At 33.4% G+C, this 144,179-nt stretch overlaps 5 protein-coding genes, 2 long non-coding RNA genes and 2 pseudogenes across 12 annotated transcripts in view; 5 read left to right on the top strand and 4 right to left on the bottom strand.

Moving 5' to 3' along the window:
- LOC112004783 (uncharacterized) overlaps positions 1 to 1,648 on the bottom strand; it is an 8,778-nt gene extending 7,130 nt beyond the window's left edge. For 3 of the 6 annotated variants that reach the window (XR_010631472.1, XM_065779741.1, XM_065779742.1), the window contains exons 1-7: positions 1,518 to 1,648; positions 1,391 to 1,421; positions 1,252 to 1,319; positions 1,121 to 1,160; positions 944 to 981; positions 729 to 833; positions 294 to 495 (exon numbers count right to left, since the gene is read on the bottom strand). Coding sequence is in view for 5 of the 6 variants with exons in the window: in XM_065779741.1 (XP_065635813.1) it covers positions 294 to 495; positions 729 to 833; positions 944 to 981; positions 1,121 to 1,160; positions 1,252 to 1,319; positions 1,391 to 1,421; positions 1,518 to 1,541 (508 nt within the window). In the remaining variant the exon portion in view is untranslated. Of the gene's footprint in view, positions 1 to 293; positions 496 to 728; positions 834 to 943; positions 1,030 to 1,067; positions 1,161 to 1,251; positions 1,320 to 1,390; positions 1,422 to 1,517 lie in introns of those variants that run through there. The other 3 variants (XM_024037008.2, XM_065779743.1, XM_065779744.1) reach the window with 3 other exon arrangements.
- A 19,124-nt stretch (positions 1,649 to 20,772) lies between these two features.
- On the top strand, positions 20,773 to 26,262 carry LOC112004785 (wee1-like protein kinase). Its single transcript, XM_024037012.2, has 10 exons — positions 20,773 to 21,064; positions 21,651 to 21,711; positions 21,803 to 21,869; positions 22,939 to 23,211; positions 23,366 to 23,433; positions 23,524 to 23,633; positions 23,712 to 23,752; positions 23,833 to 23,981; positions 24,726 to 25,073; positions 25,907 to 26,262. Exons 1-10 carry the CDS (start codon positions 20,841 to 20,843, stop codon positions 26,033 to 26,035), a joined length of 1,470 nt encoding a protein of 489 aa, XP_023892780.1. The 5' UTR covers positions 20,773 to 20,840; the 3' UTR covers positions 26,036 to 26,262.
- A 5,135-nt stretch (positions 26,263 to 31,397) lies between these two features.
- LOC136070177 (uncharacterized) lies at positions 31,398 to 32,685 on the top strand. The gene is made up of 2 exons (XR_010631471.1): positions 31,398 to 32,100; positions 32,275 to 32,685. It is a non-coding gene; the product is annotated as an uncharacterized LOC136070177 (long non-coding RNA).
- An 11,513-nt stretch (positions 32,686 to 44,198) lies between these two features.
- On the top strand, positions 44,199 to 52,457 carry LOC112004782 (potassium transporter 5). Its single transcript, XM_024037006.2, has 8 exons — positions 44,199 to 44,720; positions 45,240 to 45,465; positions 47,480 to 47,728; positions 48,374 to 48,424; positions 50,186 to 50,446; positions 50,537 to 50,704; positions 50,953 to 51,207; positions 51,288 to 52,457. Exons 1-8 carry the CDS (start codon positions 44,544 to 44,546, stop codon positions 52,250 to 52,252), a joined length of 2,352 nt encoding a protein of 783 aa, XP_023892774.1. The 5' UTR covers positions 44,199 to 44,543; the 3' UTR covers positions 52,253 to 52,457.
- A 5,010-nt stretch (positions 52,458 to 57,467) lies between these two features.
- On the top strand, positions 57,468 to 62,254 carry LOC112004784 (potassium transporter 5). The gene is made up of 8 exons (XM_024037011.2): positions 57,468 to 57,789; positions 58,145 to 58,370; positions 58,494 to 58,742; positions 59,413 to 59,463; positions 59,553 to 59,813; positions 60,294 to 60,461; positions 60,597 to 60,851; positions 61,023 to 62,254. Exons 1-8 carry the CDS (start codon positions 57,643 to 57,645, stop codon positions 61,976 to 61,978), a joined length of 2,313 nt encoding a protein of 770 aa, XP_023892779.1. The 5' UTR covers positions 57,468 to 57,642; the 3' UTR covers positions 61,979 to 62,254.
- A 9,730-nt stretch (positions 62,255 to 71,984) lies between these two features.
- Positions 71,985 to 77,699, top strand: LOC112004791 (potassium transporter 5-like; annotated as a pseudogene).
- Positions 77,700 to 87,380: 9,681 nt separating this feature from the next.
- Positions 87,381 to 90,744, bottom strand: LOC112004768 (potassium transporter 5-like; annotated as a pseudogene).
- A 9,495-nt stretch (positions 90,745 to 100,239) lies between these two features.
- Positions 100,240 to 103,568, bottom strand: LOC112004772 (uncharacterized). Its single transcript, XR_010631437.1, has 3 exons — positions 103,233 to 103,568; positions 102,604 to 102,675; positions 100,240 to 100,432 (listed from the first exon to the last, which is right to left on the bottom strand). It is a non-coding gene; the product is annotated as an uncharacterized LOC112004772 (long non-coding RNA).
- A 4,502-nt stretch (positions 103,569 to 108,070) lies between these two features.
- On the bottom strand, positions 108,071 to 113,392 carry LOC112004789 (potassium transporter 5). The gene is made up of 8 exons (XM_024037017.2): positions 113,213 to 113,392; positions 112,422 to 112,647; positions 111,905 to 112,153; positions 110,873 to 110,923; positions 110,148 to 110,408; positions 109,740 to 109,907; positions 109,345 to 109,599; positions 108,071 to 109,135 (listed from the first exon to the last, which is right to left on the bottom strand). Exons 1-8 carry the CDS (start codon positions 113,390 to 113,392, stop codon positions 108,195 to 108,197), a joined length of 2,331 nt encoding a protein of 776 aa, XP_023892785.2. The 3' UTR covers positions 108,071 to 108,194.
- Positions 113,393 to 144,179: the final 30,787 nt, after the last annotated feature.

Genomic DNA, 144,179 nt, shown 5'->3' with positions numbered 1-144,179 from the left:
CATGAATTGATGAGCTACATAAAATATTACATGGTACTGAGTATGAATTTGAAAGCTACCAAGAGGGGAAAAAAACCACATGCAAACTGTATTTAAAACTATTTATAAGAGAAATAAAGACATACTACCAAAAAGAATATATAAAAAGTTAACAAAAGATGCTCCCATGGTAACAACCTGTTTACTTCCTCCAGTGTAAACTTATATATGCAGATAAACATGTAAAGCATACACAATGATATGGCAAACATTGGTTTTAAGAAATCATAAGATAATTGGAAAGAAAAAGACACCTTTATAAGATTTGCTTGCTTTGGAGTAGGTAGAATGGGTTGATGCATTCTCATTCAAATGTAACAGTGCCTCAGCTTCTTTACTTACAGCAGACCATGTCTGTGCACCATCTTGCACCCCACTTCCAAATCTACAAAGATTGTCTTCATGGAGCTTTTTAGCATTGGAGGAATCAGAAAATTTCGACACCACGTTGTTTACCTATCCAAACAGATTACACAGAATGTTACTATCTTGCAACAACAACAAGAGAAACCATAAGAGAGTCCGCATATTTACAATACAAACCCAAAACAAGCTGTCCCAATTGGTAAAAGGCAATACAAACACAAAGCAAAAAAAAAAATCAAATTCACTGCTTCGTATCAGCTTAAACTTTTGGCACATATGGTAATATATCGTATGCTATATCTCTAGATCTTACTACATTGTACCTCATCATCAGAGATGATTTCCTCGCACGCGAATGCCTTCCTTGCCTCGTTACGAAATTCAGGCATTTCAACATCATCATCTTCAAGAGAGACATGTGTGTCATTCTGATAAAAAAACAACATTACAAATACAAAACAAATTCTAATTACATAAAGTGGCCGCAAATACGAACTATATATAAGTATAACACACACAAAACATTGATAACACATGCCTTGCTACTTTTCTTTCCACAATTCCATTCAGAAGTACCTGCATAGAAAAACCACATTTTCGCACCCTTATTGGCCTATTCGACAACTGTCACCCAAAAAAAAAAAAAAAAAAAAAACACTAACATTCAAATTTAGAGTTATTATCACATAAATTTTTGATGAACAATATAATAGACCTCTAAGTATCTCGAGCCGCGACAAAACTTGCAGTTCCTCCTATCAAATCAAAGCATGAAGTTGCAATTAAGAATTTCAAATCAGTGGTCCAAACAGGGCGTTAAGTTTTAACCAGGAAAGAGACAGCTACCTTTTTCTCCAAAGCACCGGTTAATGAGGCAGAAATTTGGGGCAAATTAGAATCGTAATCTTCCTCGTCTGCCAAATTGTAATCAAAACGACGACGTGAGAGAGAGAGAGAGTGAAAAAAGAAAAAAGGTGAGGATTACCGGAAATGCTGTGGTCGGAGTCGGGATTTAGCTGAATGGGAGAGGAAACAATAGGAGAGGATTAGCTTATTGAATCAAATCAAAGCAAAAGCAATTTGAGAGAGAGAGTGAGAGTGGGTGTTTTTACCAGAAAAACGTTTTGCCGCCACATCTGGGTGCGTCTCCGTCAAGCCATGTACCTAAAGGTGAATTTGCAGTAGTTTACGGAAAATATAGAGGAAGAAGGGAACGGAATAGAATTTAGGGGTAAAATTTCAAATTTTAAAATTTAGAAGCATAAAATCCAAACATCCTAAACATTTTATGAATAAAATATAAATTTTAAATCTTCGTAAAGTAAAAATGTAAAATTTAAATATGCTCAGACTTCATGGATAAAATTTAAATTCTGTTAAAAATAAAGTCTGATTGGAATGTGTAAACTTTGGGCAATAAAAAAATTATGTGAGGGAGATGTATATTCATAAGTGTTTATAGGGGAGATGTATATCCATAAGTGTACTCATTATTACAACCTTGTCCCATATACTCTATAAGCATTCTAAGGTCTTATATATATATATATGGGATTACTTTACTGTTATTGTACACATCGAAGAGAGATCAAAAGAATTGTGGATGACCACTTAAATATAAGAGTTTATCAACATACATTTCTTGTTTCTTTTACTTTATTTTATATATTTCTATCATTTCACAACACGTTATCAGCACGAGTCTCTACCCAATTTCAAAAGGAAGTTGTAATCCAATTGTTCTTCAAATATCAAAGATTATTTGTGTAGTTCTCTCAACTCATTGTAAGTTTTCTTTTTAAGGAATTAGTATTTATCCTATTTGTTTGTATTTACGTTTTATGCTCATAATTTTAGTGATTTTTAATTGATTAAAAATTTTATAAGATTCATGTTATCCTATTGTTGTATATTGCTATGAGATTCACGTTTAATTGATTAAAAATATATTGTTAAAAATGGTTAGTGATAAAAAAACTCAATCATACCTATAGTTATATGTAATGTGTTTTGATAAAACTTTAAATATGTAAATATTGTTTCATTACAATCAAATTTTGAATATGTATGTGTCGTATTGTTTCATTAAAATTGTGTATGAAAAAAAAAATTAGTTATTTAATTTCTTTTGTAATTATATATTTGATATAGATGTCAAATCTTACAAAGCTTAAATTTGTTGCCCTTGACATCTTAGGCAATAATTTCTTATCATGGATCCTTGATGCTAAGATTCAACTGGAAGTAATGAATCTTGATGAGATCTATGTTGATGTAATAAATCCTGAAGATATTATTATGGCAATAGAGTATCCTAGAAGGATTGTTTAAAAGCAATAATTTTTATTTGTTATTATTTACATAAAAACTGTACTTTAATATAAAAGACCCCTTATGAGAATTACAAGTTCTAAAAGAACTCGATCATCCTAAAAGCTCAATATGACTAAAGTTGCAATAAACTAAAGGTGCAAGTGAGTTAATTCGGCACTTTAAAATTAGCCCACAATTAAAATTATATAATAGAAGACACATATATCATGTTTCGAATGTGCTCCTACAGTAGCAATATCGAATGCATATGTTCATAAAGTGTTATAAATTAATGTTTAATCTTCTAATGGCTGAACTAAATAATGAGCTGTTGCTGAAAACCATCGAAGGGTCATGAAAATAAGTGTTAAAGGCGTGGTATGGAAGGTCATCGGTCATGTACCTATAGTATTCCTAAACATTTGGTAGATTTGTACCAAACCTTCATAAAAGAAAAGGAAAAGGGAATTAAAACGAACCTTGCTAATCATAGTGATCCTGAAGATCCTATGAATTATCTTCATTTTTTCAAATGGAGTGGATATGAATTATCTTGATGTCTCTGATATCTTTGAGGATGTTGATAGAAAATTTGATAATTTGATTGGTGATGGAAATATCCATACCAATTAATTATTTTATCGTATTCTAATAAGTATGATTGGTGATGGAAATGTTCATACCAATTAATTATTTTTCTTTCATTATATTATGGCATTGAAATAAATATTTTTATTTTGATATGTTTTATTTATGTTTAAAGTAATAAAGTTTAATTTATGTTTTGCATAAATGAAGATGCATGGGTTCTACTGGTAAAATCAATGCCAAGATGAATAAAGAAGATTTATGTCTGGCAGACAGTGCAACAACTCATACGATCCTCAAAGATAAAAAATATTTTCAAATTTTAAAATTATGCAAAACCAATGTCAATACCATATCAGGTTCATCAAACTTAATTGAAGGCTCTGGAAAAGCAATTATCATGTTGCCAAAGGGCACAAAATTTTGTATTGATGATGCTTTGTATTCTTCTAAATCAAGCAAAAATTTACTCAGTTTTAAGGATATACGTTATAATGGTTATCATATTGAAACCAATAACGAAGGCAATGAAGAATTTCTTTATATTACTTCAATAGTATCAGGTCAGAAGCTCATATTAGAAAAACTGTCTATTTTTTCTTCTGGGTTATATTATACTACAATGAGAACAATTGAAACAAATGTTGCAATACACCAGAAGTGTTCGGACCCAAAGGTTTTTATACTTTGGTATGATTGTCTAGGTCATCCAGGATCAATAATGATGCGTTGAATTATTGAAAACTCTCACGGACGTCCCTTAAAGAACCAGAAGATTCTTTTACTTAGTGATTATCCATGTAATGCATGTTCTCAAGGTAAATTAATTACCAAACCATCACATTCAAAGATTGTTGTTGAGTGTCCATCCTTCTTAGAAAGAATTCAGAGTGATATATGTGGACCAATACACCCACCTTATGGTTCATTCAAATATTTTATGGTTTTAATTGATGCATCAACCAGATGGTCACATGTATGTTTACTCTCTACTAGAAATGTTGCATTTGCTAGGCTTCTTGCTCAAATAATTAGATTGCGAGCACAATTTCCTGATTATCCAATTAGAAAAGTTCGTTTAGATAATGCTAGTGAATTCACATCTCAAGCTTTTGATGACTATTGCATGTCAATTGGAATTAATGTTGAACATCTCGTTGTCCATACACATACTCAAAATGGTTTAGCTGAATCACTTATCAAGAGACTTCAAATTATTGCTCGACCTTTGCTTATGAAATCTAAATTACCAGTTTCTACTTGGGGTCATGCTATTTTACATGCTGCATCATTAGTTCGTATTAGGCCAACTGCTTATCATAAATTTTCACTATTGTAACTTGTACTTGGCTAACAATCAAATATTTTTCACTTGCGCACATTTGGTTGTGTTGTATATGTACCTATTGCACCTCCACAACACACTAAGATGGGTCCTCAACGTAGACTTGGAATTTATACAGGCTTTGATTCCCCATATATCATTAGATATCTTGAACCTCTAACGGGTGATGTTTTTAAGGCACGTTTTAGGGATAGTCATTTTAATGAAACAATCTTCCCACTATTAGGGGGAGAAAAGTCATTGCCTGAAGCACGACATGAGATTACTTGGAATGTTTCGATGTTATCTCATCTTGATCCTCATACAAATCAATGTGAATTGGAAGTTCAAAGGATTATTCATTTGTAAGGGATTGCAAATCAATTACCGGATGTATTCACCAACAATAAGAAAATAGTGAAATCTCACATTCTAGCTGCTAATACTCCAGCATGGATTGAAATCCCTGTAGGACAATCAGTTAATACAGTAGCAAATGAACCAAAGCCACACTTGAAGCGTGGAAGACCTATCAGTGTTAAAGATAAAATTTCCTGGAAGAGAAAAGTACAAAAAAAACAAGTTGCAGCCTATAAAGAGGCTATACCCAAGAAAAAGGTCACAGAAATAATTGATCTATCCAAAACTTATAAACAAAAATATCCTGAAAATAAACCTCTTGAAGAGTTATCCCCTAAAGAGGATTAAGTACCTGAAAATAACGAGATCTCGATACATTATGTACATACAGGAGAAATATGGGATAGAAATAAAATTGTTGTCGACAACATATTTTCATATAAAGTTACCCTTGATATTAATAGAAGTAATGATAATGAATATGAACTACAAACCGTTGATGAATGTCAACATAGAAATGATTGGCCAATGTGGAAAGAGGCCATTTAAGTAGAATTAAATTCACTAAGTAAACGTGAAGTTTTTGGACCTGTAGTCCGAACACCTAAAGGTGTAATGCATGTTGGATACATATGGGTATTTGTACGTAAACGAAATGAGAAAAATGAAATTATAAGGTACAAAGCGCGACTTGTAGCACAAGGTTTCTCGCATAGACCTGGTATTGAATATAAAGAAACATATGCTCTTGTAATAGATGCAATTACATTCAGATTTTTGATTAGTTTGGTCGCAAAAGAAAATTTGGATATGTAATTAATGGATGTTGTTACAGCGTATCTGTATGGATCATTAGATAATGATATCTACATGAAAATCCCTGAAGGATATAAAATGCCTGAAACATATAATCCTACATCCCGAAGTATGTATTCTATCAAGCTACAAAGATCCTTATATGGGTTAAAGCAATCCGGACGCATGTGGTATAATCGCCTCAATGAATATCTTTTGAAAGAAGGATTTGAGAATAATCCAATTTGTCCATGTGTATTTATCAAAAAAATCAAAATCCGGATTTGCTATTGTTGCAGTACATGTTGATGATTTAAACCTTGTAGGGGCTCTAGAAGAGTTAACAGAAACAACAAATTGTTTAAAGAATGAATTTGAGATGAAAGATCTTGGTAAGACAAAATTTTGTCTTGACCTGTAAATTGAACATCTTCCAAATGGAATTCTTGTTCATCAATCAACGTACGCAGAAAAGTCCTGAAGCAATTTTACATGGATAAAGCTCATCCTTTGAGCACTCCAATGGTGGGTCGGTCACTTGATGTCAAGAAAGATCCGTTTCGACCACAAGAAGATGATGAAGAAATTCTTAGTCTTGAAATACCATATCTTAATGCAATTGGTGCTTTAATGTATCTTGCAAATTACACATGACCTGATATAGCAATTGTAGTTAACTTACTAGCAAGGTATAGTTCTGCACCAACTCGAAGACATTGGAATGGAATTAAACATATTTTACGTTATCTTCGTGAGACTACTGATTTGGGATTATTTTATCCAAATGGATCAAAATCACAGTTAGTTGGATATGCTGATGCAGGTTATTTTTCTGATCCACACAAAGGCCGATCATAAACAGGATATTTATTTACCTATGAAAATACTGCTATTTCATAGAGATCTGTTAAGCAAACAATTTCTGCTACTTCCTCAAATCATGTAGAGATTATCACAATTCATAAAGCAAGTCGTGAATGTATTTGGTTGAGATCGGTAATTCAACATATTCATGAGAACTGTGGATTATCATCAATCATAAAAGGTCCAACGATATTATATGAAGACAATACCGCTTGTATCACTCAAATTAGGGGAGGATATATCAAGGGTGATAGAAACAAGAATATTGCACCAAAATTCTTTTATACACATGAGCTCCAGAAGAGTGGTGATATTAATGTTAAGCAGATACGATCATATGATAATTTGGCCGATATGTTCACTAAGCCATCACCAACTGCAAATTTTAAGAAGATGGTGCACAACATTGGTATGCGTCGACTTAAGGATATTCGATATACTCATGAGGGGGAGTAAAGTTTCTAAAAGATGTGTGCTGATTGTACTCTTTTTCCTTCGCTAAGGTTTTTTCCTACTGGGTTTTCCTTTGCAAGGTTTTAATAAGGCAATCTTAAGGCACTAAAAGTTATAAAAGAATATTGTACTCTTTTTCCTTAGCCAAATTTTCTTTTTCCCACAGGGTTTTTATTTGGCAAGGTTTTAACGAAGCATATTTTTAAAACGTGGTCATCCAAGGGGGAGTGTTAAAAATAAAGTTTGATTGGAATGTATAAACTTTGGGCAATGAAAAGATTATGTGGGGGAGATGTATATCCATAAGTGTCTATAGGGGAGATGTATATCCATAAATGTACTCATTATTACAATCTTATCCCATAAACTCTACAAACAGTCTAAAGTCCTATATATATGTGGGATTACTTCATTGTTATTGTACACATCGAAGAGAGATCAAAAGAATTGTGGATGACCACTTGAATATAAGAGTTTATCAATATATATTTCTTGTTTCTTTTACTTTGTTTTATATATTTCTATCATTTCACAACAAATTATGAATTTTAAGGGTCCATTTGGTTGAAGATTTCTAATATTATTGTTTAGTTTTCAGTGTTGTGAAAATGCATGTACGAGTGTTAGAGAAATACGTATCAAAAAGTGTTATAGTTGTTTAAACACTGAAAACTGTTGTTTAAACACAGCTTCTAAACAGTCCAAAATTTTAATAGTATAGTTTGTAAATTAACCTAATTTTTTTGTTAAAAAAAAAAAAAAAAACCTTATTTTAGAGTCTGTTTAGATATCGCTTATTACTGAAAACTAAAAACTTAGTGCTCGTGGAACCCAGTTTTTTTGTTTTTTTTTTTTTTTTTTTTTGCATTTTTTTGTACTTGTAGGTCCTATGAACAGTGCACGGGGCTCAGGAAAAATGCAAATGCCTGCCACAGGGATGCTATCCAAACTCACACTTAATGAAATGCTAGTTACCTATATATATATATATATATAACTAGTTGTTAACCTGTGCAATGCACGGGAAAATTTTGCATAAATGTATAATGTATTATGTATAAGATTCAAAGTTGAAATTATTAAAGCATAATGAAAATATTTGATCACACAACAAGAAATATAAGAGAAAGATGTGGCTACCGTCAAAAGACTAATCCATGGTTATATAGTTGACAAATTCAATTATAGCAAAAAATTGCAAAAATTCAAATGTTAAAATTTTCAAGAAGCCAAAAATAAAATTAAAGAATCTGAATATTCTGAGACTAAAAATTATTTAAACAAAACAAAACATATATATGTCTATGTGATTACACAACAAAGAAATATACAGAAAGATGAGTTACCTTCAAAAGAATAATTTGTGGATATAGTTATTGAAATCTGTTAGACAATTTTAGATCTTGCAAAAAAAAAAAAAAAAGTGAGAAATCAAAGAATCAAATGTTAAAATTTCCAAAAGTCCAAAAATAATAATAATAAATTAGATGATTCAAAGCCTAGAAATTATTAAAACAAAACAAAAGAATATATGACTTTACAGTAGAGAAATATAACAAAAAGATTGGTTACCCCTGGTGAAAATAGAAGAGGAAAAAAACAGACTCGAAAAGTCTGCTCTCGCGTTCTGCTCTTCCTCATTGTCTGCCTACAAATACCAGGCAAACATTCTTCAACCCTTTTCCCTGAATTCATTGTCAAGATTTGTGCTTTTGAATGTGGGTTTAATGCTTTACGTATTTATTTATTAATTGAATAGAAAATTTTATTTCATTACATACAGTTATTGCACTCAATTCAAGTTTTTCATTCATTATTACTAGTGTATATATCTTTCTATACAGTGTTATGCAATCAATAGCTACTATTCTTCGGATACTTGGTCTGAAAAAACAAACTAGTGAACCTGGGACTATTTTATTTGCGCATGGTTGAGTTCATCTTTTCACCACTGTGGCAGTTGCTACATTCATCATCATTAGATTAGATGATGAATAGTTGCTACAGCTTACCTCATAAAACAAGTCTAGATATGGACAACTCATCCTCAACACATGGAAATAGATGAGAATATCAAAGTGAACATCATGAGAGAAATCTCAAAGAGTAAACCATGTACACAGAGTAAAAAAAAACTCAAAAATTTTTATTACTTATCAAAATAAAAATGGTTTGTTTGATTTTTAAGTTGAATTAAACGTGTAGGTTGTTCACTTTCCTGTAAAATATGGTCATTCTGTCTATTAAGCCTAGCAGGAGAAAATGTCCTTCGATTACCTGGTAACTGGTTATAGCAGGTAGGGTCAATTGGCCATAGGTTTACTGGCTAGAGGCGAGTCCAAAAAAGGCTTTTCTTTAGAAAAGGTTCTCTACTTTATCAAAATAAATGTCGTTCCTATTGTGTAGGTTTCAAATAACATGAACCTACCTTGATATCCACAGTTGGGTCAAATAAAGATGTAAAATGTAAGAGATGATGAATTGAGGGTTATAGCGGAAGGGGCACAATGTTCTGTTTTAGGACTCTTGCTGAATTCTTGAATCTTGATGTTAGCAACTTAGTTACTTTCATGAATATTATGTATGCATGCACGTGATACTATTGGCATTGATGTTTGGCTTGGTAAAAAGTTTTTTTTTAATACATTATGTGATTGAGTGTGACTACTAAAATTAATAAATTATATGTTGGCTTGGTAAATTTACATTTTTCATGACTCATTGGAGTGCTACTAGAATATGTAACTAAAAGGACTATATTTAATTAAGAAAAGTGTCAAGATAATATAATATTGAAATTGATTTCTGATCATGAATTTAGTTTACATTTTTTGACATATTATGAAAAAATGTAAGTCCTGAATTGATAAATGCTGAACATAATTATAATATGATGCTTTTGAACATTATAGTCCCTAAGATGCTTTCTGAAGTTGATCACACATTTCTGTTTATGATATGGAAGAGAATGCATAAGTTCATTCTGCATCCAAATTATGTATGGACAGTTATTCCTTCCATTTTTTTCTCCTTAACATTCTTAAATCCTGTAAGAGATATAAAAGACCCAGAGCATCCAAACTCTTTGGAGGAGCTCAAAGTAATAACAGAAGATGGAATCGAAGTAGATGACTAGCATGTGCATGCATGTGCATGCTTGTAGAGCCATGTTTGCCAAGCTAACACGCTATTCAGCTTATCTAACCCCAGTCTTGGACTCTTGGTTACTCTTTTGAAGTGCTTTTTAAATCCTTACCTATAAAGAAATGCTAGCCTATTGCGCGGGCACTTAATTTTGATTTCATATAAATTAAAGACGTAATATAACAATATTGCTATTGAAATTCACTTGATGTTATATACTGCTATTTTGAAGTTCACTTGTCTGCCTGCTCATTAGATAGCTTTTCATAGACTTAGAAACAAAGACTTAGGGTCTGTTTGGGAACAACTTATTTAGCTGAAATTGAAAACTTTTTGTTGAAAATATTGTAGATAAAACTAAAAGGTAGCTAAAATAGTACAGTGAGACCCATGAATAGTATCAAAAAGTGCAGTGGGGCTCATAAATAGTAGTAAAAATAAGCTAAATAGTAAAAAAAGACTGGCTTTTTAAGCCATGCCAAACACACACTTAGTGTCCGTTTGAAACAGCTTATTTAGCTAAAACTGAAAACTTTTTATTGAAAGTGTAGAAAAAATGTTAAAAATAATTTGAATAATAAAAGAAAAGTAGAAGTTTCAACCATGTCGATGACATTCTAACTAAAGTACGCGACCTCCAAAATCAACATCTACATCCCATCGCTACTCTTCTGCCCTTTCAATGTTCATCTTCCCTTGTGAGGGTGATCCGCTTAAAGCTAGTGATTCTTCCCATAAGGGGAGAGTCCATAAAATGATGGAAAGCCCAGATGTTGTTAAAGGAAAGTGGCAAGAAAATAGATCAGTGAGACTTATGAATAGTATCAAAAAGTGTAGTGAGACCCATGAATAATAGAAAAAATGAGCTGAAAGTGGAGATAAGTTGAAAAATTCAGCTCATCCCAAATGCACACTTACTCTTAATTATACTATCTTCAGCTTTTCATAGATCTTTTCCTTCGCATTAGCCCATATCTAATTTGTTAAGTTTTGAAACTTGTATTTACTCATGTAATCAATTGGAAAGTTTGAAAGAGCATCCACCCCAATTATAACCTATTTTCCAAATCATTATTCTCTATGTTTAACCCGAATCTAAAACTAATATTTTTTCCTTTTTTGGAACTAGAATCAATGAAGGTTACAACCATCAAAACAACTCTATTCTATACCAAAAAAATAATAATAATAATAATAATAATATTTTGCCTCATGATCAAGGTGTTCAACTTTATTCAAATATAATATTTTGCCTCTTGATCAAATTTGGTATGTATATATATATATATATATATAATAAAAATAAAAAGATTGATTAGAGTCAGCCACATGTATTCTTTTCCTTCATTCTATTATATCTAAATCATACTTTCTGTTACTTCCTTAATTGACAAGTTCTCAAACAACTAAATGGTAAAGAACGGGTGGCAGCAGCACTTGAAAATCAAAATTGCAGTCCAAATCTCTTGGATATGGTTGATGAATGCCTGGCAGCATCCTATGGTTGAACTGTTGTACAACAAAAAAAAAAAAAAATTTATTTTCCTGTCCCATGTATATAGTTTTGTCATTTTTTCCTCGTAATCCGAATTATATGCAATTTGAATGTCTTATATTTTTTTGTTTAGTCTTTTAATGTAGGTAATTATGTTAAAGATTTTTTTTTTGGCTAAGTAGTCATAGATTATTCTGGTCTCTTAGATGCAAATGTGAAAACATTGTATACTTATAGTTTCTGTTATTAACGCAGGATAGGATTTTACAGGTGTGCCATATTGTTAGTGAAATTGTATCAATTCAAAGTGTTGTTTTGTTGGTAAATACTGACATTATTTGTATTTCTCAAATCATAAGTTGCATAATGAGGTTTTAGCTTACAGAAAATTGAGGCTTATGGTGTATGTAGAATGTACAAAATTAGGTACATTATGTGAAAAATGTGTATGTTGAATGCATTCAATCAAATACATTATTTGAAATTTTGTGTACGTTCAATGTACACAAATTTGAAAAATGTGTATGTCTAATGTACATAATTAGGTCCATTAAAAAATGTGTACGTTAAATGTTAAATGTACTCTTAGAGCATCCACAGCAGTGGAGCTAAAAATTTAGCTTTTTAGCTCCACCAAAAGTTACTTTATCTATTTTATCTACATACATGCTATAGCAGTGGATCTATTTTAGCTTTCAACACAATAAAATAATATAAACATCACAATAAAATAATATAATCACTACAATAAAATAATATATTCCACTACCAAAAAAACATCCATACACCCACCACCACGAAACCCACCCTAGCCACCTACTGATGCTGACGAAACCAGCCACAGCCCACTGATGCCGACGAACCCGGCCACCCACCGACGCCGATCTACCCACACAACCACAACCACCACCACACCACAGCCCACAACAGGAAAAAAAAAAAAAAAAAACACTAAGTAAGGACAAGGTCTGCGGCGTGGATCGGAGGGCGGGGTGGATCGGAAGGCGGGGTCTGCGGCGTGGATCGGAGGGCGGGGTTTGCGGCGTGGATCGGAGGGAGGGTCTGCGGCGTGGATCGACGACGAGGTCTGCGGTGTAAGCCGGCGGCGGATTTGCGGTGTGAGCCGGTGGCGTGGGGGTGGGCTGGCAGCTGTGAGAGGAAGTTGAGAGAGAGCTGAGAGAGTTGAGAGAGAGAAAGGTGAGAGTTGAAAGATGATCAGAGTTGAAAGAGAGGTAATATTTTAATGGGGCAGGGAATAAAAAATTATTATTATTTTTAGCTCTCATGAACAGTGCACATCTATTTATAGATGTGCACTGTAGCAATGGAGCTAAAAAAAATAGATTTAGCTCCACTGCTGCAGCTTGGTTTTAGTGTTTGAGGAGCTAAAATATTGCTATATAGCAATATAGCACCACTGCTGTGAGTGCTCTTATGTAGTTTTCTTTGTATATAAAAAGCACAAATGTGCTAAAGCAACAGTAAAAAACTACAGTCATTTGGTTTATTCAATATTTTGCATTGTTTTGCTGCCTCTTTCTTCTTCTTCTCTTTTTTTCTCCCCTTGAGGTAATATCGTCTAGTCCACTTTTTTCTTTTTTCTTTTTTCTTTTTTTTAATATATAGAGCTGATAGTTAACACAATAAATTTTCACAATTGTTGAGGTGTTGAATTCTTATAGGTCAAAATAAAAGATCATACTAGAACCAACCACAACTAAAAATAAAGGTATTGTGAAAAAAGAAGTACTATATCCATAACATTTTTTACAATACTTTCATAACAAAAGTGTGAATGCGTAAAACTATAGTAGTAGCTACATTTCTTTTTTGGTCCGTTCAATTTGCACTGTTCATTGGCATTTTTTTTTTTTTTTGGGTAATATCACTTGATCAACTTTTTTTTCTTCTTCTTATATATAGCTGTTAATTAACACAACAAATTGTCATAATATTTTCACAATTGTTAAGATATTAATTCCTTATAGGTCAAAATAAAATATCATACTGGAACTAACCACAACTAAAATTTCACAATATTTTTACAATTATTGAGGTATCAATTTCTTATAAGTCGAAATAAAATAATAAAATATATGACCAATCAGAACTAAAAATAAATGTTTTGTGAAAATGTTATAACACTTGTTGTGTGAATGTGTAAAAGCTATTATAGTAGCTACAATACCTTTTGATTTATTCAATATGTACTGTTCATCATTTTTTTTTTTTTAGTCATCGATTTGTGCTCTTTTTTTTTGTTTTAAATATTTATATGAGCTAGCATATATATTAATTGTTATACTGATACAACAAATTTCACAATATACAATTATTGAGGTGTTAATTTTTTATAGGCCAAAATAAAATAACAAAATATGAGACTATGATCGACCACAACTGAAAATAAATATTTTGTGAAAATGTTGTAACACTTGTTATCACAATATTTTCATAATTGTTAAGATCTCAGTTTCTTATAAATAAAATAAAAAATTGCTAAGTCCACAATATTTTCACACTAATTTCACAACAAATTATAGGTGGTAAGCTACTATTAATGGATAAAAAAATTATATCAGCCATGGCTCCATTGTAAAATTAGCAACAACATGTCATCTAGAATTTGTTATGAAAATAGTATGGAGATAGTATTTCTATAAAATAAGATAGTATGGAGATAGTCATCTAGGATAGTATGGAGATAGTCATCTAGGATTTGTTTTGAAAATGTTGTGGACATAACATTACTCTAAAATAAAATTATAAAATATCATACCAAGGCCCACCATAACTAAAATAAAGGTATGAGAAAATATTGTGACATTTATTGTGTTCCTGACCTTTTTTTTTTTTTTAAGCCAATTTGTTGGAGAAATTATACAGTCCTCTGGTGGACCATGTCACTTGTCCACCTTTCCACTAAAAGACTCACACTTGTTTAAAATTGTTAAGTCAGTAGTCAGTTTCTGTTTTAAAAAATTTTCTAACTCAGCAATTTCAAACAGGTGGAAGTCTTTTAGTGGAATGATGGATCATGTCACTTGTCTAACATGAGGATCTTATAATTTCTTAATTTGTTGAGCCAAAATTCATAGTTTTATGAACAATTTTCTTGCGTTTTTTCAACACATTGTTTAAAGTAAAAAACACATAGTTTACCAATAAAAAAAATTATAGAAAAAAATACTTTCCCCCTTTATGTTTGGGGTAGTTTCATCCCCCCAACTTTAAAGTTGAATAATTTTCTCCTCTATTTTTTTGTACAAGAGCATATAGTCCCTATTGTTACTCTCTTAGTTAAATCTTAACAAAATCTTATGATTTCTAGAATATTTCATTGTGCAATATCTAAAATGCCTCACTAAATTTTAATGTCCCAAAAATTTTCATTGTGTATTTTGAATTTTATGTGTTAGTCATACTTAAAAAGTAAAAATGGTGATCTATGGTATTTTATTTGTTACTTAGAGAACACAAATTTATTAGAGGTTTAAATCTTCTAGATTTATAATTTTATCTAATAGAAACTTCAATGACATGTTTTTTTTGTTATTTTGTTTTTTTTCTTCTTTTCTTTCTTAAAAAGGTGTTCGTTAAAAATTAAGTAAGCTAAGCATCGTAGTTAGGCTCATAAAATAAAATGATAAAGAAGGTAGTGTGAATAACAAAATATTCATTGCAAATGGTTATAAGTATTTAATTTTATTAAGAGTTTAAATTGTAGCATTTGTTATCATTTATTACGAAAATTTAAATATTGTGACAATGTTTTATCAAAACTTAGTTGTTTATTGTTGGAAAATGACGAAGTTTGTTATCATTCTTAGTAGAATTTTTTTTCGTAAGTAGATACTGTATTTAGTAAATAGGTTTTAAGAAATTATCATATTAAATAGATAGCCATATGTTAAATAACTATTCTAAATTTAAATACATGATTTGATACTACTACAAAAAAATAATTTATCTATATTTTTTTTCACTCAAGGGGTAGCACGTGCAACACTTACTAGTGTTTTAAAAAAGATGTATAGGTTGAATATATGAAAATGCACACAATTTTGAAATGCATACATTTTTTCCAAAAATGTATATGTTGAATTTTCAGAACTGTGTATATTCTTTGAGAAAATGTGTACGTTGAACTTAGAGTTGTGTATATTCTTTAAAAAATGTGTATTTTGAATTTATGAAATTGTGTATATTATTTGAAAAATATGTACATTAAATGTACATATTTGCGTACATTATTTGAAAAACATGTTCGTAAAATGTATATAATTTGATATTGATATCACATGTAATATTGTCACTAAGACAGGTAATGATACCAAGTTATAACTAAATTTATATGAGGAAGTAGCTACAATCTCTTATATTTTTTTTTTTTTTATTTGAGAAGTACAATCTCTCATATTGATTAGTCACTTTCTAGTTTCTCTAGTTGGAAGGATAGAAAATGTTGAAAAATATAAAAGATTTTAATTTTCTAGCACGTGTAAACACCCATCATTTATCATTAAACCAATTTGAAATTTCCACACAACTATCCAATGGAAAACTTCCACAACCCTCCTATTTTCCTTGCTTAGTTTTCCATCATTTTATTTTTCCACCTAAACAAATGGACCATTACAAAACAAAAAGAAAAGAAAAGTTATAGGACATTGGCCCTGTTTGGTTTTTAAAATTTCATCACTCATCACTCCTTACTCAATTTTCGTCACTCATCACTTATCACTTATCACTCATTACTTAAAATACCCCAATTTCCTAAACCCCACCTGTTTGGCACACTTCACTCAGCTTCTCATCACTCACACTTTTCTGATTTTTGTGGGATCCAGACCTGTAACTTGGTCAGACCAAAGCTGTTAGCTTACCCGCGGACCCATCTTTTTATCTTTTCTCATTTCCCCTTCACCCTTGTTACTCTCCCAAAACCTAAACCTGAACCCATAAAAATTTCAGAAGCTCCCTCGCCTCGTCAGGACTGTCACCCATCTCTCCGACGTGTACTAGCGGTGCTATCTCCTCTGTCATGACCCAGTGGCACCGACGAGTATAAAGAAACGTGACCCATTCCCCTAGCAGCGGTGCTCTCATGTAAGGCCAGTCTAAGGTCTCTCATGTAAGGTCAGTGTATAGCTTTCCAAGCCAGATTCTTTTATTCTTTTTGTAGCATTTGGTCCTTTTACCTTGGACTACTACAATGCAAATATGAGAAGTTCTTTCTTATATAACTTAAATAAGTTTAACAAAAGTTTTGAAAAGACAATAATGCTCATGGGTAGGGATAAATAAACCAAGGAAATGTGGTTGCTTGTGGGTATTGTTCTGTTTGAGAAGTTGGTTGCTTGATTTTGGAGATTAATATGGATCTAAAAACCCAGATGTAAAAGATGTAAACTTCATCACCACGGGTTGAAAACCCATCACCATGAGCACCAAAATGGAACAAATCAGATGTGAAAACCCAAACATCAAACAAAGAAAAAAAAAGAAAAGAAAAAAATAGAGAAGCAAACAGGTTCACCACGGCTTTCAATAGATCAAATTAGATGTGAAAACCCAAACATCAAAGAAAGAAAAAAAAAAAAAAAACAGAGTAGCAAATCAGATGTGTGCATGAAGATGGAGTATGGTGATCTACGTGAAGGTGAGGCAGATTTTAGCTTCAATTCATGTGAGGACTTTCTTTGGTAAAAGATGGAGTATAGTGATACTGGTAAAGAGAGCCGTTGATCTTGTTGTCAAAAGCAGTGCCTGGTGTGACTTTGCATTGACAGTGGGTCCCATGTATGTGGGTTTAGTTACGAAAATGCCATGAAACTGAGTTTTGGTAACTTGAAAATATCTAAAATGTGTTTTTAGTTTTCATAATTCATCACTCAAAATTCAGAGAATTGAGTGATGGAAACAAAAACTAAAAAAACAGTGCCAAACACACTACTTAGCTGTGGGATCCACATATTTTGAGTTATGGGTGATGGAAACAGAATTATGAGTGATGGAAACTGAGGCCTTGTTTGGATGCAAATTTTTCATCACTTAATTTCTGTCACTCAATTTCTGTCACTCATCACTTATTACTTATTACTCATCACTTAAAATACCATACCTGATTGGCACCATCACTCACTTGTCATCACTCAATATTTTTCACACTGTTTGTGGGCCCTATACCTGTCACTCCGTTCAGCTTTTTTTTTTTTTTTATAGTACCCAAACTCACTGTCAATTTGATCCTCAAAAAAAAAAAAAAAAAAAAAAAATCGTAGCCCAACCACAATCTTCTATCATCATCCAAGGCACTTTCACAAATGTAAGAGCAAGAAAGATGACCAGTTCACCACACAGCATCACACAAACAACCTAGAAAAGTCCAAAAGAAAAAAAAAATCATAGAAATCCCATAAACCTAGAAAATTGTAGCAACCCATAAACTTAGAAAATTTCATACCCATAAAGTCATAAACCAGAAATTTCATAGCCATAAACATGCAACCCACGAAGCTAAAGAGAAACCCAAAATCAGCCATCTTACCACCAATCAACCCCAAACAGAAAATTAATCAGCCACCATTGTTCCTCCATCGTTGCATATAGCCATCAATGAATCTCAACGAAACTTCCAAAACCCACCGAAAGAAACCCATCTCCAGCTTGACCCAAAACAAATCTACATCCATCCTCACTCGACAACCTCCTTATCATCACTAGAAAATCCAAATGAGCCCAAGCTCTCCCAGACCTTGGTCACTGATGATGAAAGAGAAGCAAGAGAGAGTAGAGAGAAGGATAGAGAGAGAGACTTGCCCAGTGGAAAAAAAAAAAAAAAAAAAAAACCCAAACTCATTGAACCAGTTGAAAGAAGAAGAAGAAAAGAAAAAGAAAAAAAGAAACCTAGAAACCCGAACCTAGTGAAAGAAGAAGGAAAAAAAGAAAAAAGAAAAAAGGAAGAATTGAAGACCGAACCCAGGAGAAGAAAGAAAAAAAAAAGGTAGATTGGTCAAAAGGTGCGGTTGAGTTATGACTAGTGGGTCCCCATGTGTGTTTAATTACAAAAATGCTATTGAGTTATGAGTTATTGAAACTGAAAACAGCTAAAATGTGTTTTAGTTTCCATAACTTATAACTTAAAAATCAGAGAATTAAGTGATGGAAACAAAAAACTGAAAACAGAGTTATGGTGCTCCCAAACGGACTTCTCGCTATGGGTTTTACCATTTTTGAGTTATGAGTTATGAAAACAGAAAATTGAGTTATAGAAACAAGCCATCCAAATAGCCTCTGAAAATCCAGATAGCCCCTAGGAGCATCCGCATCCGAATTTCATATCTCATCTTATTTTACCATCCTAAAAAGTTACTTTATCAATTATACCATACCATTTTACACTACCTCCAACATCCCAACTTCTATTTTCCTATTCTTCTCATTAAAATAATATTTCTACACAATAAAATATATATATTTCTTTTTTGTTTTTTTCCCAATTTTCCCCTCCACCTTCCCTCAACCTCTATCACCAGGCCTCCACTGCCCAGTCACCACCATTGCGCCTCCACCATGCCCACCACGCCACCACTGCCCACCAAATTCCCATCGGAGCAAAAACCCATATTAAAAAAAAAAAAAAAAACCCAGCGTAACAACTCACAACAGAAGGAGAAAAAAAAAAAGAGACCCAGAAAACGCAGTACTAGAACCCAGAATGGCAACACAAGCCACCGATTTGTTCTTCAACCTAAAATCTTAAATGTGCAAAACCCACCGGAGCAAAAACCCATATTAAAAAAAAAAAAAAAAACCAGAACCTAGAAAACGCAGATTCATAACCCAAAATGGCAACCCAAGCCATCGATCCCACTCCAAATCAAATACTCGATCTTCTCATACCCCACGAACCCCACGAACTCAAACCCAATCTCCTCGAACCCAAGTACGATCCCACCACCTGAACCACGATTTGCCACAATCTCCACAATTAGACCACGATCTCCATGATCAGACCACACCGGGTGAGACAGTGGAGACAGTGGCCAACGGCGGCCTGGGCTTGGCGTTGCTGGGCGATGGTGGCCAACAGTGGCCTGAGGGAGAGAAAAGGGAGAGGGAGAAGTCTGAGAGAGAGACGTGGGACAATTTGAGAGATTGGGAGAGTCAGGCCTTCAGATGAGAGAGAGATAATAAAATAATAGTTTTTGTTTTAGAATTGTGCTACAGTGCAATTCTACATGTAGAATTGCACAGTAGCACAATTCTAAATTTTTTTGCAATAGTTGTATTATACAAGCCCGGATGCTGAGGTTATTTTGTGTTTATATGTTAAATTGAAGCAAGATATGACATATGCCATTTGGGCTGAAGATGCTCTTAGGACTTGTTTTTGTTGCAATGTATTGGGTCAGTAAAAATAGATTAGGATCTAGTGGATATTGCACCGGATGCAAATTTACCCTTTTCTCTCTCACAAAAATATTTTACCACCGAACCATTAAAAACAATTGAATGCGCTGCAATATCCTAAATAATGCACTTGACCTCCGATCCATCAAAAATAGTTTTATAAAATAGAAAGACAATCTATTTGGTTGAGAAGTCCAAAAAGGCGCAAAGGTCTTGCCTTCTTGGAGTTTGTAGGTACCTTTGTCTGTTCAATTCTCCCCAACAATCCAATCCACTAATCCATAAAATTATCTTTTCCCCATACCCCACTAAATTTCAAAAAGTCCACTAACTTTTATTCCCCACTAACAAAAAAGTGAAAGAAAAGAAAAGCTTCCAAGGTACGCCACTTAAAAAAAAAAAAAAAAACATAAAATGACCGTCCGATTATTCCCTGATATCCATCCTACGGTCCAGATCTAAACACAAACCTGTTTCCACTCTCACTCAATCTCTACCTATCCCGCGCAATTCAAATTTCGTGCTTCAACAAATTCTAAAAATATTTTCAAAAAACACAAATTATCACTAATAATATTATTATTATAACTATTTTTTTACTTTATTTCCTTCTTTATTTATTAACCATTTAAGCAAACTCTCACCCACACAGAGTTAGAGAGAGAGAGATTGAAGAAGAAGAAGATGAGGAGGCAGAATAATATGCAAGTGCAGGTTTCAGTGAATCATTTTCAGCTCAACAACAACCAATCATCTTCTTCCACTTCAGCATCTTCCTTCTCCGACGCCTCTTTCTTCCAGAACCTTCTAGAGAAAGAGCCCGCCGAGGCGGCCGCCGACGCCGGCGCCGCCGATGCCTATCCCAATGCCGATGACAGAGACTTCATTCTCAGCCAAGATTTCTTCTGGTAAAAAAACATCAAAACTCAATATCTTTATCATATTTTACATTTTCTCGAAACGAATAGATAAAATGTTTGAATTTTTAGGGTTTTAGTGTGAAATTTGGAGGTTGTTTGATGCTGTAAAGTGTAAATCGATGCTCAGGTTGATAAATTTTATTTCTAGGTTTTTTTTTTGTTTTTTTTTTGTTTTCTATTATAGGAGTAATTTTTGAGTGTGTGTGTGTGTGTGTGTGTGTGTGTGTGTGTGTGTGTTCCTTTTAATGAATGATTGAAAGCACACTCTGTGAGTATCTGATTAATTTTGTTTTATTTTTTAGGGTTTTACTTTACCTGAGAATAAAGTTAAAATTGATGCCCGGTTTGATTTTTATTATGTTTAGTTGCAATCTTTTTGGAATATGGGGTTTTAATGTGAAATTTGGAGGTTTTAATTGATACTTAACTTAGTTAATTTTATGCTAGTCCGACTAAATTTAGTGGAAATTTGGAATGGGTGTTATATGATGAATTTTGTGTTTGTTTTGAATCGACTTAGTAAGTATCTGAATTTGGGTGTTGATTTTATTTTATTTTATTTCTGTAAATGCAGCACTCCGGATTATATCACACCAGATAACCAAAATCTTCTGAACGGTTTCGATTGCAACAAGGTGATGTAAATGAAGGTGTGGATTTCATGTTGAGGTTACATTTTTTTATGATTAGTTTTTGAATTGAAGTTATTTCATGTTGTTTTCGCAGGATAACATTCCTTGTCCCAAGTCACCGGAGAAGCTGAATACTGTGAGAAGTAAGAGGCGTCGGCCAGGTAAGATTAGTTGTTGCTCTGATATTTATTTATTTTTTTATTTTGGATGAATGTTTTCAGGTGAGGGAACACATTGAATTGCATCTATCTTTTTAGAATTGTGATAATTTCCCGAGTTGCATAGCATGGGTATCTGCTATAAATAGTTACTTTTATGGAATTTGATATAACTGGATCCAAGACTATCAAGATGTCCATGTATGAAACTTTCGAGACATCTAGAATTGAAATTCTAGGCAGATTTGGTTGCTTATGCAGGTTGTTAAGCTTGCATAGTGTGAGGCAACCTATATTCATGGTAACTACTTGTTTCAGTACTGGTTGAGATGCCATAGTAAACAGGATTTGAGAGTGAAGGTGTCTCATCACAGAAGGTTTTGGGTACTAGTGATATTGCATTATTAACTCAAATTATTTTCAATTTCAAATCAAGCATTGATTGTTGCTGTACATTTGATGTTCCCTAAACACCATTTACTCACAGATGTAGTAGAACACAGATATTAGACAGCAAAGGGTATCTAGAATTTTTTGTAAGTGGTATTATGATGAGTGTATGTTCATTTGTATTGCACAGTAGAACTGAGATATTTTGGTTTTCTTGTGTCAAGTAGAAGTGTCCATTGTGAATGTGTATATTTGATCAGAATTTAAATCATCATACTTATAAGAACCTGTTTTTTTAATCAACATCATGAAATTGGAGAGAAACTTATCTGAAACGAACATTACCATGATGCAACATGTGTACAAATGAAAGTAATTTAGAATGTGTGCCATGAACATATTTAGTGGGTGGAATGCTATACAGACTTGGGGTCTTGACCTCTAGTTTGATGGACATGAACTGCAAGACATGTTGTAATTCTTGTTGTATCTATCCGTCCCTAGCCAAAAGTTTCCTTTTCCTGTTTGCTACCTGGAAGTGTATTTTTATTAACCTTGCAGCCAATGAATTATGATTTTTTCCTTTATATTCCATGATTCCCACTCCTTTATTTTTAAAGCCTTTTTAGATGATAAAGTCAGTGCATCCCTTTTTGAAACTGAATATTTATGCTTTTCACAGATAGTATCTTGGTAAATCCTCTTAGTCCTACCTTCTCTGACCATCAACAAGAGGTGGAACTTGCAAATGATAATTTTGGTACAGATACAGATGAAGAAAAAGTAGATAAAGCAATGATATCTGCACCACAGAAGATTCATAGTTATGTACCACAATCTGCGGTTGCCTTACGCTGTCGGGTTATGCCCCCTCCTTGCATTAAGAATCCTTATTTGATGGGTGCTTCAGAAATGGACATAGATCCTTTTGGCAATCAAAGATCAAAATGTGCAGGTACTATGATAGTTTTAGAGGCTCATTACAAGAGACTTTGAAAAAGCTTCCATTTTTTCCCCTTTGTATTTTGAAGCCTTGGGATCAGACTGGCAAAAGTTTCTTTGAATTTCTTTGGCTTGAATTTCTAATTGCATAATGCTGCTATCTGCAGGGTTTTTTCAGGGACTTATTGGTGGAGATGGCCTTTCACGCTATCACACTGATTTCCAAGAGATTGAGGTTCTTGTCTATATTACCGCACTTGTTCTTTTCTAAGTTGTCAAGTTTCTGGTGTTTATGTAACTTGTTAGCTTTTTGCTCTCTTTCCAGAAAATTGGTACAGGGAACTTTAGTCAGGTTTTCAAAGTCTTGAAGAGAATTGATGGTTGCTTGTATGCTGTGAAACATAGCACACGGCAGCTGCATCTAGACACAGAAAGGTAGCTGCATTATGCATTTAGATTCTTCTACTTTTTGGTCAAGTAACTTGCTTATGCAATAATGTTTGCACTTTGCAGGAGGAAAGCTTTAATGGAAGTTCAATCCTTGGCAGCTCTTGGTATGTATGTGAAAATTTCATTAGTATTTCCATTTCTGCTTAATATTTTATTAATGAGTTTCACGGTCATTACTATGCAGGGTCTCATGAAAATATTGTTGGGTACTACTCTTCTTGGTTTGAAAATGAGCAACTCTACATTCAGATGGAGCTCTGTGATCACAGCTTGTCTATGAGTAGAACTTCTCAATTATTCACAGAGGCGGAAGTATTGCAAGCCTTGCATCAGGTTATATTCTTTCTGGGAATTTTGTGTACAAATCTCATAGTTGGACCTTGTAAGATGCTATAAAAAATGTTGCACATGCTGTAGCATGAAGTCATTACAAGATTGACCACAATGAACATCATCTTATTGATTTTTTGCACATGCAAAATGAAGATGGCAGATAAGATTGAATGGTTTTAAAGTAACTGGTTAACCTTTTCTTTAAAAAATATCAATTTTGGGTGAGTATTTTATATGTAAGATCCTTAATTCTTGTATGCAGTTCCTGCTGAATTCAAATTGTAAGATACTGATTCATGATATTCTTGTATTAATCAAACTATGAAGACACATGTGGTTACAATGGAAACAAGCTAAATCATTGAATTTTGTAAAGAATTTAGAATTATGTATGTGGTCCCCATATAATCTGAAATTGGGGTATGTAAGTTTTGGTTTTAGATGAGAGGATGATAAAACTATATCAATCTATTGCCTTCTTGATCATGTTTGAATTACTATTATAAAATGAATGCCACAATGCTATGGATTTCAAGATGGCATGCATTCTTGTATTTTATTGTTAAAGAGAAAGATGGAATACATTCTTTTATTCTTATTTTTACTATCATCATTCATTTTTATTTTTTCTTAATGTAAATTTCTATGAGGTATACAAGCCAACTTGTTGCTCTATATTGATTTTGACACTAGGAATTTTCCACTTCCATTAATATTTGCATTCCGTTACTTAAATTTGCACAGATTGCAAAAGCATTGCAGTTTATACATGGGAGAGGAATAGCTCACCTAGATGTAAAACCGGATAATATTTATGTCAAGAATGGTGTCTATAAACTTGGTGATTTTGGATGTGCAACTCTTACTGACAAAAGCTTGCCAATTGAAGAGGGTGATGCACGTTATATGCCTCAAGAAATCTTGAATGAGAAATATGATCATCTTGACAAGGTTGATATCTTCTCCTTGGGAGCTTCTATTTATGAACTTATTAGAGGTTCACCTTTGCCAGAGGCAGGATCTCAATTTTTGAAAGAGGGAAAATTGGCGCTTCTTCCTGGCCATTCATTGCAATTTCAGAACTTACTCAAGGTGCAAATTTTTGCTTTCTCTATATTGATAGTGCTGTACTTTCTATGAAGCTGAGGAAATGTTGCTGTTGCTCTTGTTGTTTGTGCATGGGAAGTAGTTTTTGATATTTGTTATTAGCATTACTTTCTAATGCAAGAATTACTTATCAAAATTCTTTATAATGCAACAATTGCTCGCTCTTTCTATTCATCCCTCTATTTCTTTGGTGCTGGGATACTTTTTATTATTGAAACTGGAAAGACTTTTCAATTGTACTTTTATGTCAATTTCTGATTTGTTGAGGATCCATAGCCGATCTCAAAAGTTTGGGATTGAGGTTTGTTGTTTTATGTCAATTTCTGAATAATGTTTTGGAATATGTTGTAATTGCCTACTTAATGTGATTGAAAATTGGTTCCTAGCGGCTATATGCTAGTTTTGGATATCTTCATCTTTCATTTTACTCAAATCTTGCAGTAAAAATAAAAATCACTGTATATTGGTTGAAGCTACTCTTGTATTTTTGGAAATATCAAGTAGTCCCACTGTAATATGGTATTCATGAGATTTGAAACCAGAAAAATTGTTAATGAATATAATTGATTTTGCTATTTTCTGCATCTCTGTTCTGTTAAGAGGACATGTTATAAGATACTGCTGGATATAGTTTGAGTGACAATTGAGTGGGCTTCTTAAGCTTTTGCGCACTTCCTTTATTATGTAACAAAAGGTGTTGTATAAGAAACTTTAGCGTGCATTATATATTGTTGCTGAAGTTTGTTTTTGGTTATTGGGAACTTGCAACTTCATGGCTGATTTTATCTGATGTTTTAAACTTTTAATAATTCTAACAGGTGATGGTGGACCCAGATCCAGTCCGGCGTCCTTCTGCAAAAGAATTGTTAGAAAATCCAATTTTTTACAGGGTCCTCCCAATGCAAAATCCTAAGTGCAGCCAGGATGATAGTTTGACAAGGACTTGAATGTTGTATGTGCAGCCTTTTACAACCCAGGAAGAAGGGCATAGGGTAGAATATTAATGCCCAATTGTGAGAATACTTTTCTTTAACATATGCTGTGTTTATGCACCAGTTTTCCCCCCAGGGTGCATATTTTGTAAAGTATGTAAAGTGGAAATCTTGAACAATGATGTATTATGATTTATGAACTGGAGGTATGCAATGCTAATGGAAAATTCCCTTTATTTTCAGTGTTTCAGTATCAATTTACTTGTTTATTGATTGCATTTCATTAGATATTGGCAGGCAAGCTAGAAAGAGAGATTATGGACATTAGCATTTCAGACGCTGTTAATTAGTATATACCATATTGAATAGATAAAATATTTATGCAGAATACGATTCTTATTTGAGATTCTTTTTTCTGTTTTATTTTATTTTTGTGTGTAACTGTGTATTACCACCAACTCACCAAGTTATTGCACAACACACTAAAGCCTCCCTGTCTACAGCTTGAAATTTCAAGCTACTAATTTGTTCTTGTACTGTTCCGTTTGTTTCGATGGAAAATATTGTGTAAAGATAGTTATCTCTATTTTCCAGTGTTTGATAGCATTATAAAAAATGAGTAAAAAGAAAACTATTTTAAGACAACATAAAAAGTATGACTTATTTTTAGAGATTGTTTTTTACTAATATTTTTTTGAAAAACAATTTTATTCTATAGCAAGTTAAATGAAAGAAGTTAAGAAATTTTTTTTAACTCATTTAAAGTTGCTATTAAACATAAGAAAATAAGATATTTTTACCAAAAATATTTTTTAGAAAATGACTCATTTTCAAGAAAATGTCATCATTGAAAATTTGAATCAAAGAGAGTATAGTTTCCTTTGTGAACAATGTGAATGCTCAGTGGTTTGGTACTTTGGATGTATTGGGCCACCTTTGCCTGGGCTGGACGATGTTTACTATTGCTAGAGAGTCTGATTTGTTCGGTTCAAACCTGCATGTGAAAAAACAATACTAATTTTGTCATTACTTACTGAGTAATGATATTTGCTCTTTATAACATACTCACCATATACACTATACATACTGCTATCTGGACTGCGATTTCAAAAAGGACTGTATACGGATTACGGAGTGTACAATAGTGACTAGTGAGTGTGTAATAAAATTTTCTATTACTTATATTTGGTTTTTGCTAGGTTTTCAAATCTTGGAAGTTGTGGCCCCGTGGGCAGCTGAGAGTGACCAATGAAAAAACCAGGCAAAACTTAGTTTTTCCATCTATATAATTTCATCAAAAGTGCATAGTGTCTCATGTGACATGTATATATGCCTTGCTCTCTTGTATACATATGGATCTTATGACTTATATACAAATACCAAGAGGGCATTAGGTACACCGAGATCACACTCCAACTGCATTGCTATTTCTTCCTTCTAACACTATAGTGCAAGATATTCATCTTTGATAAACTGGAAAATTAGGTTGGTGTTATTGATGCTCATTGTGGGTGCCAAATCACATGTGGGCACATGATATCTCACACATATAATGACTATCATTTGCTTCACTAAAATACCATTTTTTCTGGTTTTTACATGAAAGCTTAAATGGTTAAATTCACTCTTTTTTTTAACTGTTTCAACTTTTTGAAACAATTTGTAATTTATCGTGGTATTGGAGGAGGTCTCCACCTTACCTTTGATCATGTGTCAAGCTTTACTTTTTTTAAGATAGATAAGATAAAATTTCAACTTATAACGTCCGTTTCATGATGGTTTTTCCTTATTATTAGGCCAAGACAGTAGACACTGATTGATTTTGGTGCTGGCAGGATCCAAATCTCAAATTTCTTATTTGACTATGAAAGACTTTATAAGCTTACACGTGAATGAAGTGTTAGATTAAATGATTAAATTCTCAATTTTCAAATAACTTATATACTTTTTGGACAATCAATAATTTATCATTAGTTTCACAAAAAGCCATTTTAGCATTCATTTCACCATGATATTTCATTATATTTTTCAATTAAGGATGGTACATTTGCAGACTTTGCAGACGTTGATATATATATATATATATGTGTGTGTGTGTGTGTGTGTGTGTGTGTGTGTGTACGTATGCATGTATTTCAATGATTGCAGACTTTGCATTTGATGATGGCAGTGACATATACGTCTGGTTGCATAAATTAATCAGCATCTGCTTGAGACTGTCTGAAAGGAAAAAACCTATCCACGTCCAACAAATAAAGAACAGTGCTATCTAAACTCAAGAATAATTCCAAAGCCATTTTATGAGGAAAAACCAAATTGAACAATCCATAAGTAGCATTCTTTTGTGTGTCTCGACATGGTATTAAAGGATAGTCAAGGACCACTAGTATATGACACAAACATTTATCACTCAAAAAAATATAAAAAATGACACAGACATTTTCGATGCCAAACAAAGTATACGTTAATAATTTGTCTTAGGGTTCAAATGTTCTTGTCTGACATGCATATTTGCTTTTGCAACACAACTGCGACAGTTGAATAGAGCAAACAAAACAGGACAACCTATGTGCTCTGTTTTCAACCAATAATAGAAAGCCAGAAAGCTACTTGCATGTAGTATCTTTCAGAATCTCTAACATGCAATCAGAGAGCCCAACAATTGCTATCAAACCTAAGATAAATATTTGATCTTCCTTAATTTATTGTAAGTACCATATCTTAATCAGTAAATTTCCAAACCAAAAGAAAAGGAAAAATACTTTATACAAGAAATGAATTACTTTGTTATTGTTGGCCGAATATTTATTAACTTATTGATGGCTTACCTTTGGAAGCCTCTTCGTTGCTTTGAGAAGTAGGTGTTAGGGTTAACAAAACCAACCAATTTCATTACCTTTTAAGTGTTAGGGTTAAATATGTACGTGTTAGCAAATCCAAGTCGAAACACATTTTTTAATGTATTTGAGTCTTAGTTTTTAGCGTCCTCAAGTATATTGAAGACACAAGAAAAAAACTCAAGGATCTGCTTAAGATAGCAATGTTTCTGTTGTCTCGATAACAGCTATCGATTGAGGTCACTTAAACCTCAAAACCAAGCAATTGACCAAGCTTCAAGAATTTTGTTTTTCTATTTGTGTATTGGATGATGTGTTCACCTTGGAATTCGTGCATTATGGTTTTGTGTCAAGTTGAAGTTCCAAGACGACTTAAATAGTATTTTTCAGAGTTGCTATCATGAGAAATCAGATAAATCTCATTTGTGACATCACAATGAGAGATTTTCAAATTTGGAGCACTTTAGCCTAGAGAATAGGTTGTGACGTTGTGTGCCTCGGGTTTTGCACTAAGTTGAGTTTCCAAAGTGGCAAAGTTCATTGCGTTCTAGTTAAACTTGGTGCACCCTCTACCTTCAACAAACAAAGTGTGATTGTGTGAAGTTAGTACATAATGGACATCCTGCACTGAAGAGATTCATGTGAAGAGTAGTTTTACCAAGTTGGAGCTTCACTAGGAAAGTTTAGTAAGTTCTACTATAGCCTATAGGTAGGTACTTCGGGGATCATGTATATTTCTTATATTTGTAACTTCGATCTTCATAGCGAATTCTTCAAGTTGGCGGTTTGTCTTTAAGCCACCTGTTGAGATTTGTTTGTTTGTTAGGATTGTTAGTTCGTTTAGACCCTTGTACACACAGATTGTTTAACCTAATTTATTAACATAATAGTTATTTATGTTTATTATTCAAATGTAGGTTAAACATAAACAATTATATCACTACGTGCGGAAAAGTAAAGAAGATAAACGATATGATTACTTAGGAAAACTAATGAAACCGTTCAGTTTCAAGGTAAAAAACTTAGGAAGGATTTAACCTAAGCTATCCTCAAGGCAACAAATTCACTAAGATAAAATGGAAGATTTACAATAGATTTTTATCTAAATCTAAAGCTATCTCTTGTAGTACTTACTTATATGACCACACGTAACTCCAAATCCAGGAACTCTTCTATCTGAATTTGTCGCACACAAACACCTATATTTGTGACTTAGAGATCCTACTTAAAGCTTTAGACCATCAACAATAATTGATCTTGTGTAGCAACTTATCTCCACCAGTTCTTGTATATGGATCTTTTTTTCGGTTGTTGAGTTAGAATGTTACAAAACCTCACAAATCTCACAGGAGTAACTCACAAGACTTCCAAGAACTTTTAAAACGTAATTTAGGGTTTTCCTTTTATACCTAGTAGTGTTGGACACAAACTCTAAACATTTTGCGGGCTTTGGGCCTGATTTAAATTATGCAAAATTCAATTCTCAATTGATCGGGCCTGTCTCTCGATCGGTCGAGCTTTACAGATTCTGAATTCTTCTTTCTGCAGCTTAATTGTTCTTGAATCTTGACTTAAACTAACATGAGCAATGTCTAACACTATTCTAAGACTAAAAAATTCTTTAACTAGACATGTTTTAGTTATCGGTTTGCCAACTTACATAAAATTAGAACCTAAACATTTATTCCTAAATATTTAGAACCTAACAAGGATTTTTCCCATGGTCACCATATCGTTGTGTACTTGAAATTTATTTTTCATTGCATGAAACTTAGAATTGGCAATATGATTGTGCCTAGCACGTAATTAAATTGGACCATATATTGCATAATTTGACTAATCAATCAACTTGGCTGATTGATTAATTGAACCGGTGTCAATCTTATCCCAACATTATTAAGATGTGGTAAAGCATCAAATGAAGCTTGCTAAAGAATATCTATGATATAAAAGGTGACAATAGAAGAGAAATTTGTACAAGATTGTTATGAGGTTGTAGGGTTTTTAGCCCCGGTTTTCAATTTAGTGGTCTCTAACTCTCTATGAAGGAATAAAGGAATGACTGATTAAGATATGGTAAACCATAACCACAGTGTGCCCCCTTATACCTAATCACCTAGATTTTTTTTTTCTAGAAAGATGACTGATAACTTCTCAAGTTGTTAATTTCTCCAGTGAGTAGATATTTCTCCCCCCAAAGAGTTGTATTTGTCCATAGAGTCACAATCTTACCAAAGGGTCCAATTCTTCATAGATGGATACATGGATTCCAATAAAGAGACACCAGATTGTCAAGCCAATATTCATCCTTGTCCATTCATTTGCTAGAGAAAATCTATATGTGAGTTTCACCTTCACGAGACTGCAATGCTTGTTTGGGACAACACTCCATAGGAATCATGGGATTAGTTATAGCTACCGTGGAAAATGATCATTCCAGTAAATAAAAAATGATAATTAATGTTACATAGGTAACAATATCATATTCGTATTTAAATTTGTGAAATACTTAATCTCTATATATCATAAAAATGGACCTTTTCAATTAAAATAAATGGGGAGGATCCTGAGTCCCAAAATATCTCCCTGTACAATCTGTGATTCTGTATCTGCTATAAAACTAAGTTCATTAATTCAAAGGGAAAGAAATAATAATAATAATAATAATAATAATAATCTAAACCAACCTCCTTCATTATGAACTCAAGATTCTTTGTTGCTCTTAACACAGAACTCATCTAATTGTCGTTTCATATAATTAATCCGCAATTGTTACTTGCAATTCTCACGTTAATGTTTTACAAGCAATGAGAGATGAGAGATGAGAGAATAAGGCCCTGTTTGGTTTTTTTTTTTTCATTACTCATCACTCTTCACTCAATTTTCTTCACTCATCACTCATCATTCGTCACTCATCACTCATCACTCAAAATAATCCAATTTTCTACACGCACCTGTTTGGCACATATAACTCAGTTATGGTTTCAACCAAAAAAATCTAAAAGAAGGGACCCACACACTGACCCATGTCAGAGACTTTCCTCTTTCCTTTTTTTTCTTTTTCCCCTTACTCTGTCTTTCTCTGCCTCTCCCCTTTGTTTTCCTGTGATTGTCTCTTTGTTTTTCCCCGTTTTTCTCCCTTCGTTTTTCAATGATTTTCTCTTCATTTTTCCCCTATTATTCTCCCAAACCCCTCCACGAACCCAGCGACGAAAATCACGGTCTGGACCTGCGGCGCCGATGGTTGTACTCTGTTTTTTTCTTTGCCTCTCCCCTTCGGTTTTTTTTTTTTTTTTTTTGTTGGTTGTGCTCTGTTTTTTCTGTTGTTGTTCATGCCCCTTTCTTTGTCTCTGTTGCTTGCGCATTATTGCTTTTTTTTTTTTTTTTTTTTTTCTGCTGATTTTCTGGGGTTTTCAGTGAACGACGGCACTGGAGCTTTGATAATGAGGCTGAAAGCTTGTAACAAAGAGAAACAGAGAGTATTCTGAGACTAGTGTATGAATCCGATGGCGGTAGCATTCACATCAAGAGGAATCCGACGGCTCCAAAGGAAAATTACCAAGACTAGTGTATGAATTTTTCCCACATCTTTTTTGAAATTTTAGGGAAAAAATGAATTTTTTTTTTTTTTAATGTGGTATTGTTTCAAATTTTAAGGTTTCGGTTGGGATTTCATGTGGGAAGGGAGTACTGGGTAGAGATTGGAATTTACAAATCATATGGGTGTTGTTGTTGAGGAAATAAATGGGTGAGAAAATGGCAAAGGAATTTAGTTGATTATTGACATGAAGTTCATTACTTGTTCTGTATCAAGTAGTATTGTAGATTGATGAGTTCATCTAACTGTAGATTCTAGTTTGTTTTATGTTTACTTTACTATTGATGCTCTTGCAAAATAAAATAAAAGAGTATCCAAAACACACCACTACAGAGGAGCACGTCAGATGGAGATTTCCTTTAGCTCCAAATTTCTCCTTCAGATGGCTGTGCAAGACCGGACTGGGAGGAGCTTTTGCAGTGGATTTGGGAGCTTCTTTAGAAGAAAGTGAAGAACGAAAAAAGGAAAAAGATGGTTGTGTAGAGAAGTGATTTATGACCGTTGGAAGGAGTAAAGTTGAGACTGATGGGACAACCCTCTGACCGTGGGGCCCAATTGGTGCTGAATAATTACGAAAATTGCCATGAGTTAACAAATCTCATAACTCAAAAATATGAAAACAAGCCCTCCGGAGTTTCCTACTTTGATAACTCATATCTCAAAATTTTGAGATTTGTTAACTGAGTTCACATCCGGAAAAAAAGCCAAACAAACTTCATGCATGTGGGGCCCACGGATTTTGAGATATGAGTTAACAAAACTGAGTTTTGTTAACTCATATCTCAAAATCCAAACAACACCTAAATGTTTGTAGCATATATTACTAATATTGCATAAATTAAAGACTCGTATCTGTTTTTCAGGCTGATTTGAATAGCCTTCCATAATAATACACTTCGATTGGTTTTTCAAAAAAAAAAAAAAAAAAAAAAAATAATAAAGACAAACTTTAAAACAAGAAGTCAATGATTTATGTTTTTTCCTGATGCATTATAATCAATTGAAAAGTAATAAATCTCTCACATGTTCCAACCTAACACTCTTGTTAAGTATATATGGTCCAGGTTCACATATTCTAGGTCGCAAAGGAGAAAAAATTATTTGGTGCATGTCAAACTAAATATACGAAGATAATTGACTTTGAGTACGAATATGCTCGCAATGATTTGCATATGCTCTTTTGCAATTAAATTAGGTGGACCAGAAAATTATGAGTTTCATGTTTAACGAGATCATCATGACCCATGAGGTCTTGACTCTTGAGTTCAAGTTTCTTGATCAATACCTTGAACAATATTATATATCCTCAAAGATTCTTTCTTATAATTATTTGATGCATGTATCGAGGACAAAACTAGGATTTCATTTTCGGGTGTAAAAATTGATTTTTTTAAAAATAATTTAAGAATTAAAAATATACTACTATATATCTTACGAAAATAGAACTAATATCCACTCAATATTAACAAAATATAAATAAAATAAAAATGTAAAATAATTTTTTCTCAATACATTTTAAATTAGTCATTTCTCAAGATGGAATTTGGCATTTTTTAAAATCTTAAAAAATAATTTATGATTGATATCTATACTTGAAAAATACTTGTCTTGTAGTTAAAATAGAAACAAGAACAGTAATTACAAGCACAGTTGATTTTTTAATCATTAATTAGCACAACCATTTGGAATGATTTAGAAAGATATGACGATAAAAAAAGTCTTTGGATTTGGATTTACTACCATCCCATCAAAATTTTGAAGAAAAAAGCTATTTGAAATATATTGATAAAACAAAAAACTCGTACGCGCAGTACAGAATTCTTTCGTAACTAAAAAATTTTAGTTGCACAAGACAAAAAAAAAAACCTTAGAAAATCCTTTTCGTTTTTTTTTTTTTTTTTTTTTTTTTGAGTATTGCCACAAGTTATTGGCAAGCCGGCCAATTTTTTTAAAATCTCTTTGGACTAGCTAATTGGATTTTTAAGAAGGAAATTTTTCATATCTATCATAAAAACTAGTTGGTAATTTATGCAAACGCATGAATGCATTTAAAATTAAACACAATTTTTATTGTAAAAATATAAATAATTAGTGAAATTATTATAAAATAAAAAGCGTGTAACACATGCATACGTATGGATATATTTAAAATCAAACACAAATTTTATCATAAAAATATAAATAATTAGTCAAATTATTTTTCTTAAAAATGTAAACATAATTAGTGTGCGTTTAGATACCGCTTATTTTCCTGAAAACTGAAAATAATAAAAAAATAATTTTCAATTACTGTTTACACTAAAAAACATTGTTCATGTCCCATGAACAGTGCACCAGGCATTGGTACAAAAAAGAAAAAGAAAAAGAAAAAGAGGGATGAAACACAAAACGTCCAAACGTGGACGTGATCCAAACGCTCACTTAGTAACATATTAAAATTATTACCTAAATTTAATACTACTTATGATAATTTTCTTTTCTAATTTTTAATAAGATAGAACATGTGGTAATCTTTGTTGTGTGGTGATTTTTATTGAGTATATGTGATTGAGTTATTTATTTATTTATAATTTTATAGTTCATTAATATTAGATTCTTAGTATTTTGCACTCATTAACTCACTTTGCATAAAGATTGAAAAAGTTAAGTGGACATATGGCACATACTTAAATAAATAATTATGGTGTGGTTTCCACATAAATTTAGACACATGGCATAAAATAATATTTTAATTTCAAATTCTAATTGAATTTTTTTGACCTTTGTCTATTAATATACATACATATATATATATATATATATATATAAAAGATAATATAGCTAAGTATTGATGAGTTAATCATGTACAATTTTCTTTGCTAGCTATAACTAGGCGGTACGTATAGCTAACGTGAGTCATGCAAATTGTATTCTACTTGTACGTAGGTCATGGAAAATTCGTTGCAGACTTAATTGGTGGTATTAATTAACTACTAAGTGATATGAGGAAAACCTATTTACACGTATTTATTACACGTATAAATAAATAAATGACATACTTTTGTTGAGAGATGAATGTTTTGATACCACTTTTGTAATCTCTTTATTTTGTTAATAAAAACTTTTTATTTTATTTTTTCAACCATACTTGTGGGTATAGGCCTAAAATCGAACCATGTATATTTTTATGTTTAAGGTGTGATTGTCTTTTCTATTTCTATTTTACATAGACACACAATTAATTATTTGGTTACACAAAATAAATAGGCATCAGATCTCTTCGCTGTCTCAACACTTTCAATTTGCCTTCACTGCAGTCTAGCTTTGCTAGAAATTAGAATAACTTGCAAAAAATCTAACCAAAAAAAAAAAAAAAAAAAAATCAAACTACACTTATGAAAACTACGTTACGGTTGGCCCATGTGAACCGGCAACTTAGCCAGGTATTGTTGGGATAATCTAAACGAAACTAGCATAAACAAGTAAGAAAAACAAGCATATATTAATATGAATTGAAGAGTGGAACATATATATTATATGGAACCGACATGAGATATCGTATAATATTGAAGTAATTGGCTCTGTATTCAATACCTAATGTTATATAATAAGCTCTTATTGTTTGTGGTCTGTGGCGTGGTTGGCTGGTTGCCTCAGATTCTACTGCTTAAGTACTTAAACAATTTTTTTTTCATCATTATATACAATTATTGAGCTAAAGTCAGACTCTTGCATTTAATATTTAGGAGAAGGGAAATAACATTTCTAGACCTCCCCTTTTTTTCTTTTCTTTTTTTCGTGGGAGGTTTACTTAGCTCACGAATTATACATGCTGGATTCTTTTCTCTCTTTTCTTAAATCCTTGTCTCTTGGTGTAAGTGGGATTAATTAATTAATTGATACAAAAAATCTATATGCTTTTATTTTTATTTTAATAAACAAAGAAAGGGATGCAATACGATCGAAAACTTTTAAGAAGTTGACTCATCCTAATATTACTCTTATCAACATATTTAGCTAAGGAGTTTTGATGGACACAATTACATTATAGTATTGTGGTATGATCACACCCAATTTTATATGCTTTCTTACTAGAAAAGATTGGATTCGCAGTAGAAATTCTATTGCGTGGGTGATCGATAGTATGGAAAGGATAAAAAAATGGGTGACGGGTGTGGATATTACACCACTTAAAAATATAAAAGTGATTAAGTTTATAAAATCTCAAAACATAAGTGAAGTCAAACTCAAACTTTTTGATGTTGTTCTATCAGGGCACCAACAAAATTAAACTATTAATTTGAAGACAAATGTTTGGTGTTTTTGTTTTTTGGCCCTGAAGACAAATCAAATGATGAGATATGAAATAATTGAGATTATGTTTTCAATTCTAATTAGCTGCTAGATGGGGCACAAAAAAATGTCTTATTTATTTATTTATTTATTGCAAGAGTATTCGAAATGATGTTGGAAATATTCAAAATGAGCTCGATTTTGACTTTGAGCATCCTTCATTATTTGGTTTTCCATGTTGTAAAACTAGCTAGCTGCCACCAAAATACGATTCTTCCAAAATTACCATAACAAAAATTTTGGGTGTAAATTATTCCAGAAAGTTTTTAGATGAATTAGTTGATGGCTTTATCAGTATACCTAAGTTTCAATAGAGAGGGTGATTTGTTCAAAGTTGAAAGACTCCATTGATGAACCATATATGCATGCAGAAGCTAGGTATGATGGTTTGGTTGCTTAAGTTTGTGTCATTTTCCCATGCTAGCACCCATTGTTGATTTCTTGCTTTACGGAAGCAATGCCAAATTATGGGTGTTCTTTATGCCATCGCTATTTTTTTGGCCCACCCACTTGTCTGGTTGTTACCAAGCAACAAAAACAAAATACACCTAACTGCCTAACTTAATTGATATCACTTTTTAAGTCTTATATTCCGTGAGTTAAAGGTGCATGCATGACATGACATGCGAGTAATAAATAGCTTAGCATAGTATCATGTTTGTTCCTAGCCTAGTTTATGAAACATTATATTAGCTTATCGAAAGTTAAATAAGTGTGTATTGTGGGGGATATACCTATACTGAATGTCATCATGTTTTCTGGGTTTTTTAAAGTGATTTACGAAGAATTCTAATTATAATTCAACTAGTAGTCTATTTAGAGCATAACTAAAACCTCTTCTTATTGTGATAAATGGTATCTAAATGTTAACGTTTTTTAAGTTTTTGAGTTCGATTAATGGGCATTTTTGAAATATTTGTTAATGAATTATTTTAAGAAAATTTTATTATCATTTTTTAAAAAATATAAAAAGTTCAAATACATTAACTATTTTTTCTTTTTTCATATAAATTTTTTATAAATATATTATAAACCATTGCCCTTAGAATATTTGTTAACTTTTCTATTCACAAATATTTTAAGAAAACTCATTAATCGAATCTTAATTTTTTAAGTTGCATATTCATTTATTTTTTCACACGGTTTTACTTTGCCCTTGAAATTTGTTGTTTTTAGTTTCTAGAGGAAATTGTTGATTGAAAATTTCAACGGAGTCCGTGGTATGCAATAAAAAGTTGGCATGCAATAAATTGCTCAGACACGTTGTTCCTTAATCCTTGACCTTGAACACATTTTTATTCACTTTCAATTAATAACGTCAATAATTTAATGACGTGGCTTCTATCTATTTGTCCTTTTAGTAGACGTTTGAGTTTTGACGAAGCCGATCGAGGTGGCTTTCATTGGTCCCAGAAAAGACAAAAACAGTCTCCAATCTCAACTTTGAACTCTGAGAAACTCTGAACTTTCTTACGAAAGTAGCCGCACGTGACGAAGACTAACCCGCACGTGAATTTTACTTCTTTATTCATTTTGTCACGTGACTTTTGCTACGACTTCCTCGAAAACCTCACCAACTACGAAATACCGGAAGTCTGGAGCTAAATGCTAATACACTGAATCGCGAGTAGAGTCTTGAGAAAGACACTCGCTCCAAATTTTTAAAATATTTTTTTAATGAATTAATTACTTTTTTATTTTAGAAACAAATACTGTACAAGGGAACGAAGTTCTAATTCTCTTAGCAAGAAAGGGTAATAATTTCCACAACATATAGTTAGCAAATTTGTACTTGTAGTAGTTAATTTTTTGTGATTCTAGTCTTATTCAAGGAATAACAAAAACCATAATTCCTTCCCCCATTTTGCCACACCTCACTTCCTTTTGCACAATTTTTTTCAATTCCAAAAAGTGGCAGGATGAGGATGGATTTTTATCTAAGATTCTATTTGGTTGGAAGAATGTAAAAGTGTGTGAAATAGAAAATGTTGAGAGAATAGAAAAGTGAAAGATTGAAAATATGTGTGTTTTAATTACATTATGTGTGGTTGGTATATATGATGAAAAAGTGAGAGAATAAAAATTTAGAAAAAAGAGTAAAAGAATAAAGAATATATTAAAATTATACCTTTATTATTAAAAGTAGTAGAATGAAAAAAGTGAGGTGGTTTTGTATTTTTTTTCCTCAATGCCATTTTCTCTCATCTTTTCTCCCCCAATTTAGCAAGGAAAAAAAAAAAAAAAATTTGGTGGGCTCAGTGTGAAATACTCTATCCACTCAATTTTCTTTCTTCTCCCTTTTCATGACAACCAAACATTTTCCTCTTATTTTTCTTTCTCTCATTTTCTATCCTTTCATTTTTCACCCTAACTAAACATAGATTAAATTTTTGATATTTATATCAAATTTTTTAGTTAAAAAATCACATACTCTTTTGTGGACTCATCTCAATTAGACCCACCACAACACAAAAAATACCTAGTTTTGGTAAAAAGGTCAATGACAATTTCAGTGTCACTAGACTTTTCCTTTTACATGCCTTGCCCAATGTGTATATATATAATTTAATTTTTATATATCATATTTATATTTAATTTTTGTCTAATTTTGTTACCATATTCTAAACACATTATTTTCTTTCTCTCTTGGCGCTGTCATTCCTGCCCTTTCTTTTCTCTCATCTCTATCTCCTTATACCTTGTCCCATTCCCATCCCAAAGAGAGAATGGGCCCGTTGCCATTCCTAATAGAAATTCTAGAAAAGAAAAATTATAAAATTTTTGACAATTTGTTAGGTGAAAAGTTGTAGAATACAAATTCTTTATTCCACTTTATATGTCTCTACAAATCAAAACCTGATATGCAATTTTTTTTAAAATAAAAATTTTCTTATAAAATAATCAGAATTTAAAATAGAAAAAAAAATTGATCTTAGGGGTCAATACAAATAACATGAAATTGATAGCATAGATTCAAAGGGTTAATTTGCAATGGACCTAAACTCCAGAAGGACTTTTGGCATTTTTCCCTTTAAATATTTCTCAAGAATTGAAAGGTGGACTAATTTTAATTTTTTCTTGTTTGTAAAAGGCATTCAAAGGGTTAATTTGCAATGGACCTAAACTCCAGAAGGACTTTTGGCATTTTTCCCTTTAAATATTTCTCAAGAATTGAAAGGTGGACTAATTTTAATTTTTTCTTGTTTGTAAAAGGCATGCAACGTAAATAAAATAGTGAGTTATTTAGTGTTGTGTTGCTTGATTCTTATAAAACAGCGAGTTCAAATGAATTTTAACTAATGTGTAAAAAGTATTAAAAAGTATATTTACAATAATGGTCATATAGAGAAAAGAATATTATAACAAATGAATTATCATACAAAAAAAGAATTTAAACTTTACATTTAATTACGAATGCACAACTTTACAAAAGTATTGTATTTTTCAAAATAAAGCTGTATTTTTATGCAATAAATAAAATATAATAAAAATAAAATAAACTTATTCAAAATTTCAAATACACAATATTTATAAAATAAAAAATGCTACACTAAATTTACATGATATGAGAATGAACGTATTAGTTATTACCGTGGGCCCATATATAAGAGCGGGCATGCTAATTTAAATAATGATTTTTGTTGTTGTGTACTTGATATTACTCTAAAATTTGTAGTACTATATAAAAAATCATAATTTTTACTACAATTATTTTATTGTAGTGACCCGCTAATTTCCTATCACTTTTATATATATATATATATATATCTATATCTATGCGATGGGGATAGCTATGACAAAATTTATGATATCTTACGTGGTTGTAGAATTTTTGTTCTAAGTATGTTACGTTTCACTGCTATGGGTTAGGAAAACGAGGACATGGTGTAGTTTCTATGTACAGGTGTGGGTTGGTTGTGCTGCCACAATCGGTACAACTTGAACAATGTAACATAGGTTACATAAAGCGAGCACGAGAGGATGACCATTGACTTGGGAAGGACGGTGGCTTCTATAGCCTCCAAAACGACGTCACAGGTGGCCCTGTGATTAATTTTTTTGAAGAATTTCTGTGTTGCCACTTGCCACCAACTCAAAAAAAAAAAACTTTAAAAAAAAAAGGTGGTTGGATTTTGATCTTTTGAAAACAAATGCTTTTCTTCTTTGTTTTTGATATAATAAAAAATAAAAGAGAGTGCCTAATGATCTCATGAAGATGAATTAATCACAAATAAAACAGTGCCTAATTATCACGAAAAGACAAAAGAATATGCATAAATTACTGTAGAATAAATAAAAATAATGTTAATGATAGATTAATGTGAAAATAATTATAAATAAAAGTGGTGTTAATGATATATTATATTGATTACCACTTTCTATGTCAAAAAAGGTGTGAAAAAATTTTGGATTACTTTCATGAAAATGTTATTAGAATGACTGATTCTCAAGATAGAAAATACTTATTCTAAGAAAGAAATTTTTTTTGAAAGATTAATCATGGTGACAAATAAAAATTTTGCATTTGAACTTTTTTTTTGTTTTTGTTTTTTGTTTGATAAGTAATTTTATCCTTCTTCTGTTGTACAAATGATAATTAGTAATACTCCTAATCTGTTAATGGAGCCTCTATTGTCTGATTGCAGAAGTCTCTACAGAGAAATCCCTTACAAACGGATACAGCACGTCTACCGGGAAGCTAATCAGTGTGCTGATGCTTTAGCTAGATTGGGTTCCAGTGTAATTTCTTCTTTTGCTATTTTTGAAGTTCTACCGCCTGTGGTGGTCAGTTTGCTAGCCTTTGATGAAGCTGCAGTTCTTGTAACAGACTTATTATCAGCTAATCTAAGTATCCTTTTCCCTTTTCTACCAAATTTTTTTTTTTTTTATCCTTCTTCAACTTTACCTGTCATGGTTGAGCTCTAAACAAAATCCATAATTCAAAATGTAGAAAAAAAAAAAAAGAGAGAGAGAAAAAGAAGAAGGAAGAATCTCATATTAATTATGATGTGAAGGTTAAACAACTCTTAACACAAAGACGGCAATGAAACTGCTATATATATATATATATATATAAGGAAAAATGCTAGGTGGATTTGAAAAACATAAAGAATAGGTATAAGAACGTATTTAAAGATTAAATTGAGGGTAAATTACGTATAAGAACGTATTTAAAGATTAAATTGAGGGTAAATTACGTATTTAGTCTCTATCCTTAATTTACATCATATTTCAATTTGATCCTCAACAATTCAATTGTGTCAATTTGGTCCCTAAGATTTCAGTGTCGTGTTAATTTAATCTCTGCTGTTATCTTTTAGGTAAAAATAGATGATATTGCAAATAGTCAAAATAAAAAAAATTAGTTTATTGTCAAAACTAATTTTATTTTTTATTTTTTTATTGACTGTTAGTCACGTTAACAATTTCTATCTTGAAAATAATGACAAGGATTAAATTGACACGGCACTGAAAGGTTATGAGCCAAATTAACACAATTGAAAATTAACTTAGGGACCAAATTGAAATATGGTGTAAAAGTTAGGGATCAAATACGTAGTTTACCCTTAAATTAACCATCTATAACAAATGCATTGCTTTTAGTTTTTTTATTGTACAATACTTCTTTCCTCTATTAAAATAGTTAGAGGTGATTTTCTCCCAAAAAAAAAAAAAAAGTTAGAAGTGAGGTTGTAGGTTCAAATTCATTAAGTATATTACAAATAAAGATAATTAAAGGGATTTAAAAAAAGAAGAAGAAGAAGCAAGATAAGATATGATTGATAAGTGTCAAATTTAATTTTGGAATGAATTGCATATCCGGATATATATCCCAATTTTGTACAACAGAGTTATGAAATCTTGTTCATTTAAGTATATTACAAATAAAGATAATTAAAGGGATTGAAAAAAAAAAAGCGAGATAAGAGTAACCACATTAGTTAGTGTATTTTACACATCCATTTTTACACTAAAAACCTAATTTTTCTATTTTACACATCAATTTTTATAAAATACCCACATCAATTTATCTATTCTATCACCTATTTTATTTAAATAATCAATTTTCTCAATTTTTTTTATTTCTCTCAATTACCCCCTTTACATACGCATGCACTCTCTCTCTCTCTCTACCCATTTTTTCTGATTTGTTGCTCTCTCTCTATACCCATTTCTGAATACAGATCAACTCTCCCTCTCGGTCTAATCCACATCATCTTGGTCATAAGCACTGATCCACAGCTCTGATCAGGTAAGACCCGATCAAGCATTGATCCACAAGCACCGATCTCCCTAGCTCCAATCCACAAGCACCAATCAGATCTGACCAGATCAGATCAGATCGAGATCTCTCTAGCTATGATCCACAAGCATTGACCAGATCTCCCTAGCTCCGATTAGGTAAGACCCATACCCACGAGCTCCGATCAAGCAAGACCCACAAGCTTCGATCGTTCCAGTCAAGCACCGTTCGTTCCGATTTGTCTCTTTGTTGTTTGTCCATGTGGGTTTGTTTGTGTGTGGGTGTGTTTGTGTATCTCTGTGTTGATTTGTCTGTGTGGATGTGTTTGTGTGTGGGTGTGTTTGTATGCATTTGAGGAAAAAGAAGAAGATGAGGAGAGGAGAAGTTACTGAGTTTGTTGAGCACAGAGAAGAGAGAGAGAGAGGGAGAGAAAAAAAAAGGAGCGAATGTGAAATTAATAAAATAATAAATGGACAAGTTACAGTAACCGTGTATATTTACACGGTTACTGTAGCTCGTGTAGAGATATACACATTTTTACACATTTTTAGAAGCACTGATGTGGAACATTTTTGAAGTAAAATGTGTAAAAGTTACGTCTTTTTCTATTTTAAATGATTTTGCATCCACTGATGTGGATGCTTTAAGATATGATTGGTAAGTGTCAAATTTAATTTTAGAATGAATTGCATATCTAGATATATATTCCAATTTTGTACAATAGAGTTATGAAATCTACAAGAATAAAAGAATGAGTTTTTCAATTTTAAAGACACCAAGAGTGGAACAAACAATAAATTCTATTTGTTCCTCTCTTAGTCTCTTTAAAATGGAAAACTTAAACATATCATAGTATCATACTATAGTTGGTAAATATAAAATGAAACAAAATAAATGAGATAAAAAATACTAAGAGTTTTGTAGCTTAACTAGTACCTTTTAGTGCATTTTTGAAGTTTAGAATTTGAATTCCCCCTCTCCATTATATATATTGAATTATAAAAAATGAGTTTATTTTATTTTATTCTATTTTAGTTACGTCCATATCGGCATCTTAATTACCCTAACAAGTAATAAGTAATAACCCTGGAAGTCTCTTTGGAGTTCATATATATTTTAAAAAACAAATGTTACTTTTGCTGTTGCCGCCCCCATATTTCCCAAATTTTTTATTTTTTCAATTTTCTGTTCTTTCTTCTTATTATTAGAGAAACACATTGCATAGGTAAGTATTTTTTTTTTTTTTTTCCAATTCCTCATCTTTTCGCCCAAAAAATATATATATTAAAATTTTTTGGGGGGAGGGGGACACACAGCTCTTTTAGTTTGGATATAAATAGGCCACACCCTCTTGCATCTAGGAAACCCCTCCCTAGGTCTCATCATCATAGGAAAAAAGATAGTCATTGTGATTTCTTTGGATCACTTGGTACAATCCCGGAGTGCTATATATATATATATATATATATAGAAGCTAGCTATAGCTAGCTAAGGCGGACGGCAATCGTGGAAATGTCAGGTAATGTAGTAGAAGATAATCATAAAGCCGAAGAAAGCCAGCTGGAGGAGGAGGAAGTTCCTCCACAACTACTCAAAGGGAAAAAACTTTCATGGCAAAAGTTGCGAAGATTCGACTCTTTAGACATCGAATCCAGTAGCGTAGGAGGTCATCATGTCCTTGGCTCCAAGGTCTCTTTCTACAAATTCACTTTTTTATTTTTATTTTTTTATATATAGATTCTGGCTACATAAATAACATAACATCTTTAGATTCTTCACTGATGCATAAGTAACATATGATTGTTGAATTCTAAGACTCTAAAACCACTTTTTGGTTAAGCACCTAGATTGTTGAATTCTTTCTATATATATATATATATATATAGTTTTCATGTCAAGGTCAGTCGAAAATCTGGACCGATCATGTGAAAGATGTCATCAATCATACCTCTTTCAGTTTCAATCAAATCTTTCACATAGGACGTAGGTGTAATGGACCATACTTTTTTGTTATAAGCTTATAATACCGTTTTATAAAAAAATGATGTACATTTCGTTAATGTTCTAGTAAAGAATACCAAATAAAATTGACAAAAAATTAAGTAAAGCCCATTAAATAAATTTTCTTTTTCATCTTTATTTATTTATTAATTGACATAAATTCCAATTTCAACGTTTAAATTTATAATTTGTGGTATGTATTTTTAGACTGTGGCATGGACTGTGATCTTGCACCTAGCATTCCAGAGCATTGGAATTGTGTACGGGGACATAGGCACATCACCCCTATATGTGTTTGCAAGCACCTTCCCAAATGGCATCAAGCATAATGACGACATTTTGGGTGTTCTTTCTATCATCTTTTACACCCTCACCTTGATCCCTTTGGTTAAATATGTTTTCATTGTCTTAAGGGCCAATGACAATGGTGATGGTAAGATTTTTGACCATTATTATTTATTTAGTTTCTCTTATGTTAATATTGAAATACAAGTTGCACAAGACCAAGTGAATATATTTCTTTGTCTTACTAGAATTGTTGATATGCGGGATGCCAGCTTTGTTCGGCTCATACCAATTTTATTTTATTTTTTAACTGCTAACATTTATTTATTTATTTTATAGTATAGTATATACATCATTGTCAGTTTTTTTTTTTTTTTAATATTCTCTTTTTTGTGTGTACGTTAAAATATTTAGTATTTTAAAAAAATGATATTAATTTTACGTGTTCAATGCTAAATCTTTTAACTGTTCTATTATTGAACTTTAGTTTTCTTGCGCAGATTTACACATTAATTGTAAAATTATTTATTTGAAAACTAAAAAAGTGAACGGGTAAATTTTCTAAGTGTAAAATTCTTTTATAGTTATATCATCTTTTCCATATTCAGCTAGCTTCTTTTGATTCATATACCGAATATTCCTCCCACCTCAATTTTGTTCTTTGTTTAATTACTAGTGGATTAACTGTGAAAAAAATGTTCACTCTCTCTCTTAAAAAAAAAAAAAAAAAACCCTTCCACGCTAATTTTTTACCAATTCCGTTTGGGGAGAATGTTTAGGCTTTGTCAATTTTTTATCCTTCAAAGAAGAATATATTGAATTTATAGTTTTTAAAAACAACATATTTTTCAAGACATTAAATAATTTTATTTTAATACAATAAACAAAATAAAATAAATATAAATTCATTCAAACACCTACTAACAAATTTTACTCGGCTTCAATTCCCAAATATTATAACAATGAATTATTATTTTAATAATATCTTTTTTTGGTAGCTAATGGTAATAATATTATTTGTGATGTTTTTTGTCTGTAGTTCAAAACATCACCTTCTCTCTCACGCTATTTATTATTATTATTATTATTATTTTTAAAGTACTCCTGTCTTTTTCAAAACATTTTAAGACTTTCTTTAAAGAAAAAGTTCACTCCGAACTCTAGTTTCTTCCAATTTCAAAGTGATAAAGTCTAAAACTTTCATGTGTCACATTGTCAGTCTGCCATTTTGTGAACGAACATTGGCCCAAGAAAAAGAGAGTGAGAAAGACTAGGTTGTAACTGGGCAGTAAAGTAAGAATTGAGGGCATGCGTTAACTAGGGAAAAGCTTGACTAGCCAGGTCCTTCTATATAAAGATCGTTTCTGAACAACAGATTCTAGCGTCTTCTACCAATTAAGTCAAAAGTTCAGACTATATAGGGCAAAACTGGAAGCACCTGGACTCTTTAGAAGAATAAAATAATAATAAATCCCTTTTGTTTTGTGGTTAAACTACAAATATATCAGCTCAGTGGGAGTCCATGTTCAAATATTTCCACTGCTTGTGAAGAAAATTGAGGCTGATGGTCCATATCTGATCCCCAGCTTGGGGGATGAAGACATTTTAATATTCATGATCGAGCATGTATGCATGGGCCGCCTGAAATATTATATTGTAATGTACTAGATCGACTTCCACAATAATGGTCCTTTTATATTGCTCATATCATATGGTTTTTCAAAAGTCTTTAACTTTCATTGACTAATCAAATTTATAATACGTAATAAAAAAGGAAAAAGAAAATTGTAATACGCACAGATACAGACAATACATGCACACACCCATATAAGAATTACATGTTGTGAGTCATGCTACATTGCAGGTATAATTTTAAAGTCATTTTTGTCCAAGTTTAGATGACATCATGAACATTTTTAAATAGGCTTTTGACTATTCTAATTTTATTTTCTTCAAGAAACAACATGTCTTTGCCAAAAAAAAAAAAAAAAAAAAAAAGCAGACTTGGAACGACTTTTTCGATTTAATAGTTTAGTTCCTTTAATAGAGAGGGATTAAATAATAATCTTATTTATTAATTTATTGAATTTTTTCCTAAGAAACAAAATTAAAGAACATGAATTGGTATCCCTAATAATTAATGAGTAATTAAATTATTTCAGGAGGGACATTTGCTTTGTACTCTCTCATATGCCGCTATGCGAAGGTCGGTTTGATCCCTAGTCAGCAGGCTGAGGATCAGGAGGTCTCAAATTTCCAGCTTGAGTTGCCAAGCAATCGTCTAAAGAGGGCATCTTGGCTTAAGTCTAAGCTGGAAAATAGCCAGTTTGCCAAGTTCTTCCTTTTGTTCGCCACCATGCTTGGTACCTCCATGGTGATTGGGGATGGTGTGCTCACTCCTTGCATCTCAGGTTTGTTTATTTTCTTATTTTATGTTTCTCTAAAACTATAGCAATATAAAATAAAACGTGTATAGGAATAGGACAATCACAACCGATGTCTCATATTTATTGGTGGGGACTATACTAGTTACTACCCCACATGTTGAAATATTGGTACATATAATCCTTACTAGTTACTACCTTTATGACATAGCAAAGAGAAAAAAAGTTACTACCTTTATCTTCCTCACATATTATAGGAGAGAAAGTATCAATTCTAGAAGAAAAAAGGAATTACAACAAATAGAGAGGTTTTATTTTACTAGCCATTGATATTGTTTGAATAATTGGAAGCAAATACACCAAATACATTTAAACTAAGGTTTTAGAAATAGTTAAAAAACGTCATTGTCAAAAGAAAATAGTAAAATGGTATATGGAGTTTGAGTGTAACAATATTAATGATTTATGTTTCAAATTGTGCAATTCATAGAAGAGGCCGCCTTGATAATTTTCCTCGAATGTTGGCAAGGCATCACTTGGCCGCATGTCATTTCCAATTTCTTAAAGATATATAGGAGTATTTGTTGGAATTTACTAGAGTTTCGTCTCTTACTCTCTTGCTCATTTTCTTCTTCGACTTTTGACTTTTTTTCTTGTCACTTTTGATGGCAGTTTTATCAGCAGTGGGAGGGATCAAGGAAGCTACATCTGCAATGTCAGATGGTATTAACTACTACCCCACATAATGCAAAGCTCTTTGCTTTTATGGATTGCCAATTCAATTTTTTCTTTTTTGTTGCATGATGCATGGTATATTTACAATATGACTATTTTTGACTCTCAAAAAAAAAAAAAAAAAGGGACAAATTTTCGTTTCCAACTTTGACTGCTAAATAGTAGACGAAAATGACTGAATTTAATGACTTACAAACAGGAATTTTGAATCCAATGACTCTTAAGGCCAGGCAAATGAGGCACGTTTTGAATTGGAATCTTTCTTTTTTCCAAAGGAAAATTAGACTATCGAAAATGAAATGTTATTTTGTGGCCAAATTCAAGAAGATGACTCTTCTGCACATGGAAAAGCATAATATAATATGCTGTGTTTCCACCCTATGTCACCTTGACAGTTACAGGGTCCATATATGCACAACAAATAGAAAGATAATTAGGTTAATTCTATTTTTCCGAATAATTAAGTCCAGATTGTAATTGTGTGATGGGCTGTAGAACGTGGAACTCTTTTAATTAAACCATCAAGTCATTAACTAAATGATATTCCCCTTTCATTTTGACTCATATTTTTAAACATGCTATTATTTTGATCCATGTTGTCATCTCACTAATGGAAAATACTTATAAGATTATTGGATTACACTATTAGCTTTAATTTCTTTTTCTATCATGAGATGATGACAGAGACTATAATATCAGGAAGTTTATAAATATAAGGATTAATGAAATCACTACACCAAAATAAGTCTATTACATTAAATGTTAATACAACAACATTAGATAGTGGTATAAGACACATTATTGCATCTATAAGTTAAAAATCGTTGCAATAATAACTTTAAAATGGTAAATTATCGCATTTACAATAATTAATGACAGTATTACATTAGGAAAATTTGTTGCAATAACTTAAAATAAAAATTTAAAATAAAGATATCGTTATAATAACTTGATAACAATTATTTTTGCAATATATTACAACAAAAATTTCAAAGCGATATTTTATTGCAATGAAGACATCATTGTAATAGTTTAATATTAATTATTTTACAATTTATTGCAATGACAAACATGAAACAAATATATTATTGCAATAACTTAATATTAATCATTTTACCATATATTGCAATGACAAATATGAAACAATTATTTATTACAATAAATATATCGTTACAATAAATTGTTTATTGCAACAACATATATATCATTGCATCAAAATTGTCATTAAAATATTTAGTGATTATTGCAATGAAAGTTTTTGTTGCACAAATTGCAATAATTCGCATTCACTATTGCAATGATTTTGATGTTATTATAACGATTTTTTGTAATTTTAATAAATATTTTTTCCTGTAGTGAATTAAAAAAACTTGAGGACCAAATTAAAAACGTTACCAAAGCATAGGACCAATTTTTTTTTTTTTTTTGGGCCAATTTTTATATAGAAAACACTTTTAAACATGCGTACAAGAACGGCCAATTTAACACTTTTAAACATCAAGCACTATCTGTACAAGGGCACAGTAATCAAAAACTATCTGTACAAACTTTTTACTACTGGCATCCAAATGTGGTACCGGTTCTTATTGAAGCTCGAGTAGCTAAAATAGAAAACTACATGTACCAACTTTTTAAGGACGATTATATTATGTTGCATAAATAAAATCAACCCAACTAATCCATAATCCTAGTTAATCATATTATCATTTGTGTATTGCAATATTTACACTACAACTTCTTTGTGTGCAGATATGATTGTTTGGATATCAGTTGCCATCTTGGTCCTTCTATTCAGTGCTCAAAGATTTGGAACTGACAAAGTGGGCTACACTTTTGCTCCAATAATTTGTATTTGGTTTGCATTTATTGGTGGAATTGGCATTTTCAATTTCTTCAAATTTGATACAACTGTTGTCAAAGCTCTAAACCCACAATACATTTTCGACTATTTTAAGAGGAACAAAAAAGAAGCATGGATTTCCCTTGGTGGCACTGTTCTTTCTATAACAGGTTAGAATTTGGTTGCATAATGAATCTGTATATTTGAATAACTTGGAGAATCCATTAATAGAGTGTGTGTTTAAATGAAAACAAATGCAGGAACGGAAGCTCTATTTGCTGATGTTGGGCATTTCACAATTAAGTCCATACAAATAAGTATGTGCTCAGTGATCTATCCGGCTCTCATATTGGCATACACTGGACAAGCAGCCTTCCTTCGCAAGCACAATAACCTTATTGGGGACCCCTTCTTCCAGTCTATACCACGTAAAACAATTAATTCAATTTGCTTATTATTATTATTTTTTTTTATCTTTTTGAAAATTGGATTGTTTAAAAAACTTGCATCTTAGAAAAAAGAAGAGAAATTTTAAAAAATTGTACTTTCAAAATGTGCGGTTTGAAACTTTTGTAACAAACTGTTGTTTATATTTTGCTTGATGAGGTTCATCACATATACCTTTGTTTATAATGTGTTATATTTTGATTGACCGTGGTGGCTACTTATGATGCAGGTTCTTTGTATTGGCCAGTGTTTGTTATAGCTGTATTGGCAGCCATCATAGCAAGCCAAGCTATGATTTCAGGATCTTTCTCTATAATCCAGCAATCATTATCACTAGGGTGCTTCCCTCGTGTGAAAATTGTGCATACATCGGCTAAGTATGAAGGACAAGTTTACATACCAGAAATTAATTACCTTCTAATGTTGGCTTGTGTTGGGGTCACATTAGGTTTCAGAAGCACTGCAAGGATTGGCAATGCATATGGTAAAATTGCTAATAACTTCTACAAAATTATCATTTAATATCAATTAAAATTTTTAACCTACGTTCTTTATTGCATGCAGGGATAGCAGTGGTGTTTGTTATGACTCTCACATCGTCCTTCCTAGTACTAATCATGATAATGATATGGAAAACCCACATACTTCTCATTATCTCCTATGTTCTTGTTATTGGCACTATTGAGCTTATCTATTTAAGCTCAGTCCTCTACAAATTTGACCAAGGAGGATATCTTCCCCTAGCCTTTGCTGCAATATTAATGATTATTATGTATGTTTGGAATAATGTGCATAGAAGCAAGTACTATTATGAGCTTGATCATAAAATCTCTCCTGATAAGCTCAAGGAAGTTGTTACTAGCACAAACTTGAGTCAAATGCCTGGGCTAGCCATATTCTACTCAGAGCTTGTTCAGGGTATCCCACCCATTTTCAAGCACTATGTTTCAAATGTGCCTGCGTTGCATTCGGTCCTTGTTTTTGTGTCCATCAAGTCACTACCTATAGGTAAGGTTCCAGCTGATGAACGCTTCCTCTTTCGTCGAGTGGAGCCTTATGAGCTCCATGTGTTTCGTTGTGTTGTGAGATATGGATACACAGATGTGCGCAATGAGCAAGAGCCTTTTGAGTACTTGTTGATTGAGAAGTTGACAGGGTTTATTGCTGATGGTGAATTTTGGTTGTCCCAGAATGATCTCAATAAGGATGATGATAGTGGAGAATATTTAGATGAAGGGGAGGTTGATGGAGAGAATAATGAACATAAGGATGTAAAACAAGTTGATGAAGAGAAGCGAAAAGAGGCAATAGACAAAGAGATTGAGACAGTGAACCAGGCATGTCGTGCTGGAGTTGTGCACCTGATTGGTGAGAATGAAGTGGTTGCAAGCAAAGGAGCTAGTGTAGCGAGGAGAATTATAATAGATTATGCTTACAATTTCTTGAAGAGAAATTTGAGGGAAAGTGAGAAAGTGTTTGATATTCCTCACAAGCGAATGCTAAAAGTTGGCATGACTTATGAACTTTAGAACATGATTTGACGATGTTGGGATACAATGGGAGCATAGCAAAGCTATGGTGATCGTTGTCTCTCACACCTTAATTATCGGTTGCCACTTGTGATTTTAATTCTGTACATTAAGAATAAGCATCGCAATTTTGTACATGACAGAGGAATAGCTCATTTAGATGTAATACCTAATTATATTTATGTTAAAGAGAAGTTTCTTTGTAGGCTCCAGGGATTTTGGATGTGCAACTCTCCAATCCATGTCAAGTGCTTGCCACATGAAAAGATGTGATTCATGTGACTCATGTGATAAACCCAAGCAATTATCAAGACTCTTGTACCTTAGCGTATTGTCCAATTCACATAATATATAACAAGAGCTTAGGTTCAAATCCTCTTTCTCTATTATTGCCAAAAAAAAAAAAAAAATGAAGAAATCATAACAAGAAATATGATAATCTTAATTGGTAAGCTTAACACGTCCTTTAATGCTATGATTTATTAGCTTAATTATATATTAAAGAGAGTTAATGACCTTCGTGGTTTAATGGGTTAGGTGATCTTTTGATTGGGATGGTGTAGAGATAATTTGGCTATGAGCATCTCTAGCAGACTAGGCAAATTTTTGTACTGTTTGGAGAATGAACAGTGACATTTAGATTTTGCCAATCTTTTTTTCAAATACACTTTCCAACAGACTCTCTATCTCATTTAAATATTATTTCTTCATTTATTATTTATTCTTTTTTTAACAACTACACATCTTCTAACATTTTTTATTCAACACCTAATTATTATAATAGAAAAAAATATTTGAAGAATGAACAGTAGCTCATCAAGTCTGATGAGCTACTGTTCATGAGCAAAAAAAAAAAAAACAGGATATAGCTAGTTCCTGGAACATGAACAGTAGCTTATTTTGTGGGTTTGCTCTCTAAAGTAGAGAGCATCTTGTGTTTAGCTAGTCCCCTGGAGATGCTCGCACTGTTAAAATTTTAGACTTTCTCATTGCTTGAATATTTTTTTGGGGAGAATGAGAAACTTTTCTTTTTCATTACACTGTTAAAATTTTAGACTTTTCTTTTTTCATCCCAGAGGATAGGCACCAATTGAATCTAGATTTATACCAACATTAATAGCCAAAAAAGATTACCCAGTTTTTCTAATATGATGGAGCGCTGCAATAATCAATTAGCGAAGTACTAATTATTTTAGAAACCATGAATAACAAGAACAAAGTTGTGTCTTTTTCCTATCAAAAAAAAAAAAGTTTTGTCTTTTTTGTTATTTTTCTATTGTGAAAAATCTAAGATTGATCCCAATAATTTAATTATCCGATTGATTGTGGCATAAATTCAAAATTAATCATTAATAATTTAAAAATCACAATAATATTTTTCCGCAATCAAAAAAATGCAAAAAAGATCATCATAAGGATTTGGACTAGTCCAGAAAACTGTCAACACGTCTAAAGAATGTTGAATTTGATGACGATCCTATCTGGTCCAGAAAACTGTCAATAATTAATCGAAGCACGTGATCCGCAAGCCTTTATATAAGGTTAAAGTGAAACATGACGGCCAGGACATTTTTTTGCGAGGACTTTTTTCTCCTTCTGGAGATGCTAGCTGGTTTGCAATTGCAATTTGCAAGTTGATAATGATATGAAAATGAAATATCTAGCAGGTGCAGGAAAACCTATTTATTATATTATTTATTATTTCATGCGGCGTGCAATAACTTTTACGGCCTTTTGACTAAAATTGCAATCAAAATATGAATACGAGTTTCATAAATTGGCGCATTATCTCATGTGATGAAATCATTAGTTAGGTTTAAATGTCGTGATTGTGTTAAGTGGTGGTACTGAATTGCAGATTTTTTTTTTAAAATTTTTAAATTTTAAAAAGAAAACATTTATATAAAAAAAGTCTAATACATCTTAAATTGCAGCAAAATAGATATAGTATAATCTAATTCTTTTTATTTTTTTAATTACTCCACTAAAAAAAAAGTATAATGCATCTTAAATTGTAGCAATCGTATACTATACTAAAAAAAAGAGGTCTAACACATCTTAAATTGTAGCAACGTATACTGCACTAAAAGAAAGAGGTCTAATGCATCTTAAATTGCAACAACATATACTACACTAAATTAAAAGGTTTAATGCATCTTAAATTGTAGCAATATTTATAGAATATTTAATATATATATATAATATATAATTAAATTACAAATTTACTAATAAGAGCTTTTAGAAATTTAAAATTTGCCATAATTTTTAAAATATTTTATAATATATTTTTTGCAAAAAAACAAAAACCTTATATAATATACATTTTCCATGTAACTTAATTTTAAAAAATATTTTTACTACTCTATTTTATTTGTTATTAGATTTGATTATATTATCAAAAAAAATATTTTAAAATTTATATATAATTTTTTATTAAGCTATGCATCGCATGGGTATAGTACTAGTTATATGACAAAAGTTAACATCAACATTAATTTAAGAAATATTTTAAGAAATATTTTTATATTTTTTATTAAAAGTGATGTCAAAATTTTTCTAAATTGATTTATTAACAACTATTTGAGGGCACCTGTTAACTTAATTATTATCAATAAATTTCTTATAAGATAGGATATATAAAGTGAGAAGATTTGAACTATGTTTTTGTTTAAAATACCAAAAATTGCCAATCAATTAAATTACAAAATTTGTAACATTAATCCATTTACTCATTAGGATACATAATACGATTGTATTTGTGATTGTTGAAGGAAATAGGGATTTAAAATATTGAGTTTTAACCTATCAAAAAAGAAGTGTATAGTTAGTTTTTTTTTTTTTTTAGAAGAAAAAAGTAGAGTTTTAGTTATAGACTTTTTGTGAAGAGTTTTACTTAAAAAAAAAAAAAAAAATAACGCTTAAAGACTTTTTGAGAATAAAAGGCTACAATAATTAAAGTGCTTTGAGTAGTTATATCTGTTTAATAATCAAATTGATAAAAACGATTAGTGGTGAGAAATAAAAAAGATATAAAAAAATTGCATTGTATGCTCATATATATCTGAAACCCAATTAATTCAATTAATTACCAATTATTATTATTATTATTATTAATTATTGTTGTTGTTGTTGCTGCTGTTAAGCACTTTCCCTTCTAATTAAGCGAAATACATGATGAGCCATAAAAACAGTGGACCGCCAAACATTTTTTATTTTTTTAGACACCAAACTTTTGTAGATTCATTGAACCTATTCTACTCATTTAAACCCTTCTCCAAAAAAAAAAAAGAAAAAGAAAAAAAGAAGAAGAAGAAATTCTCCACATTTAGAGTACTCAGAAAAATCAGTTTATTTGATTTTCTACAAAAGGGTAAGATTTAAATAAAAAATATCATATTTTCCAAGATAGTTAAATGATATCATATGGTTGACTAATCATTATAACCATATAGTTTAATTTAATTTGAGAACCTAATAAACAATATTTATGTATGTACATATGTACGTATGTTTTCGTGCACTTAAGGTATATATGGAGAGGTACTGTAGGGCTCAATTACCCAACAAAGAATGCACTCAAATTAAATGAGGTGACTTTACAACAGTGGTGGCTCCAAGAATTTTTTTCAAAGTGTTCTTCAAGAAGCATAAATTACACAATCTAATAAAAAGAAGAAATTATATATTGATAACAACAACAACAACAAAAACAACAATAATAATAAAAAAACATGCAAATACATAAAGTTTTACACCACAAAACTTGTGGAGTTTAGTTGTGGTTGTTGTTAGTGTTGCTGAACAGGGATAAACCGCGATGGCTGGGGAGTAAGTGAGTTTCTTATTTCCTTTTAGCCTTTAGGTTTGATTTAGTTTTAGTTTAAATTGTCTAATGACTTGTGAATCCGCGAGGCACTGAGGATTTAATTTTTTTTTTTTTTTGGAATTAAAAATGTAATTGTGTTGGAGTTGGAGTAGTGATAGTTTTAGTTTGAGATGAGATTGATCTTGTATTGAGCTTTTCTATTGGCATTTGGTTTGGGCCTTGTTAGTGGTGGTATTATAATTTTTTTTTTCTAGATTTTTGTTCAAGTATTTTTTTTTTCCTCCATGGTTTTATAAACCAGTACGGTGAAAGAACTGGAAAAGGGATTGGTAATTGGTTTTTTGGTTGGACCGAGATCCGACTGATGGTTGAACCGGTGACATCATAAATAATATAATTAATAAAATTTTAAATTATATAAATAAAAATATAATTAGTTTATTACTAATAATATGATAGCAAAATGTAAAAACATAATATTTAGTGACACTTTTCGTGTAAATTTAATCAAATTTCCTTAGAATGGACAATCACATGCTTAATTATAATCATAAAAATAAAAAGTTTATTATATATATATATATGATGAATTAATTGATGTTATATAAAAATTAAGTAACATTTTAAGTTTATTCACTTAATTAATTAAAACTACTATTTTTTTAATCAAAATTATCGGAAAAAGAAAAAAGAAAAGTAGTTGTACAATGAAAAAAAAAAAACTAAATTTACATGATTTTGACCAATTAGTTGTATAATATATATTATAATTTTTTTGAGGAAAAATAGTCTATAATGACAGTGTCAGATAAAGTAAAAACTAAAAGTAAAGCTGTAATAAAGACTTAAAAGAATATAAACGCATGTGATTCTTTTTACTTAAAAAATCCTAATATATTGTTAAGTTGCTCAAATTATAAATCAAAATTTAATTTTATTGGCATAAAAAAATTCAAGGTGTTCCCAATTTTTTTTAAGGGTAGATAAATATAAAATTTTAAATTATTATGTAATATATATATATATATATATATTTTTTTTTCAGGTGAGGGTGGTCCTAGGACCACCTGGCCATAAGGGGCGCCGCCCCTGCCTTACAACACTTTTCCACAACGCTTTGGTCTCATATATAGCTAAGGAGTCACCGACTCACCGTGACTAACTCAGTCCCTTGACGTTGATCGCCCAACTAGAAATTTCCAAAAAGAAATGTGTACATGATAGATAAATAACGAGAGGAGCACAAATAAAATTTTACTATGTATCAATGAATACGTACACGTTTGGCCCGTAGTGTGCACACGGTCTTGGAAAAAAGGGTATTATTGGCCCCCATAATTCAAACATGCCGGCTGCGTCTTTTGTATATTTACCCCATAAACTTCACCACCATCCACACATCTAGGAAGTAGGAACCAGGAACCTCTCCTCTCAGTTCACTGTTTCTTCGTTCTTGTCATCCATATTGTATTTATAGAGAGAGAAGGAGGGGTGATACATTATAGAATATTGTGCTACTTATTCAACGAGCACTAGTACTAGTAGAATTCCTGGGGTTACAGAAATGACTAGTGAAGTAGCACTAAAAAATCCTGAACAAAGTATGGAGCAAGTTGCTGAAGAATTCAGTGGGAAGAGAATTTTACGTAGGTTCGATTCCTTGGACCTCGAATCCTCCACTGTTCCCGGTCGTCATGGTCATGGCTCCAAGGTTTGCTTATATATTGCACTCTCAAAAAACAAATTTCCCCTGCATATATAGTTACCAGCTCAAATAATTAAGTAAAAGTATTACTATTATTATTATAATCATCATCATCATCATCTAAGTGACTTTTTTGGACCTCATTTGTATTGTTAATAGTTACCAAGTCAATTGCCTGATTTTTTTTTTTTTTTTTTTGTTTGGGGGGGGGGGGGGGGTGTTGGGCTGCTTTAAGAGTGAGGAGAATTTTCGTGTTCGAGTTACTGTGAGCTATTGCATGGCTTGGAAACTAGGACAAAACAAAAATAATAGTTTCAGGTCTAAATTTGACTGATTGCTTATATTCTTTTTAATTTTTCAGGCTGTGGGGTGGTCAGTGATATTGCATTTAGCATTCCAGAGCATCGGAATTGTATATGGAGACATTGGTACTTCACCATTATATGTGTATGCAAGTACTTTCACTAATGGCATCAAACACAACGATGACATTTTGGGTGTTCTTTCTCTGGTCTTTTATACCCTCACTTTAATCCCTCTGTTTAAGTACGTTTTCATTGTCTTACAAGCCAACGATAATGGCGAAGGTAAAATCTAAGAATCCCCTTATTGCCTTTTTTCTTTTTTTGTATGTATATAATCATGCAAAGCAATTATTTATCTATGTTCTCCCTAAAAACAGAACCTTATGGTATTGTTACATTTTTTAGGAGGGACATTTGCTCTGTACTCTCTTATATGCCGATATGCTAAGGTTGGTTTGATCCCAAATCAGCAAGCTGAGGACCAGGAGGTCTCTAATTTCCAGCTTGATTTACCAAGTAGTCGTCAGCGGATAGCGTCCGTGGTTAAGGCTAAGCTGGAAAACAGCCAGTTTGCCAAGTTCTTTCTATTGTTTGCTACAATGCTTGGTACTTCCATGGTGATTGGGGATGGTGTCCTCACTCCTTGCATGTCAGGTATGTTAATCTTCCATATCTTACGCTGCAACTCTTTAAATGCATAAAGTGTTTGAGGGTTAGAGAAGGGAGAGGTTCGAGCTATATATAAGATTAGAAATGTGTGATATATATGATGGTATCTGCGACTTTAGGTTTTTAGTAAGCTAGGTATTTTTTTCATATGGAACAAATTTTGAATTCCTATTCTTTCTAGCTAGTGAAGGAAAATATAGTGTGAGAAAAATTTTACAAATTGAAGACATGGTCACGATATTTAAATAATAGTACTATTTGTAGGATAGGCTTGGGCTTATACCTCTCAGACTTCGTATACTTTTCTCTTCTTCAAATTATGATGAAAAATAAAAGTCAAAAAGAGATAATAAACAAGTTGTAGTGGATTTGACCAATAAAAATAAAGTTAAATTATGACGATGTTTTTACTTTCATTTGTGAAATTATGTATCAAATAGAAACTTGTTATTAAAAAAAAAAAAATGTATCAAATAGAAACTGAGTATGTTGAAGGATTTCTATCTGGGAGGCTTAGCCACACTTCTGTTATTGTCATTGTACCCAATTTCTTAGAAAGTGAATAAGCAGAGTTTCGTAATTTAGTAGCTCATTACTTTGTATGACTTTTTGACTTAAAATTGCAATTTTAATTTTTTTTCCAATTTATTGGCAGTTTTATCTGCTGTGGGAGGGATCAGGAAAGCTACAACTGAAATCACAGAAGGTCCCCACAATCAATAATGTTTACTCTGTTACTTTTTTCCTCCCTTGTTACAAGATATTTATATCACATTTTTTTTTTGTCCTATACAGATATGATTGTTTGGATTTCAATTGCTATCTTGATCTTCTTGTTCCTGGTTCAAAGATTTGGAACTGACAAAGTGGGCTATAGTTTTGCTCCCATCATTTGTGTTTGGTTTGCATTAATCGGGGGTATTGGCCTTTTCAATTTCATCAAATTTGATCCAACAGTCATCAAAGCTATAAATCCACAATACATTGTTCTATATTTCCAGAGGAACAAAAAAGAAGCTTGGGTTTCTCTTGGTGGCATTGTCCTTGCCATAACAGGTCAGTATTTCATTCCCCATTTACATGAGATCTTATTTGATTATGTACTAAAACCTACAAAAGTAAGTTTGTATCTAAAAAAAATAAGACTTTAAAAAACTTTTTTTTTTTTGGGTCAAGACTTTAAAAAACTATATGCAAGTAAATAAGCTAAAAGAGTTGAAGCTAATTGTTAGTACACACAAATTATTTTTTGAATTGAAACAATGTCTTGAAGTCCTAGTTTCAATTCAAAAATTGAAGAACCAAAGAATTTGTCTTACAAATTAGGAGAATTATAAAAGGTTTAAATTTGAACTGAAATCATGACTTTAAGACATGATTTCAATTCAAAAAGAGAATTGTGTGTACTTCATGTGTAATAGGGCCATGTATAATAAACAGTACCCTAGAGTAAAACTAAAAATTTAATATAAAATCACCTTCACTTGGAATTACGTGAAGATTTTGTTAATGAAGTATAATTATAATAATTTGCAGGAACGGAAGCTCTATTTGCTGATGTTGGGCACTTCACCGTTAGGTCCATTCAAATAAGTATGTGCTCAGTGACCTACCCGGCTCTTATATTGGCATACAGTGGACAAGCAGCCTTCCTTCGCAAGCACAATGATCTTGTCAAAGAAACTTTCTATGAGTCTATACCAGGTAGAAAAAGAGTGTTTTTGCCTTAAATTTTCTCATGAATACTTTGGTTCATCTATATGTCCATAATATCATTGTTCAATATTTATATAAAATGTATGATTTACTAGCTAATTAAGTTGGCTATTTGTGATGCAGAACCTTTGTACTGGCCAATGTTTGTGGTGGCCATATTGGCATCAATAGTAGCTAGTCAAGCCATGATTTCAGGGACTTTTTCTATAGTCCAACAATCTCTCTCACTAGGGTGTTTCCCACGAGTGAAAATCGTGCATACATCAACTAAGTATGAAGGACAAGTTTACATACCAGAAGTCAATTACCTTCTTATGTTGGCTTGTATAAGTGTCACTTTGGCTTTCAGGAACACCGAAAAGATTGGCAATGCATATGGTAATCCATCATCCCCATATCAATTTGAATATTATCCATAATAGCTAGACTTGGTTTTTGTTGTTTTATTGGTTTGAATTTTCTTCCCACATGTTTGGTGGTTGAATTTGGCTATTCAGTAAAGAATAAACATAGAAGCTAATGAATAATTTTTTCTTCCTTTGCATGCAGGGATAGCAGTGGTATTTGTTATGACTCTCACATCAGCTTTCCTAGTGCTAATCATGATCATGATATGGAAATCTCACATACTTTTAGTTATCTCCTATGTTCTTGTCATCAGTAGTGTTGAGCTTCTCTATTTAAGCTCAGTCTTCTATAAGTTTGCTCAAGGAGGATATCTTCCCCTGGCCTTTGCTGCAGTACTAATGACCATAATGTATATTTGGAATGATGTGCACAGAAGAAAGTACTTTTATGAGCTTGACCACAAAGTCCCTTTAGGAAAGCTCAAGGACATAGCTGCAGACACAAATTTGTGTCGAATGCCTGGGTTGGCTTTGTTCTACTCAGAGCTTGTTCAAGGCATCCCACCCATTTTCAAGCACTATGTGGTAAATATTCCTGCACTGCATTCAGTTCTTGTCTTCGTCACCATCAAGTCATTACCTATCAGTAAGGTTCCAATTGAAGAGCGTTTCCTATTTCGTCGAGTGGAGCCTAAAGACCAAAATGTGTTTCGATGTGTTGTGAGGTATGGATACACAAATACACGTTCTGAGGATGAGCCTTTTGAGAAGATGTTAGTTGAAAGATTGAAGGAGTATATTATAAACAATTTTTGGTTCTCTCAAAGTAAGCTAAGTAATGGTGAAAATGATGGCGAACTGGATGTTGGGTTTGCCAATGGAGAGGATGAAAATAATGATGTAAAGGATGTTGATGAAGAGAAGCTACAAGAGGTTTTAGAGAGAGAGATTGAGGCTATGGACCAAGCATCGCATGCTGGTATTGTTCACTTGATTGGTGAGAATGAAGTGGTTGCAGGCAAAGGAGCCAGTATAGGAAAGAGATTTCTGATAAACTATGCTTTCAATTTCTTGAAGAAAAATTTGAGACAAACTGAAAATGTATTTGACATTCCTCATAAGCGCATGCTAAAAGTAGGCATGACTTATGAGCTTTAGGGTGTGAAATAGGTGTAGGTGCATAAGCAAGATAAGGTCTCTATGTCAATATACATGCCTTTTCTTGAATTAGTATAGATTTATTCATACTGTGACTGAAATGTTGGCTAAGAAGTTTCCACTTTCCATTGATATGCAGTAAATGCCCTGCCCCATCCTATACTCCTAGGGGATTGTGTAGATCTTGTAAAGTGTGGAATTTGAACTAAATGTATGTAATGGTAACGGAAAAGTCCCTTTTACATCTATTTTGTAATCACATATTATTTGGTTCTACATTGGTTTCACTTAATTCTACTTTGGAATGCAATCCTCATTCTAGACTTGGTTTTTTTGCAGCTATAACCAATATTTAAGACATGGAAAAGTAACATGCTTTTAGAAACAAAAGGAAATAACAAAAAGAAAAAGAAAAGAAGACATTGTGTTACTATATGGTTTAAGGTTTTTGACGACTACACATCCCCAACTAAGATTGGATTGTTGTGTATCTATGAGAGAGAGAGAGAGAGAGAGAGAGAGAGAGAGAGAGAGAGAGAGAGAGAGAGAGAGAGAGAGAGAGATGTGTGTGTGCATATAATATGACAAGTATAACTCAATTACAATAGCCATCATCCCATTTTGACGCTATTAAATTTTTGGAGTCCTTCAGTAAAAGTCAAGACTACTAGAAATGTTTTTAAGCCTCGAATTGTACTAAGGATTAATTTTTACTAATTAAACAGGGAAAACTCTTTTGAGATCCAAATTTTGGTCAACTGATGTCAAAAAACGTGTTTTGTGAAAAATGCTTTAAAATTGTGAACTTAACTAATTTTAGGCTAAACCTAGAGTGGACCAAGTTGAATTGCGTTTCAACTAAAAATTCGATTGTATTGCAAGAGCACAAAATTTACCTCAGTGTTGCAGCGGGCAACAACAATTTTTCATTTTTTACTTCACCAAGAGACGAAAGTGTCACAAAAAAGAAAGCAACACCTTGTACTTTATCTGTCTCCGTCTTTTTAAATAAATAAATAAAAAGACAAAGACAATTGGAGTAAAATTTTCATTTATCAGCATCTTTCTATCAAATTTTTAATGTCAAGAAATCACTAGAATGATTACCAATCCTAAATAAGTATTATTAATGAGAAGTAATTAACCAAAGGAATAACAATTCGACCAAACAATATGATATCATATTGAGAATTTCTAAATTCTAACATTCAAATGGGCCTAATGTATAGTAATAATGACTACTAAACTAATACCATTTGTAAGGACTGGATCTGAGTGCTTCTCTTGCTGGACGAGTGGACTCAGACCCAACTAGCCCAATACAATGAATTTGTAGAGAATGAGTTTAAGAACTAGGTCTTAGTGAGGATTACAACAATTAAACATGGTAGTGAGTAAGTGGAATGACAAGAATATGGGCTGAAATATGAAATTCTACTCCCCGGCCCTCTCTCGAGGAACGTCTACTTCTTGTTATTTCTTTAGTGTTTTACTACAAAGGTTGAGAAAGTTCTACCAGTCGTCCCCTTCTCCTAGAAGGGTTTCTTACATTATATACCCATTTTCCGTTGATCTTAGCCCTACACTTGTTGTTTAGGTAGGTTACCACTTGAGTGCTTGTCCCATCAACCGCCTTCCCATTCTATCTGTGGGTTGTGACAACCAAGGCTGCACTGTTTAGGAGTTATTTCCTCATTAATGCGGTCAGAACGTTAGTTGTGGGCATTTAATGTGGAGGTGACAGTTTATCCTGGAATTGCTTCTCTACCATGCTTTCGGGGCAGACACTTTGTACTTGCTCTTTCTCCTGGGATGCTACGGGAGGTTACCTTTGATGGCCTGCTGCTTCCTCCTCCGATGGTCTTGATTGGCCGAGGATAGGATTGTCCTTGGCAAAATCCCTGGGCAACTTGGACTTTCTCACTACGTCCTCGGGCGTTTCTTCCTCCTCGGCATGGGCCTTGGGCTTGGTATAGAGTGGGTTGGGGTTGCCAGATTCTTTAGGCCTTACACCATTTATCCCAAAAAAGTTACAAAATGATGTTTCTTGGCTTTGTTTTTGACTTTTTGTTTTTAATGAAGTTTCATCCTTATTTCAAAAAAAAAAAAAAAAGAAAAAGAAAAAGAAGAGAGAGAGTAATTGGGGGTTGCGATATATGACACACATTTTTGGGGCTAAATGTTAAGGGCCATTATTTTAATAACCCAAACCCATTGGGCCCAAACAGAAAAATGACACCACATGCGTTGAGCCCAAATAAAGATAAAATTTTAGCCTATGGATGGAATATCAATAGAGGTTTTGTAGTTGGATTAGATTTGGGCCTTGGATTTGACAAAATTTTGGGGTAGCTTCTGTAGTTGGAATTTGGAAATGACTAAATTTTAGCAGAGCTTCCACTATCATACCAAAATTCTTCTGAAAATGGCTCACATTCTAAGGGCATTCACATCAAGTTTGTAAAAAAATACTTATTTTACACTCTTATAAAAGACAATTTTATCTATTTTTACTAACTCATTTAATAATACACCATAATTCTTATTTTTATATACAATCTGTTAGAAATTTAGACCACTTAAAACAACAATTAGATTAACCTAGTTAATTAGCCAAGTGATTAACTTAGTCAAATTATGCAGTTCTAGGTTAACACAAACATACAATCATATCAAGAATATAAAGCAGCGGAAATATAAAAAACATAATGATATGATCACACAGGAAACCACACGGTAAAAACTTGGGGAGGATTTGACCTAACTATCCTCAAGGTAAACCTGAATCCACTATACGAAAGAATCGAAGTTCATACAAAAGGACTTACAAGCTCCCTGCTTGACTTCCTAATGCTACCCACCAGTAAAACTTACTGACACGACCACGTGCAAGCTTCAAATCCACGGAATCCTTCTTTCTTGGATTCTCCACCAAGTACAAGCACCTATGCTTGTTATTCTTTAAGTTCCAGTGGTAGCAACCTTGTTGATCATCAAGATGTAGATAATATCTGTATCTTGAAAACCCTAAGTTTATGTGAAGGAAAGCTTCTCAATGATCTCACAAGAGATTCACACAAACCGCAAAATATGAGCAACAAAGGCTTAGAGAGGTTTGGGTACAAAACCCTAGATACAAAAGAGGCACACTCTTCTATCTCTCTAAAAAGTCTAAAAAATGTGGCTTAGGGTTTTCTTTATATAGCGGGAGAAGTAGATCTGAAACCCTAATCCTTAATGGGCTTAAACTGCTGTTTGGGTCGACTTAGAATTCTGTAGATACGATTTTCGATTGATCAAACCTGTTTTTCGATCGATCGAACCAGGCAGAATATGAAGTCTTCTTCCTACAGCTTGTATGTTCTTGAATCTTGACTTGAATCACTTTGAGCATTGTCTAATAAAACCTATAGACTCTAAGATCTATATCTAGACAAGTTTGTGTTCACGATTTGCCAATTGTTCTAAACATTTAGAACCTAACAAACTCCCCCTTTGGCAATTCGTGACAAAACTTTTATACAAAATGAAATGCTCAAATACAAGAACAACCCAATACAATAAAATGCCCATTACAACAAATTCAACCTAACTACTATCCATCAGTTGCAAGTATAGACAGCAGCTCAATTGAATCAACCTGTATATTTCCTGAAACACTAAACAAAAAGTATAAACGCATGTGTGGAAAATACAAGTAAACAAAAATAAATTCTTGATTTCACATAACACAAAATAAAGACATATACCAATGAAGAACTCATAAGTATAAATCAATAAGAAGTGAAACAAGAAACATATAAATCAAAATAAATTCTAACTCTCCCTCTAAGTTAGATACATCAAAAAGTTTTTATATTCTCCCCCTAAACAAAACAAACAGGTCATCTATGTCTCCCCCTTTTGTCACGTATTGACAAAGACTACCTAATAAGAAGATAGACAGAAAATATACGCAACCGAGTAAGAGAAAATAGAGACAACTCCCCCTAAGAAGAGCAATAACTCTCCCTAAGAACCACAAAGGTTAAAAAAAAAAACTTTTCTCCCCCTATAAAAATAAGAAAAACAAAACAAGTTTTGGAAAAAACAGTTTTGGGGAAAAATAAAAGGGGTGGGGAACATAAAGACACAAACCAAAGTTAAAAACTATGGTGAGGATACACATGAAGAAAAAATATTCTCTCTTTCAATAAAATGCAAATATGGCACTATGTGACCCATAAATAGTTGCATGAGTAGAGAAAATATTTGCACATTGATTATCCATCATATCTTTTAAGAAAAATATTTTCTACAGTTCACACAAAAAAATAGTATATACTAGAATGTATAAAACTAAAAAAATTAATCAATCAATTTTTAAATCAAGTTGAGTACCCAATTTAGCAAAGTGTATGCATGTTATGTGTGAAAACAATGAGAGATATGACTGTAAAATTGCAAGATGGATACAAAAACAATGCAATGCATGTGAATCCTAAACACAAATGATGCATGAAAAAAATTTTTGGTCAAAAACATAGAAACTGAAAATTTTTCAATTTTGATCGATCGAGAATTGATCGAACATCAATCAAGTCAGGCAGACTCAAACCAAAAATTTTAATCGCAATTTCGATTGATCGAAAAACAGGTTCGATCGATCGAAAGTTTGGAAAAATCAGATTTTTGAAAAACAGAGCATTTTAATGCAGAAACTTCTTAAAGCACATTGTTTGTAAAAAATGCATGAGTATGAGACGAAAATTTTTTCAAAAACACTTGAATCTAACCCAGATCTTCCAAAATCAAGATTTTTAATCAATTTGTCCTCAAAGCGTAAACATTATACACATTTTGCATTAAAATCAAGAAACTTTGAATCTTGGATGGCCACAACAAAATCACACATAATATAATGTACCGTGTTTAGTTTGTGTAACTTGTGTAGTGTGTGCAACTAGTAAAAACTTGAGATACATGTGAGGTGATTTGTGAATAGAAATCAATCACAAAGTCTATAAAATTCATCACATAGAATTTAAAAGAGACTATCACCTAAAGAGTTACATCATATAACTCCCACATCTCTTAGAACAAAAGCTTGCAATCATGTAAGTTTCTTGAATTTTGCCTTATAATATACACACCAATTTTAATTATGTGATTTGGCATCAAGCCTAATAGCATACACCAATTTTAAGAATTTAGCAATTAAACCGAGGCTACACCTTATGTTCTTTTTGTACATGTGCTACACTTTCTTGAGCACAGAATCTTAAGATATGCACTAAGGTGTTCATGATTGGCTAGTGAACAGTGGTGAGATGGTTATTTATGCATTTCTCAAAAGGTTCAAGTCCGACAGTCAAAGACATGTGACTTCAAGATCAAAACAAAGTGATCAAAAATTATAAACATCTTTTCCACAGAACATGCACTACAAAGCTCAACTAGTAAAGTGCAATAAATAAACTCATCAAAGCTAAACAAGGTACATAAACTTGTTATGTAAATATAATATGGCCAATCCTTGATTATAAATCCAAGATGTGTAATACAAAACACAAAAAACTTTTTGGTTTAAAAAAATTTATGACTAAGGACAAGAGCACACATTATGCTAAATGAACAATGCAAAACTATGCATGATAGTGCTTACTAAGCTATAAAGGGTACACAAATAAGAAATATTAATTTCTTAATTAACCCACGAGTACATGTACAAATTAGTACATACTCACACAAAATCAGAAATAGCTTAGCACTTATATAACACACACTATTCAAGTTTCTCCACAATGTCAAGCATGTTCTAAATCAAGAGAGAGATATCATAACTCATGTAATCCTCAAAAAGAAAAACTAGACTCAAAATAAAATATTTTTGTCTTTTTGATATTTTCAATGTTTTTGGATTTAAAAAATAAAAAATAAAAACAACCTAAAAAACAAAACAACAAAAAATAGAAACAAAACATGTCCACAAATAATTGAAAGCATTAAATCAGGGACAAGTCAGCAATACTCACCTTAGAGAATCTTTTCTCACCTATTTAGCACGAGTCTTCGGCTTTGTAGGTGAAAATCCATGAGAGGCAGAGTGCATTTGAGGGATTATACCAAACTTCTGTGAAAGACTGAAATCCTGCAAATTCCTTTCACAAGCCAACAAGTTTAAATTTTTCAAAAACATATGAAACAATTTATATGGACTTATGGCAGGAGAAATATCATCACATATCCTAGATTGAAACAAAGAATGCTTAATTTTCAATTTATGACAATTAGGATGAATGTGACCACGAATACCACAAAAGTGGCAAACAGGAACAAATTTAGGAACATCAGTATTCCTAACAGCAAATCTAGTCTCAGATTTTGGTTTTTGCCTCAACAAAGAACAGTTTGGTCTAATATGACCAATAACACCACAAAGATGACAGGTAGGCACAAAAACAGATTTATTATGCTCTCTAACAGTAGGTTTAGACTTAGGTTTAGAAACTTCAGCGTCTACATCAGAACTTTTACCTTTGTCTAACCTAGCAAAATAAGTTTTCTCTTTATTATTCCTCTTGAAAGGAGGGATATAAACTTTCTCAGTTTTAGGCTTAAGAAAAACAGAAACACTTCTGTTATCATCAGCAGGCTTGGTACTAGTCAAATTTTTAATTTTAGTTTTAGATTCAACTAACTCTTGTTCCAAACTTTTCATCTTCTCATCTTGAGAGGAAATTTGATTTCTCAAAAATTCATTCTTTTTATTAGACTCATCCAATCTCATAATCAATTCCTCTTTTTCAAGATTAGCCAATTTTAACTCTTCTTTGAATTTCTTAGAAATTTTCAAAGATTTAGAAAATTCCTTACGAAGAGTTTCAAAAGCATAAAAAAAAATCAGCAGAGACAATAGTGTCCTTTTTATTCAAAGCATCACAAATATGAGCAGAAAGCCACTTCAAATTATCCATGATAACAGAGGTCAAGGATCAGCTCTTAGATCAAAAGATTTAAAACAGAAGAGCTACCCGCTCTGATACCACTTGTTAGAAATTTAGACCCTTTAAAACAACAATTGGATTAACCTAGTTAATTAGCCAAGTGATTAACTTAGTCAAATTATGCAGTTTTAGGTTATCACAAACATACAATCATATCAAGAATATAAAGCAGCGGAAATATAAAAAACACAATGATATGATCACCTAGGAAGCCACACGGTAAAAACCTGAGGAGGATTTGACCTAACTATTCTCAAGGTAAACCTGAATCCACCATGCAAAAGAATCGAAATTCATAGAAAAGGACTTACAAGCTCCCTGCTTGACTTCCTAATACTACCCACCAGTAGAACTTACTGACATGATCACGTGCAAGCTCCGAATCAATGGACTTCTTCTTTCTTGGATTCTCCACCAAGTACAAGCACCCACGCTTGTTATTCTTTAAGTTCCAATGGCAGCAACCTTGTTGATCATCAAGATGTAGATAATATCTCAACCTTGAAAACCCTAAGTTTATGTGAAGGAAAACTCCTCAATGATCTCACAAGAGATTCACACAAACCGCAAAATATGAGCAACAAAGACTTAGAGAGGTTTGGGTACAAAACCCTAGATACAAAAGAGGCACACTCTTCTCTCTCTCTCTCTCTCTAAAAAGTCTCAAAAATGTGGTTTAGGGTTTCCTTTATATAATGGGAGAAATAGATCTGAAACCCGAATCCTTAATGGGCTTAAGCTGCTGTTTGGGCCGACTTAAAATTCTGCAGATACGATTTTCAATTGATCGAGCCTGTTTTTCAATCGATCGAACTAGGCAGAATATGAAGTCTTCTTCCTGCAGCTTGTATGTTCTTGAATCTTGACTTGAATCACCTTGAGCATTGTCTAATAAAACCTATAGACTCTAAGATCTATATCTAGACAAGTTTGTGTTCACGATTTGCCAATTATTCTAAACATTTAGAACCTAACACAATCTAATAAAATAATATTATTAGGTTCTAAATGTTTAGAACAATTGGCAAATCGTGAATACAAACTTGTCTAGATATAGATTTTAGAGTCTATAGGTATTATTAGACAATGCTCAAGGTGATTCAAGTCAAGATTCAAAAACATACAAGCTGCAGAAAGAAGATTTCATAATCTGCCTAGTTCGATTGATCGAAGAACAGGCTCGACTGTTCGAGAGCTGGATCTGCAGAATTTTAATTAAGGCCCAAACAACAGTTCAAACCCATTAAGGATCAGGGTTTCAGGTTTACTTTTTCTAGTATATAAAGGAAACCCTAAGCACATTTTTGAAATGCTTTTAGAGAGATTAGAGTGCATCTTGTGCCTTTTTTATAGATCTAGGGTTTTGTAATCAAAAGCTCTCTAAAGTTGCTCTTTATACTGTATGTGTGAATCTCTTGTGAGATCTAGAGGTGTTTGCCTTCATACACACTCAGGGTTTCTAATCTCAAGATTGATGTCAATAGCATAAAGATACACAAGCGGGAGTGCTTGTACTTGCTGTGAATCCAAGAAAGAAGTAGTCCGTGGACTCGAAGTTGTTGCATGGTTGTGGTAGTAAGTTTCCTACTCGAGGTAGCAATAGGATGTTAGTGGTCTAAGTCGCTATTGTGTAGACTTCATTCTTTCATAGTGGATTTGTTTTACCTTGAAGATAGTTAGGTTAAATTTTCCCCAAGTTTTTTACCGGTTTGGTTTTCTAAATTATCATATTGTTGTATTATTTATTTTTCGCTTTTCAATGATATGATATATTTGTGTTAACCTAGATTTGATAATTTGACTAAGTAATTACTTGGCTAATTAACTAGGTTAGTCTGGTTGTATTTTAAGGGGTCTAAAAACAAACAAGTGGTATCAGAACGAGTTAGCTCTTATAGTTAGATCTTTTGATCTAAGAGTTGATCCTTGATCCCTGTTATCATGGATAATTTTAAGTGTCTTACTGTTTTTGATTGTGATGATTTGAATAAAAAGGACACTGTTGTTTTTGTTGATCTTATTGATGCCTATGAAACTCTTCGTAAGGAATTATTGAAATCTATGAAAATTGTTAAGAAATTCAAGGAAGAGTTAAAATTGGCTAATCTTGAAAAAGAGGAATTAGTTGTTAGATTAGATGAATTTAATAAAAAGAATGAATTTTTGAGAAATCAAATTTCTTCTTAAGATGAGAAGATGAAAAGCTTGGAACAAGAGTTAGTTGAATCTAAAACTAAAATTGAAAATTTGACTAGTATTAAGCCTTCTGTTGATAACAGAAGTGTTTCTATTTCTCACAAGCCTAAAACTGAGGAAGTTTATATCCCTCATTTCAAGAGGAATAATAAATAAAATGCTTATTTTGCTAGGTTAGACAAAGGTAAAAGTTTTGATGTAGACGTTGAAGTTTCTAACCCTACTGTTAGAAAGCATAATAAATTTGTTTTTATAACGTTTTTTATACGACATACATATGCGTTTTTAGCTTTCTAACTTTAAATTTATGATATATATTTTTTAATATTGTATTATTGAATTTATACTTTTATGTTTTAATATTTACATTGTTTATAAATTTTTAATTGTTGTGTTGTATGTTTGAATTGTTTTTGTACTTCTTATTACTTGAATTGTTGTATTTTTATGCTTTGAGAAGGTTTTGTAATGTTAGAAAATTTAAATGTTTTATGAGTTTTAATTTAACGCATTCAAAATAAACTTTTAATAAATTATATATATAAATATTTAGGTGTAGCAGGATAGGTACCTGCGGGCACAAGCGGGACCTGCTTAAATGGGGCGGAAAAATAAAACCCGCCCCAAAGAGGAAGTGGGGAATAGGAAACACACCTCAATATTTGATTTGAATGATTCCGATGTTGTTGGAAAATTTTGAACTTTACTTTCAAACGAATCAGTTCACGGTTTCTTCGTTCTTGTCATCCATGTTGTATTTATAGAGAGAAGGAGGGGTGATACATTATAGAATATTGTGCTACTTATTCAATGAGCACTAGTAGAATTCCTGGGGTTACAGAAATGACTAGTGAAGTAGCACTAAAAAATCCTGAACCAAGTATGGAACAAGTTTGTGAAGAATTCGGTGGGAAGAGAATTTTACGTAGGTTCGATTCCTTGGACCTCGAATCCTCCGCTGTTCCCGGTCATCATGGCCATGGCTCCAAGGTTTGCTTATATTTCATTATTTTGCACTCTCACAAAACAAATTTCCCCTGCATAGTTACCAGCTCAAATAATTAAGTAAAAGTATTACTATTATTATAATCATCATCATCATCTAAGTGACTTTTTTGGACCTCATTTGTATTATTAATAGTTACCAAGTCAATTGCCTGATTTTTTTTTTTTTGGGGCTGCTTTAAGAGTTGAGGAGAATTTTTGGGTTCGAGTTGCTGTGAGCTATTGCATGGCTTGGAAACTAGGACAAAACAAAAATAATAGTTTCAGGTCTAAATTTGACTGATTGGTTATATTCTTTTTAATTTTTCAGGCTGTGGGGCGGTCAGTGATATTGCATCTAGCATTCCAGAGCATTGGAATTGTATATGGAGACATTGGTACTTCACCACTATATGTGTACGCAAATACTTTCACTAATGGCATCAAGCACTACGATGACATTTTGGGTGTTCTTTCTCTGATATGTTATACCCTCACTTTAATCCCTCTGTTTAAGTACGTTTTCATTGTCTTACAAACCAATGGTAATGGCGCAGGTAAAATCTAAGAATCCCTTTATTGCTTTTTTATTTTTATTTTTATTATGTATATAATCATGAAAAGCAATTATTTATCTATGTTCTCACTAAAAACAGAACCTTATTGTGTTGTCACATTTTTTAGGAGGGACGTTTGCTTTGTACTCTCTTATATGCCGATATGCTAAGGTTGGTTTGATCCCAAATCAACAAGCTGAGGACCAGGAGGTCTCTAATTTCCAGCTTGATTTACCAAGTAGTCGTCAGTGGATAGCGTCGGTGGTTAAGGCTAAGCTGGAAAACAGCCTGTTTGCCAAGCTCTTTCTATTGGTTGCTACAATGCTTGGTACTTCATGGTGATTGGGGATGGTGTCCTCACTCCTTCCATGTCAGGTATGTTAATCTTCCATATCTTACGCTGCAACTCTTTAAATGCATAAAGTGTTTGAGGGTTAGAGAAGGGAGAGGTTCGAGCTATATATAAGATTAGAAATGTGTGATATATATGATGGTATCTGCGACTTAGGTTTTTTAGTAAGCTAGGTATTTTTTTCATATGGAACAAATTTTGAATTCCTATTCTTTCTAGCTAGTGAAGGAAAATATAGTGTGAGAAAACTTTTACAAATTGAAGACATGGTCACGATATTTAAATAATAGTACTATTTGTAGGATAGGCTTGGGCTTATACCTCTCAGACTTCGTATACTTTTCTCTTCTTAAAATTATGATGAAAACTAAGAGTCAAAAAGAGATAATAAACAAGTTGTACTGGATTTGACAAATAAAAATAAAGTTAAATTATGACGATGTTTTTACTTTCAATTGTGAAATTATGTATCAAATAGAAACTTATTATCAAAAAAAGAAAAAGAAAAAAAAGTATCAAATAGAAACTTAGTATGTTGAAGGATTTCTATCTGGGAGGCTTTAGCCACCCTTCTATTATTGTCATTGTTGCCAATTTCTCAGAAAGTGAATTAGCAGAGTTTCGTAATTTACTACCTCATTACTTTGTTTGACTTTTTGACTTACAAATTGCAATTTTATTTTATTTTTTCCAATTTATTGGCAGTTTTATCTGCTGCGGGAGGGATCAGGATGTTAGAGATAATGTGCAAATGGTGAAGACAGGGCACAGGGAATCTTTGAAATCTGAGAATAAAGAGGAAGATGAAGTCAAACAGCTACTTCTCCAACGGTAAGTTAAATAGACTCAAAACGGTGTCGTGTGGTTTAATGACTATTAGTGAAACAGTGCGTTCCATAAAAGAAGTAAACACACGTTAGTGAAAACGGTGCGTTTTCAGTAAACACAAACGTCACCGTTTTGACACTATCTTCCTCACAGATTCAAGCTTCCAGGTTTAAGACTCACTCTGTTCTTCCTAGAGCTCAAGATTGAGGGAAGTTACAGACTTGATCATAACTGCCTTCCTTAATTATCGGAGATGGTTATTTTGGGTTGTTACAATATGGTTAGGATTAAGCTTCTAGAAGATTTAGTCTTGTATGTAATCTCAGGCTCTATAAATAAGAGCTCTGTGTTATATTTTGCTTTTAAGTTTTTGTATAATCAATTTCACTCATTTTAGAAATTCTCTTTTCTCTCTCTCTCTCTCTCTCTCTCTCTCTCTCTCTCGTTTTCTATTATTGATTCTTTGCCATTGTTAAACACCTCCAAGCTCAAATCTTTCACAGGAAAGCTACAACTGAAATCATAGAAGGTACCCCACAATCAATAATGTTTACTTTGTTATTTTTTTCCTCCCTTGTTACAAGTTATTTATATCACTTTTTTTTGGTCCTATACAGATATGATTGTTTGGATTTCAGTTGCTGTCTTGATCTTCTTGTTCATGGTTCAAAGATTTGGAATTGACAAAGTGGGCTATAGTTTTTCTCCCATAATTTGTGTTTGGTTCGTATTAATCGGGGGTATTGGCCTTTTCAATTTCATCAAATTTGATCCAACAGTAATCAAAGCTATAAATCCACAATACACTGTTCAATATTTCCAGAGGAACAAAAAAGAAGCTTGGGTTTCTCTTGGTGGCATTGTCCTTGCCATAACAGGTAAGTTTTTCATTCCCCATTCATACGAGATCTTATTTGATTATGTACTAAAAGTCTAAATCCTACAAAAGTAAGTTTGTATCTTAAAAAAAATAGGACTTTCTAAAACTATACATAATTAAATAAGCTAAAAGAGTAGAAGCTAATTTTCAGTATATACAAATTATTTTTTGAACTGAAATCATGTCTTGAAGTCTTAGCTTCAATTCAAAATTGAAGAACCAAAGAATGTCTTACAAATTAGGAGAATTGTAAAAGGTTTAAATTTGAATTGAAATCATAACTTTAAGACATGATTTCAGTTCAAAAAGAGAATTGTGTGTACTTCATGTGTAAAAGGGCCACGTATAATAAACAGTGCCCTAGAGTAAAACTAAAAATTTAATATAAAATCACACTAAAAATTTAATATAAAATCACCTTTACTTGGAATTACGTGAAGATTCTGTTAATGAAGTATAATTATAATAAGTTGTAGGAACGGAAGCTCTATTTGCTAATGTTGGGCACTTCACAGTTAGGTCCATTCAAATAAGTATGTGCTCAGTGACCTACCTGGCTCTCATATTGGCATACAGTGGACAAGCAACCTTCCTTCACAAGCACAATGATCTTGTCAAAGAAACTTTCTTTAAGTCCATACCAGGTAGAAAAAGAGTGTTTTTGCCTTAAATTTTCTCATAAATGCTTTGGTTCATGTATATGTCCATAATGTCCATTGTTCAATATTTGTATAAAATGTATGATTTACTAGCTAATTGAGTTGGCTATTTGTGATGCAGAACCTTTGTACTGGCCAATGTTTGTGGTGGCCATATTGGCATCAATAGTAGCTAGTCAAGCCACAATTTCAGGGACTATCTCTATGGTCCAACAATCTCTCTCACTAGGGTGTTTCCCTCAAAGGACAAGTTTACATACCAGAAATCAATTACCTTCTTATGTTGGCTTGTATAAGTGTCACTTTGACTTTCAAGAACACCGAAAAGATTTGCAATGCATATGGTAATCCATCATCCCACATATCAATTTGAATCTTATCAATAGTAGCTAGTCTTGGTTTTTGTTGTTTTATTGGTTTGAATTTTCAGCCCACATGTTTGGTGGTTGAATTTGGCTATTCAATAAAGAATAAACATAGAAGCTAATGAATACAATACAAGAAAAAGGCTTGTTACAACGGGAAAAATTGTTGCAATAACTACAAAGTCGTTGCAATAAGGTGTTATTGCAACGTTGAAAAAGTTATTGCGAGCCGTTGTAATAAACTTTGAGGCAAAAGGTTTATGCAACACAAAGATCTCATTGCAATAAATTCTACATATTGCAACAAACAGGTTGATGCAATAACTTCTTTATTACAATAAATAACTTTGTGGCAATAGTTTACTGATTCAAAGGTTTTGTTGTAATACATGAAAAATATTATAACTTATTACAACAAATGGCCTTATTGCAATAGGTTGAGTTTTTTATTTTATTATTAATTTCTCTATTACCATGTCTTGCAATATACACATTATAAGACAATATAAACATTGTATTGAGGAACTACAATAACAAATTAAAGATACAAATTAAAAAAATGCAAAACTCAGAGTACTCTATCAAATTAACATGTCCAAGAATACAAATATATACATAACATGTTGAGTTTATGATCAAACACATGAAAAAAAGTCTTTTTTCACCTATTGCAACAATATATTTTGATGTGAAATAAGTGGTTGTTTATTGCAACAACATATTTCAAAATAAAATAAGGTTTAGTTATTACAACAAAACATTTAGATGTAACAAGGTAATTCTTGCAACAATCTTAATTGATGTAATACATTTAAGTTCCTATTACAACAAAAAACAACTCATAGATGTAATAGTATATATATTACTCCAATTATTTTTGTTGTTGCAATATTACTTGTTGTAACAGGTCCTTTTTTTTTTTTTTTTGTAGTGATAATGTTAACTTCCTTTGCGTGCAGGGATAGCAGTGGTATTTGTTATGACTCTCACATCAGCTTTCCTAGTGCTAATCATGATCATGATATGGAAATCTTACATACTTTTAGTTTTCTCCTGTGTTCTTGTCATCAGTAGTGTGGAGGTTCTCTATTTAAGCTCAGACTTCTATAAGTTTGCTCAAGGAGGATATCTTCCCATGGCCTTTGCTGCAGTACTAATGACCATAATGTATATTTGGAATGATGTGCACAGAAGAAAGTACTTTTATGAGCTTGACCACAAAGTCTCTTTAGGGAAGCTCAAGGACATAGCTACAGACACATATTTATGTCGAATGCCTGGGTTGGCCTTGTTCTACTCAGAGCTTGTTCAAGGCATCCCACCCATTTTCAAGCACTATGTGGTAAATGTTCCTACACTGCATTTAGTCCTTGTCTTCGTCACCATCAAGTCATTACCTATCAGCAAGGTTCCAATTGAAGAACGTTTTCTATTTCGTCGAGTGGAGCCTAAAGACGAAAATGTGTTTCGATGTGTTGTGCGGTATGGAACATAGATACATGTTTTAAGGATGAGCCTTTTGAGAATATGTTAGTTGAAAGATTGAAGGAGTATATTATAAACAATTTTTGGTTCTCTCAAGGTAAACTAAATAATGGTGAAAATGATGGTGAACTAGATGTTAGGTTTGCTAATGGAGAGGATGCAAATAATTATGTAAAGGATGTTGATGAAGAGAAGCTACAAGAGGTGTTAGAGAGTGAGATTGAGGCTTTCAACCAAGCATTCCATGCTGGTATAGTTCACTTGATTGGTGAGAATTAAGTGGTTGTAGGCAAAGGAGCAGGTATAGGAAAGAGATTTTTGATAAACTGTGCTTTCAATTTCTTGAAGAAAAATTTGAGTCAATCTGAAAATGTATTTGACATTCCTCGCAAGCACATGTGAAAAGTGGGCATGACTTATGAGCTTTAGAGCATGTTGTGAAAAAGGTGTAGGTGCATAAGCAAGATAAGGTCTCTATGTCAATATACATGCCTTTTCTTGAATTAGTATAGTTTTTTTTTTGATAAGTGAATTAGTATAGATTTATTCATACTGTGATTGAAATGTTGGCTATGAAGTTTCCATTTTCCACTAATATGCAGTAAATCCCCTGCCCTATCCTATAATCCCAGGGGATTGTGCAGATCTTGTAAAGTGTGGAATTTAAATTAAATGTATGTAATGGTAATAGAAAGGTCCCTTTTGATATCTATTTTGTAGTCACATATTATTTGGTTCTATTTTGATGATTGCACATCCCCAACAAAGATTGGATTGTTGTGTATCTCTTTGAGAGAGAGAGAGAGAGAGAGAGAGAGAGAGAGAGAGAGAGAGAGAGAGAGAGAGATGAGTGCGTATAATATGACAAGTACAACTCAATTACAATAGCCATCATCCAATTTTCACGCTACTAAATTTTTGGAGTCCTTCTGTAAAAGTCAAGACTACTAAAAATGTTTTTAAGCCAATTTATTCTCGAATTTTACTAAGGATTAATTTGTACTAATTAAACAGGGAAAACTCTTTTGAGATCCAAATTATGGTTAATAGATGTCAAAACACATGTGTTTTGTGAAAAATGCTTTAAAATGGTGAACTTTACTAATTTTAGGTTAAATCTAGAGTGGACCAAGTTTAACTATGTTTTAACTAAAAATTCGACTGTATTGCAAGGACACAAAATTTACCTTAGTGTTGCAATGGGCAACAATAGTCTATTTTTGTTACTTCACCAAGAGAAGAAAGAGTCGCCAAAAAGAAAGCAACACCTTGTACTTTGTCTGTCTTTGTCTTTTTTAATGAATAAATAAAAAAGACAAAGATAGACGGAGTCAAGATGAGTATTATTAATGAGAAGTAATTAACCAAAGGAATAACAATTCAACCAAACAATATGATATCATATTTAGAATTTCTGAATTCTAACATTCAAATGGCCCTAATGTATAGTAATAATGATTACTAAACTAATATCATTTATCCCAAAAAAGTTACAAAATGATGTTTGTTCACTTGTTGTTGGCTTTGTTTTTGACTTGTTGTTTTTAATGAAGTTTCATCCTTATTCAAAAAAGAAAAAAAAAAGAAAAAGAAAAAAAAAAGTGTAATTAGGGGTTGCGATATATGACGCACATTTTTGGGCTAAATGTTAAGGGCCATTATTTTAATAACCCGAACCTATTGGGCCCAACCATAAAAAATGACACCACATGCCTTGAGCCCAAATAAATATCAAATTTTAGCCTATGGATGGAATATCAATAGAGGTTTTGCAGTTGGATCAGATTTGGGCCTTGGATCTGACAAATTTTGGCGTAGCTTCTATAGTTGGAATTTGGAATTGACTAAATTTTAGCAGAGCTTCCACTATCATACCAAAATTCTCCCAAAAATGGCTCACATTCTAAGGGCATCCGCATCAAGTTTGTAAGAAAATACCTATTTTACCCTCTAGTAAAAGACAACTTTATCTATTTTTACTAACTCATTCAATAATACACCACAATTCTTATTTTTACATACAACCTAATAAAATAATATAAACTAATCTTCTTTATCCTTCCTTTCTTCCTCTTTATCTCTCTGTCTCCATTGTGGGAATAAAAAATATTATTTAATTTTTAGCAACTTGCTACAGTAAGTTGGCATATTGTAGCAAGTTGGTATAATTTTCTTCATATGACAGCCTGGATGTTACATGTTTTTAAGGGTTTGAGTTGTAAAATAGCAATTTACCAATGCTAATGCTTTATCACTGACACTCAAATATTTATTTGAAAGGGTAAGATTTAGATACAATGTTTAGGTGCTATTTCTTAGATTTCCCCTATTAGATTTTGTCATATAGATTTTTTTTTTTCATGAGATAGAAATGTATTTTTTAGTTAAATAGCCACATGACTGAATCTTAAAAGATGTACCTAAGGAACAACAACTACCTAAATTTTGTCTTATTTTGAAAACTACCCAAAACCCCCTAAAAACTATTACCCAAAGAACTATTCTATTACCCAAGAGTCTAAGAGATAATGTTGACATGTGGGTTATTATTTATATAATTCTTGAAAATAGGATCCATGTTAGAATCAGCATCATATTGCACAAATCTACGTCATCACGATTTGCACACGATGAAGTTGATTCTCCAACTGTCTCATGCAACCTGATATGTCGAGAGAATCAACATCATGCTAATAGATTTTCCTTGATAATTCACATGCAAATTTCCCATTTTTCCTTATTTTGACCACAAGTTTTAGGGACTTTGGTGGGGCGGGGTATTACCTAGAGATGACAATTTGAACTTGCACCTGCAAGTACTTGCCTCACTCGTTATTAATGGATGGGCTTCATCTGTCCTGAATAACAAATGGGGCGGGGATGAGGGTTAACGTTTTCTCCCACTCCTACCACGTTTATATTTAAATAATTAAAAAAATATTTTTATTACTTTTTTAATAAGACATGCATATGTAATTTTAGCCTTTTAATTTTAAATTTATTATTTTTTTATTTTGTATTATTGATTTTATACTTTATGTTTTGATTTTTACGTTGTCTATATTTTTTTAATTGTTGTATTGCTATGTTGGAATTGTTTTTGTACTTCTTATTATTTGAATTGTTGTATTGTTATGCTCTGAGAAGATTTTGTAATGTTAGAACATTTTTTTTAAAAATGTTTTATGAGTTTTAATTTAACACATTCAAAAAAAAAAAAAAAAACTTTTAATAGATTATATATATATATATATATAATTTAGGTGTAGCGGTATGGGTACTTGTGGGCACTCGTGAGACCTGCTAGAACGGGGCGGAAAAAAAAAACCACCCTAGAGAGGAAGTAGGGAATTGGAAACCCACCCCAATTTCTGATTTGAATGATTCCGATGTCGTTGGAAAATTCTGAACTCTACTTTCAAATGAATCTAGTTGTTTGGTGAGAGAGTTATGCTTTTAGATTAAAAAACGCTGCAATAGGACGAGTTGGCTGGTCGGAGTAATTAGTCCATAAGATTAAAAGTACCTCATTTTTGACATGCGATTTCTAATTTGGACCTCCAGCGGACGAATCAAGAATTCCACGTCGTACAGAATTACCTTTACTTTGAGAATGTTCAAATTTTTTGGATTTATATTTCGCGTTGTAGAGAAAATTTTGCGTGTGATCACCTCAAAATGATAATTTTCTTCTCCAAATCAAAATCTGCCAAATGTAGCTCAATTGCAAATCCGTGGAGAAGTCCTACGGCGATTAGCTACCTGACTGTTTTAGACACACTAATCTCCAATTCAACTTAAGAGAAGGGCCTTAGATCTGTGGCTTTATATTGCATTAATTTGGATTTGGTGTCTGTGATTAATTCAAAGAAGACCTGTTCTACAAAAGTGAGTTTTCTCATTGATCGATGGAACTAGTTCGATTAGTTATTCTTATTGTAAAATTGTAAAATGCAAAACAGAAATACAAGAATTGATTTGAGAGAAAAAAATTCCTCTGAATTGCTTATCAATTTGTTATAAGCTGTTAATAGATATTTAACTACAAGCTCTGTATTTATACACAAAAGCAGGGGCTAAACATGGTGCCCAAAGACGTTAACTAACTACTTAAAGAATCAACCAATCAGCTAATGACATGTGGCAAAACTGTAACTAACTATTCTAACTAATGCTTAAGTGAAATGGTGTGTTTCTCTCTTCCTTTCTTCCTTGCCGTTTTATATTTACAATTTTTATTCTTACTGTTGTTTTGCTCTTCTCTGTTGTCTTTGTTGCTGTTGTCGTTTAAGTCATCTTCAACACTCCCCCTCAAGTCCAGTGTCTCAGACTCTGTGACTTGAACTGAGCTGTTTTCCTTCAGAGACTTAGGCTGGAATATATCTTTCAAACCAAGTTTACTTGAGAGTCTTGTAAATGCTTCCATTCCTAGAGCCTTAGTGAAAATATCAGCTACTTGGGAATTGGTTGTTACATGAAATGTTTTGATCTTACCCTCCAAGATCTTGTCCCTAACTAGATGACAATCAACTTCTATATGTTTGGTTCGTTCATGGAAAACCGAATTAGCAGCTATGTACAAAGTTGCCTGGTTATCACAGAATAACATAGCAAGTTTGTGGTGATCAATTTTCAAGTCCTTAAGTAGCTGCATTACCCAAGTAATCTCACAGGCTACATTAGCCATTGCTCTGTACTCGGCTTCTTCAGAAGATCTGGACACAACACCTTGCTTCTTAGACCTCCAGGATATTAGAGAATCCCCCAAATACACTGCATATCCAGTGAGAGACCTACGAGTGTCAGGGCATCCAGCTCAATCAGCATCACAGAAGGCTTTAATATGCAACTCTGTGTTGCTAGGAAAGCAAATTCCTTTTCCTGGTGTAGCCTTGATGAACTGGAGTACTCTGTGTGCTGCTAACAAGTGTGGCTCTCTAGGCTGTGATATAAACTGACTCAGTCTGTGTACAGCATATGTTATGTCAGGCCTTGTCAAGGTTAAGTACAATAACCTCCCTATAAGTCTTCTATACATCCCTGGTTCATCAAGTAATGCTCCCTCATACTTAGACAACTTAAGTTTTTGTTCCATAGGAAACTGAACTAGCTTACTCCTTATGAAACTTGTGTCTTGCAATATTTCTAAGGCATATTTTCTCTGTGTTAAACTGATGCCTGCATCAGTTCTAGCTACTTCCAAGCCCAAGAAATATCTTAGTGAACCAAGGTCCTTCAAACCAAATTGATCATCAAGAAATTTCTTTAAGGCAGTAACACAAGTAGGATCATTTCCAGTCAACAAAATGTCATCAACATAAACCAAAAGAACAGCAAAAGAAGTTCCTTGTGAATGTATGAACATGGAGTAATTTGATTTTGACTGCACAAATCCCATCCGCAATATGGTGTTTGAAAATTTTGCAAACCATTGTCTTGAGGCTTGTTTGAGACCATAGAGATTTTTGTTCAACTTGCATACTAAACCTTCCCCTTTGCTGTGAAAACTAGGTGGAAGAGATATGTAAACGTCTTCCACTAAATCACCATGCAAGAATACATTGTTTACATCCATTTGATGCAAAACCCACCCTTTCACAACAGCCAATGAAAGCACAATCCTAACAGAAACAGATTTGGCAACTGGGGAAAATGTTTCAGAGTAGTCCAGGCCAAGTTTCTGAGTGAAGCCCTTAGCAACCAGCCGAGTTTTGCACCTTTCAATAGAACCATCAGGTAAGTGCTTGATCCTATAAACCCACTTGCAGCCTATGGCAATCTTGCCAAGAGGTAAAGGGACTAAGGACCAAGTGTTGTTCACTTCCAAAGCCTCAATCTCTTTGTCCATAGCAGCCCTCCACTCAGGAAATTGAACAGCCTGATGAAAAGAAACAGGCTCTGAGGGAGTAGCACTGACTTCTAGGACAAAGGATTTAAAACTTGAACCCAAGTGAGAATAGCTCAAGAAATCAGAAAGAGAATAAGGCTGACCAAACTGAGGTTTGGCACTAACAACAGCTTTACATGAATAGTCTGATAGATAAGAAGGAGGCACATGAGGTCTAGTAGACCTTCTTAAAGAAAGTGGAATAGGTTGAGAAATGGATGTGATAGCTAAATCATGATTGGAATCATGGATAGGATTAGGAATGCAAGCATGAGTGGTAGGGTCTAAAGAATTAAAATCAGGAAGAGAAGGAGGTTCTAAAGTGACAGAATCAGATTGGGAAGCAACTGGGTCAGATTCTGAAATGGAATGGACAGGAGTAGTGGAAGAGGGACAATCAGAAGTTTAAGAAGAATTAGAATTGACATGAGGAAAAACAAAGTCATTCAAATAAGAAGTGGAAGGAGATAAAGTAGAGATGTAAGGAAAAATAGACTCATAAAAAACAATATCTCTAGAAATGTGGATAGAGTTAGTAGCAAGATCCAACACTTTGTAGCCTTTTATGCCATGAGGATAGCCCAAAAACACACATTTTCTGGACCTAGGTGCAAATTTATGTCTATGAGAAGATAAGGTAGAGATAAGGCACAGACAGCCAAAGCATCTAAGATGTGTATATGAAGGTGGAGAATGGAAAAGCATTTCATAAGGTGTTTTAGTACCCAAAGACTTGGAAGGAACCCTATTAATCAAATGGACAGCAGTGAGGATGCAATCACCCCAAAAACATAAGGGTACTTAAGATTGAAATTTCAAAGCTCTAGCGACATTAAGAATGTGTTGATGCTACCTTTCAACAATTGCATTTTGTTGAGGAGTATCAACACAAGACAATTGATGCAAAATTCCATTAGAGTGAAAAAAATCTTTAAGATAAAATTTAGTCCCATTATCACTTCTAATAGTCTTAATGGATTCGTTGAATTGAGTTTTGACCATAGTAGCAAAATTTGGGATAACAAACTGAGTGTCAGACTTAAGCTTGAGCAAATATACCTAAGTACACCTAGAAAAGTCATCTACAATTGTTAAAAAATACTTGTAACCTTCAACAGTACAAGTGGCAAAAGGACCCCAAAGATCACAGTGAATCAAATCAAAAGGAGCAGAAGAGATATGAGTACTGACAGAAAATGGAAGTCTCTTTTGTTTTGAAAAATGAAAAACATCACAACATGTAGTTTTATTAGAAGCATCAATGTTTACAACACCCTTTAATAGCTGAAGTTTAGAAAATGAAGGATGTCCTAATCTATTGTGCCATAATTCTGTGCTTGAAAAAGTAAAAGGACTGGTACAGGTAGTAGCAGTAAGAGCAGTAGACCTTTGTTGAAGTGAAGAATCCAACATGTACAAGCCATTGCTCTCTCTACCCTGACCAATCATGCTCCATTCAGCAAAGTCCTAAATGAAGCAACAATTACCAAGAAAAATGAGACAACAGAACAAGTTTTTGGTAAGTTTGCTAACTGAAATCAGATTAAATCCAAAAGATGGAACACACAACACATCTTTTAAAACAAGAATGGGTGAAATTTGCACAGTGCCCACATGTGTGACTAAGGCTTGATCCCCATTTGGCAAATAGACATAAGTGTTGACAGCGGAGGTGATAGAAGTGAATTGAGACACTGAATGGACCATGTGGTCTGTTGCACCAGTGTCTATGATCCAAGAATCAGTTTTGAAAACAGTTTGATCAATAACTTAGGAAAAAAACACAGAATGAGAAAAATTAGGAGGGATCCAAAAAGGATTACCTGAGAAATTAGAAGAACTAGAAGCTGAGTTGAAGGAAGAAGGTGAAGGTGATGATGTTTGTGGTAAAGCTGAAATGCATTGGGTGTCATGATAGAAGCAACATGACTGGATTGAGTGCCAAAACCTGAACCTGAAGCTGAACCTGCATACCCTTTGAGAAAAGAGAGCAATTGCTCACATTGAGCTAGAGAAATGGAACATTGAGGCTGATAAGAGGAAGGACCACCAACAGAATTTTGCTGCAGAAAAGGACTACCAACAAGATTGCCAGATGCACCATGTGCAATGCCAAAGGATGTATTCCCAACACCATTCTGGAAACTAGTTTGAGCACCAAATGGAGCATTGACTAAATTCTGAATCATACCATTAGATTGAACCCCTTGAGTGGGCAAAATATTGGATTGAGCATTGGGAAAACCAACGTGACTAGCATCAAACCTAAAAGAACCTGAAACTTGGTTAACCATTGGCCTATTACCTCCTTTAGGCTTATAACCAGGAGGATATCTGTGGAGTTTATAGCACTTATCTGCTATATGTCTAGTAAAACCACAATAGGTGCAAACTAGCCTATCTTTCTTTCCTTTCCCACCACCTCTATTCTGACCTTGAGCACCTTGAAATGGCCTATTGTTATTCACATACATTGCCACAGCATCCAGTTGCTGAACCACATTAACAGTATTTCCTAAATTCCTCCTTTTCTCTTCTTGTAAAACTAAATAACACACTTTGCTAAGAGGAGGAAATGGTTCAATAAGCAAAATTTGTCCAATCAGATTGCCATAGTTATCATTCAACCCCATTAGAAAACGAAAAATGTGTTCTTTGTTTTGTGCATCTAACTGAGATGATTTGGAACCACAAACACAAGCACAGGTACAAATAGTAAAAGGTTGATTATTCACAAACTCATCCCACAAGGTTTTGAACCTAGTAAAGTAGGAACTCACTAAGAGCGATCCTTGAACCAAATGAGAAATTTCCTTCTGCAACTTAAACAATCTCGGCGTATTATCTTGAGAAAACCTATTCTTGAGATCAATCCACAAATCTTTCGCAGAGTTGATGTACATAACACTAGCCTTGAGGTCAGGACTGAGAGAGTTGGTCAGCCATGAAAGGATTGTAGTGTTGCACCTGTTCCAAGAATTGAACAGATGCAAAGTTGGATTTGGTTCTGAAATTGAACCATTAACAAATCCAAACTTATTTTTGGAACTTAAAGCTAGAAACACAGATCTCGCCTAGGTCATGTAGTTCTCAGGACTAGTAAGAGGCTGAGATGTGAGAATCAAACCAGGATTTTCATTCGTTGGTAAAAAATACGGATTGTTAGTTGATTCATCTGCTATGGTAGCACTGCCATTTGGTGTAGATGAAGAAGAAGGTGCGCTTGAAGAATCTGAAGCCATTAGAGACTAAGAGATCAAATTTAGAAAGAAAAATTTTGTTTGGTTGGTGAGAACGTGAAAGAAAATTGCTCTGATACCATGTAAAATTATAAAATGCAAAATAGAAATACAAGAATTGATTTGAGAGAAAAAAATTCCTCTGAATTGCTTATCAATTTGTTATAAGCTGTTAATAGATATTTAACTACAAGCTCTGTATTTATACACAAAAGCAGGGGCTAAACATGGTGCCCAAAGACGTTAACTAACTACTTAAAGATTCAACCAATTAGCTAATGACATGTGGCAAAACTGTAACTAACTATTCTAACTAATGCTTAAGTGAAACGGTGCGTTTCTCTCTTCCTTTCTTCCTTGCCGTTTTATATTTACAATTTTTATTCTCACCGTCGTTTTGCTTTTCTCTATTGTCTTTGTTGCTGCTGTCGTTTAAGTCATCTTCAACACTTATTTTGATAAATCTTGTAATAGAGTTGCCCAAACTTTGGCTAAGTTAGCAAAAGAGAATGAGGAGGAACTCATCTCGTTGGAAGTGTGCATCTCTCTTAGCCTCCCCATTATACATTCAAATTCTTCTTGTTAAAGACTATTGTTTTCCCATTTAATATATATATATATATATATTCGATCGTACTTCTAATTGGAATATTAGCCAAATGGGGATACCTCAAAAAATTTTTTTTTTTTTTGAACATAAAAATTATTGTTATGTATCAAGAAAAAAAAAAAGTTAATACACAAGGAGACAATACATCAATGAATGTAGAAACATTGTACAAGCATCAACAATGAAGCCATTTATAAACTTAAAATTTCCAAGAGAGCCACTCCATTACACATTCCATGATCTGTAATTTTTCCCCGACCCCTTGCACACTAGCTAACTGCCTCCTCACACTTGGAAAAGAAAATGAAAAGTTTCTTGCACTAAAAGTATTATTTATTCACACATCCGGTATTCACACGCATTCATATTATGCTTTAAAGTTCATAAGTCATGCCCACTTTCAGCATGCGCTTGTGGGGAATGTCATACACTTCATCACTATCCCTTGAATTTCTTTTTAAGTAAGTGTAAGCATAATCAATCAAAATTCTCTTTCCAAAACTAGCTCCTTTTTTAGCAATCACTTCAGTCTCAGCAATGAACTGAACAATACCTCCATGCCATGCCTTGTCCACACCCTCAATCTCTCTTTCAACTGCCTCTGCAGGTTGCATATGATCTTCTTCAACTTGCCTATCATCCGCTATTTCTCCAACGTTCTCTCCACTATTATTCAGCACTAGTCTTTGGGATGACCTAAAATCGTCACCAATAAAATCTTTCAATCTTTCTATCACAACACAGTGAAACACATTAAGCTCTTTAGGCTCTACTCGGCAAAAATGGAAACGATCTTTGACTGGGGCCTTGCTTATGGGTAGTGACTTGATGGAGATGAAAACGAGAACAGTGCGCAATGCGGGCACATTTGCCACGTAATGATTGAAAATTGGTGGGATGCCTTGAACAAGCTCTAAGTAAAACATGGCGAGCCCAGGTATTCGGCAAAGGCTTGTGTCATCAGCTATTTCCTTTAACTTCTCCGGAGAAATTTTGTGCTCAAGCTCATAGTATTACTTTCTTCTGAAAACATTGTTCCAAGTATACATTACAACCATTAGGACTGCTGCAAATGCTAGGGGAAGATATCCTCCTTGGTTAAATTTGTAGAGGACTGAACTTAAATAGAGAAGCTCTACACTGCCAATGATAAGAATGGAGCAAACTACAAGTATTAAGTGGGTTTTCCATATCATTATCATGACTAGAACTAGGAAGGATGTTGAGAGGGTCATTACAAAAACCATTGCTATCCCTGCATATAGTAAATTAACAACTTGTTAGTTATATTATGGGGCTCTATTTGAATCACAGGAAAGAGCTTGATAATTCTTAAATTTTCTTTCCATTTTGAGTATTTGTGTTAGGAAAATTCTTAGTTTACGTTTTACTAGTAGTGTAAACTTACGTTGTACACATTTTGTGTGTTTACAAAGTAAGTTTATATAGCAAGTACAATGTAAACCTATAAAAGTACCTTTTGTGATTCCATTGTATTATAATTGTATGAATAGCAATCCTTTATCCCATTTTTAGTTTTTCTTAGTTTACGTTTTACTAGCAGTGTAAACTTACGTTGTATACATTTTGTGTGTTTACAAAGTAAGTTTATATAGCAAGTACAATGTAAACCTATAAAAGTACCTTTTGTGATTCCACTGTATTATAATTGTATGAATAGCAATCCTTTATCCCATTTTTAGTTTTCCACTGAATACTCCATGTATCGCAATATGTTATGCTTCTAACTTTTTTCATTTTTAACTTTAATTATTTTATATGAAAAAAAGGGTCAAGTGGCAGGCTACGATTGGTGAAGTATAAAATAAAATGCTTAAAATGGGACAAAATGATTTTCATTTATTTGCATGACTTAGAGTAAAGGCAACTAAAAGAATATGTAGAGTTAAGAGCCTTAGAGGATTACCATAGGCATTGCCAATGTTTGTTGTGGTCCTGAAACCTAAAGTGACAGCTAGACAAGCCAACATAAGAAGGTAATTAGCTTTAGGTACATAAACTTGTCCTTCATACTTAGTTGGTGTGAATTACTTTCACCCGGGGGAAACACCCTAGTGAGAGGGATTGTTGGATTATAGAGAAAGTCTTGGATATTATGGCTTGGCTTGCTATAATTGATGCTAATACGGCCACAACAAAGGTTGGCCAATATAAAGGTCCTGCATCATATATATATATATATATAAGTACCACATTTGAATGAGTTAACTATGTCAAATACCATTTAGACAATACATATATGTGTATGGAGAGAGAGAGAGAGAGAGAGAGAGAGGAAACAATGTGGCCATGGATATGTGTTAGGTTTTTAGACCCCTTAAAACACAACAATTGGATTAACTTAGTTTATTAGCCAAGTGATTAACTTAGTCAAATTATGTAAATCTAGGTTAACACAATCAAATAATCATATCAAGATATAAAGCAGCGAAAATATAAAGAACACAAAGATATGATCATCCAAGAAAACCAAACCGGTAAAAAACCTGGGGAGGATTTAACCTAGCTATCCTCAATGTAAACTTGAATCCATCATATGAAAGAGTAGAAGTTCATACAAAAGAACTTATAAGCACCCACACTCGACTTCTTAATGCTACCCACCAGTAGAACTTACTGACACGACTACGTGCAAGTTTCGAATCCACGGACTCCTTGTTTCTTGGATTCTCCAATCAAGTACAAGCACTCCTGCTTGTGTTTCTTTAAGTTTCAATGACAGCAACTGAGTTAATTATCAAGGTGTTGATAATATCTCTACCTTGAAAACCCTAAGTTTATGTGAAGGAAAGCTCCTCAAGGATCTCACAAAAGATTCACACAAACCGTAAAATATGAGCAACAATACAACCAGAGCAACTTGGACTGCGCTCCAAAACGTGGCTAGGGTTTTCTTTATATACAAGGAGAATTAGATCTGAAACCCTAATCCTTAATGGGCTTGGGTTGAGTTGGAAATTCTACAGAAAAAACATTCTACTTGATATTCGATCGATCGAGTTTAAGCTTCGATAGATCGAGCCAGGCCGAAAGTCACTAATACTTTCTGTAGCCACTCGATTTCAACTTTACATAAACGTACAATTTTGAGCAAGCCTAAACAAGATTAAACAAACTGTTTTGATCATGGTTTGCCAACATTATACATTAGAGTTCTAAATACATCAAATCCTAAGTCTTTAGAACCTAACAATATGCATGTAGTTTTATATCATTTACCTAGTATGGATTTGTAAAAGGTATTAGCAACAAGATCATTGTTCTTGCGAAGGAAGGAGGCTTGTCTAGTATATGCCAATACAAGAGCTGCATAGGTTAAAAAACACATGCTTATTTGAATGGATCGAACTGTGAAGTGACCAAGATCAGCAAATAATTAAAAGTAATAACACTTGTTAACAAACTTTTCAGCTAATTAATTGAAGGTATATATTACAATTTATGTAGGAAAGAAGTTGCAACCTGTTATGGCAAGGACAACACCTCCCAGGGAAATCCAAGCATCTTTTTTGTTCCTTTGAAAATAATCTATGATATACTTAGGATTTATGGCCTTAGCAACACTTGGATCAAATTTGATGAAATTGTAGAGGTGCCCCCAATGAATGCAAACCAAATGCATATTATTGGAGCAAAGCTATACCCTACTTTGTTTGTTCCAAATCTTTGAACCATGAATAGCAGAATCAAGATAACCACTGATATCCAAATAGCCATATCTGTATTAGACAAAATAACTAGTTATCAGTCTCTTGTCATGTAAATTTGCACCTAAAATACCGTATATCAAATTACTGCAATATGAAAGGAAAGAGTCTCAAAATGATCTTTTTTAACCTTTATATATATATATATATATCACATCTAATTAACATCTCATTAATATGAAATTTGACATACATATTAAGAACAACAAAAATATACAATTTAGTAATAAGTTTTTTTAAGAGAAATGATATATCTAAAACATTTTTACAACAAATCCTAAGTGGCAGGTTGTTACTGGTTGTTATTATTGGGGCAAAAAAGTAATTTTAGTGTTAGTTTCAAATTTGAACCAATAATAACTAATCACCTGTGATTTGTTGTAAAAATGTTGTAAAATTGTTGTAGACGTAGTATCTCTTTTTTTTAAAACACTAATGATAGGCCAAGAATGTATTGACCCATTGTGATAAATTAATTAGCCAAGTTTATTAATTAATCAAATTAACATGCAAAGCGCGTGATAGTACAAACAAATCACCAATTATCTAAAGAATGCAGTAGAAAACAAATTGATAAGGTGATTTGTTTACGAATGAGGAAAATCTACATAGCAAAAATTCTACCGGGTGATTTTAAGGTCACCACTTCCAAGAATCTACTATTATCATAACAAGCGGTTCCAAGTAAAGGAATCTCAGTACTTTATACCAACCTACAGTTGAACCCTTATCTTAATACTTAATTGGACTTGTTTTGTAGTGACAATCTTTCCTTTTGATGCATGGCTCTCAGTACGTGACTAACTAATCTGATGCGCAAATCTCAATACGTGGCTTACTCCTTTGCACGAATCCAAATACGTGACTAACTCAATAGCAACCTTTTGATTGTTGTAGTTGATTTGCTGCAGCTTCACAAAGAAACAGCAATAAGATCTTTAATGTTGGTGCAAGAGACTTTGCTTAGTTACAGAACCTAATGACATACAAGAAACGCAGCAAGAACTCTTTCTTCTGTAGGAGGAGGTTAAGGTTTCAAAAAGAAAACCTTATGAAACTTTCTAGGGTTATGTTTTCTTTTTCCACTTCCTTTTTAAATAGGAGCTTAATGGGCTCTCCTATTCCAAATAGGTTTATACAAACCTTGGGCTTTCCTTGTCCAATAAGGATTATACAAACCTATAAACAAATAGCCTTTTAGAGTAAAAACGTTGCTGGCTATAGTCTGAATCCCGTAAGTTCTATTGATTTTTCTAAGTTCCATTTAGTTTATTGGCCTCATCTAATTTTACAATCAATTCTCCTTTTTCAAGTTTGACTTAAAAAAAAAAAAAAAAAATTTCTTGGGATTTTATATATATATATATATATCACATCTAATTAACATCTCATTAATATGAAATTTGACATACATATTAAGAACAACAAAAATATACAATTTAGTAATAAGTTTTTTTAAGAGAAATGATATATCTAAAACATTTTTACAACAAATCCTAAGTGGCAGGTTGTTACTGGTTGTTATTATTGGGGCAAAAAAGTAATTTTAGTGTTAGTTTCAAATTTGAACCAATAATAACTAATCACCTGTGATTTGTTGTAAAAATGTTGTAAAATTGTTGTAGACGTAGTATCTCTTTTTTTTAAAACACTAATGATAGGCCAAGAATGTATTGACCCATTGTGATAAATTAATTAGCCAAGTTTATTAATTAATCAAATTAACATGCAAAGCGCGTGATAGTACAAACAAATCACCAATTATCTAAAGAATGCAGTAGAAAACAAATTGATAAGGTGATTTGTTTACGAATGAGGAAAATCTACATAGCAAAAATTCTACCGGGTGATTTTAAGGTCACCACTTCCAAGAATCTACTATTATCATAACAAGCGGTTCCAAGTAAAGGAATCTCAGTACTTTATACCAACCTACAGTTGAACCCTTATCTTAATACTTAATTGGACTTGTTTTGTAGTGACAATCTTTCCTTTTGATGCATGGCTCTCAGTACGTGACTAACTAATCTGATGCGCAAATCTCAATACGTGGCTTACTCCTTTGCACGAATCCAAATACGTGACTAACTCAATAGCAACCTTTTGATTGTTGTAGTTGATTTGCTGCAGCTTCACAAAGAAACAGCAATAAGATCTTTAATGTTGGTGCAAGAGACTTTGCTTAGTTACAGAACCTAATGACATACAAGAAACGCAGCAAGAACTCTTTCTTCTGTAGGAGGAGGTTAAGGTTTCAAAAAGAAAACCTTATGAAACTTTCTAGGGTTATGTTTTCTTTTTCCACTTCCTTTTTAAATAGGAGCTTAATGGGCTCTCCTATTCCAAATAGGTTTATACAAACCTTGGGCTTTCCTTGTCCAATAAGGATTATACAAACCTATAAACAAATAGCCTTTTAGAGTAAAAACGTTGCTGGCTATAGTCTGAATCCCGTAAGTTCTATTGATTTTTCTAAGTTCCATTTAGTTTATTGGCCTCATCTAATTTTACAATCAATTCTCCTTTTTCAAGTTTGACTTAAAAAAAAAAAAAAAAATTTCTTGGGATTTGTTAGCAATATCTTGATATTGAATACAATTTCCTAGGAAGTTTACTGTATATATGCAATTAAATGACTATCATTTTCATTAGAGTCATCTTGAATTAAGTTGTCATTTTATGCATTTTATGACACTGAAGTTTATCCATGACAAATTGGCGTTAAGGAGATCACACTCAAAAAATTAATTATATATTAAGATTGTAACTAAACTCTAAAAAAAAAAAATGGAGTTAAAATATTTACAATAATGATTAAATTTTATATATATACACAAAATGTGTTCCACCCAACACAAGTCATTGAGTATAAAGGTAAAAATACATGTTAAAAGATATGGGTTAAGGTGATAGCGATCCTAAAACATCAAGCTTTGACAATCTCTCCAATTTAGTTGAAGACAAATCTAGTTCATAATCTAAAAAAAAAAAAAAAAAAATCCATCTGAGAGGCACATTGATTTTTATAAGTTTCATTTAGTTTATTGGCCTCATCTAATTTTACAATCAATTCTCCTTTTTCAGGTTTGACTTAAAAAAAAAAAAAATATTGGGATTTCTTAGTAATATCTTGATATTGAATACAATTTCCTAGGAAGTTTACTGTATATATTTAATTAAATGGCTATCATTTTCATTAGACTCATCTTGAATTAAGTTGTCATTTTATGCATTTTTTGACTCTGAAGTTTATCCATGACAAATTGGGGTTAAGGAGACCACACTCAAAAAATTAATTATAAATTAAGATTGTACTTAAATTCTGATCCCAGTTGAAAGTATACTTATACCTTGTTTAATTTTATAGCATAATTAATCAACTTCTTAAACTAATTGATTATACAATATCAATTTGCACAGGTTGATTACTATATATCAATAATCATTATATGTAAAGAAATAACAATAAAGTAATGAAAAGCCAGTTCGATACTTCGATTGAGGGAAACCTTCCCCAGTAAGATAATCCACTATAATACATAAGAGGAATTCTACAAAATAGTATAATGCCTTCATACCTAAAACTCTACCTAGCTAGTAGATTAACTTATTGCAGAAATTTTCTACAACTTTAGAATGTTTGAACTCTTCAATTACATGGAAGCCTTCATGCATGGATGATACATCCATGCTTCAAAACCGAAGCCTTCGATCAACTACAAAATCCTCCTAAAAAATTGATGATTTTCGCAACAGTGTTGGGATGATAGCTCGGTGGATTTAGCTTTTTATCAAACAACCCAAAGGATGAGGTTAAGGGCGATAAAACATTTCACATCTTTTTTTCCTTAAACTGCTACCTTCTTGTACAAAGGATGATCATAATCTTGAACGAACTTATTATAAGTGAAGGTATGCCAAAACCTTTTATTTTAAGAGCATCTACATTGGTGAAGCCATAATTTTAGCTATTTGACTCCACTAAAAGTTATTTTATATATTTTACCTTCTCACTTTACAAAACACCCAACATTAGTGGTTTTATTTTAGCTTTTAGCACAATAAAATAACATAAAAAAATACAATAAAATAATATATCTACTACAATAAACAATTCATTTATTTATTATTTTTTCTCTATTCTTGACTATCTTCAAGCACTCACAGCACCACCACTGCCAGTGTTGTTAGGACATATGTGAATCATGTTAAGAGTATATGTCATTTAGAATTGACTTATCCTTTGACAAAACGCACTTTACTTGTAACTGTGTAGATCTAGGATGATTTAAATCTTCAAGAAACATGTTGTTCAAGTCAAGAGTTAAACCTATGCAAATCTATTCAAGAAACAAGTGAAGAAGTGTTGTATTTTAAAGCTCGACAGCTAGCTCGATAGATTGTATCTATTGAGGTTTAAAAGGCAAATTTAGCCCGATACTTGACAGCTGCTCGACAGATTCCCTATCTATCGAGATTTACGAAAATCAGTTTTTTAGATCTAATTTCACGCATATCCATGTGTATGTGTTTAGGCTTTCTTTTCTCACAACCCTAAACATATATAAGGATTATTTTAAGGGCCTTCCACTTGATGCAACTTGATGCAAAGGTTTTATTCAAGCATATTGCGACTAGAGACATGTGCCTTAGTTCATCTTTCTCTTAAAGAAGCTACTGCGTTTGTACGCCGTAGGATTTTGTAACCAAGGAGCTTTATGATCTTCATCTTGTGGATGAACTGAAGAACTTTGTAGCCAACATCCTTTTCAAGTTGGTGTGTTAGTCACGTACTTGGATCCATACATTGATTGGTTAGTCACGTATTGGGAGTTGTGCATTGAAAATGAGAGATTGTCACTACAGAACAAGTCAAATTGTGTATTGGGGTAAAGGTTCAACTGTAAGTTGGTATAAGGTACTATGATTCCTTTACTTGTAACCACTTGTTGTGATAATAGTGGATTCTTGGGAGTGGTGGCTTAAAATCACCCGGTGGGGTTTTTGCCTTGGAGGTTTTCCTCATTCGTAAACAAATCACCGTGTCAACTTTATTTTCTGCTGCATTTAACTTAGTTGGTGATTTGTTTGTACTACCACATGTATTGCATGTTAATTAACTTAATTAATTCACTTGGCTAATTAATTTGTTAATTTATCATAAGGGGTTAATACATTCTTGGCCTATCAAGTGTGAAACTCCTATGGGAAGAAGAACCAAAAAGCCAGCAACCCCACCCCAAATCAGCCATAACACAAACACAAACCTAGTAACCCTAAACCCAGCAACCCTAAATCAGCCAAACACGAACCCAACAACCCTAAACCCAACCACCTCCATCAGCACAACCAACCAAATCACACCTACCCACCACCCATTGCTACAACCACAACTAGCCTACCACAACTCAGATTAAAAAAAAAAAAAAAAAATATCACCACAACCGACCATAACCCACAATTGGCCACAAACTAAACGCCTATTTGACCCACGGAACCCAGCAAACCAATTTGACCCATAAAACCTAGCAAACTGATCTGAACCCACAACCCACATACCAACATGTCAATCTAAACCCAGCAACCCCAAATCAGCCAAACACAGACCCAACAACCCTAAACCTAGCCACCTCCATCAGCACAACCAACCCAATCACAGCCACCCACAACCTATTGCTGCAACCACAACTAGCCTACCACAACTCAGATTAAAAAAAAAAAAAAATTATCACCACAATCGGCCATAACCCACAACCGGCCACAAACTAGACGCCTATTTGACCCACGAAACCCAGCAAATCGATCTGACCCATAAATCCCAGCAAACCAATCTGAACCCACAACCCACACACCAACATGTCGATCTAAAAAAAAAAAAAAAAAAAGAAACGAAAAGAAAGAGTTGGTTGGAGCTAGGTAGTTGGTAGCTGGGCAGGCGAGGTTGAGGAAGAGAGAAATCTGAGGAAAAAAAAATTGAGGTTGAGGAAGAAAGGACTAAGCTTTGCAATGGGAATAAAAGAGAAAAGGAAAAAAATGATTTAAATAATCTTTATCAATGTGAATGCAATATATATATATATATATTTAACCTTTGAGTTACAATGCAAAGTTAAAGATGGTTGTGCAATGTAGCTGAAAAGCTAAAATAGATACATTTAGCTCCACCAATGTGCTCCCATTTTTGTAGTTGGTGGTGCTAAAAATAGTAATTTAACTTTTTAGCACCACCAATACTAATGCTCTAATAAAATCATAAAAACCCTAAATAGCTAAACTTCACATTCTCTTAATCAAGAACTCACCACCACCGCACATCCTTGGTGCGATGGTCACTTCACAAGTATAAGTGCTTGTGGGGTGTGGGAGGTAAGGGCCGGGGTTCAAGTCTCTAGGAGGAAACTTCACACACATATACACTTAGATTAGGTTAGAGTAGAAATTCTATCTTGTATTAAAAAAAAAAAAAAAAAAAAAGAACTCACCACTATTGCCATCCCCCTTAGTCACTTGTCTTTTTCAACTCTCTTTAAACTTCAATCTCTTTGGGCCCCTCCTTTCACAATCCTTTGTCCCTTTTATTCCTTCTCTCTAACTATAAAGATTACAAACCTCTCCAAAACAATAACTATTTAGTTAGAAGTCTCTAGTCTTTGAGATCATGATGTCGCGGAAGCTTGAAGAAAGCATACATGATACTCTCTTAATAGAACAAAAATTAAATTATTAGCTTCTAGTAGTAACTCGAATCCACGAGGGGTTTCCTTGAATCCACAAGGAGAAGAAAACTAGAATCCACCAGAGAAATAATTTGACAAAAAGTTTGTGTTTATTGATAATAGTCTGATTTGCCTCTGACGGTCACAAAACATATAAATACTAAGAAAAATGTCTAAAATCCTAATTCGCACTAATTACGTGATTAGGTGACAAAATGCTAAAATTTATCAAAAATGGCAAAATTGAGTTAAATGCAAAATCATAAACTAAAGGCCTTAAAGGTCGTCTCAAAGTATACGAGATCTTATTCTGATTTTTAAACTAAAAGTTATTAAGGAAAAACAAATATTACTATAAATATCAAAAACATTATTTTCGGGGCCTTAATGAAGGAATTCGCCTAAATTTAGGTGACACTCTTAATTTATGAGTCTTGATCATAATGCCATTTCTTTTCAACTTGCCAAATTTGATGCAATTCTGACATTGTTGCCTCGATGGCCTCTACTGGCACCCCCCTTTGATCTTGTATTATCTGTTCTACATTAGATCATAATGAGATTTGCTTCAATCCACACTTCGTTTTCTACAAAAGGTGGTAAATTTTTCTTTGTTTATTTTGCGAATTTTTAAAAAAGTTAAAACTTTCACTCCGTTATTTGGATTAATTAGACGAATTTTTAGTATAGAATATTACAATATGGATTTAAATTGATTGAATCTGATTGAATTTGTTGTGACGTTAATCTGAGCACAACTTTTAAATTCTTCGCTTGAAGTTAAGATTAATTAGTATCATAAAAAAAATTTCTTTTTTCGACTGACGATGACTTGGCCCATCTTGGAATTCTTGTACAGAGATTCTAGAGCCTATAAAAGCAATATTATACACTTATTGTGCATCTGCTACGATGTCTGTGTGCCTAGGGCTAGGGTTTTGTACAGAGCTACTACATTTTCATCAAAGAGTATTTCCTAAAGAACTTTGCACCCAAGCTACATCAATATTTAATTGCTGTCAAGTTAGACATGAATAGGAGATTTGTGTAAAGGAGAAGTTTACTACAAGAAGGAGTCCAACTGGATTAAAGCTGAGCTTCCTTATAGATGTAGGTAGGTACTTCAAAATAGGGTATGATTCCTTGTACTTGTAAGTTGTAACCTTGATTTTTCATAGTGGAGACTTAAATAATTATTAGATGAGGTTTTGTGAAGGTTTTCCCCATCGTAACTATATTGTCGTGTCAATTTATTTTTCATTGCACTTAGCTTTAGATTGGTGATTTGGTTATGCCATTGAATTTTGCATGCCATCAAACTAATTAATCAACTTGGGTAATTGATTAATTAACTAGGTTTAATTCTTAACCCAACAAGCCTAATAAAATAAATAGGCTAAAATGCAAAACTCACCCTCTAAGTTTCTTCATAGCTTATTTCAGTACTATAACTTTGTTTGTATTCATTTCAGTCATCTAAGCTTCAGATTCATTCAATTATGTTCTTTCCGTTAACTTTTGTTAAAATTTTTTGAAAAAAAATCTAAAAAATATTTTTCAATCATCAATTGAATTTTTTTTTAATTTAAAAAATTTGAAATTAATAAACCACAACATATAATAAAAGTTGATGGAAAACCTTAATTGAATAAACTTGAAAGTTAAAAGACTAATATGAATGAAAGTTAAAGGGCTAAAATGTATTTTCGTGAAACATAGAGGTTGAGTTTTGTATTTTAGCCAAATAATATGCTCATGACTTTTTTTCCTCTCTCTATAGCTCTCCTTACAAAACTGGGCCTATTGAGGGCTGCATTCCAAAATAGAATTAGGTATAAATTGTAATCAATAAAGAACCAAATAATATGAGATAGCAACATAGGCATTAAATGGACTTTCCCCTACCATTGCATACATTTTGTTAAAATTTCACACTTTACAAGACCTAAACCACCCCTTGGGAATATAGGGAGGAGAAGGAGATTTAATGCATTGGGCAAATTACAACTTACCCATTTGTGGTTTGGCCAAAATTTAAGTTGCCTACCTGTACTTTGAAATTTGACATTTTACCCACCTGAGGTTAGTTTAGTTGGATTTTCCTAACCCACCTCTATTAAAAACATAGCTAAATATGTGATTTTTCTTCACTTTTATATTTCTCCCCTCCAAAAATACAAAAAACATAAAAATACAATATCAAATAAAATAAAAAAGAATCCAACAGAACACTTGCATCGACTACAACAAAAGTGGGCTATGGTGACGAAATCTTTCGTCACAATATGTCCTTATTTCGTCACCGAATACATATGGTGACGAAACAGCATTGGTCACCTAAACTCCGTTACAGAATGTATTGGTGACGAAAATGTTTTGTCACTAATAAAAAAATGATAGGTGACGAAATTCTTTCATCACCAATAAAAAATGATAGGTGACAAAATTTTTTCGTCACCTAATATTTTCGTCACTAAACTTTATTTTTAGTGATGAAATATTTTGTCACAAAATGTATTTTTTTTCCCAATTTCAATAGATTGGGTGTCGAAGTTTTGCGTCACCAATTGTTTTTTTCTTTTGTTTGTTTGTTTGTTTTTTTTTTTTTTTTTTTTTTTTAATTTCAATAGATCAAACGAATTATTTCGTCGCTAATTTTTGCTTAGAGTCAGATATGGCGATGAAAATTATCATCACCAATTTTTTTTTTATTAATATTCTTTACATTTACTTTCCATTACATTAACCCGTTCACTTCTAACCAAATCCATAAAAAAGACATCCATTCGTTTCTAACCAAATCCATAAATAAAAATAAAATAAAATAAAAACATCCATACAATCTAAAAATGCAATAAAGATGTTCACAAAGTAATTACAATTATTTATATACAAATGATGTCTTAGCTTCCAAACTTTACAGAAAATTATTTGAGTTCAAATAGTCCCACAAAAGCTATCTTTTTGCCACCAATCCCATATCTGCACAAGTATAAAGGAAAATACATCAATAACAAACTAGACTGCAAACCTATATCTCTGATAAGATGTATTACAACAAAAAAAGATTATTATTAGTAAGAAAATGCAGAAAATGTCTACAAAAACTCAATAACAAACTAGACAAAATAATCATAATGCAACATCATATAAAGCCAAACTATAAAAGAAAGAAGACCACAACATTCTCATCAAATAAAACCAAACCCCCATTACAAACCATGGAGAATCATAAAGAATGCAGAAAAATCCCAATTTAAAACAAAACAAATAAAGTGAAATCTAAAACAAAAACTCAACCACCACAACGAATAAAAAATCCAGCCAACACTATTAAAAAAAAAAAAAAAAAAAAAACTAGCCACCACCATTTACACAAAACCCAACCACCCAGATAAACAAAAATTTCAGCCACCGCGATAAACAAAAAACCCACCACCACCACTAAACAAAAAACACAGCCACCACCATTAATACAAAAGCCCAACCACTGCCATAAACAAAACCCCAACCATCACAATAAATAAAAAACCCACCACCAACATGAAAAAAAAAAAAACCTCAACCACCACCATAAACAAAAAACTCACCACCACCATTAAACAAAAAACACAATCACCACCATTAACACAAAAACACAGCCATTATCATAAAAAAAAAACCTAGCCATCACAATAAAATTGGTTTGTGCTTTTGTTTCTATTTCCCTTTTAATTTCAGTGAGTTATGGTTCCTAACTAGAATTAACCATGTTGATGTAATTGAAAACATTATTGCAGGGAGTGTAGCTACATATCAAGTTACACTTTATGTGCACAACAAATGTCCCTTTCCTATATGGTCTGCAACAACACCAAATATTGGCTATCCAAAACCCAAAACACAAAATATTTCAAGCATAAGAACAAACAAGCAAACCACATATAGGTAGTAGCTAGGCCAAGAAATTGGGTGGATAAACAAGCATATATGAGAAAACCCAAATCACAGACAAGATGAACTGAGCAACAAATCATATATTGGCAGAACTCATGTGTTTTTAATGTCCACAACTTCTTCCAATTGCTTCCCCTTGACCCACTATTAGAAGCTGAAAATTATGATAGAGAGCAATTAGAACCATCCCTTGCAATAACAAAGGCCACAATGCCATGAAAAAAAGGACAATAAGCTAAAGCAAAACACAAACAACAACTTCCAAAAACTTGACAAATCAGTTAAAGAGACAAATATTTAAAAGCAAGTTCTAACTCTAGACCAAGTTTCAGATATTTTCTATGGCCACTTATCCTAAGTAAAACGGAAGTGTGGAAGTATTTAAGGGGCAGTCTCATTGTGAGACCTTGATGATGCAATTATATAAAATGGTAAATATTTTGACATTCTACTACGAGGGCAATTGTGGTTGTTGAACAAAGAAGCCAAACATGTTGCCCCTAAAAGCTAAATAATTTTAAAACACAAATATATATATATATATATATATATGGTAGCCCGCATCAATACAAGGTGCTCCTTAGCATCTTTAGACAAGCAATATCCTTTATACACACTTATGAAAGGATTCCACACCTATAAAGGAAGAGAAACTTTATTTCTGTCCGTTTTTATTTTTTTATGAATGAATTCGTTAATAATACAACATAGCTTGGAGTTCAATAAGTTTTATTGAAGACATAAATTCAGAGAGATTACATTACATTCTAACACAAAGGCATGCTTGAACTTGAATGCATAAAGAGCAATAGATGGACTCTAAAACCATCCAATGCAAATTCACCCCAATTCAACCCCTTTGGACAAAAAACCTAGGTTACACACTGCCAACTGAACAATGTAACAAACACATGCAAGAAAGCCCCAGTCATAAAAACACAATGCCGGCAAAATTAAAATTAAAAAAACGATTCTATTTCACTTTCCTAATAAATTTTAGGGAATCCATAGAAACACACTAAATGTATCCAAATAAAGAAGACCCAGAAGAGAAAATCCAACTGGGTATGTAAAAAACTTAACTAAAAGATTAGACAAACTCACAAAGGAATTAACTTTTACATGTAAGTTTCAAACAAAAATAAAGTCAGAAACTTTAATTTGTGTTATTTTTTTCTTGCGCATAACCATGAAACACAAGGGAAAGACTCTATTACCTTCTCCAATCCCAAAATTTATGTCCTAAAACCAACACCCTTTCTAATCTTGAAATCAATATCCTGCTAATCCTGAAAGAAGAAAAAAGAGTGATAAGAGGGAGAACAGTGATGAGAGAGAGAGGATTGATGAGAGAGAGCTTACTAGTCTTTTTAGGAGGCTAAGAGGCGTGGATCTGTACGTGGGAGGAGAAAGAAAGGGTAACAATGTTTTATTTACATAAATAATAAATAAATAAATAAATCAAAAAAATTTAGAGCGCGCCAGAAAATTGGGCACCGCGCAAAAACAAATTAAAAAAATTTTAAAATATGCTACGTAGACATTATTTTTATAATATTTTCACAACAAATTATTAGTAGTTAATTGTTATTAGTTGAAATTTAATTTTAATACTAAGATTACCTTTTTACTTCAATAATATCAACCAATAACAACTTATTACTTAAAATTTGTTATAAAAATTTGTGAAAATATACCCAACAAAACAATGACAACCACACCTTTTTTTTTCTTTTCTTTTTTAAGTTTTTAATCTAGAATCAACGAGAACCACACGCATTTGATAGAGATTAGAGATTAGAGAGAATTAAGTAATATAGTAATGGAAAATGGAGAGCAAACTTACGCTGGCATTAGATTTTCTGAAATAGAAGTTGAATCATGCATTTCAAAGAGCTGTTTTGCAGGCATTCTTGGAGCTAACCAAAATGAAGAAAGAGACGAAAAAGGAACAAAGTATCAGACTATTAGGAAGACAAGAAGAGAGAAGCTAGAAAGCTAAAGAGATCATTTTGAATTGACGGTGATGATGAAGTTTTGTATGTGAGAATTTTGGGATTAGTTAATTGATAAGACTAGAGAGAACAATTTATATTAAAAAAAAAAAAAAAAACCTAGAGAGAATAAAAGGCAGGACAAGAGAACACGTGAATGAGTTAAGAATGAGAAGAAAAGGTTTTTGGGAGTGGGGCCAAGGAAAAGTAAATACAAGTAAAGGAAGTTAAAAAAGAATTATGTTAGGAACGTAATTTTTGGCCCAATTTTATACTATAAATTGCTATATAGTGAATTGTGATTAGTAAGAGGATGTCAAAATGTCATGTGGGGACACAATCTTACTAACACAATTCGTCATATGGCGAGTTGTGGCACACAATTGTACTAAAAATTGTGCCCTTAGTCTAATTCGTTTAAAAATTCATTACGTTGTCTAAATTTTTTGAAAATTTTTAAATAATATAAGAGGTATTTTATCATTTTTGTAATAAATTACAAAAAATATAATCTATTCTTTAATTAATAATATGTTTTAATCTCTTTACAAAAACATTATTATATACTATATTATACAACTGATTGTTAAAAGTCACCTGAATTAAGCTTTTTTTCTTTTTCTTTTTTATGATAATTATGATTAGAAAAAAAAAATAGTAATTTTAGTTAATTAAGTGATTAAACTTAAAAAGTTACTTAATTTTTATATAACATTAATTAATTCATTATATATATAATAATTTTTATTATTTTTATGATTACAATTAAAGAGTTGGATTACATGTTCTATATGTTCTTAACGTGCATGCCCATTTTCATGACAATCAGATGTAATTTACTATTTGATCTATAAACTCATATTCTATGTATTATTTTAAACTACAAAAACTTGAATTTGAATACTTCATTGATGAGATTACTATTAATTTTTTATCACCTTGAAATTTTGTAAACATAAAACATATATGAAGATAATGTAATCCAACGGTAGATTTGCCAAAATTCACATTGAATTGAGAAATATAGGGCCGTGTTCAAGTTAAACCTAATGTAACTTAAAAAAAAAAAAAACTTTAAAAAATGATACACCACTCAATAACTTATAATTGAATTCATATTTTGAAAATCTAACCGTTGGATTACATTTTCTATATGTTCTTAACATGCAAGCCAATTTTCAAACCAATCAGATATAATTTACTATTTCATCTTTAAACTCATCTTTTATGCGTTATTTTAAACTATTAAAACTTGAATTTAGACTGTTGATTGATGACATGCCTATTAATCTTTGATTATCTTGAAATTTTGTAATCATGAAACATATATGAAGATAATGTAATCCAACGGTAGATTTGTCAAAATTCACATTGAATTAAGAAATATAGGGCCGAGTTCAAGTTACACCTACTATAACTCTAAAAAATGATACACCACCCAATAACTTATAATTGAATTCATATTTTGAAAATCCAACTACTGGATTACATGTTCTATATTTTCTTAACATGCATGCCAATTTTCATGCCAATCGGATGTAATATACCATTTGATCTTTAAACTCATTTTTTATACGTTAATTTAAACTACTAAAACTTGAATCTAGACAACTGATTAATGACAAGCCTATTAATCTTTGATCACCTTGAAATTTTGTAAGCTTAAAAAATATATGAATATAATGTAATTTAACAGTAGATTTGTCAAAATTCATGTTGAATTGAGAAATATAGGGCTGTGTTCAAGTTATACCTAATGTAACTCTAAAAAATGATACACCACCCAATAACTTATAATTGAATTCATATTTTGAAAATCTAACCATTGGATTACATGTTCTATATGTTCTTAACATGTATGCCAATTTTCATGACAATCGGATGTAATTTACCATTTGATCATTAAACTCATCTTTTATGCGTTATTTTAAACTACTAAAACCTGAATTTAGACAATTGTTTGATGACATCCCTATTAATCTTTAATCATTTTGAAATTTTGTAAGCTTAAAAAATATATGAAGATAATGTAATCTAATGATAGATTTGTCAAAATTCACGTTGAATTGAGAAATATAGGGCCGTGTTCAAGTTATACCTAATGTAACTCTAAAAAATGATACACCACCCAATAACTTATAATTGAATTCATATTTTGAAAATCCAACCGTTAGATTATATGTTCTATATGTTCTTAACATGCATGCCAATTTCATGCCAATTGGATGTAATTTACCATTTGATCTTTATACTTATCTTTTATGCGTTATTTTAAACTACTAAAACTTGAATTTAGACAATTGATTAATGACATGCCTATTAATATTTGACCACTTTGAAATGTTGTAATCATAAAACATATATGAAGATAATGTAATCCAACGGTAGATTTGTCAAAATTCACATTGAATTGAGAAATATAGGGCTGGGTTCAAGTTACATCTGATGTAATTCTAAAAAATGTTATACCACCCAATAACTTATTATTGAATTTATTTTTTAAAATCCAACCGTTGGATTACATGTTCTATATGTTCTTAATATGTATGCCAATTTTCATGACAATCGGATGTAATTTACCATTTGATCTATAAACTCATCTTCTATGCATTATTTTAAACTACAAAATCTTGAATTTGAACACTTGATTGATGAGATTACTATTAATTTTTGATCACCTTGAAATTTTGTAATCGTGAAAAATATATGAAGATAATGTAATATAATAGTAGATTTGTCAAAATTCACATTGAATTAATAAATATATGGTTGGGCTCAAGTTATACCTGATGTAACTCAAAATTTTTTTATACCACCCAATAACTTATTATTGAATTTATATTTTTAAAATCCAACTGTTGGATTACATTTTCTATATGGTCCTAACATGCATGCCAATTTTCATACTAATCGGATGTAATTTACCATTTAATCTATAAACTCATCTTTTATGGATTATTTTAAACTACAAAAAGTTGAATTTAAACAATTAATTGATGACATGACTATTAATCTTTGATCACCTTGAAATTTTGTGAGTATGAAAAATATATGAAGATAATGTAATCTAACGGTAGATTTGTCAAAATTCACATTGAATTGAGAAATATAGGGATGAGTTCAAGTTACACTTGATGTAACTCAAAAAAATGTTACATCACCCAATAACTTATTATTGAATTCATATTTTGAAAATCCAACCGTTGGATTGTATGTTCTATATGTTCTTAACATGCATGCTAATTTTCATGACAATTGGATGTAATTTACCATTTGATCTATAAACTCATCTTCTATGCATTATTTTAAACTATAAAAATTTGAATTTAAACAATTAATTGATGACATGATTATTAATTTTTTATCACCTTGAAATTTTGTAATCATGAAAAATATATGAAGATAATGTAATCTAACGGTATATTTGTCAAAATTCAAATTGATAAGAAATATAAGGTTGTGTTCAAGTTACACCTAATATAACTCATAAAATGTTATATCACCTAATAACTTATTATTGAATTCATATTTTGAAAATCCAACCATTGGATCACATGTTCTATATGTTCTTAACATGCATGCCAATTTTCATGCCTATTGGATATAATTTACCATTTGATATGTAAACTCATATTTTATGCATTAGGGGTATTTTGGTAATTTTAAAGCAATAAGGCTATTTCGGCCAGTTTTTAGATTTCTGAGGTATTTCGGTTATTTTTTAGGTTTAGGGATTATTTTGGTAATTTTTTGTTTCAGGGATATTTTGGCCAAATTTAGGTTTCAGGGATATTTTGGTCTTTTTTAGGTTTCGTATGTAGTTTGGTCATTTTTTTGGATTTGGGGGTTTTGGTCATTTATTAGGTTTAGGCAATATTTTGGTAATTTTAGTGGTTTTTGGGCATATTTGGTGATTTTAGGGGTATGTTGGTCATTTTAGTTGTTTTTTTAGCATAATTGGTGATTTTAGAGATTGTAGGAGTATTTTGGTCATTTTAAAGGTTTCATGGATATTTTGCTTATTTTAGAGATTTTGAGGATTTGTTGGTCATTTTAGTGGTTTTTGAGCATATTTGGTGATTTTATAAAAATCGACTTTGGTTAGGGTATGAATATCTATGGATAAACAGACCAGGTAATAATTGGATATGGATACTATTTGGGTAAGGTAATCAGATATCCTTGGATAAATTAATTGGGTCGGGTATATATGGGTATACCCTGCCCATGGTCATCCTTAATTATTTGTAAACAATAGGTGACAAACACTTATTTCATCACCAAAAATAGTGTTTGGTTAAACAATAGGTGACGAAAATTTATTTCATCACCAAAAACACCTACATCCTAATATTGGGTGACGAATTTAGAATTTCGACACCTTTGGTAAGTCTTCGGTGATGAGAATATTTCGTCACCCTAAGTTTTCCTTTTTTTAATGACCTATAGTGACGAAATAAATATTTGTCACCAATTTGTACATCATTGGTGATGAAATTTTGATTTCATCACCAATTGGTACATCTTTGGTGACGAAATATTGATTTCCTCACTAGATTTCGTCACCATAGCCCACTTTTGTTGTAGTATCATTGGTAGACAACTTAAATTTCGGTCAAATCTCATGTGGAAAAAATGTCAAATTTACACCATTCAACCAAACCATAGGTGAGTAAGTTATAATTTTCCCTAATGCATTTAAGTGGAAACTCCATGGCCAACATTCAATCCCTGTATGATAAAAACTGTACTAATTTTAGAAAAAGGCATATATACAAAGACCTTAGCTTGCGTATGCACCTTCACTACATGTTCTAAAGCTCATAAGTCATGCCCACCTTTAGCATGCGCTTATGGGGAATTTCAAATACATTTTCAGTTTGTCTCAAATTTTTCTTCAAGAAATTAAAAGCATAATTAATCAGAAATCTCTTTCCAATACCAGCTCCTTTACATGCAACTACTTCATTCTCACCAATTAAGTGAACAATACCGGCATGTGATGCTTGCTCCATAGCTTCAATCTCTCTCTCCAACTCTTCCTCAACATGCTCTACATCCTCATTTTCATCCTCTTCATTAACAAACTCAACTTCCAATTCACCATCGTTTTCACCATTACTAAGTTTCCTTTGTGAGAACCAAAAATCATTTATAATAAATTGCTTCAATCTTTCAACTAACATTTTCTCAAAAGGCTCATCCTCAGAACGTACATCAGTGTACCCATACCTAACAACACATCGAAACACATTTTGGTCTCTAGGCTTGACTCGTCGAAAGAGGAAACGCTCTTCCACTGGGACCTTGCTAATCGGTAGTGACTTGATAGTGAGAAAGACAAGAACTGAATGCAGTGCAGGAACATTTTCCACATAGTGTTTGAAAATGGGTGGGATGCCTTGGACAAGCTCTGAGTAGAACATGGCTAACCCAGGCATTCGACATAAATTTTTTTCTGCAGCTATCTCCTTGAGCTTCTCTAAAGAGATTTTGTGGTCAAGCTCATAAAAGTACTTTCTTCTATGCACATCATTCCAAATATACATTATAGTCATTAGTATTGCAGCAAAAGCTAGGGGAAGATATCCTCCTTGATCAAATTTGTAGAAGACTGAGCTTAAATAGAGAAGCTCCACACTGCCAATAACAAGAACATAGGAGATAACTAAGAGTATGTGGGATTTCCATATCATGATCATGATTATCACTAGGAAAGCTGATGTGAGAGTCATCACAAACACCACTGCTATGCCTGCATGCAGAAGAGGAATTATTCATTATTCATCATACTAATACTACAACAACAATAATCAAGTCTTAAGTCTAAACACTTTAGGATTGACAATAGATTATCACCATTCTAATCAGCGTCAGCCACATGTATACAATCACCAAACATCTAGATGAAAATTCAAACTGCAAAAAACACTAAATAAAATGTTAAGTGGGATAGTGGATTACCATATGCATTGCCAATCTTTGTGGTGCTCTTGAAAGCCAAAGTGACCCCTACACAAGCCAACATAAGAAGGTAATTGACTTCTGGTATATAAACTTGTCCTTCGTACTTAGCCGATGTATGCACAATTTTCACTCGAGGGAAACACCCTAGTGAGAGAGATTGCTGGACTATAGAGAAAGTCCCTGAAATCATGGCTTGACTAGCTACTATTGATGAAAAAATAGCCACCACGAACATTGGCCAATACAAAGGTTCTACATCACAAGTAGCAAACTCAATTAGTTAGCAAATCATGCACATTTTATATAAATATACCACAATAGACAGTGTGGATACATTAACAAAAATATTCATGGTTAAAAATTAAAGATAAAAAAAAGCACGTTTCTTCTACCTGGAATGGACTTGTAGAAGGTTTCCTTGACAAGATCATTGTGTTTACGAAGGAAGGATGCTTGTCCAGCATATGCTAATATGAGAGCTGGGTAAGTCACTGAGCACATACTTACTTGTATGGACCTAACTGTGAAGTGGCCAACATCAGCAAATAGTGCTTCCGTTCCTGCAATCATTAAAAATATACTTCATTAACAAACTTTCCAAGTAATCCAAATAAAGATGAATTTGGATTAACCTTCTTCTTTTAGCCTTTTAGCTTATTTGTTTATATATAGCCTTTTAAAGTCTTGATCCTTTTTAGGTAGCACTATATTTTTGTCAAGTTTCAATAAACAAGCTTCCAACAAAAAGTTAATCCAGAACGTGCTTAAGATTTTCTGTGAATGGCGAGTGAAATCCTGACCTGTTATGGCAAGGACAATGCCACCTAGAGAAACCCAAGCTTCTTTCTTGTTCCTTTGGAAATATTGTACTATGTATTGTGGGTTTATTGCTTTGATGACTGTTGGATCAAATTTGATGAAATTGAAAAGTCCAATACCCCCGATGAATGCAAACCAAACACAAATTATTGGAGCAAAGGTATAGCCCACTTTGTCAGTTCCAAATCTTTGAACCATGAACAAGAAGATCAAGATAGCAACTGATATCCAAACAATCATATCTGTATAGGGAAAAAAAAGTGATTTGAATAACTTGTTTACAAGGGAAAAAAAGAGAAACAGATCACTGTTTTATTTAACTTTGCACCTATGTATTACTTATCAAAGTAGCAATTCTATAGCACTATTAGTAAAACTTTTGTCACAACTTGCTAAAATAATAGCGGTAAATAATCACTTTCACAAAAACATGATTATTTACCACTATTATTTCTTCACAACTCATGGTTGATATGTCTCTAGACTAATTAAATGAGTGCAATTTGTAAGGACTAAATTATTCTAAAAGTATTCATAAAAATAAATTATGGAAAAATACTCTTCCGTGTAGTGTGTTATTATCAAGTTATAAAATTACACGAGTGTTTTTGTGAAAAAAACAACACCCATAAATTATTGTGAAAGTGAAAAGAAATTTTACTGTTACTATAATAAAGGGGAAAAGTAAAACATTAATGTGGGTTACCTTCTGTGATTTCAGTTGTAGCGTTGGTGATCCCTCCCACAGCGGATAAAACTGCCATTAAATTGGAAAACAGGAAAATTGCAATTTGTACGTCAAAAAGTCAGACAAAGTAAGGAGCCACCACTCAGGAACGAAACTATACTTTGTCTTTTAAACGTTTTTTTTTCCTTTTCTTTTTTCTCTTTTCTAATAAATCGGCGAGATGACAATAATGGAATCGTGGCCCAATCTACACTGATAGGAATAATAGAAGATAGGAAATGAGGACCCTTAAAATTTACGATTACTTTGACTTTGAGGGTAAGTCTTTTTATATATATGTTAAGAAGGGGAATCCCAATAGAAAAATGAATTTACAGCTGATTTGATAGACTCATACGATAGAGCCGGCATGATTTCACTATCGAAACTAAAATTATGGTCAATAATATCATAATTAAATTTTTTTTTTATCTGTCAAATCCACTAATATCTTGTTTATTATTTCTTTTTTTGACCTTTTTATTTATTTATAATTTTAAGGAAAGAAAAGTATGCAAATGTCTTTTAACGTAAATCCAAGCAAATCCAAAGAATAGTACTATATTCGTAAATCTAATTTATGTGTGGATCAATTTAATTGCTCATATAGTAAAATCTTTTATTGTTTAATAAGTATCCGAGCGTAGCTACCTCTATAATTTGTATTATTTGTATTTATTAGTTATTTCCTTCACTATCTAGAAGATAGGAATATTAAGAATTCAAAATTTGTTCCATTTAAAAAAAGCACAAAGTTTACAAAAATATTATATCGCAGATTATACACATTTAGAGGCCATAAGAATTGTTTGCCAACAGTTTTTTCTTCTAGTTTTTGTTTTTTGTTTTTTTATTATAATTTATTTGTTTATGTACCATCTTTTTAAGGCTCAGTTTTTTTGACATATAACAATTTTTTAACCAACTTTTAGTACGTAAGCAAATCAACAAAGTGTTCATCCAAACACGCGACTTTATAGAGTTGTAGCGTAACATAGAAGAATGACATACCTGAGATACAAGGCGTAAGGACACCATCCCCAATCACCATGGAAGTACCAAGCATTGTTGCAAACAATAAGAAGAACTTGGCAAACTGGCTGTTTTCCAGTTTAGCCTTAACCACCGATGCTATTCGCTGACGACTACTTGGTAACACAAGCTGGAAATTAGAAACGTCCTGATCCTCAGCTTGCTGATTTGGGATCAAACCAACCTTGGCATATCGGCATATAAGAGAGTACAAAGCAAACGTCCCTCCTACAAAAAATTAGTAGACATTAATGGAGTTGATATATAATGATAAAAGTTATGTCAGAGGTTGTGTCTTTTGGAAAAATATTAAAAGAAAAAAGAGGAAGAAGAAGCTTTTTGTGTGATTATATATATATATATATATATGTGAGTGTGTGTGTTCGTATCCAATACAGCACAAGACTAAATTGAGTATGCCATCATATAGGCATATATAGATGTCCTTATAAATATGAGAGAGAGAGAGAGAGAGAGAAGGGTTCGAAGATGTTACCTTCGCCATTATCATTGGCCTGTAAGACGATGAAAACGTACTTAACCAGAGGGATTAAAGTGAGGGTATAAAATATCAAAGAAAGAACACCCAAAATATCATCGTTGTGCTTGATGCCATCAGTGAAAGTGCTTGCATACACATATAGCGGTGAAGTACCAATGTCTCCGTATACAATTCCTATGCTCTGGAATGCTAGATGCAATATCACTGACCACCCCACAGCCTGAAAATTTAAAAAGAACATATCCAATTAGTCAAATTTAAAACTTAGATTAATTATTAATTTTGTTTTGTCCTTGTTTCCAAGCCATGCAATAAACTTGTGCAAACCTTGATAATTACCTCCTTCGTTTCATATATGCATTATTGTTTACTCTTACACGGTGTAGATTCCACAATTACATAAGATCCACATGATAAGAATAATTATATGCATATTTAATGTGCGAGATACCTTCTCTTCAAGAACCTCTTTTGGTTCAATGTCTCAAAAGACTCAAACATGAAAAGTTCCTTTGTGGTGGTAGTAAAACAAAACAAAACAAAACAAGAGCAAAATAAACAATAGTGTCTATATATTTTGGAGAAGATAATAAACAATAGACTAGGTTACTATTAAAAAAAAAGAAAAAGAGATAGACTTGGTTACTGTTAAAGATATAAGAATAAAAATTATATGAATAAATTTCGAAAAAGTCAGTTAGATATGATGCTGATAATAATAATACTTAATTATTTGAGTTGGAAACCATGCAGGGGAAATTTGGTTTGTGAGAGTGCAAGCAAACCTTGGAGTCATGGCCATGACGACCTGGAACAGTGGAGGATTCGAGGTACAAGGAATCGAACCTTCGTAAAATTCTCTTCCCATTGAATTCATCAGAAACCTGCCCTATGCTTTGTTCAGAATTTTTTGGTGCTACTTCACTAGACATTTCTGTTATCCCAGAAACTCCACTACTGTCCATATATAGAACAATAACCTCAATATATGTTTATATAACTCTCTCAAACCGCAAGAGTGGTAGAGATCAGCGATGACAAGAATGAAGAAGCAGTGCACTGAGGAGGGGTTTCTAGAAGTGAGGATGGAGCCATGGAAGTGATGTGGTTTATATATACAAAAAGACTGAGCCTACATGTTTGAATTAAGGGCCAATAATACCTTTTTTTTCCAAGTCCGTGTGAACCCACGGGCTAGAAAATTTTTATTTGTGTACTTCTTGTTGTATAATCTCGTGTACACATTTCTCTTACAAATACTATCAATTAAGCATCTTTTTGGAGATTTCTAGTTAGCTGCGTGATCATTGATCAATGTCACGGAAGAGTTAGTAACGGTCAAACTTTAGCTATGAGATTGATCATGCTATACACCAAGGCATGTCAAAAAGTGTTCTAAAATGCCTAAAAGGTGACAATATCGGAGGAAAAAAAGGTTAATATCATAAACTATTTCACAACTTCTTTTCTACAAATGTGATATGAAGTGTAATTGATGAAAATAAAAAATAGTATGTTCATGTGTAAGTGATAAATAATTACACATAATTTGCCACATCAGAATTGTAACAAATAAGTTGTGAAATAATTTGTGGTTCTAAATTCACTTGTTAGAGAAAGCCTTTTTATCGAAGACAAAAAAGGGTGCAATGAATCTATAAAAGTTTGGTGGTCCAATAATGTCTAGTATTGCGTTCAAATAGGGTACAGATAGTTTTAAACGTCTTAAAATTATGTAATAAAATTTGCCTCTCCTTGTTAAATACCTTTTTCTTCCTAGAAAGCTAAAATAAACAAAATCAAAAAGTTGTCATTTTAAAATTTAGTGTTATTAAAAATGAATAAAAACCATCGCGCTAATGGTGTGCGGTGATTTCTCTACAAGTATAAGTAATGTGGGGTGTGGGGGGCAAATACCGAGATTCAAGTTTTTAGGAAGGAGTTTCACACATATATACTCTTATATTAGACTAGAGTAGAATTTTTATCTTGTATATATAAAAAAAAAAAAATCAATACACTCTTATCAGTATAGTTTTTGAGAAGATTGTCAATATAACATTTCAAAGACTAAAATTCTTTTTAATTAAATTTCATTATCATAAAACTTTATAACTTTTTTATACAAGATAGAAATTATATTCTATCTTGATTTAAATGTATATATGTGTGAAACTCCATCCAAAAAACTTAAACCTTGACCCTTGCCCCCCACACCCCACAAACACTTATATTTGTGGAGTAACCATTGCATCAAGAGTGTGTGGTGATCATAAAATCCCAAATAAACTAATAGAGCGACAAGTATTAAAGTATCCTAATGAGTGACGTGCTAATAATAATATTGTAGTCAAACGCCTTGTAACGTAATTTGGTGTTGCTAATTATAAAAGGCACTCAGAGTTCAAAAAAAATAATTGTGACATCAAATAGTATATCTTATAACGAAGTTATTGACAATTGAATTAATTAATTTCACCACATTAGATAATTCACCAATTTAAAATTCTTATATTAACACTATTTGAACTCTCGTCTTAACATAACCTATCGATCCTAATAATAAAATAGATAAGAAAAAGGGAAATCCATTGCTCCACACGGTGTAGAAATAGTTTTTATTTTTATTTTTTATTTTTAAAATTTTATTTTTAAAATTTGCAAATTGTTTGTTTGGGGACTACAACCATCTTTCTAAAAATTATTAGACATTTTAAACGATTCAGAAATGACATTTCAAACTTAATGATATTGGGATAAAAGGATGTAAATGGTATAATTAATGCATTGAGCTGTTGAAAGAAACTTCTATGTTTTAAATTTATTTATTAAAAAAAAAAAGTTGTAAGATATTTTGTCATATATTAAACTTTTATTTTTGAGAATCATTGTGATATATTAAACTAATTAAGATCTTTAGAGAGATAGAACGAGTACTCTTCTATTTTTCAATTTTATTTCTTTCATCACTTTGTACTTATGCAGCACACCGCAAAAACTGATAAGATCAAATATAAAACTCGGATTTTAGTCAAGGCAGTAAAAGTACTTGGAACAGGTTTTTCCTCAGAGAGAAATTCTTCAAGCTTTTCTTATATTTTTTATTAGATATGAATTTTGAAAATCTAACAGTTAGATTGCATGTTTTTATTATCTTATCAATGCTTGTAAACTTTCAAGAAGATCAAAAATTAATAGTCATGTCATTAATCAATTGTTTAAATTTAAAGTTTTTATAGTATAAATTTTGTATAAAAAATAACATTATTGATTGAATAATAAATAACATTTAATTTGATCAAAATTTGACATGTATATTAAGAACATAAATAAAATATAATTTAACAGTTAGATTTTCAAAATTTATATTTAATAAAATAATATATGAAGAGCTTGAAAGATTTCTCTCCAAACTAGTTTGGAGAGAAACCTTGGTCAAAGTACTAATGGCATGTTATTTCGTACGTATATAGGAAGTACTAGTAGTACTAGATATTTTCAGATATTGAATTTTGTATCTTTCTTCACTTTGTGTTTTATACTACACACCACATTAAACACATAAGAACAAATAAGATCCTTGATTTTAGTCAAAATTAAAGGCTGTAAACTAAAAGCCACATGCAATAACCTAAATAGATAGGTCATACTACTGGATATTTTCATATAAATGTTTCAATTTTATTTCTTTTTTCACTTTGTGTTATGCAGACCGTGCAGTGTACCCCATTAAAGTGATAAGAACATATACTAAACTTAGATATTAGTCAAATTGTCAAAAGACTGCAAAATATAAAGTTGCAGCACGCCACATGAAAATTCTAGGTATTTCATTTCAACTTGCAAACCAGCTACCATCTCCGCAACCCGTTAAATTGGTCCTGGTGGTCACGTTTCACTTGAAGCTAAGCCTTTCAAATCACGTGCTTTTTTGAGTCTGACAATTTTCTGGACTAGATAGGATTATCAACAAATTCAACGTTGTAGGACGTGTTGAAATGATATTCATGAGAGAGAGAGACCTTGAACAATAAATTGAGTGACATAAAATTTTGCATTATTTTTCAAAATAATTAACATAACTTATTGTAATTTGTATATGATAAAAGTGATGTTAATCGTTGGCTCATAAAAAAAAAAATATTATTATTTTAATCAAAACTTATCACCTTAACAAGTTTTAAAATTTTTTGTATTCTTAACCTCTCTCTTCCAAGAAAGGTTTGCGCTCATTACAAACTGTTTAATCAATGGTTATCATTTAAACCATTGGTATTTTAATATAATATATGGTTTACATAATAAATTTGTGTTAGCCTGTTAGGTCGTATTATCCATGTATTGGTATATTTTTTGACAAAATAAATTTTTTAACTTGTAATTGGGTAGATCTAAGATGAGTTTAATGTATCAAGAAGTGTGTTGATCAAACATCACAAGTGGAATCCTTAAAGATATGAAGATTGAACCAAGAAACAAATGAAGAAAAGCTAAAATAGTGAACCTCGATAGTAGTCTCGACACAAGCTCAACACTAACATCTATCAAGACTTAATGAATAATTCTCGACACTAAGTTTGAAACCTCTCGATCTATCGAGCTTCTCGAATCCAGAATTCTCAAATTAGAATTTCAGCCCATGATGACTTCGATTGCAAGGGTTTTGTTCACTAAACCTCCAATAGACCATATAAAAGTTTTATTTTAAAGTCATCAAAGACAAAAAGACTCAATTTAGAGAACTCATACACTCTGTGAGGAGTTACTGCATTCTTGTACACCTTAGGGTTTTGTAACCAAATGCTTCTAGATTTTTTAAGTGCTTTGAAGTGAAGAACTTTGCATCCAACAACAATCAACCAGTTGCTGGAAAGTTAGTCATGTACTGGGATTTATGCAAAGGAAGAAGTCTCTACAAGATCAAGTCCAATTGGGAATTGGAGTAAAGGTTCAACTGTAGGTTGGTATTTTGGGATAAACTAAGTTAGTGGTAATGTAAGGTTGAAATTTATCAACTATTTTGTTGGCTATATTCCGTGTTAATTTGCTTGTAATTTAAGCACTTAGTAACCCTGTATTTAGGTGGGATTATTGTAAGGGTAGTGTGTGAGAAGATGTGAAGAAAAGCTCAAGTATGTGCAAGAAGACAGAGATTCGTGGTTAGGACTTGCGGTTGACTCGCAACTGGCAAGCCACTAACTGCAGGTATGTGAGATGCACACATGGGGAGCTGAACGATCGCGCCAGCTGTCGCACTACAGGACAAAAGTCCTAGGCTGGCCAGGCCGTTATCTTGTGGCTTGAACTCGCGACTCAGACCAGTCGCGAGGCCAAGCCGCCAATCAGTCCTGTTTAGCAAAAACTGACCCTTCGTATTCCAAACACACACCACTATATATAGACCCTTATACCCACTAAATTGAGAGAGCTTCTAGAGAGAATTTTGTGAGAGAAACCCTAGAGAAAAACAAGATTGCCTCATCTCCAATTTTTACCTTAGAGACTCTACAAATTCCTCTTCTCTCTTCTCTCTTCCTTTTTATTGTTACATTCTTGAGAGGCATTTAGCCAAATCCTTATCTCATTACACCCACATCTGTGAGAAGGTTCATTTGGTGCTAAGGGAAGCAGTTTGGAAGGAACCAATATACATTGGTTGATGCTATGGTATAGTAGCGGAATCTGGGAAGTTAAAGAAGAAATAGGTTCGGCGTAACCTTGTTGGAGCAAGAAGCTTGGAGGGCTTAGGTACTTTGGTAGATTAGGCTTGGAGGGTCTTCTGTTGTTCATGTATCCCAACTACATTCTTTAGTGGATTATTTACCGCTTGAAGGGTGGCAGAGAGGTTTTACGCCGAGGACTTCAGTTTCCTCTTCGATAACACATCGTGTGTTGTCCGTGTGTTTGCATCTTCCTTCTCTTTATCTTTGCTTTATATTTACTGTTGTGGATGTGTTTATATTTGTCTTAGATTGTTTATCAATTCTGTTATAAGCTTGTTATTATGTTCTGCACATTAATTGTCTAATAGAAAGCTTGAATTGGTATTTTTATAATTTGGGGTCTAAACGTTCAAAGGTGGTTTATACACATTTTGAACTTTCAGGTAAGATTTCTTATACTTGTAACCACTTGATTTTTGATTAGTGGATTCTTGGAGTGGTGACCAGAAATTCACCTGGTGGGGTTTTTGACTTGTGAGAGATTTTCCCCATTCGTCAACAAATTACCGTGTCAATTTAATTTCCATTGCATATTAGTTTATTAGGAGATTTTTTTATGCCTCCACGATTTACATGTAATTTGACCTAATTAATCAATTTAGGTAAATAATTTAATTAATTGGGGTCAATCTATAACCCAACAATTTGTAATTAGAAAAAGTATATATAGGTTCCAAAATTTTGTTAATAATATATTTAAAAATAATAATATATAGTAAAAGATAACATATTACCAAAAGAGGTCTTGTAACTTTGTGTTAGGTAGTTCGATCTAATTCAACCAAAAGAGAAGATAACAAAAGAGACGTAACTTCGTTAGAATTTATTAGGTATTGTGGGCGCAACGAGGAGTACGCATCGGCCAAATGGACCGTGACGGAGAAAAAACGGAGTCGCCACCTAGATTAGGTTTAGGAATCATAAATGCAGCGCCCTTTATGAAAGGACTGATCTACTATCAGAGTACATGTCCGAAGTTTAGGTATAAAGATAGGAAGGTGTTAAGTACCCAATGCCACCTGACCCATGGGTCGGCTTCCACTCATTGTGTCTTACGTCTTAATCTCATTAAAGGCATATTCAACATTTATCATTCTAGACTCATACACATGCTAGCATATATCTAACCAATCAACATGGCATATGTCCTAACTCATCTAAAGCATAAAACCCTACCATTCATCTAACATATGTATATCAAAGGACAGCAAGCCCATCCATGGAAGTAGCATAAAAAAGGCATTTAATCAAGCATATTCATCATGTTTATCAACCATATCATGCTTACCAACCAAATGAAATGCACATTTATGTAATTATGCATGACTTACCTCACTTACCTCGCAGCACCATAACACCTCAGCACCTATGCATTAATGCATGTTCATGTCCATATTGTTCATTAAGATATAAACCCTAATTATCAAATCAACAAATAAGGCATGTGAAACATATTATTCTATTGACCCTAGACTTAAACATGTGAAAACTAGACTCAATGAGACCTAAACATATGATTAAAACAAAGCAAGACAAATAAAAAATCAAGAACCCTAAATCTAGGTTTCTAGGTACAAGTATGCGTATGCATGCTTAAAAGCATGCGCACGCATACACGCCCAGAAACATAGTTTTAAAGTAGCAACAAAACAACAATCAAGCAAACCTAGCATGCTTTTAATACAAAACTAAACAACAAAGATATCAAAGATAAACAAAACAAAATCTATTCCTAAACACGCATTGGATCTAACAACAAAGAAGAGCAACACTTAACACATCAAAACATGTTCATCAATATATCCAAAACATGCTGAGACATAACAAAACAAAATTAAACAAAGCAAAACATATTTCTAAGCATATCTAACATGTAAATAAAATTAAGAACAAAAAGAACACAAGTTATAAAACCCAAATTAAGGAAGAGCCATGAAGAAAGACTCACCTTGCTTATGGAATACAACTTGGTTGATATTAAACCGGCCCCTCAGTACCTACACAACAAGATCAAGTAATAATCAAAGGAATCAAACTATTCAATAGTTCATAAGTAATCACACCTCAAAATAAAAAAGTTTATAGAAATACTCTTAAGAACAAGTTTCTATCTTGGTTTTGTGCTAGAAAAAGGTTTTGAATCTCTGTAAAAAACGTGGTGGCTACTACCCTAGGGTTTTTGAGAAAGAAAAAAGGGTGTAGATAGCAAAGAGGCACTCTTTCTAGCTAGGGTTTTAGTTTGGAGGCATAAGGTTGTATTTATATGTTTAAACTAGGGTTTTCAGTCTTATTTATAGGGTTTTGGACATTTCAAAGGGTCTAAGGGCCGGGCCCCATCAAAGAGGGAGTCTTTGGGCCCTAAAAGATGAAGTTCTGGGCTTTTGAAAAAGACCCTGCGCATGCAGGTATGTGCATACGTATGCATGCATGATTCATGCGTACACATGCATCCCCAGAAACCCTAATTTTGAATGTTGGAGTAGCTTGACTTCAAACGGTCATAACTCACTTAATTTAAGTCCATATTAGGTAAAATTTGTTTTCAAATTGAAGCTAGGATGTCTAATTTCCAATGAAACGAATCTCACTCAAAAATTCTTTGTGGATCACAAGTTATGGTCAAAATAGTGAGCAAATGTCATTTTTCAACATTGTTTTCAAAGTGATTTGAGTACTTTTGAGTTGTGATTACTTCTAAACTGTCAAAATAATTTCAATTACCTTTGGTAGACAAGTCAAGCTCATCATTGGGACTGGGGACTAAAGTTTATTAATTGGGTATAAAATGAGGTGCCTATATATATATATGAGTAGAAATTTGAAATAAATAAATAAAAAGTTAAAAAAAATTAAAATTAAAGAATTAGTATAACATAACTGGGTTCAAAAGAGTCAAGCTTTGAATTAAGTCAGGTTACTATATCTTAGCGGTATACTTTTATAGCGATTGAAGTTGGTATAAGATCTTATTACAGAAGCTACTAATCCTTTAAGATAGTCTAGACAAGTTTCCCTTTCTCCCTACAATAGACAAGCAATGAGAAAGTCTGATTTTGACATTGTAATACAGGCAAATTATCCACGACAACTTTCACACCTACACATACACCAAGCAAAAGATCACCCAATATTAATACATTAAATACAAAGGTCACACTATTAAGATGATCATAATATATATATATATATATATATATAGGATCTCTTTAGATTTCTAACATGTATCGCATTGCTTCACATGGCAGGCGCTTATTAATACGGTTTGGAGAGTTCCAGTTGCACGTCCAAAATCCTTAAGCGTGTAAACAAACTTCTTTGAACATAAATATGGATAATTACTAGTGCACTGTGTGCATTAGAGTTTATGTAATAGACACCACTCCATAAATATTATCAGGGTTTAAATCTAGGTGAATTATATGATTGTCATGCATAAAACTGTGATGCTTATTCTATATGCACATATTGTTAGGACATATGTGAATCATGTTAGGAACATATGCCATTTAGAATTGGCTAATCCTATGACAAAATGCACTTTACTTATAATTAGGTAGATCTAGGATGTGTTTAATACTTCAAGGAACAAGAGTTCAAGTAAAAGTGTTAAAACTATGCAAATTTGTCTAAGAATCAAGTGAAGAAGTGTTGTATTTTAAAACTCGGTAGCTAGCTCGACAAATAGCATCTATCGAGGTTTAAAAGGCATGTTTAGCCCGACGCTTGACAGTTGCTTGATAGATAACCTATCTATTGAGATTTATGAAAATCAGTTTTTCAAAACTGATTACACACCAATCCTTGTATACATGTTTAGGCTTTCTTTTCTCATAATCCTAAACATATATAAGGATTATTTTAAGGGCCGTTATAGCTGATGTAAGTGAGTGCAACTTGATGCAAAGGTTTTTCACAAGCATATTGTGACCAGAGACATATGCCCTAGTTCATCTTTCTCTTGAAGAAGTTGCTGCGTTTGTATGCTGTAGGGTTTTGTAACCAAGGAGTTTCATGATCTTCATCGTGTTGATGAACTGAAGAACTTTGCATCCAACATCCTTCTCAACTTGGTGGTTAGTCACGTACTTGGATCTGTGCATCGATTGGTTAGTCGCGTACTGGGAACTGTGCATTGAAAGGAGAGATTGTCACTACAGAACAAGTCCAATTGTGTATTGGGGTAAGGGTTCAATTGTTGGTTGTTATAAAGTACTGAGATTCATTTACTTGTAACCACTTGTTGTGATAATAGTTGATTATCGAGAGTGGTAACCTTAAAATCACCCGGTGGGATATTTGCTTTGGAGGTTTTTCTCATTCATAAACAAATCACTGTGTCAACTTTATTTTCCGCTGCATATTAACTTAGTTGATGATTTTTTTGTGCTACCACGTATATTGCATGCTAATTGAATTAATTAATTAACTTGGCTAATTAATTGGTTAATTCATCATAAGGGGATAATTCATTCTTGGCCGATCAAGTGGTATCAGAGCAGGCACACTCTGATTAGAGTTAATCTTTGTTGTGTGATCCATTGGCCCATGTTGTCATGGATAGAGGACAATCATTGATTATACCTCCATTATTTGATGGCGCTAACTATGCATACTGGAAAGTATGCATGAGAGTTTTCTTATCGTCATTAGATGAGAAAGTGTGGTAAGCTGTGAAGATAGGCTGGACCAAGCCAAAGGAAGCGCCAACCGATTAGGATGATGCTAACACCAAGGCAGCTAACTTCAATAGTAGGGCATTGAATGCTTTATTCAGTGTGGTTACGAATGAAGAGTTTAAGAAGATATCCTCTATCAAAATTGCCAAGGAAGCATGGACCATCCTTCAGATGACCTATGAAGGAACCAAGGCTATCAATGATTCGAAGCTTTAAAGGCTTACTACAAGCTTTGAAGAGATCAAGATGGAGGAGGATAAGTTGTTCGATGAGTTCTATGCCAAGCTCAAGGACATAGTGAACTTAGCCTTTAATCTTGGGGAAACTGTTAGGTTCTAAGGTCTTAGGATTTTATGTATTTAGAACTCTAATTTGTAATGTTGGCAAACCATGATCAAAACATTGTATTTAGTCTTATTTAGACTTGCTCAAAGTTGGTTTAATATTGTAAAGTTGGAATCGAGTGGCTGCAGAAGTACTTGGGACTCTCGGCCTGGCTCGATCGATCGAAGAATAGACTCGATCGATCGAAAATCGCACAGGTTGAATTTCTGCAGAATTTCCAACTCAGCCCTACTTCATTAAAACGTTTAGGGTTTTATGTTTTTACCCTAGGTATATAAACAAAACCCTAGCCACGTTTTTGAAGGTTGTCCATATTGTATTGTTGCTCATACATTGCTGTTTTGTGTGAATCTCGTGTGAGATCTTTGAGGAGCTTTCCTTTACACAAAACTTAGGGTTTTCATGGTGGAGATGATTTCAACATCTTGAAAATCAATACTGTTGCAACCATTGGAACTTAAAAGAAAAGCAAGCGGGGAGCTTGTAGCTGATTGAGGAATTCAAGAAAGAAGTAGTCCGTGGATTCGGAGCCTGCGCGTGGTCGTGTCAGGAAGTTCTACTGGTGGGTAGCATTAGGAAGTCGAGCGGGGAGCTTGTAGTCCTTTTGTATGAACTTCAATTCTTTCATAGTGAATTCAGGTTAGCCTTGAGGATCGGTGGGTCAAATCCTCCCCAGGTTTTTACCGTGTGGTTTCCTGGGTGATCATATCTTGTGTTATTTATTTTCCGCTGCTTTATATTCTTGATATGATTGTTTGGATTGTTTTAACCTAGAATTGCTTAATTTGACTAAGTAACAACTTGGCTAATTAATCTAGGCTACGCAATCTGTGTGTTTAAGGGGTCTAAAAACCGTTCAGAAACCATTCTCGAATCCAAGATTGTTAGAAAGGTTGATGAAAATGCAAAATGTCATATTTTTCTCCTTTAATGTTTAGTATTTTATACTTATTTGGTGCCTAAATATACTCATTATTCTTATATTTTGATTTAGGATGCAAATGGAGGCATTAAGTGCAAAACGTAGTTAATTGGACAATTCTGGACAACTTTGACATTGCTTCATAATCTAGGCATAACTCTCTCATCCGAGCTTTGATTGAGATTATTCAAGATGATATGGAACGCCAAGACAAAGATCTACAACTTTCATGTTTTGAGTTTTGAGAGATACGGGACGTATCAAGGTCAAAATCAGGCTTGAAGTTGCTGCACCTGCATTGTTGACGTTCTGGAATGTTCCTTTGCTTGCAATTCTAATACGCAGATCTAATGCAGTTTATTTTCGGAAGCTTCCAGATCTGATGCACGAAAATTCCAACTGAAAAACACCACTTTCCTAGTTATAATAGGACTTTGTTTTATTTTTAATATTTTTTCTTAATTAGTCAGATTTGGATATTATTATTGAGAATATTTTTAGGAGATTTTGTAGGCTTGGGAAAGGGGGAATTAACGAGTAAAAGGGGGAGGAGAAATTATAATTGGACACACACGCCTCTCTCTCCCTTCTTCTCTGATTTTCTCCTTTGAGTTTTCATCATGGCCTTGTGTGGCTAAAACTTTTATACTTAGTCAAAGGAAACTGAAGCCTCGGAATCAATAAAACTGTGAGGCCTAATTTGTTTTTATTGTTCAATTTATGCTTTGAATATCAGATGTTCTTCTGTGCCTATTTTCATGATTGTCTCATTTAATTACTAGGAGACCTACTAGTTTATTATTCGTTGCAATCTACTGCTAGGTTAGATATCAAATCCGTAATTGTTTGATCTCTTTAATTTGTGAAGCAACCAAGATTTAATTATTTTCTGCGTTAGAAATTATTAGATCTTAGGAAGAACGTTTAACTAAATTAAATGCAACCGCTTGTGTTTGTGTTGTTTAGCTTCATCGATCTCTCTAGTTCTTAAGGCTACTACTAGATTAAACCTTTAGCGCTTGTCTTGGGTTGTTTAGTAGTTAGGGTTAATTAGATTGCTCGTTTTCTAATTAACTGCGACTAAGGAGAGATAGGAAAATAGTACCAACGGTGAATATTCAAAGTGTGAATTGATATATACTTACATCGATGATCAGTTGTAAAATTTTGATGGTGGATGTTGACTTAGACCAAGGTTTGTTCTTTTGATTGATTTCGATACTTTAATTTGAATTGTTCCTTAGTTTTTTTTTTTTTTTTCCTTAAAATTGTTTTCATTATACTTAACCTCCCCCCCCCCCCCCAATCCTTGTTCACGTAGCATTAAGCTAGATACTCTCTGTGGGAACGATCCTTACTCGCACTACTATGTATATTTTTAGGAGTATAGGTTTTATTTTTGGTTGCTTGCGACATCACACCAAAGGTGCTCTGATCTCTTCCAGAGAGATTCCATGCCAAGATCACTGCCATTGAAGAATCAAAAGACATTGATCAAATTCCTTTGATAGAGCTGGTTGGCAATATGCAGACCTATGAGTTGGGTTTGACAAGGATTGGGAAATCGAGTAAGGGAAAGAGCATGGCATTGAAGGCCTAGAGCAATGAAATCCTACATTACAAGGCTATTTAAAAAGTTTATGAAGAATACCAATGCTAAAGGATTTGACAAAGATTGCAAGTAGTCTAGTTTATCTTAGTTCAAGAGTCAAGATATAGGGAAGAAGGATGCTTGGGATGGCAGTCAGTACACTGTTCCTTCAGGACCAAAGTGTTTTAGGTGTCAAGGCTTTAGACACATGAAACAAGAGTGCCATACATATCTCAAGACAATTGGGAAAAGCAAGGCATAATTTCAAAACAATGTTCAATCTTTTTAGTTTCTAATTGTTTTATATATATATATATATATATTTTGCTGGTTCTTACTTATCCAAATAAATAAATAAAAAACAAGACAAAATAAAATTACTGGTTCTTGATTTTAAATTATGAGACGTGACTCACGGGATGAAGACTAGAGATAGAGAGAGTGTTTTGTTAGCTTTGTTCTTTTTGGTCTTGCAGTCACTTTTTGATGTTTTTGTTTATATATTCTTTTTCTCCAATAGTGGGATTGTGGTAGCAAAGTACTCATGCTTAAATGAACAAGCTCCCCGCTGCCTGAGCTTCCCCGCTGCCTGAGCATCTAGACCAACACCAGGGGCTTGGGCTTGGGCACTTAGGCCTAATTATGGGAATTGCTCGTGTACACAAATTGGCAAGATTATGCTCAAAATCTGTATAAATGTTATTATTAATAGATAAAAAAAAGTAATGATGGTGGTGTTCTTATATGAGAATTGGTAATAGTTTTTGTATAGGCATGATATAGGGCCCAGTCCATTATACGGGCAAAATATATAGGCCCAGTCCATGATACGGGCATGCTACAGAGGCCTAGCCCATTGTACGGGCGTGATATAGAGGCTTAGCCCATCAATTTCAATATACCGAGTACCCCAAGCCCAATAACAGGTAGTAGGACTCACTGGTCCATAAATCTACTACATGTCGGGAACATGACTGTTTGGCAATGTTAGTGCCTTGGGTGAAATTGCCTGTTGATAACTAATTGGTAATGGGTGCAAGTTTCAAGACAGTCACATCTTTCTTGAGAAGTAGATCCCATCTGGTTAGGAATATATCCTAGAAGGGGCCCCACCTACCTAAAAAGCCTCTCCATCATCATGACAACCCCATTAAGAGAAGTTTATAAATAGGGGCTGAAGGAGGGAGAAAAGGGGTTGGAAAAAATTTAGGGCAAGAGATACACACGTGAGAAAATTGTAAGGAACAACAAAAGAGGAGTAACTCTCCATCAAGCCTAGGACTCCTTAAGGGATACACAAAAAGGGGTAGGAAGATACCGGCTGGACCATAAACTTTTTCATTTGGGTCGCCAGATTGGCCTCAGGTGGTCTTCTCATTGTAGGAATCTCATTACCCACTTCATACAAGTAAATTGAGGGCCTAACCTCTAGGCTAACCAGTCACATTAGGCAACAGACCCGCACAATTGGCACCGTCTGTGGGAAACATCTACTCAGCTGAAGATCTATAGCCAGTATATTGCTGCCCAAGATGGAGGAGAGGGATTAATAGGCCCTAGAGGCTAGAGAGGGCCTCTTCCTAGGGCTAAAAGAAGCTAGAGAGGGAACGAAAAAGAGAACAAGATTGCATGCAAGATGTGCGTGAGATGAGACTTGATTCGGATGAGGGATCTTCGCAGGGGGAAAGATCGGTATCTAATGTACCCAAGCATTCACATCATAGTGAGCAGGACAGCGAGATAGAGAACCTACAGAAGCAGGTCAGGGAGTTGGAAATTGAGATCAGGGCTAACGTTGTAGGAGGGACCGCGATGGGTCATCTAGTGATCCTGACTATGAAGTAGGTAGCATGGCTAGGTCATCTCATCGAAGTGATTCACGGCATTCGAGAGAGAGGTCCAACGAAACTATGAGGCGACATTATGATAGGAATAAGCATAGGCACCCAAGTGCAGCCTTGGATGCCATGAGACGAGCACTTCGGTGAGCCGCCTGATCACCATTCTCTAATGAGATAGAGTGCACCGAGATATGAAGGTGTTTCAATTGCCCACCTTTTACCTGCTATGACGACAAAATTGACCCAGTGGAACACGTAAGCCATTATATTTAGATGATGTCCCCGTACTCCTGGAATGATGGTGTAATGTGTAAAGTATTCTCGTTCAGCCTTAGGCCCATAGCGATGAGATGGTTCAATGGTTTAAGGAAAGGATCCATACACAACTTCGGAGAACTAATCCAGGCGTTCTGGGCCCGGTACATCACTTATAGTCGAGTCCCTCAGCTTATTGATGGTCTATGAGGATGGGCAGTGGGGAGACATTCCGATCTTATGCCAATTGGTATTGGGAGTTGTATAACGAGATAAGCGAGGGAAATGAGCAGGTTGCAGTGAGTACATTCAGGCTAGGGCTCCCTTAAAAGTCAGAATTAAGGGAATCCCTGACAATGTGACCCCCCAAGAACATGGATCAACTCATGAAAAGGATTGAAGTGCATAAAAGACTGGAGGATGATAGGCAACAGAGTAAGGGACAGGTGGAGACCTCATAGTTTAGCAGGGACCCACATTCCGGAGGCTTCCAGTAGAGGTTGAGGAAGGAGTCTAGGGTAGTAGATCCTGACCTTCGAACTAGAAGGGTGAATTTGGTGTTTAAGGAACCAGTTCATAAAATTCTTAAGTGGATAAAGAACGAGTTGTACTTTTGGTGGCCTGGTAAAATGGGTAAGGACCCATCTAGGAGAAACTAAAACCTGCATTGCATCTATCACCGAGAGAAGGGGCATACCACAGAACAATGCAAGGTGTGTAAAGATCATTTGGAGCAGCTTGTGAAGGCAGGGCATTTGAAGGAATTTATGGTTGAATAGGGAGGTAACGCAATAGGGCAAATGTTGGGGATCCGTGGAAACATACTCCCTCTACCCTTGGAAATTATTGAAGTTATCCATGCGGCCTCGATTAACACTAAGGCGAGCCAACGTAAGGGGGTTCTCAGTATTACCCCACAGCCGAGGATGGAGGCCAGTGATCGACTAGAGAAGAGACTTAGGCTAAATATAGAGCCAATTACTTTTGGGGAGGATGATTTGGAAGGGATGTCCTAGCCACATGACGACGCGTTAGTCGTGACCTTAAGGATTATTGATTTTTTTTTTGGTAAAAAGAGTGTTGGTAGATTAGGGGAATGGGGTTGAGATAATGTATCCCGACCTTTACAAGGGCTTGGGTTTGAAGTAGGAAAACTTCACCAAATATGACACACCTTTGGTAGGGTTCAACGAAAGGTAGTGGTGCTCAAAGGGAAAATTTCGCTCCCCGTTATGACTAAAGGGAAGGAAGTGATGGTAAACTTCATAGTGGTCAATGCTTTCTCTCCCTATATGGCCATCTTAGGTAGGCCGTGGATACATGCCATAGGGGCAGTGCCTTCTATGCTCCATATGAAAGTTAAGTTTCCGACTGAGGATGGGGTCAACGTGGTTGGGGGGATTAGTAATAAATCATGAGATCAAACTAAAGGAGCAAGTAAAGCCTAAACCGTTATAGTAATTACTTGAGCCTGCCGTGGACATTAGGGCTAATAGTGCAAAAGAGCTGATACAGGTTCAGATCTTTCCATATGAAGATAGGTATTTTCAGATCGGAAAGAGTCTACCATTAGGGGATCAAGTTGTTATGCTTTTGGCCTTAGTGCAAAATTTGGATGTATTCGCGTGGAGTCCATACGAGGTGTCTGGTGTTGATCCAAACTTCATCGTTCATAAGTTGAACATGGATCCACTTTTCCCGCATAAAAAGCAGAAGCTGAGAAGATCTGCTAAGTAGCATGTGGAGGCCATGAAGGAAGAGGTAGAAAAGTTGAAACAAGCTGGGGCTATTAAAGAGGTGTTCTTCCTTGAATGGCTATCAAATACTATCGTAGTTAAGAAGAAAAATGGGAAATGGAGAATGTGTGTGGATTTTATAGATCTGAACCAGGCATGCCTTAAAGATCCTTTCCTAGTCCCGAAGATCGGCTAGCTAGTTGATGCCACATGTGGGCACCTAAGGATGAGCTTTCTAAATGTATTTCAAGGGTATCATCAGATTACCCCAGACCACAAGGACCAAGAGAAAACATCATTTATAACCCCCAAGGGAAACTATCACTACACGGAGATGCCATTTAGGTTGAAGAATGTAGAGGCCATCTATCAACGAATGGTGACAAGGATTTTCGGGATAAGATTGGGAACACAATGGAGGTTTATGTCGACGATATGGCAGTAAAGAGCAAGAAGGAGGAAGAGTATGTGACAAACTTGATTGAGACGTTAAAGATCCTTAGGTGACATAAGGTTTGCCTTAATGCGCATTTGGTGTAGGTGCTAGAAAATTCTTGGGATACATGATCTCTAGCCGAGGAATTGTGGTAAATCTGGATCAAATACAGGCCATACAATAGCTAGTACTTTCGAGCAACCTGAAAGATGTGCAAAAACTTACGGGGATGATTGATGTGTTAAGTCTTTTTGTGTCAAGATCAGTGAATAGGTACAGGCCATTCTTTCAATTGCTAAAGAAGTGGAAAGTGTTTTAGTGGACCAAGGAGTGTGAGGAGGCATTCCAGGATTTGAACGTTATATGATGAGCCCACCCATCTTGACCTGTCCAAAGCCCGGGGAAGACCTATATATGTACCTAGCAATCTCCGATCATGCGATGAGCCCCATGTTGTTAAAAATTAGGGATGGGGCACAGTGGTCGGTATATTACATTAGTAAGACCTTCGTAGATGCTGAAACACGATACCTACCATTGGAAGAGCTGTCTCTAGCCCTAGTACACGCTACGAGAAAGTTGCATCACTATTTCCAGGCCCACATGATCTATGTGTTGATCGAACACCCTTTGCAGTCATTGTTAAGGAGATCAGATTTCAGGGGATGAATAGCTAAATAGGGAACGAGGCTTGGGTTGTTTGATGTGAGGTACAAGTTGCGAAATGCTATTAAAGGACAGGTGTTGGCAGATTTTGTGGTGGAGTTTACCCCAACCATGAGTAATATGGCTTGGTTTAGCTCAATTTTGTTAAGGTCGTGGCAAGTGTACGTGGTGGGGCATCTAATGCCCAAGGGGCTGGAGTGGGCATTGTACTAGTGTCACCTGAGTGTATAAGGTTAGAGCATTCATTGAGGCTAAGCTTCAGGGCTTCCAACAATGAAGCTGAGTATGAGGCACTTATAGCAGGGCTTAGGACATATAAGGAGCTGGTCGCACAAGTAGTTAAGATTTTTTCAGATTTTCATTTGGTGGTAAGTCAAATGGAAGGAAGTTTTGAGTCCAGGGATCCTTGGATGGTCGAGTATTTAAAGATGGTGGTTATGTTATCAACTGGTTTCCAGAAGGCGAAGGTATCACAGATCTCAAGGCTAAAGAATAGTCGCGCTGACTCGTTGGCCACCTTGGCTTTGTCCATGGATAATTGTGTACCTCGAATGATCTCAATGGAGATACGAGAGAAGCCGAGTATAGAGCGACAGCTAAATGTCTTAGTGGTCTCGATGACCAGTCTAAGTTGGACGGACTCGATTATAGAGTTTTTATCTGACAACGTACTACCAAGCGAGGTGATGGAGGCAGAAAAAATACAGAGAATTACAGTTCGGTTTTGGCTGGGCAGAGATAGGAGATTGTATCAACAGTCATTTGGTGGACTGTACTTATTATGTCTTCATCCTAAAAAGGTAGACAGCCTCTTAGCCAAGCTACATGAAGGGATCTATAGGAGCCATACTGGGGGAAGATCACTGGCACACCAAGCAATGACTCAAGGTTTCTAGTGGCCGAAAATGCAAAGTGATGCTGCTAAGTACGTAAAGAGGTGTGATTAGTGTTAGAAGCATTCCTTAAATATTCACCAACTAGGGGGACACCTAAATTCGATCTTTTGTCCATGGCCTTTCACTCATTGGGGGTTAGATATTGTGAGCCCTTTTCATTGGGCCACCGACAACAGAAAATTTGTCATTGTCGTGATGGATTACTTTACTATATGGGTCGAAGCTGAAGCCTTAGCAAATATCCAAGATATGGATGCGAAGAAGTTTGTTTGGAAGAACATTGTAACTAGGTTCGGGGCCCCTGAAACACTGATTTCAGAAAACAGATTATAGTTTGACAGTAAAGCTTGCTGGAAGTATTGCAATGACTTAGGGATCAAGAACCGATATTTCACCTCTGTGTATCCTTAGAGCAACAGGCAAGTAGATGCAACAAATAAAATAATAGTTGCCACACTTAAGAAAAGGCTGGAAGGAGCTAAAGGAAGATAGGCTATTGAGCTTTCGAACATGCTATGGGCTTACTGTACAACGCCTAGGAGGTTTATAGGAGAAACGCCTTTTTTAATGACTTATGGAACTGAAGCAGTGATCCCCACAAAAATAGGGTTGTGTAGCATAAAGGTCTCAGACTTTACCCTAGAGAAAAATGACATCATGTTAGCTGAGGATTTGGAGCTACTGGAAGAACGATGAGAAATGGTCTTAATCAGGTAGGCAGATTACCTATAGAATCTGGCTCAGAGATATGACTGGAGTGTGAGACAAAGAAAGTTTGTCATAGAGGATCTAGTACTACAAAAGGCGATGGGAGGTATGAAGGATTTAAGTACTGGAATGCTGGCTCCAAACTGGGAGGGCCCATACTGAGTCACCACAGTGGCAAGGGCTGGAGCATATTACCTAGAGGATATGGAGGAGAGACCACTCCCCCGACTTTGGAATGTGAGCAATTTGAAGAAGTACAATCATTAGTTGTAACTGTAATAATGGATGTCTCATGTTGTAAATAAAAAAAAAAATGCAAAACAAATTCAATTGATTTTCATTAAATTGTGGCAGTTATTCGTTTAGTCACTTTACATATTGTTTATCTAAAGGGATCAAGGATAGAAGCTTAGCCTTGGCCTAACCCTGATCACCAACTAGATGAAAACCTTAAAGAATTTTTTCTAAGGATAGAAGCCTAGCCTCAGCCTGACCCCGGTCATCGACTAGGTGGAAACCTTAAAGATTTTTTTTTTCTAAGGATAGAAGCCTAGCCTTGGCCTGGCCCTGTCACCGACTAGGTGGAAACCTTAAAGAATTTTTTCTAAGGATAGAAGCTTAACCTCGGCTTAACCCCGGTCATCGACTAGGTGGAAAACTTAAAGAAGTTTTTCTAAGGATAGAAGCCTAGCCTCAGCATGACCCAGGTCACCAACTAAGTGAAAACCTTCAAAGATATTTTCTAAGGATAGAAGTCTAACCTCAAACTAACCCTGGTAACCAACTAGGTGGAAATCTTAAAGAATTTTTTTTCTAAGGACAGAAGCTTAACCTCAGCTTGACTTTGGTCACCGATTAGGCGGAAACCTTAAAGAATTTTTTTTCTAAGGATAGAGGCGTAGCCTCCACTTGACCCTAGTTGCCGACTAAGTGGAAACCTTAAAAAAAAAAATTTCTAAGGACAGAAGCCTAGTCTCGACCTAACCTCAGTCACCAACTAGGTGGAAACCTTAAAAAAAAATTATTTCTAAGGACAGAAGCCTAGCCTTGGCCTGACCCTAGTCACCGACTAGGTGGAAACCTTAAAGAATTTTTTTCTAAGGACAAAAGCCTAGCCCTGGCATGACTTCGGTCACCAACTAGATGAAAACCTTAAAGGATATTTTCTGAGGACAGAAGCCTAGCTCTGACTTGACCCTAGTCACTGACTAGGTGGAACCTTAAAGAATTTTTTCTAAGAACAAAAGCCTAGCCTCGACCTAACCCCAGTCACCAACTAGGTGGAAACCTTAAAAAAAAATATATATATATATATATATATATATATATATATATAAATATATTTCTAGGGCAGAAGCCTCGACTAGGTGGAAATCTTAAAGAATTTTTTTCTAAGGACAGAAACCTAGCCCCAGCATGACTTCGGTCACCAACTAGATGAAAACCTTAAAGGATATTTTCCAAGGACAGAAGCCTAGCACCGACTTGACCCTAGGCAACGACTAGGTGGAACCTTAAAGAATTTTTTCTAAGGACAAAGGATTAGCCTTAGTCTGACCCCGGTCATCGACTAGTTGAAGACCTTGATTAATTAATCTAAGTTCCAAGTTATCTTTTAGGAGATATTTCGAAACATCTCACGGACACCCACAATAATTATTAACAAATTTTCACAATGTTATCCAAAAGTCTTAAGAGTGCATCACTTGAATCAAAAGGTCTAATTATAAAGATATATGCCAATCACTAACACTTGAGATAATTTTTGAAATTGAACTTAAAATTACATGAAAAGATCTTAACCGAGCATACATACTTATAATATTTTCAATTTTCAAAATTCAATAACCAAAGTATTATTCAATTCAAAAAGCAAATATAGGATGAAGAATAAAATCTAACTAAAAAAAGAAGGAAAAAGAGGTTAAACATTGCCGAGGACTAACACTCAAGCAAAAAAAAAAAAAAAAAAATGAAAAAAAGAAAGAAAGAGGGAAGAAGAGAGAAACTATCAACAACGAACACACAAGAGTAGTAGGGGAGATAGGGTATTTACAGTTATGGTATGCCACTTCAATTTAAGGGAAATGTCTTCATCTCGGCAACTTGAGGAGTGTTGCATGTCCTCGGGCAAAAGCAGTGCTTGACCAAGGCTGTCTACAACCAAGCCCCCCAACCCACTCTCCAAGTTCAGACCGAAGAGTCATTGGGGAGGGCTTTGTCCCCTAACATAAAGGTGTTGTGCCACCTTGAGGAAGAGGATGTAGAAGTGGAGGCCACGTTGGACTCAATAACTACTGGTTGCTTGGTAGGTCTTGTTTTTGAAGTAGTGTCCCTAGCTGGCGAAGTCACTGTGGTAGCAGTGATTAGAGCAAAGGTGTGCTCAGCAGGAGGAACGTTGAATCCCATGGAGGGTTTGTCAGAAACCCTTGGCCTCTTTTTGTGAGTGCGGGGTGTAGGGACTGAAGTTTGTTGAGAAGCCTACTATGGGGCTGATTGACCCCCAGTGGGTTGGGCGCCCAAGAACCAGCGCCCAATGTTCATGTTGCGCCTTTGAACCATGTCATTGTTTGGCTCAGCAACGACGAGATCTTCAACATGAATGTGTTTGGCTCTGCCATGGAAGACTGAGTTTGCCGAACTGTCTCAAGCTAGTACTAAGGAGCCTTTTCTTACCAACTGAGGTCCTCTTTGTCGAGCTTCATCTACTGTAAGGCCCCTTGGTAGAATTTGGCCAGATGAACATTGATATAAGATAGTAGGGGGTTGTCAACTGTCAGATCAAGTCTCGAATCTTGATAGCTGGTATAGGAGGGAATACAGCCAAGGATTAGGTGTGACGCCCTTAGATGCCCATCGAAATGCATAAAAATCTCCAAACGCAGAATGAAGTTCAAGTCCCTTACGTGAAAGGTGTTGAGGTCTGGTTTGAAGCGCTTGGAGACTGCACAATAAATCTTATGTGCTGAATAATAAATGAAGTAGAGTAGTAGAAACAATATATATATATATATATATATGATAATAATAAATAATAATAGTAAATCTAATGAAATGTATGCAAGAAGGGGATAGGGGGAGGCAAGATAGAGGCAATCAATCCTACATTATGTGTGCTTGGGAAGTAAGAGTACCAACCGATTTGTCGGTGTGATGTTGGGCGCGTGAGTTCACTTGCGAGCCAGTTGTCGGTCACTCTTACGAACTCCCTTGTGGAGTTCCTATTAGAGTCAGGGAGACATGATATTAACCTCACCGCGAGGTCATAAATTTTTAGGTAATTACCAGTTTTGAGACCATCGCAGATACTATACATGAAGTTAATGTCATGACGGTTGAGCCTTAGATCGTACATGTTATTTAAGTGAATCACACTATTAACTACCCTATAGAAATGAGGGAGACATTGGTTAGGGCTGAGCCTGTAGAAACTAAGGGTCCTAAGCAATATGGAGTCCACGAGAAATCTAACCTCGCCCTTAAGAATTGACAAAAGGGGGAAGAAAACTACCCTAGGAAGTATATCATTCTCAATATTTCCTTTAGGGTAGAACTCAATATAAACATCTTGGGGAATGTTGAACCTCGCCTTAAAGGCTGTTAGGGCAGCCTTAGTCCTAAGAAGGTGTGCAAAACCCATTTTTGGGGGTGACTAAATGAAAAACTAAGAGGAATAAGGGAGGGGTTTGAGGACTTATAGTGATACCCTTTTCATTTGGAAGAGTGATCTCGAGAGGGAGGCTTGGGAGGATGAGAAAAATGAGGATTAAGAGGAGGAAATGAAATAAAAAATCTGGCCAAGGGAGGTTAAGGCATATTTATAGGGAGAGAGCCTTTAAATGCTTTTGGAGGGAAAAATTAATAACTTCCCCCTGTTATCTGTTACACGTGTGTCTCGATATATGAAGCGGTAGCGAATCCTGACTATTTGGTGTGAAAGTTGCCGTTTTGCATGCAAAGAATACATACAGGGCTGTCCATCACATTGAATGATTGGCAGTTGGTTTTTCCCAAGAAGGATCAATGCACTGAGGAATCTGTCCACCAACGTGCAGTCTTAATCCTGACCATCCCTCCACCAACAAGTAAAGGTTAACCCTGATCTCATCCCCACAACATGGGAATGGAATCATGGGGGGTTATTGTATAGGCATGATATAGGGCCCTAGTCCATTATATGAGCATGATATAGAGGCCTAGCCCCATTATATAAGCGTGACATAGAGGCCCAGCCCATCAATTTCAATATACCGAGAATCTCGAGGCCAATAACAAGTAGTAGGACACACCAGTCTAGAAATCTGTTACATATCAGGGACATGACTGCTCGGCAACGGTAGTGCCTTAGGGGAAATTGCTTGCTGAGAACTAATTGGCAGTTGTAGACACCGCATTTTGTACCCCTTACGACTCGGGCTCCTATTCCTCAATGATGCCCAAACTCTAAGGCCTAAGGTCAGTTTAGAGCCTAATCAAATATCAAATTGACTTGAGGAATGCTAAAATGGAAAATATAACATTTTAAATGAACAATAATCTATTTTTGGAAATAAAATGACCAAAGTGGCTCTCGGCTCACGTACGTGGGCAACGGTCTGCGTATGTGGGCCACAGCATGTGTACACAAGCACACTCTTGTGTACTCAGCTAGGGTTTGAAAGACATAAAAAAGACAATTTTTCTGCAATAATGACTGAGGTTTGGAATGAATCCCACATCATCTGGAAGCCGTTCCAAACCCCATTTTTCCACTATGTAAAGCCTTACATGGTATATTTTCAAAACACATATAAATCTCACAGAAAAAATACAAGATTCATTAGAAAATAATGAGCCAAAAGGGAGTTTTTTTACAAAACACCCTTAAGTTAGTTTTGTTTGACAGAGGGGAATGATCAAAATCAGCTTATAGAGCTTCTTATTTGAGGTATTGACTCTTAACTCTTTCTTTTCATTCATTTTTCTTTTCTGTCTTTCTTTTTGGTTTTAATCTTGTTTGTTTGCTTTATTTATGCTTATATATATATGTGTGTGTGTGTGTGTGTGTGTGTGTGTGTGTTTTTTTTAGGTTAGTTTTATAGTTTTCTTTATATCTTGAGCATGTTTGGTTGTTAAAATTAGGGTTTTTATTTGTGCTCTATTTTTCTGCTTTACTGTTTCTGGGTTAGAGTTTTGGGCAGAGTTGCACACGCATGCCTTATGCATGCGTACGTGGGCCTTCTTCTGCATACACAAGCTTCGGTATGTGTACGCAGGCCACTGTCTAGAAGCCCTATTTTAGTCTTCTGCTTTTGTCTCATTTCATTTTCTTATCTCACATATTCCTGTTTAAGTTTATTTTTATGTATATGTGTATCTGATGCCTTTGTTTCACATGTTTTATTGTTATTTACCTTTAATATACTAGATTAGGGTTTCATCTCTTGTTTCTTAGTTTGATACCATGGACATGTTGGAAAAATACGTGTTTGTATCTCATACAAAACATACGTAGTGGAAAATTAACAGATCTATTTCATTCACAAGTAATAACATGTACTATGTAAATTTTAGAATATAGGAACAAGAGAGTGTACCTTGGTGTGGTGAAATTCAAAACCAAAGATTAGAAGTACTTGAGAACACTTTTAATCTTCACTCTAATTCCACTTATGGCCAAGAAGTGTGGTATCTCAATCAGTTTATATGTATGTTTTCAAGGAAGAATAAGAGAGTTGCTTCCATTCACATACACAACATTTCATTCACTTCTAAAATTCTGTATGTTTCTCTCATTATAACTGATTATCCAATTAGGCTAGCCTTTTGGGCCATTCCAATTGGGTTTTAGTAAGTGGCTTGGTGTGAAACCAAAATAGAACAAATAAAACACTAGCTCCAAAGGGTTTTGGGCTTTTTTGTCAACTCTTGACAAGCCCACAATTACCATTAATTATATTTAATACCACTATATAAATATAATTGCACTCTAGGCCTTATTAATAAATTATATCCCAAGACTTTATTATATATTCAACCCCTTCATAAAATATTCGTAGTAATACAAAGTCATCTATGTTGACTGCTACTTCGAAAATTACTACATCTTAATCATTGAGTGCCCAGTTTAATCTTTTAAGTTATTCATCATATATTTATGAAATCCAGTTTCATAAATATATACTTTAGTAACTCTTTGCTAAAGTGGTTAGACCTAACACTCTGAATAACCAAACCCAGTAAACTTATCTCAAGGGAATATTTTATATTTCTATTAAGAGATTATGAATTTCATCTTGAAAATATATGGTCCTTCAACACTAAATGTGGCTGCCCAACATACTGAGGTTTTGATTGTGACTTTAGATCTCCATCTTAATATATCAAAGCAACTTACATTTCATGATCAAGTTCATTATTCTCTTAGGATTAAGAGTTGATGTAAATAGAAGTCGTGAGATTAATTATTCATTTGACAGTCGTTAGTAGAATAATAAATCTCACAACGGTTTTGTTCAATATGTTTTAACACTTAAAATATATCAACATATTAACTAGAAGTCTCCACTTTCGTGATTAATACAAATCATCTTAATTGATATGTTATAGTCTTCGCAGATAAAATACCCAATTTCATTACCGATTACAAACTAAAATTCTGAGTTTATGAAGAACTTATGACTTATATCTTCTGTGACTAAATCACATACTATGCATCTCACAGACTATATGATAATGTCCAAATATTCATGTTATTATTATTTTAGATAATAATTAAAAAAAAAAAAACTTTATTAATCACAACATAATGTCATACATAGCATCATACAATAGGATTTAAAGGGCACATATCCTAACAGAACATGCATTCACATGCCCATATATGCATGATGCCATAGGTGTTGAGTAGCTACAAGGTGAGTAAAGGTAAGTCATATATTCACATTCACATGCATATGCGTTGTTATGTTTTGTTTGATGAACAAGTACATGTGTTTTTGTGTTGCGTTTTGTGTTTAATTGATAAATGATGTACTTGCTGCCATGATTAAGTTGCTACCTTATATATGTCATGAGAGGGTTTTCACATGTTAGATGAATGCTAGGGTTGTATATGTGTGGATTGGTTTCTTATGCTTTATAAATGGATATATGTGTTTTGGGCCATGTTGTATGCTTAAATGTATGTTAGTGTGTGTGTGAGTTTAGGACATAAGTGTTGAACATGATTTTATTGAGTTTAAGACGTAAGACACAAAATGGGAGGCCTACCTTAGGGTTGGGTGTTCTTAGGTGCCTAACACCTTCCCAAGAATGTACCTAGGCCATTCTTTGGTAGTAAGATCAATGGTCATTCCTCGAAAGGACGCTATATTCATGGTTCCTAGGCCATTGCAAAACTAGGTGGCAACTCCTCCATTGTGTCCATAGTAGCGGGTGCAAGTTTCAACACAGTCACATTTGTCTTAAGAAGTGAGACCTATTTGGTCAGGAATATATCCCAAAAGGGGCCCTACCTACCTAAAAAGCCTCCCAATCATCATGACAACTCCACTAAGGGAAGTCTATAAATAAGAGCCGAAGGAGGGAGAAAATGGGTTGGAAAAAATTTAGGGTGAGAGATACACACGAGAGAAAATTGTGAGGAACAACAAAAGAGGAGTAACTCTCCATCAAGCATGGGACTCCTTGGGAGATACACAAAAAGGGGTAGGAAGATACGGGCTGGACCATAAACTCTTTCATTTGGGCCACTAGATTAGCCTCAAGAGGTTTTCCCATTGTAGGAATCTCATTACCCACTTCATATAAGTAAATTGAGGGTCTGACATCAGGGCTAACCAGTCACATTGGGCAATAGGCCCACACAATTTGTTAAATAAATTATTATGAAAAAAATTATAAAATTATTTATAAAAAATGAAAAAAATTTCAAAGCCAACAACTTTCACTCTTTTTATGTTTATTTTTCTCCTTAAAAAAAATCAAACAAACAATTGACTTTTTGGTCAATATTAAATGAGAGCAGGATTGAATTCTTTTTTGCGTCCACTTTTTTGATTGATTAAAATGATTAGATATTCCATTCATTAATGTCAACATAATAATAATAATAATAATAATATCACACACACACACACATATATATATATATATATATATTTATTTATAAATATAAAAAATAGCGGTAAACCCGAAACGGTACACCGGTATTGATCGGTATCCGAAATATATCGTACCGGTATAGCCACTGGTATGGTATCGACTCCCTTGGTGATAAGCTCATTTTCCCTTCGGCTATCACGCGGATTCTCCACCATGCGTTTGTCTCCTATCCTGAGTCTTCACACTTCTTAGTCATATGTGCCATAGACGCAGTGACTGTTAGATGGAGCGAGGCCCAGCTTCGACTGAAGCGACCACGGACTGAGACGGCGACTCCTCCGGCTTCTTCTGCTCCATGCACATCTGCTTCTTCTTCTTCTTTTGCTGGTGGTGTGACCCTATAGGCGGTCAAGGCAGAGTTTCAGTGCATGGATGCTCGCTTTGACACAATTAGTGATAAGGTGTGAACACCCGTGTCGGTCGTATTGCACGACGGCAGGCTCGCCTTGGTGGCTTCGTGGCGTCTCCCTCTCCTTTTCTAGAGGCATCTAAGGACGAGGACAATGATGGTGACTTCAACAATGATGATGATGATGAGGATGAGGATGCTAGCTCTTTTGGTGATGATGAGATGACTGCTTGAGTTATTTGCCCTTTGTCATTCGTGACAAAATAGGGGAGTAGTTTTGGGTATGAGAGTAGTCATATTCTTAAGGGGAGAGTTATTAGTATAAGAAGTTTTCTTTTTGAGCGATGTTGTGAGAACTTTTTGTATCTTTTATTTTCTTTACTTTTTTGATACATTGTTCTTACTCTATGATAGTAAACCTTGTATTCTTATTGATATATATATATATATATATTAAGGTTGTTATTACATTCTTTCACCTATCTCTTCATGTGTTGTTTCTTTTCTCTCTTTATGCACATGCTTCTTTCTCCTATCTTTTTATGTGTTGTTTCTTTTCTCTCTTTATGCATATGCTTCTTATTTATTGTATGCAATCTTTTATATTTCTGTCTCACACTAAGATGCTGTGATGAGTTTTGTTTAAAGTGTTTCAAAAATATAGTTGTCAAAGTCTTTCTTGCCATAAACTCTCTTCTTGCAAAGTTTTTCAAGAGTTTGTGTTAGGATTAGATTTTATTGTATTCAACAAGTGAGTATAGGTTAAGTGATTTATGACTTCTATTATATGATCATTTGTTTGTTGTGGTTTCGTCACGGATTGCCAAAGGGGGAGATTGTTAGGACATATGTGAATCATGTTAGAACATATGTCATTTAGAATTGGCTAATCCTATGACAAAATGAGCTTTATTTGTAGTTGGGTAGATCTAGGATGTGTTTAATACTTCAAAAAACAAGAGTTCAAGTCCAAATGTTAAAGCCATGCAAATTTGTCCAAGAATCAAGTGAAGAAGTGTTATATTTTAAAACTCAATAGCTAGCTTGACAGATAGCAACTATCGAGGTTTAAAAGGCATGTTTAGCCCGTTGTTCGACAACTACTCGATAGATAACCTATTTATTGAGATTTACGAGAATCAGTTTTTTAGATTTGATTTCACACTAATCCGAGTGCACATGTTTAGGCTTTCTTTTCTCACAATCCTAAACATATAGTATTATTTTAAGTGCCATCACAGTTGATGCAAGTGAGTGCAACTTGATGCAAATGTTTTTCATAAGTATATTGTGACCAGAGATATATGTCCTAGTTCATCTTTCTCTTGAAGAAGTTGCTGTGTTTGTATGTCGTAGGGTTTTGTAACCAAGGAGTTTCATGATCTTCATCGTGTTGATGAATTGAAGAACTTTGCAGCCAACATCCTTCTTAAGTTGGTGGTTAGTTACGTACTTGGATCCGTGCATCGATTGGTTAGTCACGTACTGGGAGCTGTGTATTGAAAGGAGAGATTGTCACTGTTAAGACATATATGTTTTAACTTGATTAAAAACATATGTCACTTATTTATGTAAATTGGCTAATCCTTTGACAAAATGCACTCTACTTGTAATTGGGTAGTTCTAGGTGTGTTTAATACTTTAAGAAACAATGTTTCAAGGTCAAGTGTTGAAGTTATCAAGTCTGTCCAAGAAAAAGTAAGCTGAAGTGCAAAGTTTTTAAAGCTCGACACCTTCTCGATAGCTATGTCGATACCTGCTATCTGTCGAGATTTAAAATTTCAGATTTCTAATCTAATTTTCTTGGGATCCGTGAATACGTTTTTGGGCCTTCTTTTCTTCTAACCCAAAACATATAAAAGGATTGTTTTAAGAGCCGTCAAGTGTGACACAAGTTGCATTATCATTGAGCAATCTTTGTTGAAGTAAATTGTGATCAAAGGACAAAGTTCTTGACCTAGTTCATCTTCCATCAAGAAGTTGCTGTGTATTTGCACCGTAGGGTTTTGTAACCAAGCATCTTCCTGCTATTCATCATAAAGGATGAATTGAAGAACTTTGCAGCCAACCATTCTTCCTTAGTTGGTGTTCTGAAGTCGCGTACTTGGATCCGCGCATTGGTTAGTCACGTACTTGGGAGCCGTGCATCAAAAGTGGGAACTGTCACTACAGATCAAGTCCAATTGGGTATTGGGGTAAGGGTTCAACTGTAGGTTGGTAAGGTACTTGGGATTCCTTTACTTGTAACCGCTTGATTTGATAATAGTGGAGTTTCGAGAGTGGTGACCTGAAAATCACCCGGTGGGGTTTTTGCCGTTAGGGTTTTCCCCATTCGTAAACAAATCACCGTGTTATTTATTTTCCGCTGCATATTTAGTTTTTGGTGATTTGTTTGTGCTTCCATAAAATTGCATGATTAATTGATTAATTAATTCCCTAATGGGTTTGCAATAATAGGAGTCAATGTGTTTTACTACAAACATGAAACTGGAATGGGAAGATGAATAAAGCTTGTGAATGGCAATGTAGGCTGGCCATCTACTACCTTAATGAAACTCCGATAAAAGAAAATTCAGGTTGTAAATCTCATTGCATAGGATTGCTGGAATCCAAGTAAATGGTAAATAATGTTGAAAGTGAAAGAATAATGGATTTGGAAAAAAGCTTTGTCAACAAATGATACACTCAAATATTAACACCGACATCTCCCCCAAAGAAGAAGTAGTAGTTTACCATGACACAAAAGAATTACATTATAACAAAAAATGCATTAAAGGAAATGGATTACAACATAGACTCTCAATCCTTCTACAAAACAACAAATATGCTAGAGGGTGAAAAAGTGGGGATATAAAATCAAAGACTATAGATACAGTAATTGCCACACTAAATCCGGTGAAAAAGGGGGGGATATAAAATCAAAGACTATAGATACAGTAATTGCCTCACTAAATCCCCTGTAAATCTTTCTCAGCGGCTGCTACTGTTTTCTATCTGAGCCCAAACATGCAACAAAATCGCCTCTGTTGTGTTTTTTTTTTTTTTTTTTTTTTTCTTTTTGTCAGCCCAAACCCATTAATAAAAATTATTAAAAAAAAAGGAAAAGAAAGGCTAGATAGAACACTAAAGAAAGAAATCGATCCAAGATGAGTGTTGTGGTGTGGTGCTGTCTGCGACTGAAAGAGTCTACAGCTATCATGCACATGCAACACTGTCCCTTCCTAAACGACGTTGTGCCGACGCATCGAGAGAGAGGAACGGCGTCGTGCTGGTGATTAAGATGTACGTTAGTGTAGCTAATTAAATTCAATGATAAAGATTATGTAAATGATTGAGCTTAAAGAATATGGGGCATGTCGTGGAAGTAGTAGGTAGTAGTTATACACTTGTTGAGCTTGGGTGGATTTATTTGGGCAATAATTCTAATATATTCTTGTTCTGTCGAGTGTTGAACGCTCTAAAC

This window comes from Quercus suber, unplaced genomic scaffold (genome assembly GCF_002906115.3).
Source record: "Quercus suber isolate HL8 unplaced genomic scaffold, Cork oak 2.0 scaffold_216, whole genome shotgun sequence".
Lineage (NCBI taxonomy): Eukaryota > Viridiplantae > Streptophyta > Magnoliopsida > Fagales > Fagaceae > Quercus > Quercus suber.
Note: the sequence above shows the minus strand (reverse complement) of the source record. Positions and strands in the feature narration are given on the sequence as shown.

What these genes read in the sequence shown, in the direction of transcription:
- LOC112004785 (XM_024037012.2), top strand. Translation starts at nt 20,841, where the DNA reads ATGAGGAGGCAGAATAATATGCAAGTGCAGGTTTCAGTGAATCATTTT. An exon ending in TCAAAGATCAAAATGTGCAG is followed by an intron (nt 23,212 to 23,365) that starts GTACTATGATAG and finishes TGCTATCTGCAG; the next exon opens with GGTTTTTTCAGGGACTTATT. An exon ending in AATTTCAGAACTTACTCAAG is followed by an intron (nt 25,074 to 25,906) that starts GTGCAAATTTTT and finishes TAATTCTAACAG; the next exon opens with GTGATGGTGGACCCAGATCC.
- LOC112004782 (XM_024037006.2), top strand. Translation starts at nt 44,544, where the DNA reads ATGTCAGGTAATGTAGTAGAAGATAATCATAAAGCCGAAGAAAGCCAG. An exon ending in GGCCAATGACAATGGTGATG is followed by an intron (nt 45,466 to 47,479) that starts GTAAGATTTTTG and finishes AAATTATTTCAG; the next exon opens with GAGGGACATTTGCTTTGTAC. An exon ending in CTTCTTCCAGTCTATACCAC is followed by an intron (nt 50,705 to 50,952) that starts GTAAAACAATTA and finishes CTTATGATGCAG; the next exon opens with GTTCTTTGTATTGGCCAGTG.
- LOC112004784 (XM_024037011.2), top strand. Translation starts at nt 57,643, where the DNA reads ATGACTAGTGAAGTAGCACTAAAAAATCCTGAACAAAGTATGGAGCAA. An exon ending in CCTCACTCCTTGCATGTCAG is followed by an intron (nt 58,743 to 59,412) that starts GTATGTTAATCT and finishes ATTTATTGGCAG; the next exon opens with TTTTATCTGCTGTGGGAGGG. An exon ending in AAAGATTGGCAATGCATATG is followed by an intron (nt 60,852 to 61,022) that starts GTAATCCATCAT and finishes CTTTGCATGCAG; the next exon opens with GGATAGCAGTGGTATTTGTT.
- LOC112004789 (XM_024037017.2), bottom strand. Translation starts at nt 113,392, where the DNA reads ATGGACAGTAGTGGAGTTTCTGGGATAACAGAAATGTCTAGTGAAGTA. An exon ending in GTCATGGCCATGACTCCAAG is followed by an intron (nt 112,648 to 113,212) that starts GTTTGCTTGCAC and finishes TTAAATTTTCAG; the next exon opens with GCTGTGGGGTGGTCAGTGAT. An exon ending in CATTGTCCTTGCCATAACAG is followed by an intron (nt 109,908 to 110,147) that starts GTCAGGATTTCA and finishes TAATGATTGCAG; the next exon opens with GAACGGAAGCACTATTTGCT.